At 40.5% G+C, this 144,179-nt stretch overlaps 3 protein-coding genes and 2 long non-coding RNA genes across 7 annotated transcripts; 2 read left to right on the top strand and 3 right to left on the bottom strand.

Annotated features, from left to right (window-relative positions):
* Positions 1-10,644: 10,644 nt before the first annotated feature.
* On the bottom strand, positions 10,645-13,541 carry CYCS (cytochrome c, somatic). Of its 2 annotated transcripts, none has more exons than XM_013941367.2 (3): positions 13,439-13,541; positions 12,079-12,255; positions 10,645-11,884 (listed from the first exon to the last, which is right to left on the bottom strand). In XM_013941367.2, the coding sequence occupies exons 2-3, from the start codon at positions 12,245-12,247 to the stop codon at positions 11,736-11,738; spliced, it is 318 nt and encodes a 105-aa protein (XP_013796821.1). In that variant the 5' UTR covers positions 12,248-12,255; positions 13,439-13,541; the 3' UTR covers positions 10,645-11,735. The 2 variants fall into 2 exon arrangements, with proteins under 2 accessions (XP_013796821.1, XP_013796822.2); XM_013941368.2 differs by lacking the exon at positions 13,439-13,541 and adding an exon at positions 12,907-13,271.
* A 328-nt stretch (positions 13,542-13,869) lies between these two features.
* LOC106483450 (uncharacterized) lies at positions 13,870-17,412 on the top strand. The gene is made up of 3 exons (XR_001292394.2): positions 13,870-13,971; positions 14,382-14,490; positions 16,887-17,412. It is a non-coding gene; the product is annotated as an uncharacterized lncRNA (long non-coding RNA).
* Positions 17,413-23,813: 6,401 nt separating this feature from the next.
* On the bottom strand, positions 23,814-49,798 carry SPMIP4 (sperm microtubule inner protein 4). The gene is given in 11 exon segments (XM_067291586.1): positions 23,814-24,382; positions 24,524-24,635; positions 26,830-26,921; positions 27,135-27,235; positions 28,417-28,507; positions 30,856-31,040; positions 33,318-33,347; positions 39,130-39,153; positions 39,155-39,199; positions 44,527-44,730; positions 49,665-49,798. Coding segments are annotated over 11 exon segments (1,587 nt in total).
* A 17,021-nt stretch (positions 49,799-66,819) lies between these two features.
* NPVF (neuropeptide VF precursor) lies at positions 66,820-69,134 on the bottom strand. The gene is made up of 2 exons (XM_013941370.2): positions 68,994-69,134; positions 66,820-67,206 (listed from the first exon to the last, which is right to left on the bottom strand). Exons 1-2 carry the CDS (start codon positions 69,132-69,134, stop codon positions 66,820-66,822), a joined length of 528 nt encoding a protein of 175 aa, XP_013796824.1.
* Positions 69,135-107,663: 38,529 nt separating this feature from the next.
* Positions 107,664-143,804, top strand: LOC136991406 (uncharacterized). 2 transcript variants are annotated; one of them, XR_010883603.1, is made up of 4 exons: positions 107,664-109,372; positions 114,240-114,347; positions 139,835-139,967; positions 143,734-143,804. It is a non-coding gene; the product is annotated as an uncharacterized lncRNA (long non-coding RNA). The 2 variants fall into 2 exon arrangements; XR_010883602.1 differs by lacking the exon at positions 143,734-143,804 and having other exon boundaries at positions 139,835-140,686.
* The last annotated feature ends 375 nt before the right edge of the window (positions 143,805-144,179 follow it).

Raw genomic sequence — 144,179 nt, 5'->3', positions numbered from 1 at the left:
AGCATACCAGGTCAAACTGGAAACTCTCCCAGACTGAACCCCCACATCACAGTGCACAGAGTGGTAACAGCTTCTGCCTCTTCCTCCAGCCCTTTTTTTAACCTCAGTAAGAGCAGGCACAGACTTGATATGACTAGGTCATGTGGAGGGAATGGGAAGGCTTCCCAGAGCCCTGGCCTGTTAGGAGAGCATCACAGTCATAGTGGAAACACCACTAAAAGCCACCAGGAACCAGTTTGTTGTGGCTGCACAGCTGGTGATAGTGCTGCCTCTGGGCTGTGGTGTGAAAACCTGGGAGGGGACTACCTCAGCTCACTGCAGGCAATGGGAAAAGACTTTGCTGTGACTTGCCCCCTCCCGCTTTCCTCATGACAGCGTCGCACAGCCCTGTGCTGGGAGCTGAGCTGTGTGGTGTCAGTGCTGGCACGGAAAAGGGCAGCACAGAGGCCTGGTAGGCAACTCATATAGACAAACCTAATACCCCCAAGGTTCCCTTCTAGGGCCATGACCAAGAGAGCTGGAGTCATTCATTAGGTCTTGGACCAGTGCTATGGCATGCATGTCACCAAGGACCTCACTACAGTCTTCTCCAAGCTTTCCACCTTCTCCTGTATACGAAACCTAGGAGCTCATTTTTAGTATGCCTTTCTTCCTTAGGTGCCTGCTTTGCACACATGACCCTGTATGGTTTAAAACAACAAAATGTCTTGTGGTTTTCACTGTCATAGAATTGTCACCAGAACATTCATCCAGCTGAATCTGAATGCTAAAGAATTTCAGGCACTCCACCTTGCTGTGAAGTACATTTGGATCGACAAGGCATAATACAGTTGGCAAAAGTTCTGGTTCACAGGCCACCAGACCTACTGATTGCTGAAGCTCACCCTGTCAATGGACATTTTCAGAACCTGATGTTTGAGGCACAACAGAAGCTGAGGTTGTTACATCCATTTTTCCTTCATTCAATACTGAAGTGCTATACACAGCACTGATTTATATTAAGAAATCCCTTTCTAAGGGATTAAAAAGGTCCTTTATAATTTTTTCCTAACAGCTTGTCCATCACATGCCCCATCTTCTCCATCTCCCTGAGCTGACAGAATCAAAATGCTTTGGATAATCAAAATGCTTTTGTCCCTCTCTGAAAAGAGAGGGACAAGGGTGGCTGGAGAAACCGATGTGCCCCAGGTACTGTGACTAAGCATGTAAACTTGGGGCAAATCTATTTATGTTAACAGCCTTCAGACTCCGAAAAGAAAGCAAGCTCACAAATGCATGCCCGCCTGTCTACAGCTTGGTCTCTGAGAACCGGAGTGTATGGAAAATACAAGCCATCTATTTCTACATATGTGCCAGTAAAACAGGGATCTTTCCCTCATTCTTCTTTTCCAGAATGCTTACTAAGTCTGAATGATAGACACAGACAAAGAGTTATTTATGGCTACTATGAATTTTGATTGATATGAGAAAAAATAAAACCAACTGCTTGACCAAAGAATAGCTCTCTCAAAATCTTGAAATAAAGGAAAAAGGCTACTGACAACCATTTACTGGAGCAAATCAGAAATTTGACTAAGCTGGTTAGCCAGACCACCAGTCTTCATTGTCTCGAAACGTAAAAACCACTGGCTCAAGCCAGTTGAAGAGCCAGAGGGAAGACACTGTAGTAGGAGTGGATTCACTCAGCATCGGGGCTTTTTACTTTTCTTTGTCAGTGACAGGACTTTCACCTAATTCGTGGACTGGCACAGAGCAGGTCAGAGAGCTGGTATCCTTAAAAAAAAAAAAAAAAAAAAAAATCTGCAATGAAAAGTCATTCAGGCCATACTCCTGATCAACACTTTTTGTATCTTCTGGCAAAGAAACAGAGGCTGTTTTTCATACTGGCACTACCGTGTGACTCCTTTCCACTGTGCTTGATCCCTTCTTTGTTTCCCTTTTATCTGTATTATGTTCACAGTAGCTAGTGTAGATCACTGGCCTGTGCTATTCAGGTAAGATCTGAAGCTGAAGCAAAATTTAAAGCTATGTGATCAACTGAAGTGTAACTCAGTTGTGTTGTGTAAGTGGGGACATTAGGCTCTAGCGTTACAGACGAAGGATCAGAGCTTACAGCCCTGCAAAACGTCATCTGATAGATGCACTGAGTAAACATCACACCATCTCTCAGCTGGCTGATTTGCTAATGTGGAATATATATCACTAAAATGCCAGATAAGTGGAAGTAAAACACAGACTGCTGGAGCCAGGTAGCCTCAGCTGGATGACTTCACAGAGCTGAAGCAAAATTACAGGCATCCAACCAAAGGGATATTCACTGAACACACACAGAGTTGCCAAACCCTCAGCTGAAGGCAGGCAAGTTTGTTTTGTGCTGCTTCTAGATTTCCACTGGTTCTCCTTGCAGGCTGTGATACTTGGCATCTTCCCAGTAACCTAAAGCCTGGACACAGTGCTAATCTTCACAACTGCTGAGCATGCAATGAGAATACGTAATATTTCACCCCATACTGCCCTTCTTTCATCTCCACTTTATTTCTTCTTCTCTTTGCTTCATTTGTGTCATCTTGATTTCTACCCTGTGACCCTGTTCATTTGCAGAGAACTTCTCTATTTTCTTGAGAGATTTTTCTGATGTTAAAGTATCTTTCAACTGCAAAGCTCTCCCTTTGGATTGCTCCTTTCTGTGGGAGTTGTTTCGTATGTGCCATTGGCATAGTGGTGCAGAGAGAGATGTCATCTTTCTGAGAACTCAGAGCAACAGCAAACACACATATGAGCTAAATTTTTAATTTCTGAGCACACTGCTCCTGACACAGTTAGGCACTACAAAACAAACTTAACTTGCAACATAAAAGTAGACCTAATAGGGGTATTGTCAGATTCTGCAAAGCACTCACAGGAGCTCAGAACATTGCAGGTTTAAGTCTTTGAGTGCTACAGAAGATAATGCCATCTGTTATACAATATAATAGAAGGTTGCACCCATATTCAGAACTTATTCCGAGTTGCAGTTGCACATGGACTGTTATACAGAAAGGCACATGGCCTTCTGAAGAGCAGTAAAGGCATCATATTTGGACATGTGTCAGAAAAGCCACGCTGGTAGTCAAAATTACATTGACATCTCATGAGAAACACCATAGCTAAATAAAATGCTGTCTCACTGTTACAAGCGTTAATTTTCCTAGGATCTCAAATTGTTCATTGTAAAAATGTTAATCTTTAGTAATATTTGTATTATTGGTTTTCATAAGTAAAGTAATTTGAATCCATCATCAAACACTACTCACAAAACAGTATTAAAAGCAGCATTAAAATACATTTTTACTAACGCAAGTCAGCAGATTCTTATCTAAACTGCTCTGTGGAGAAACTATATTATAACCTCTACGTTTGTTCCGGGCACAATACGTCAGTGGGTGACATCAATGAGAGCTCTACAGGACGAACAACAGCAGAGCATGCACTAGAGATCTCCAGTTTAGATAAAGATTCTTTTAGTAGTCAGAGAGGAAAATCTTGCTTTCTAATTGAATCTTCTACCATTTGAACTGGTTGAAATTTAATACATGTTATTTTGAACTTGAGTTAGACTGATGAAATAACGAAACATGAATCAACCTGAGAATTCAGAAAATCCTAAATTTGTTGCAGAGATATCAGTGTGCTCTGCTGTACTAGTCACCTCCAGTGATTTTTGCTGAGCACTTTTAGTAAAGCTGCTTCTTTAAACAAATGAACTTTATTGTCTTCCAATTTTTCAAAGATCTATTCAAATTACCTTCAATTGCATGTTATGACTTTCTTCTGCAGCTTTTTAGTACATTGGCTCCCCCTTCTGTTCATTTGGTGTAAACAATAAACTGATCAAATATCGGTAGTTAATAAGTTTCTCAGCACTTACATACCTGCTTTTTGGAAGCATGTTTCCGAGGCTCACAAGAAAAGATTATTTCCCAGGTATCCCTATGAAGGACACAATAGTTGGTTTAATAAATAATAATAGCTGAACCCAAAACAGTGGTGTGTATAAAATAACTAAATACAATGTCATTGTGTGAGGGATTGTTAAAAAAAAGGCCCTTTTCCAGTGTATTTAAAAAAAGATTTTAAACAATGAAAAAGGATTTAAGTACAGCGATTACCTGGAAACTCTAACAGCCAGACCACTACAGAGTTAACATATTTGTAAATTAAAGAGTAGGGTTAAGCAGCAAAGTGCAAGAAACTGCATGCAGTTCTGTCAATACAAAAGAATTATAATTGGTAACAATAGTAGGCAAAATGAAGATGACCACTGGATGGGTAAGCTAAAACATTAGAATTTGTACATGAGGATCCGAATTAAAATCAGTGCCTATGCCAAAAAACTAAGGAGTAGAAAATGCAGTACTTTTCCTTCAAAAATCGCACTGTGAAAAATTCTAGATTTAATTTCAGTGTCAGGTAAACTGACAGAACAGTTGGAAATAAAAAGATGGAATCCCTTGAGGAATGCTGCATGATACAGACAAGCCTGAATTCCATTCCTCTCTGTTCTCTGAACAACAAACCAGCAGGGAAGGAGAAATGCTAGAAAAAAATCAGGTATTTGGATTGCCAGTAAGTCATTTCCCAGGTCCATCTCATGGAAACTTTTAAATCTTCAAATCACAGGTAAAGTTCTTTCACAGATTTAAAGCAGTTAAGAGGCACAAAACAAAGACCAAAGTAAATGATCACTTCTCAACACTCAGTAACTTTGGGGTGGTGTTGCCATTAACTTTAGCATTTTTAAAGTGTACATTAGTCATCTGGAAAAAAGGGTATGTATAGAAGGAACGTATTTTGCAGGTAAGACAAAACTTCTCTGTTAGTTAATACTTGACAAAACTATGAAAAACTTTGGAGACTGTGTGAAAATTTCATTGATTAAGAAATGTAATAGAAGATAATATTTGCATTGACCAATGATGACTTTATAAGCTTGTATTATATACTGGGACCTTTAGTACTACTTGACAGGAGGAAATGGGAGTAACATGGCAAGGAGACACAAGCAGAAGTCTACAAAATGAGGGTAAAAGGCAGCAGCAGAAGCATCAGCAGTGACAAGAAAGCAGAGGACATATCTGGAAGTATAGAGAGCAGCAAACCAGTAGGACCGGCACAAGAAAGCAAGAGGGCTCTGGAAAGTGATGGGAGGACTGCAGCTGTAGGCAGAAATGGGGGAAGAGAAGAAAGCAGCCAGGAGATGGGGGTGGGATGCAGGATATTGGGAAGAACAAAAAAGAAACATGGCAATAATAAGCCTTCCTCTTTTCAAAATTAACCAATCTGATAGCCTTCTGTGATGGAATGACTGGCTGGGTAGATGAGGGGAGAGCAGTGGATGTTGTCTACCTTGACTTCAGCAAGGCTTTCGACACTGTCTCCCATAACATCCTCATAGACAAGCTCAGCAAGTGTGGGCTAGAGGAATGGACAGTGAGGTGGATTGAGAACTGGCTGAATGGCAGAGCTCAGAGAGTTGTGATCAGCGTCACAGAGTCTAGTTGGAGGCCTGTAGCTAGCGGTGTCCCCCAGGGGTCAGTACTGGGTCCAGTCTTGTTCAACTTCTTCATCAGTGACCTGGATGAAGGGACAGAGTGCACCCTCAGCAAGTTTGCTGACGATACAAAACTGGGAGGAGTGGCCGATACACCAGAGGGCTGTGCTGCCATTCAGAGAGACTTGGACAGGCTGGAGAGCTGGGCGGAGAGGAACCTCCTGAAGTTCAACAAAGGCAAGTGCAGGGTCCTGCACCTGGGGAGGAATAACCCCATGCACCAGTACAGGTTGGGGGTTGACCTGCTGGAAAGCAGCTCTGCAGAGAAGGACCTGGGAGTGCTGGTGGACACCAAGTTAAGCATGAGGCAGCAATGTGCCCTTGTGGCCAAGAAGGCCAATGGTATCCTGGGCTGCATCAGGAAGAGTGTTGCCAGCAGGTCGAGGGAGGTGATTCTCCCCCTCTACTCAGCCCTGGTGAGGCCACATCTGGAGTTCTGCGTCCAGTTCTGGGCTCCCCAGTACAAGAGGGATGTGGCACTACTGGAGCAAGTCCAGCGAAGGGCTACAAAGATGATTAGGGGACTGGAGCATCTCTCTTATGAGGAAAGGCTGAGAGAGCTGGGCCTGTTTAGCCTGGAGAAGAGAAGGCTGAGAGGAGATCTTATCAACGTGTACAAGTATCTGAAGGGAGGGTGTCGAGAGGATGGGACCAGACTCTTTTCAGTGGTGTCGAGTGACAGGACGTGAGGCAACGGGCACAAACTGAAACACAGACACTTCCATCTGAACATGAGGAAAAACTTCTTCACTGTGAGGGTGACAGAGCACTGGCACAGGTTGCCCAGAGAGGTTGTGGAGTCTCCTTCTCTGGAGCTATTCAAAACCCACCTGGATGTGATCCTGTACAATGTGTTCTAGGTGACCCTACTTGAGCAGGGGGGTTGGACTAGATGATCTCCAGAGGTCCCTTCCAACCTCAACCATTCTGTGATTCTATGAAAATGGTACCAACTTTCTGAAGTCCCTTCCAGGCCATTTCATGGTTCTTTGCCTTCTCTCCTCTACTTACCTTTGACTGGGGGCATGCCTATTCACTCATTCTTTCTCTTCCCAGTGAAAGTCTTCCCAATTAATAATCCAACAGTTCTCAGCTCTTGCTGATTCTTTTTTTCAATGCAGGAATCTGAACCATTCTTACATGCTGGCACATCCTCATGCAGCCTCCCTTCTCATTCATCTTTAGTCTTCAGTCTGTACTTACTAATATGCTTCCTCTTCACTGCCTTTCTGCTCATGGAAAGGCTGGTTACAGTCAATTTAGGCACATTCCTGCAACAGCATCTGGATAGGAGAACCAAGGTTTTGAGGCTACCAGTGATGGGTAGGTGGCACCAACTTACTTCTAAAATTCAGTGTATGTGGTACATTTTTTCCTATTTGTCTGGAAGCACTACATCAGGGAACGAGTGAAATTGTTGCTCAACTCCCATGCTGCTGTTCACAATAGAAAAATCTTGAGATATAAGCCACGTAAAACTTTACCTGCTTTAGTTCACTCTATTAAAAACTTAGAAGTGGAAAAAGATCAATAAAAGCCCATGTTGCACAGATAAGAACTGTCAGATCTTTAAAAGAAGTTGTCATCACACAATCACTGCTGAATGGAATTCACTACTGAATGTTAAATTCGCAACAGTGAATTCCTGCAGGGAAATGTAAGGATGAGACACTATTCAATGCTTCTGTTCAACAGTTTTTGAGTGCTTATGACCCAAAGACTTGCAGCTTGATAAGATGGGGACAGCACAGTCATATGTACAGTAATATGGTTTAATACATGGGGAATGAGGAATGGGAAGATGCATCTGGAAAGTGGGTGATTCTGAAAAGGAACAAGGCACAGGGTCACACTGCCTAAACAAACATTGGCCCACAGTAGGAAGCTGCATTCAACAGTGTTGTGAGATATAAAATCAGTAGAGTAATGACTTCTGACCCTCACTGCCAGGTTTATTTTTAATCCAAGACTGTTCAAAATAAAACACATAAACAACCTGGAAGGAACAGTCCTTTTTCCCTGCTACAAGGTACGTGTTTTGAACACTGTGCTATAGTTAGCTCCATTTTCTTTCTGGCCCTCTTTCTGCATAATGACAGTTCCAAAAGAGGTAGAGAGTATTTTCTCCCCAGCACATATGTTCTGCTTGGTGGTTAAAGCAGCCTCCTGGTAATCTGTGGATATGAACCTGTATCCTGTCACACTGAGACAAGCATGCGATCCAAGTCTCTCACTTCCTGTGAGCGCTCTAACCAGAACCTAATTATTCAAAAGGTGACTGTCATCTTTTCTGTATTATTTCAGATAAAAAGAGCAATCCTGGAAAAACAACAATAACAACAACAAACCCCACAACCTTGCAAGTACTTATACACAAGCTGTGAATCATGAGCAGATGGAGATAATTACCTGGAATCCTGACTCACCATCGCAATGCTGGGAAGGGACAAGATTTCATACCCTTCCCCAAGGTTAACATTTCCTATTGCTAGCTCCAGCCAGCTCCCCACTCAAAATAACCTCGTTTTCAGAACAACAGTTGCAAAGTGTCCATCCCATATGCAGTAACATGGAAACTAGGCCCCAAAGAGTTTTTGGGATGTGTTTTAGTCAAAAGCAAATGATCAGGCTTAATACAGAAGTAAATGTGTGAATTTTAATGACCCCTGACATACAGGAGAGACCAGAATATTTAATAGTTCCGGAAGTATTATGAGTTTAATTTCTGTTCGCTCCCATAAGAGAAGCATAATGCATGACATTCCTTTTAGATCACTGATACCCTATTTTATACCAAAAAAAGGAAAATATATAATCCCACACAAGACTGTAATTGCAAAAGATCTATTAAAATGAACAAATCTTTAACTGAGTTGACTATCTACAATTGCATGAACTGCTATGAACAGAGCTTCCCATAATCCAGCTGTTCGTATTCAAATTTGAGTTGTTACGTTTTAAATAAGAGATTTCACCAGATTTCACCAGGTTGCATAAATAATAACCTCTATCATTTCAAAATTCCCATACACATTTCATTTTGGTTTTGAAAAGTCATTCTTCGAAAGGCCTTATTTGTGAAATATACATTTTGTTATTTTTGACAGTGGCAATCTTAATGCATTTGTATAACCACATGTGAAAATATTGCAAGGTCAATTTTAAAGGCATATCCCATCAAATCTCTAAACTGTTGGATAAGAACCATTTTTATGAGACGCTGTGAAGTTCAGCAACAGCACTTTAATTCCTCAGTTGGAATTGTAAAGGAACTACTGAAATACTGAGTGTCTAGACTGATACCAGTATCAGGAAGACAAAGATTAAAAACAGGCATAGTTGCAGCATATATGATAGCCAACCTCTGTATAAGTGATGAAGGATTACGAAATTGAATTCAGCAAAGATCAGGGAGGCATTCACCCACATCACAGTAACTAGTTTCTGTTTGCATCCTTTTATCTACAGGAGATACATAACTACATTACAAAGAAGTTTTTTTAAACAAATAAGCATCCAGCAGCATTCCAAAATGCATATCTATATCTATATATAAAGGGCCTGGTCCTTACTGCTTTACAAAACAAAGGCAAGCCTCTATCCTCCTACTCTGTAAAACTTGAAATCAAAGAACTAGTTTGATTCCACAACCAATTTGGACATTCCCCCCGCCCCACGAAACAGGCACTTGCATTCATATTCCTCTCTACAGGTAACGTATTTCAATATTCTTACACCGCTGATCTGCTAAGTAGAAATACTATAGTAATGCATTTGTCCAATGGTAATTTTTTACTATAACAAATCTTGTAAACCATTGCTGTCTAGGGTTGTTAAGTATGCATAGAAAGATGAAATTTTCAAGGCCACTCACATTGGGTTAAAAGAACCTTTTCCCCAAAATGTAGAGGATGAACCCCCCAGTCTAGAATTAAGTTCAATTTTCTTCATCTTCAATCGTACATACAAGCTGCATTGTCTTTGTACATAAGTCTTTGAGATACAGACAATATAAAACAAAACAAACTAAATCAAGTGTACTACTTACTTTGGACAAAGGATGACTGTGCTTTCTCTTGAAGCAGCTCTTTTGAAGGCACTTTTTTAAAAGCTGTTGCCTGTGCAGAATCAAAGACTTTAATTTAAATTAAATACTTCAGTGCAAAATACTCTTTTCTATAGTCTCTTTCCTCTCCACCTCAACCAGAGAAAAAGAACAACCTGAAGGTCACAAGTCTTGTGTGGTATCATAAAGGTAGTCCTACTAACAGAAAATGTCACAACTCTCTCCATTCGATCCACAGTCTTAGGCATGTTAGTCATCACAAAAGGCTACAGAGCTGGGTAAGGTTACAGGCTATATCCATGACTGCTTCTATCACCACTTTGGCGCAAGAGCTGACAAGTTCTATATAGCCATAAAGGTAGTATTATAAAACACCACTTCTGAAAATCGGAACAATTAACTACTACAGCCTGAAGGTATCTTTTGCAAGATTTTAGTAAAGAAGATGATGTTGGTTAATGTTAAGTCTGCCTTTCCAGTTGCAAAAAACAGCTGCCTGCACATTTAGTTTTTTTTTTTTTTTTTTTAAAGTCACAAAACAGTACTACCCATTAAGACAGCCTGCTAGTAATCTTAATTCTTTTCATTTATTAATTCCAAATAAGTCCTTTCAACTCAAACATTAAGCATGTTACTCTGTTTGACATAATTAAGCCATTGTCTAATTCTAAAACTCATCCAATTCTACCGTGCAGTTACAGCTTCCAAATTGCTTTGAATTGTTCTCCCCTGCCCAGCCTGGGAAGCACAGCAGAAATAGTGTGAAAGAGAACACTGGTGGAAGAACCTGGCTTTTCTATTTCTAGTTCAAACTAACTTACATCACTGCATTTCTAAGTATTTTTCCACAACTCCATCAGCATTTACTTTTTTTCATGCTAAGCTTTTATTTCTCTTGCTCCCTGATGATGTAAAGCCAGAAGTCAAACACACGGTTTTTCTCTACACTCACATTGTTTCTCACTTAATTTCAGACACATACAGCAAATAAGATTTTGAATTCTTTAATTTACAGTGTTGATCATTTTTGAATTGTGCCTTGCTGTTGGTACACAGTAAATACATTCAGCTTAACAATTCATTTAGTATGAAAAGATGCAGTTAGAACTTTTAAAATACCCTTTTACACTGTGCAAAACAGAACCTTTGGAAGTAATGACATTAGCTAAGGACAGGCACAGAGGAAGACCATTTCCTTTTAGTATACCAGTGCATCCATTCCTATACCCCTTCAGCAGAATTTACTTGTAACAACAGATTTTAGGTTAACACTTCTGTTGAAGTAACAAGACTTAGTAATGCTCAGCCTGGTCTTCAGCACTTATCTTTCCAGCATAGTACTTTTTTTGTTCCATTTATTAAGGTATGAACAGGTATTTTCTGAAGTTATTGAACAAAGGGTTTCAATAACATTTCAAAAACTGAAGATGTTTCTGAAGTAATCTTATACTCTTACTGGTGCATACAACTGTCAGAAAGTCTGGATAAACAGGTACCATACTTCCCCTAAATAAAAAAAAAAAAAAGTGGTTCGGTACAACTGCCATTTCACAAGTAGTACTTATGAAGTCAGATGAACTTGCATTCTTATCCAAGCTTTAGCCAGATGAATATATACAACCACACATTGCACTGGTCAGTATTAGAAAAATATTATCTTGTTTGTTATCTTGCAGGTAATGTAACAAATGATATATGTGGAAGGATGCCAAAACCCACCCTACCTTTTTAATCTTGAAGAGTTGGACTTCCAAAGCTATTATGCTGTCGACAATGACTCACATGATACTTTTTACAATGAAAAGGCAGGAAATGTTGATTTTTTTTTTCCTCTGTTTAATTCCATGATCAAGATTGACTGAACACCATTCATTGAAATCTACCCAATTACATAGTTTCCATAAGTTATGGCTGCCAAACAAGTGTGTACTCCAAACATCCACCACAAGCAACATTATCTGGTGAGTGAGACAGATTTTAAGGTTAGACACAGTACTGTAAAAATAGAAAGTTTAAAAACCATCACAGACACTTCCATTGCCATCTCCTTTGTGAAATAAATAAGGCAGCAGATAACTTTTATTTAGAAGTGGCATCTTTGAGATATGCTATTAAGTCTGCTCTCTCAGACTTCTTCTTAATACCCGCAAAAATCATCTTTGTTCCTGGGATGTACTTCTTCGGATTTTCCAAATACTCCATCAGAGTATCCTCACCCCAGGTGATACCTGGGGAAAAGGAGGAAGGAAAAAAAAAGATAGTTAGTGACTTTAAAAAAAAAAAAAAACCCTCCCCCCCCCCACACATTTGTTTTCTTGTCCTCCATGCTATTTTACTTTTTGACAGATGTGAATTCTTCTAGAGCTACCGCTGAAAACTCGTTTTTGTCCCAAGTAACTCAAAAGAGCACTTTCAAGTTTACCTTTATTCTTATTAGCATCTGTGTAAGAAAAGCCCTCGGCTTGTCCAGTTTTACGTCCAAACAGGCCATTCAGGTTGGGTCCAGTCTTGTGCTTGCCTCCTTTTTCAACCGTATGGCACTGGGAACATTTCTGGACAAAGATCTTCTTGCCCTTCTCAATATCTCCCATTTTCAGTACTAGACCAAGAACACATACAGAGGTTAATGTCACAATATCAAGGTCAACTATTCAACAGAAGCTTTAAAGGGGTCCTGTTGGTTTACAAAACCATATGTATTGGCCCATCAATCCAGACAATCTCCAGAGTGTTTCCACCCACAAGTTACAGCTCCTGGATTTGAAGATTAACATAGAATCATTGGACTAAGCAGAAGATATCAAAGTGAAAAATATTATGTTTGAATAGCAGGAAAAGCCTTTCCTCATCCAAAGTAATTGCTCCACAGCATTTAAATAGTGCTGAGATCATTTCTGAAGGGTAGAGTGATATTATTTCCCTTCCTGTTACTTAGCTTGAATATTAACAATAAGAAATCTTCCCAGTCACAAACAATCTCGTGTAAAAAGATCATCCTCATTGATATAATAGTAAGAAAAACAAACTAACTATCTACATTTTTCCATTTCTGCTGGAAAAGCGCCCCAGGACACAGCCTAGCAAAGGAGCCCAGGGAGGCAGGCAAGCAGCTGGCCTGCCTGCCTCCTGCCACGAGCTGGGATGCCTCCTCAGCACCTGCCACGAGCAAAGCTATTTGCATGCAGCGTGGCGAGAGTACCCAAGGGCAACCGCAATTCCCGGCTCGTGCTCCAGGCACGCCGAAGCTGACCTTGAGGCGAGGAGGGAGCCGCTCCCAGCGCGGGCAGAACCTCCACGAGAGCGGCGCTCCTCCAGGGCTCCAGGGCCGCGGGCGGCGCAGTCACCCCGCAAGGGCGCAAGGGCCCGGCGGCGCGACCGCCTCTCCCGAGCGGGTCCGGTCCCCCCTCAGGGCACCCGGGGACGCGGCCGCCCCCGCCACTAGGCCCCGCATTGACCCTCCTGCCGCAGCCCGGCCCCCTCTTTAGGCCGCGGCCCCCGGCTCTTCCGCCTCGCCGACAGAGGCGGGCAGCGGGCATTCCGGGGAGCCCAGGCCCAGGCCCGGGCCTTGCCTGCCCCGGCCCCCCCAGGGCCTAACGGTCCCGCCGCGCCACGGCGGCGGCGCGAGGCCAAGGCCGAGGCCGAAGCTCGCTCGCCGGCGGCTCGCCGCCCCTCGCCGGCGACTCCCCGCCGCCCCCCGCCGGCGGCTGCCCGCACCTGCGTGCCCGGCCGCCCCGCTCGCGCTGCGCCCACGGCGGTGGCCACAAGCCCGGCCGCCCCCTCACCGTCCCAGCGTCTGAGCCCAAGGACACGCCGTACCCGACCTATGTAAGCCGGTGTCGCTGCAACCAAGCCACGCCGGCGGCGGCCCGCCCCTCCCAGCGCGGCAGCCAGTCAAGGGCCGCCCTAGAGACCTCTGGTTGGCTCTCGCGCCCGTCCGCCAATATAGACGTCACGGCGCTGGAGGCTAGGGGGGTAGGTTGCGGCGAGGGGGAGCCGGGCTGCTTTCTCCTTCCCCCTCCCCCCTCCTCCTTGCGGAATGGTGTCAGACGTAACGCCGGTGCGTAAGGAGCGTCAGGGAGCACGAGCTCCGGGCAGGTCGCAGGCGCGTGCGCACATCGCAATGCGAAGGAAGGGTCACGAGGCGCCTCGGGGAGGCTGCGACCTTAGCCGGCGGTGGGCGGGGCCCTGCCCGTGACGTCGCGGGGAGCTACCCTCCCCTCCCCCAGCACAGCTCTAATGGCCGTTGCCGCCCGCTGGATCTGGGGGTTTCAACTTCTGGCACCTTCGAAAGATGAGGAGATCACCATGAGTGCGGGTGCGTTTCTTTTTTAAGTCAAGGGCTAAAGCCCCTACTTTCAGGCTGTTGGATTTTAGAGAGTTATTTAAGAGAAACTGGAGAATAAAGTGATGGAAGTATCACACTTAGCAAAAGGATGCTAAAATCTTACAAACTTGAAAAAGGTAAGAGCATTATTGAAGGTGCCACCACAAAGAACTGCAGAGGAGGCAAAAGCACATCTGGATCTTAGATCTTATGTAGGATACTAAAATCTTTTGGTTTTGAAAAAGCTAAGAGTGTCATTGAAAGTGCCACCTTAAGAAAAGAGGAAGGTACCCCAGACATCTTCCCAGCAAGCTGGACAATGTTATGTAGCTTTAAAAAAAAAAAAATTGATATCAGTAAATTACAGATGTTTGAAACAGGATATGAATATTGAATTTCAGATGTGACCACCATCTTCTTTCTGTCCTTGACAAAGAGAATGAAGAGCTCTTAGAAGAAAAAGTCTAGTGTAATAATGTCCAGTGGTCAAAAGGCAGAACGTCACAAAAGGTAAACTATTTTGCCCTAACTATTGATATTAAAAAATGCCAGCATTTCTTAGAACTGAGAATTTCCCAGAAGTGCCTGGCATTGAGCAAGAGTAGCATTTTTTTTGCCTGCTCTTGTTCTATGCTGGAACTGATGTGTGATCATGCACAAAACTGGATGACTTACTGCCTTGTGCACCAGAGCTCACCTGGAGTGCCAATATGAACAATGAAGGAGTAAGGACAGAGTAAAACACAGCAAAGGTTCTTCTGGTGTCAAAATTTTGCTGGCAATTTATAAGACTGTTCAGCCAATTATCCCTTCTAATTTAGAGAGTATACATTTTATGCACTGCTTATCATGTCTGCAGCATCAAACAGATGTGTTTGTCTGGTTATTAACACTTCATCACTAGGTATATACATAATATGATACTAAGCTATAACAATTACCCTATATACATTGTAATCTTCTTGACTATAAACTTACTATAATAAAACTAATTTGCTTATAATATATAGCTAAATTCATATATTTTATGGTGAGCTAGGTAATATATGTGCAATTGAACCACCTTGACTTATGCTTCTCCCAAACTCAAATCATGCCAGGCTCCCAGAATTATGAGGTTGACTGAAGAGATGTTTGTTTAAAAATTAAATATATTTTCTGTTTCTTTTATTCGCTGTCTGATTTTGAACATTCATGATGTACTTGATATGTGTTTTTAGACTTTTTACCATGATTGTATGGGCTATAGACTGTAAATTTTTAAATAAAGGTTGAGTGTCTCATATGATTCCAGAAGCCAACTTTATGAAACTTAATATCACAAAACTTATGATAAAACCCCTGGTTTCTTTTACCTTTAAAAGAGGAATGAGCTGAAAGCACCTTCTAAGCTGCTTTAAAAACTGACAGTAATTCTTAAGCTTCCTTAAGCACTTGATTTGGACTGATGCAAGCTTCTTTGAGCACTCAGTGTGGACTGAAGCCCACTGACATCCTTTCAAAAGTTCTTCCTTTCTTATTTTCACAGAACACAGACTTCAGTTGTTTGTAACTCTCATTTCTAGTATGTTTTGCCTTCTAAGCACGGGTGTGTTCCTACTGAGCGTTACATGTTAAGCTTTACAGCTAACCCCTCTGATGCATGTGCAGAGACATTGTAGCAATGTTATTTTTATTTTTCTGGGGAAGCTGTTTTTGAAAGTTGTGCCTTAATTCAATAGAGTTGAATGCATTTTTGGTAAACCTTTAAAATAATAAAATTATACTCTCAGGGAACATATTAGATCTGTGAGACTTTCAGACATAAAGGTGAATATGCTAAAGATCAGCTTGTAAAATAAACAGGGGCAGAGAATCTTCTCTGTCTCACACCTAACTGTTCAAGATGTCTACTTTATGAGTGACTGACTCTGGTTTTGATGTAGTACCATTTTACACAGGTGTAAATGATAAAAAGAGTATTCATGGGGTTGCATAATTTTTGTATTGTTTAGTAGAAGCCGATATTCTGCCTAACATATACTGGTTTAGAAAATGTGTTTTCACGAGTAAGAATGGGTATCTCAAATAGAGAGGACTTGACTTAATTCATTTGAGTCCATTTGGGGGTTACATAATCATGAATCTGGAGCAATGCAGTGATACGTAAGAACTGTGCTATGAGTGAAGTTGAAGGTGCCGGAAGGGGGGTTGTTTATGGTGCCCAATGTTTTACTTTTTGAAACATTCTTCAGTAGGACAGATTAGTAGTGAAATTTTACCCTTCTCTGCTACATATAGCTGAAATCTATTACTAATTAAAACAGAAAAATAGCCGAACGGTTCTTTTAAGAGGTACTCTTCAGATGAAAGAAGAAAGATGGCCTTGTGGGACTAGTTTGGGACCCGGGAGAACATGGTTTATTACTCAGTTCTGTGATAAAGTTCTTGTTTGGTCTTTGGCAAATACCTCAGAACCTGTTCCTCTTACAGAAATCATCAGGAATTGGAGGCTTGAGTGCCTTGGCCTCTTTTCATTCTATCACTGTGTGGAAATGGACCAAGCCTGAATTGCTGCTTGTTAGCAACTAACTATTCAGTATTGTTGGATCAGTGATCTGGTCTGCAATCATGGTGCTGTGAGCTGGTTTTAAGATATTGCCATGCACTGAGTCATGAATCTTACCAAGTCATAGAACAGTACTGACAAATTTGCGCCATGAGCATTTCTGAATTGTACTGACACTGTTCAGAGAACCACATGTTTTATCTTTGCTTTTGAAATTGTATAGGAGGAAGGAGTAGCTCTCCATAGTTTTTCCAGTCTAGCTGAGCTAGGCTGGAACCCAGTGCTTTGAGGGTCACTTTTCAGCAGTGTTAGGGTGCAAGGAAGATACTGATTGTCTTATGTTTGTTATTTCTTTCAGTGGGTTTTTGGACAGAGTACAGAAAGCTGTTCAGCTGTACTCCAAAGAGGTGAGGAGCAAAGATGAAAGACATGTTAGACTGAAGAGTGGATGAAAATGCCTGATAAATGGTGTCTCTCAAATCTTTACTGCCTGCTGTGTTTTGCAAAGTCTAAGCTGGAGAAGGTAAATGTGCTACTCTTTGGAACAGCTGGAAAGGCAGAGTCTCTGAGTTACTGCAGTTGATTAGGGTCACAATATATTTAGGCACCTTCTTAAGGCAAAGCTAAATTTGTCTGTAACATGTACTTTTGTGTAGCATTTTTATCAAACAAGTCCTGGTTGGATTCTAAGCTCTGTTTATGGTCATGTCACGTGGCAGTGTATTTATGCTTTCTGCACTTCTCTCAACCAATGTTGATACTTTCTACTTTTTTTTTTTTTAAATAAATGACAAGAGCTGTATTAAACTGAATATTTGGATTACATTCAATGCATATTTGTCATTAGTGGAAAGATCAAAGCTATTGTCAAATTAAAAAGAATTGTTGTATTGTCACATGTCTGTGTTTTAAGATCACATATTTGGGAGTGTGATATAGAAATATTTTCTGCTTCTTAGGGTGCAGTGTGGCAGTTGAAGGATTTGATCTTAGCAGAGGAAGGAGGACCTTAGAGTTCTTCCTGTATCTACTGTGCCTGTGGTTTTGTAGGGTGAGTGTGGAGGCAACTGTCTGGAACTAAGGAAGAAAAGGGGTATCCCACTATGAGAGGTTTCAGGAGGACAGAGAGGCTGAAAATTGTTGAGTCAGGGTGTTGTTCTTAGCTCCAGCTGGCACAAGGTGAAGCAACACTGCATATCATTGCAGTAAACTGTTAGAAAAATGAGTGGGCCAAGGCCAATTGAATGTTAATGTTTAAAGTGGGACATTGCACACTTCTGACCTCAGGGCAGCAAACAGCAACAGGTAGCACAGGTAAAGAGACACCAGCCAGTCCAGGCACAGTGGGCAGCTGGAAGACTGCCAAAACATTTGATCGCTGAAACAATCGCACAACATTAAAATGCTATGACTTACTGAGTGATAAATTTCATAGAAGCACAGAATTGCTGACGTTGGAAGGAACTTCAGTAGATTGTCTAGTCCAACCTCAAAGTAGAGTCAGCTAGAGCAGGTTGCCCTGGACTGTGTTCATTTGGATTTAGAATATGGAGACTCCACAACTTCTCTGGGAAACCTATTCCAGCGTTCAACCACCATTACAGTAAAACAAAGTTTTTTCTTATGTTCAGATGGAATTTCATATGTTTCAATTTGTGCCTGTTGCCTCTTTCCTTTCACTGGGCACCACTGAGAAGAGTCTAGCTCTGTTTCCTTTATTCCCTCCCATCAGATATTTATACAAATTGATAAAATCCCCTCTGAGCTTTCTCTTCTCCAGACTGAAAAGTCCCAGCTCTCTCAGCCTCTTCTGGTATGAGAGATGCTCCTGTCCTCTAATCATCTTTTTGGCCCTTTGCTGGACTCACTCCAGTAAATCCATGTCTTGTACTGGGGAGCTGAGGACTGGACACAGCACTGCAGGTGTGGTCTCACCAGTGCTGAGTAGAGAGGAAGGATCACCTCCATTGACCTGCTGGCAACACTCTGTTTAATGCAGCTTAGGAGACTGTTGACCTTCTTTGCCGCAAGGACATGTTGCTGGTTCATGTTCAACTTGTTGTTTACCAGGACCCCCAGGGCCTTCTCTGCAAAGCCGCTCTCCAGCTAGTCATCCCCAGCCTGTATTGGTACATGGGGTTATTCTTCCCCAGGTGCAGGACTTTTCACTTTCCTTTGTTGAACTTCATGAGGTTCCTCTTTCTGTGAGCTTCCCATTTCTCCAGCCTGTCGAGGTCACTCTGAATGGCAGTGCAACCATCTAGCGTGTCAAATTTATTGATGATTTTAACAGGTATGAAAATATCAAAGTATTTTTTGTCTATTCTTTGATGCTAGAGATTTATGTCATGTGGATGCAGGTTTCTTTTATAGTCATTTAGTTTGTGGTGAAGTGTCCCCAAGGCTGGTGTAGGTAGAGGTTTCTGTATGATTCTCAACAGCTGGCCTGTAAGGTGCTGAGTAGATTAAGTAGACCTGGTATTCAGTGTCATTATTCTTCAACTCAGCACCCATGTTAATAGTCCTGATTGTGTCCTCTAAGCAGAAGAGGCTTCCTCATACTAGCTCCGAACCATGAGAACTTCTTCATAGAGTCTGTTATATTGCCCCATGCTCATAACTGGAGCTCTTTTTCCTTTGTTCAGAAACTGGACTGGCCTGCCCAAGTATCTGTTTTAGTAGTTACTTGTAGACTGATAGAAGTTTAGCGATCTGTAGACTCACAGAAGAATATATTGAGCTCTGGGATCTTAGTATAAGATGCACAGGTGTGCACAGCTGCTCTGTAATCAGTTCTTAGTTCTAAACTTGTAACACAGCAGTGGCATCTAGTTAGCGTGAGTGTAGAGAAATAGCAAGTACAAAACATAAATGCATAAATTCAGGTAATTTATAGTAAAGCCTGGGATAGCAGGGGCAGACTTCCAGATGCAAGAGTTGTCCCAGGATGGGACTGCATCAACATCTGTTTTACCATCAGAAAACTCATTCTGAATCCCTGTAAACCCATTCTTGTAGTGTTAGTAGGCTAAAAAGATAGATGATTCAAGACTGTAATTTTTTAAAAAAGAACATTTTTGGACTCAAGGCCGAAACTACTTAAGTTACCTCACAAGTACTTTCAAATTTCAAAGATACAGGACCTATCAATTTGTCAGAAATTTATTTTTTCTTAAATATATAATTTTCTTGCTTTCAAGGTTTTGGAAGAAGCTTAAAAATGAATATTAAGGGCTCAGGAATTGAAAGCGAAATAAAAGGTAGATCAGCATTTTAAGCTTCATAATTTTAAAGCTAATCTCATGCTATTGTGGAGTCTGACTCAGTCTATTGGAAAGCTTGAGACAGTAGAAGTATAATAAATGTCCTTGAGCACTATCCGAGAGTCTGATTCCATCCAACAAAAAACACAGTTCAAGAGCACTAATTTTCATTGCCCCCAGTTTCTGTTTGTAGGTGGCAAGTAACTGGTCAAATCTGCCACATTTTCCATTTAATTTTTAATAGTTTTTCTTTCTAAGGAATCGAACTGTTGCAAGGATTTCAGCCATGTCCTGTTGAGAGAGGATGACAATTGCCTGCATTGATAGTACCTTGCTTTTGCGTATCTGTTGCAGCCAAAGATTATTGTCTTGTCATGTACATGATCAGTTGGGACATTATCTTTTAAATAATCCAAACTATAGAGTAAGAAGTACTTCTGTAGCAGCTTAAGGGAAGATATTGTCAAATTACTCTCCAAAACATCAACTTAGCCTTGAGAAAAGCTCCAAATTAAGACTCCTTTTATAAGGAGATTTCTATCGTTCAGTCTCCCTATGTAATGATGATATGCTAATCTAACGTAATCTACTAAAGCCTATGTAGTTCTTGTATTTAAGAGAGGTGAGACAGCAGGACCTTTCTTAAAATAAGAGCGCTAGAATGGGCCTATGATTCAGTTGAGAGTCATTAAAAAATAAAGCCTGAGTTACCTCAGAATTTTCTAAGGAGAAACCACTGATAACATATACAAATAAGGCCATAATCTGGCACATTTTGATCTGTTCTCCCACAGAAGGAAAATTAGTGTGGAATGGGTGGCTTAATGCTTGTAAGTGTATTTGCAATTCTCTGCAGAGCTACAGTGGCTCTGTGTACAGCAGCAGAAAGATCTGTTGAACGTGAAGCCTGGCCAAGTGAACAGATAACAGGTTCACGATTCAGGGGTCTGCAGGCAATCTTCTTGACTGAGAGGACAGCACATACACCGCAGACAGTAGCACCCATGGGATGTTTTTGTCAGTGGAGAGATGGGATTCCTCCCTGAAGAGATCTTCCACTATTTTTGCTACCTGTTGTGCTAAGTTTTTGAGACATTTTTAACCAAGTAATCACCTGGATGGTAGCTTTAGAACCAGGTTTTAATATCCCAGCTGTATTATCTGCTCATTTTGCAGTATGCCTCTAGGAATGTGTCAAGCGTTATATCAGAACAGATTAGTGGTCCAGTGCTGTTTCTCACAGTGGCGATGCTGGATGCTTCATAGGCTCAAAAAACTGCCCATGATGAGCTTATATCTTAAAGCATGATGTCTCAGAGCACTGAGAACATTTATCCAAACTACTAGGATTGCAGATTTTTTCTTATGCTCTTAGGATTTGTCTCTAATTCTTTTTAAATGTTAGTAAGTTCTCTGCCTTAATCATATCCCAAACAGAATATTAAACAGGTAAATTAAAGTGTACTTTCTGAGTTCCTTGTTTTGATCTGATTAATTTGACCAAACAAAATATCCTAGAACTTTTCAGAGCTTTTCATTATGAGACCTAGAGATACAGAACATAAAAGATTGACAGGACTTTTCTGTAGTAAATGTGTTATATGCTTGTTGCTAAATTTTAGTGTCTTGTTGTTGTTGTTGTTGTTGTTGTTGTTAAAGGTCAAGCTCAATCTTCACATAATATTTCTTCAAGTGTGTCCAATCTCCTGATTTTAATACTTGTTGTTCTTTTCCAGACTTTTTTTAAATTTTAATTTGTTGCTTAGGAAATGTGCTTAACAAAACTAAATGCAGGATACACAAGGCTTGATAATATTCTGTCTTCCCTGCAGCTTAACATCTCTTCTGAATGGTGCTACAGACTGAGTGGATGTTTACACTTATTTTGAAATCTTTCCTCCAGGAGGTAACAACTAATTTAAAACCTATTTGTGGCTGAGTTGCTTTAAACTGTTCCTTGCAGTATGTCCCTTCATACCTGTCTTTTAAATTCCATCTGTCATTGTGCTGTTCAGTTATTTTTATACTACATCTTCTAGATAATCTCCTGTACTCTTCTCATATCCTAATGAAAGCCTTAATAGCCTCTGTTTTAAGAACCAAAAGTCTGATTGTTTTTGAGATGTGTTTATAGGTGGGATATGAGGGTGAGTATCCTCCCTAAAGGGACATGAGCTCTCTGACTCCTGTTACATCATCTCCTTTATCCTCTTGGTAAATACTGAGCCCCTTTGTACTCTGAATGCAGAAAATAGTGCACTGCTGGGGCACTGTCTTCTGACTGGCCTTCTGAAGATCTCACATGTAAATAATTGGTGGTTTGTGTTTCTGCCATGATTCTTTGCTAGTATCTCTTTCAGGAAAGGAAAATACAATGGATAATGACTAACTGGAAGCATGGCTCTGTTTGAGTCGTATGTTCAGTGTGAGTATGATCCTGGCAGTCTGCTGAACTGTGGAGATTTGCTTGGAAGGAGAGGGTAAAATACGTGATCTCTTAGTGGGACAACTTAGAAGACCTGCTGTGAAGAAAGTCTCAATGAAAAATGCAATGGTATTTTGCTCCCTCTTCAGCTCCTCTCTGGGAAACAGCTGAATAATCCCTCATTCAAGTAACCAGCTAAAAAAGAATAAATGGCCATGTGATGTTTCTGCCTCTCTAATCCCTGTTTAGCTCCTAGGTCCTTAAGATAATAATTGAACCAATATTAGTTATGTTGGTGAATTTTAGGTAGCAACAATATTAATCTCCTAGCACACTGAAAATAGCAATTTAAGCTTATACTTTGTGTCCTCTGTGCAAAGCCATTGTTAATCCATCAGATGGCTTTCCACTGAAGTTTCCTTAGTGGCTTTCTTGTCTTTGAAGGGCTTTGCAAACATGATTTAACATGTTTAAAAGTATTGTATTTGGTGATTTGTTTTCTGTTCACACTACTCAGGAATCCTATACAGTTTAGGAAGCACAACACAGCAGCAGAGCTGTTCTGTCCTTATGTCTTAGTTTCTTAACTGTTTTTGTAACCACCAAGTTAATTCCCACTACTCCTTCTTAGCTACTATATTGACACTTGCAGCCCTCTCAAACTAAATGCTAATAACAAATTGCATGTTTTTGATAGCTTACCTGCTTCATTCCAAAGCTCCTTCAAAGTCCTGAAGGGAATACTAAGACCCATCCTGCCTACACCAGGTTTCACTGCGATTTAATACAGTCTCCATTGACTTTCCAGCTCTTTTAAACATTCCTGGGTCTTAGAAAATGACTAGAAAAGTAAAGGGTCAAAAACATAAGCCAGAATAGGTCCCACACAGGAATACAGGCCTGGGAAGGACCTGGTGAGTATAAGAGTATGGAGGCTTTGGGAATGCGCTACGCACACACAGAGATACTCCACAGCTCATGTTCATCATGTTTGTCTCTGGGTGTGTGATGGTGCTGACATGATTGGCTTTAGACTCCCTCCAGGCTAGCAGAGGGTCCTTTTTGCCAGGAAGCATAGAGCCTGGTGCCTGTGAGGGCCTACAAAGGGAATTCTTGGGTCATTGACTCTAATCCCCTCCTAACTGTGTCATAGTTCCTTTCATAAACTGGTCAAGTCCACTTTTAAGCAGTCTGTTTTCTGATCCTCATCTTTTATACTGAAGAGCTATCCTTAAACCTCCTTGCTGTGACCATCAGAAATCTTCTGATTCCCAGCCTAAGTTTATTCCCATCAGTCTGTAGCGCTTGTTCTTGAACCCATCTGACCTTTAATGAACTAGCTCCTTCCCTAACCAGTGTTTATCCCACTGATGTGTTTCTCAAGGAAAATCATGTTTCCACAGCCTTTAGCCCAACCAAGAAAAGGCGTTCTTGTCCCTTCTTTTCAAATAGGCTGCACATATCCTGCACCACCCTAGCTGCTCTTCTCTTTACCTGTTCCTGTTTGAATTTATCTTTGTTCTCTAGGAAAGGACATACAAGTTGTATTGAAGTACTTTTTATTTGTTACTCTGTTCTTCAAGACTGAAGGAATGTGTCAGTTGTAGAAATAAAAAGAATTGAAACCATAGAATTTGTGTCTCCTTCTCTCAGTAATGTTATCTCTGAGATCTTTTGTCTCTCCTTCAATAGAATCATGAAAATGTTTGTGTGCTGCTGTCTTAGAGAAGGAATCCTGCAGCTCCAGCAATGTTGTCCAGTGCTGAGGAACCTCATAACTGGGGATACATTCAGGCAGTGCTGTCTTTCTTGGCCTGTCCTCTGATCTCCATAGAGGCTGTCTTGCTTCTTGATGCCAAAGCTTGTGCATGATAGTTCCACTTTCTTCACTCTTTACATCCTGTGGTAAGCCAGGCATACGTAGACTATCTGGGTTGTTCCATACTCTATATTGGTCCAAATGGCTGGGCTTCAACTCTTTATAGGAAAGGGAACATGCAGATTTTGGAAGGGATTCAATTTCAGGCCTTCCTGCAAGGTGCCTCCTGTACAATGCTTCTGTTTGCCACGTGTCAATGATTTTCTGAAATTTGTTTGCTGGTGGCTTTGTATCCAGATAATCATCTTTCTGGTAACATATCTGAGACAGATGGGCCTGCTCTTGGCTCACATCCCATTTCTGATCTGTGTTTTCTGTCACTTTGCACTGCTGACTGGCTGTTGCTTTTATTTTACTCAGCTTTGTGTCTGAGTAGCTGGGTACAATGGTATGAACACTGTATAAAGGTGGAGGCATCTGAACCTCGGAGGAGTGCTGTTCTTGCAGAATTGATTCATGGGGACGTCGACCTTGAAGTAAATGTGCAGTGCGCCCTTCAAGAGGTCTCACTTGTGAAAGGCTTGGCAGAAATGTTTCTTTCTAATGGGGGAAGGAACAGAATTAACACTGTCGCCTGAGACTCTTATTTTAGCGGGGATTGGTGTAAACATTGTCTGCAGCTAGTGAAATGGTTCAATTATGAGTCTACCTTTAGTAGTGCACACTGTGGAAAATGAAGGAAGCATCACACCTGGGAACTAGGACAGGTATTGTGCCAGGCATGGAAGCCGTGTCACTCTTGGGCTCTGCTTGTCTCTGACAGTATGCAAAATAGATGCTGGTGAAGGGGAGCAGCCCAGACATTGGTCACTGCCCTGCCATATAGGGAGTTTAGATTCAGTCTTTATGCTTCAGAAAAGACAAAATATTCTGCCCCATCCCTGTGCATAAGATATAAATGTGTAGAAATGTCCTGTGCCACCTTCTCCTTCTACAAGCATCTGTCTTCCAATTTGTGATCCCTTAAGCAATGTGACAATATAAAAGATGACTTGCATTAGTGTATTTTTAACTTTGTTTAGGAACAGTTACAAGTGGAACTAAGGAGGCTCACTGGCCTTTTAGCTCCTTCAATCACAGTTTGATCCACTGCTTGAATACTATTATCCCGTATTAATCATCTGTAGTGTTGATGCTTTGGATACTAGCATAGAGTCAAAATGACTTTGTACTAGGAACTGTCCAAACAAAGTAAATCAGAGCTGTACCCAAAGAACTGACAGTCAAGAACTTACTCTGCTGAACAATCTGAGCATTTGATATTAAATGTATGTATCCTTTAAATGGGATAATATTGTTCAGATAAAGCTGCATGGCCCAGGGTAGGACTTTTCCAATCACACTTTGGAAACTAAAGGGCAATAAAACTGCTCTGGTTTGACTTGATATAAGCTGCTAGTTTGGATTTTCATTTCCAGGGGCAAACTGTTGAAAGTGTTCTTGAAAGTGTTCATCGGCATAAAGTAAAATATTTGCTCCTTCATCACACTGGAGAGAAAGCCAGACAGCTTTTCCATTTCAGATACAGGGATTCAATTATCAAAAACCTGTAAATACCCTTTTAAAGGGATTTCATTACTTAGATTTTTCTTTTAAATCCAATAGAAAAAGCAGGATAATTTTGGTACTTTTCATCTAGGACTGTTTTCTGGAATATAACTACGAAAATTGTTACTTAGCTGCCAGAAGGCATTAGAGACAAAGAAATTTGAACCTGCAAGTGCTGTAAAGCCAGCAGTGCTCTGGGAGGGTGACTGGGAATCCATTCCTTCTGTTTTACCAGCAGAATTGTTTAGTCAGTTACAATCAATTAAATTTGTATATATACTGTGCATGACAAGGCACAGATGTCACTGAAAAGTCATTATAGGTAATGATCCAGGAGCAAAAAGCAGCTCAACTTGATTTGCTATGCTTATATAGCGTGTAATGCTTTGCTTGCATGTGTAGTGTTTAAGAAAAATAATATCTCTTCAGCTTTATACGGAGCACACTGAGCACCAAATTTCTGAAGACAATAAGCATGGAGTTTCTCAATCTAGTTTTATGTTCTTCAGAGTACCTGTGCATTAAAATAGAATCCAGTGATTTTAAGGAACTGCATGTTACTGATGCACCTTTAAGGTAAAAAGGCAAATCACTCATGTAAATGGAGGAGGATGGATTGTAGAATACACTATGCCAAACTTAAACTGGTGTAGTTAGTAAGGAGGCAATAGCTTGCAATAGTACTAGGGTTTTTATCGAATGAGGCAATGTGCAGTAAAGACAGTAAGCTGATGACTGGAGTGAGGCTGATTTACACCAGCTGAACATCTACCCAATATGTCTCTGCAGTGCTGTACCATTCACAGGAGAGCTGCCAAATCACTTTATGGAGATTATTACTCATACTTCTCAAGGCAAATGGTCCTTTGAATTGCAGTCATGTGTTGGTGGCAGCTTTAAAAGATAAGATAAAAAATAAGCAGATAATCACAATAACCTCCCCCCAAACCCAGAACAAGTCACTAATGTATTATAAGAATTATAATGTATTATAAGAATTCTGTCAACCAGCTTTGTCAGGACTGATCTGCTGTACTGAACTTTTGTCTCTGTTTTAGAGTGAGCCTTATCCTGCAGTTGTGTATTACCGGAGGAAAGGTTTAATTCTGCTAGCTGAATCTGGGAATACTCTTGCCAATAGTACTTGTGGCAGAAGCATCAAATCCTTAGTAACTGCAGCACTTACAAGTTCCACATCTTCTCCTAGTTCTTGCATTAATCTATCAAGTACCTTCATGTCGTAGTCATCCAGGTTAAGGGGGTTCATAGGACCTCTGCCTTAATGGAGACATATTTTATTGTCACACATTCTTGTTAGGGAAATGAGAATGGTCAGTCACACAAACAGAGAAAAATCTCAGATAATTTACAGCTTTTGTGATCTTTATTACTAAAGGACTAAAAATGATTTTTCTAGAGAGAACCGGGTGCTAATATCATGTGGCCTTTCATTGTTATCCCAGGTAAATTATTTTAACAAAAAATGCCTACCTGTGAAGTCCCGACTATATGTTGTGATCCACTGAGCCCTTTCACTGTTTCGTAACATATTCATTGTTCTTGGAGAGAGGTTATGTTTTAGGTCTTTAAAAGTGGAGTTAGGGGCCACTATCTTTGGTGGATTTGGATAGTATATTTGACCCTTTTGTTCAGCAAACTTAGGAAGCTGAAGGATAAAAAAGAAATATGTAAAATGTAAACCAACTGTGTTTTGTATAAAAATACTGCTTTAAAGCTTTGAAATAAAACCCCTAGAAATTATCTGTTTAGAAAATGCTAATAAAAATGTGGTGGAAAAATATCTTCAGTACTTCATTGCCACCCAAGTGGAAGATATAACAGGTGCATGGTTTAGTTGAACACAATCCAAATAACTTGGAATCAGGTTCTCACTAGCCACACCTAGGCAGAACTTTGCATAGTATATATACTTTGTTTTGCAGTCATACTAATAGCGTACCTTAAAAGGGACTGCCACTTACCTTTTTCCCTGCCACATCTATAAGGCTGTGTGTCTAAAAAGGCAGTATCTGTATCTTTGTTTATCTCTGTCTTTCCCTGAACTCTTCATGACTTTGATCTGTCATCAAACTTTAGGTTAGATCCCTTTGGGAAGAGAACTACTTTTTTAACCAAGCTGAAGAGTAGTAGAAACCTGACCATTCATCAACATATTCACTCTTCTGTTTCACAGACCAGCCTAGCCTTTCCATCACTACAACTATGTAAGGCAAGGTTGGAGAAAGGGATCGTCTACAGAGAGGGTGTGTGTTTCCTTCAAAACATGGAAATGGAGACACTAGCCTGTCCATATGTTGGTAGGACTTGTGGAGAGTTAAGGCAGAGCATAGATCTCCTGTTGACCAAACCCATTTCTTTGGGAGGCAGCAGAGCCTTATCTAGGCTTCTGAAGGGAGGAGCTCCCCAGATATACGGTCAGTGGCCATTTTTGCTGCTTCATGTGCTTCTTATCTCCATAGCTACTTAGCTAGGTCCTAGGAGACATAATTAGTCCTTAAATTAAAAGACTTTCGTCACAGGACAGCCTGTTAGCTTCTGGTCTTGTTTATATATTGCTGAGGTGGATGAAAGCTCTCTCTAAAGTCATTTGCTCTTTGTTTTGTTTATGTGATGCCTAATTCATGACTTGCCAGTGTTTGGAACAATATAGTACTTCTCTGTGTAAAATTGTCCCCTGTGAAAGAGATACATTCAGGTTTGATTAAAATAATAATAAAGGGAAAGACATTTTGCTCAGCCATACAAACTACATACATGAAAGTATGCGTGCTGTCCCAGCCAATGCACAGCCTCCTTCTGAGAGTCAGAGGGAATACTGACCACTTCGTGCCTATACAGATTACCTGCAACAGAAATATTTAACATATTCCAATGTAACACCATTGATCAGAATGACAGGTGGATCTGCATTTTAAGCTGTAGACTTACGCTCGCTATACAGGCAGCTGTGTAGGTGGAAGAGGTTACTTCTGTGAGCTGCTGATTATGTCTTTTCTACCTTGGGAGACTGACTTCTGCACTCTTTTGGCACCAAATCAGCAGGGTTAGCCCAGGTCATCCATTTAATCAGCTGAAGTTAACCCAGCTGCCTTTCTGGAAGCACTCAGGTGAGTATCTCCACCAGCAGATCTGCAGGATCAGTTGCCTCTGGCACAGAGGTGGTGACAAGCAGCTGAAGGCTGAATCCCCTGAACACAGCTGACTCTGCAGAGGGTCATCTGCCCATGACCTACTGCAGGAGATCTGGATTAATCCAGACACCAGCTTGGAAGATTCTTATTGCATTTTGTGTGCATGGTTTTTACAAACAACAAGACAGTAAGATCAATAAGGTTTGATTAATTGTGAAGGTGGCTCTATACCTGTAAAGTCACCTTTAGAGGAATAACTGGGTGCCACTAGATGTCTTATAAAAATGAAACTGCAGTGCATGCTTGGAAGAGCTTCATTTCTAACCCTGGCTCTGTCACTGCTTTTTTTCTTCAGCTTTTCTGTCTCAGTTACCCTACATACCTCACAATGATGCTGCCAGGGCTAACTACATAATGGGTACTCTGAACTTTGTAGAGCTAAGATGTGGAAAAGGCACAAAGCTTTTAAATATATCCTTCCAGTGGTAAAAGTCACCTGGATGTGCTCTAGGTTATCTGGACTTCACCAGAGATTTCTCCCTCAGTCACTGAGACCTGAGTGTCCTGGTCTCAGAGGAAGTCAAACCATATGGAGGGAGCAGCAAATGAAGTTCAGATATTTTCTAAGTGTCAGCAGTAGCTGCCCCCTAAGCTAGTAATTCTGAACTTGATAAGCTTTGCTGGGAATAGATCTTGGCCTCCAGTGATCCTCGTGTTGCACAAGAATAGGCTTTGCAAGCTCACCTCCATGCATGTGATTACTGTTACTTATATTGAACAATGATCAGAGAAAAGTGACTAAAAATGACTACTTCTAGCATATTCTGTGGAGAGATATTTGGTTTTGATGGACTAAAAACTGCTCATGTACAAAACTAAAAACATTACTGTATAGCACTGTGGCAATGCCTGGGAATGGCAGCTAATTAATGCAAATTGACATCCCACTTGACATTAACAGCTTTTACTCTACTGAAAGCTTCTTATCAACACCAGCATATGCTTTTTCTGTTTTATATAGTTATTGTCAAGCCCCCTCCTGGCAAGCACTGCCATGACAAACTGAGGTGCTGGTGAACACCTTCTTGCACCAGGAACCCTCTTATTGTGAAAAGGCATGCTTTCTCCTGTCCCAAATACCTAATAAGCCTATGGGGTCAACAGCTGTCCAGAGCTGCTCATCAGTTCATGCAGGTGATCTGCAAAGTCTTCCAACAAGAAATATCTTGCAAAAATGCAACGCAGATGACTGCCTCCTGGGAAAACCAGACCAAGACCAAGAATCTCATGCTCTTTTCCTGCCGCTCTCAGAGCCAAATGCCATTAAATGGGATTGATGACTCTGGCTCTGAGGTATGCTAAAACTCAGTGTAATTGAATACTGCTCTAATCTGCGTTATTTTCTAGCAAAAAAAGTCACCTTGCTAGGGTTAAAAACAAATATCTCAGTGATGGCTTACATGGTAATCTGAATATAATGAATGTCTAGGGCTTCATCTCAGCTTCATGAGGGCTAAAAAGGATTGCTTTGTCACTCTGGAACTTGTTATACCATCTGTGTAGTGATTAAATATTTTTAATCATTCAGCACTCATTTCAGGGGTACCTCTGTTGTCCTCAGTAGATTTATGCCAGGCATGGCTTTGGCCCAGGAACTGCAGGGTTTTGATTCATCAGATGCCTTTTTTTCTTTTCCTTGCCACTCCCTGGGACTGGGAAGAATTATTTGCCTGACCAGAGATATCAGATACACTGAATGATACACCTTGCTTTTGTAGGGAAATAACAGCCAGTTTGATAGCTCCATTGGCTCTTGAGGCTGCAAGGTGCTCACATGAGATAGAGGTTAATTCAGCATTCTCAGTGCTGAGGTATCCCCAATGGAGTTTGCAGCTATCAGCATGGAGAGCTCCAATTTAAGTCAATGTGCTTAGCTTGACTACTGATAATTCTCAGATTCTGGCTCTGTTAAGTTTCATTTTAAAGGAGAAACACGACTTCAGTAATGTTTCTAAATAAGTGTCAAGAATAAATGGCAAACGAACTGAATGCTCTCTTACCTTTGGTCTTCCTCAAAACAACCACATCAAAAGCCTTGGTAGGCATATTGGGATGAAAAGGCTGATGATGGCTTGCCTCAACCCCAGTGTATCGATCCTCAGGTGATCTGAAGTTTGGGAACATGGCGTACCTAGAGATGTGTGTCTGGTAGGGATGAGAGGTGGGAGAGGGCAGGCACAGTGGTCTTAGATTTGTTTGGGTTGGCAAGAAGGGCAGAAAAAAACAAAGTTTCTTTATTTCACATTTCACAGACATTTTAACATTTAAGATAGCATTCTGCAAGAACTAGGAGAGGAGTAGCAGAGAAACCTTAGTTCCTCAGTCCTCTCTTGCTTGCACCCTACAAGGAGTTCACAATGATCTCTGCCTATCTATCAATGACCTACCTCTTCTGCTACATAAAGAGAACATTGTGTTTGTTTTTGTCACTTGCAGAACTGGGCACCTGCGTCATTAACACTCCATAGGTTACTATGCCTCTTGGACAAACTCTACAGTGAAATGTGGTACATGTTGAATTCAGCAATTTCTCTCTGAGGTGTTAAGATGGACACAAGTCAAACTCAAGAAAGGATGCCTCAGTATCAAACCCCAGATGCAAATAAAGATGTTGGCTTCTATCATTACAGTCTTCCCATTAGCTACAATTACATATGAATACAACTTGCAGAACAACGCTATTCTCATGAGTCTATCACAAACCGTACTGGATAGCATCATATTCAGGAATTTCCTCTGGCCTTAATGGAATGCGGGACAGGAGGCTCTGCAAAGAGAGGCTCTAGGAGCGATAAATGACTGAAGAACTCATGAGAAGGATTTCCAGGGAAAAAATATTTCCTGAAGACACCAGAACTGACAGAGATGAAGGGATAAGTAAAGCAAGATTGTCATGAAGAACAGTGTGAGGAAGAGAAGAAGGGGAAAAACAACTGCTGGAGAAAGTTAATCAAAACAGAAACAGTCTTATCTGCTGTACACAAGTGCAACCTTGAGAAAAGCAGATTTTGGCTTTAGAAAGGGGCAGAGAAGGATGGCAGATGCAATCCCACTCATTTAAAAGAAACATTCACATTACCTGCAGAACTGTAAAAAAGGTTAAGGCAGAAAACAGAAGAAGGAGAGGAGATTGCTCAGTGAACACACACAGCCATTGTACATTTCTCTGTGCTGTACAGGAGACTATAGTATGTCTAGATATGAGTCACACTGGGTGTGATTTCCTGTGGCAGTAACTATGTCCTCCATGGCAGAAACATACTTTGACCCTTCAGATATAATTATTTTAAACAAACCTGGGGCTTAGTTGAACAAAACTCCAATGCAGTACACATTAATATTCATACAGGGATTTAATGTCATTGGATCAGGGCACTGGTTGCTATTCATGTAAAAACAGAATAATTAACTGTCCTGCTAGGTCAGCATCCAACTTCAGTGGCCCTGGTAGCTGCCAACCATTTATCACCATAAAATAGTCAAATATAAATTGTGCATGCTTATAGATACTCAAACAAGTAGCCAGAAGAAAGGACAAATGAGGAGTTGCTTCTTTATTGGCTATGTTGTTCCTTAGCAAGAAAAGAACTATAGCATTTGTACATAATCAGTCGTATCAACTCATGTTTACTTTTATGTGGCTTAAGGAAAGGGAAGTGTGGATTTCTGATTCTTGTACAGCTCCAGTTAATAATAACTGATTGCTTGTGAAATCAAAATTTGCCCCTAAAAAGACATTTACTTCTGGGAGGAAGGAGAGTAAAGCTAAAATGGAGCTTTGTGAGATACTGAGAACTGGAATTTCATGGAGAGTGTCCACATTGCTGTGGCTGTTCTTTTCAGCTTTCAGTTTTTCATGATAAAGTAATTCAATAACTAATTAAAATTCTGAAATGGCAAGGATCTTTCAAGGAAGATGAAACAGTGGTTTATTCTAGTAAAAGAGAATAGCAACCCATTTTGATCCATCTAAACTTTACCATGATTGCATATGGTAATTTACTGAGAACAAATACCTTTCTCCAACTGCTGTAGAAAACAAAACCAAACAGCCTCCACCTTATATGGGAGCCAAACTCCTGAGGCTGTGCATCATGAGGTAACAAGATGTCTCACCAACCTACACTTTTGCTAGGCTTCTCTCCCATAAATCTGCTGTATCCATACCATAGATCCCCTATCTGCACTCCCAGATGCTTCAGTTCACATCATGTAAATAGGCTATACTCAAGTGAGCCAGGAAACCTCATTAGCCCGTAGAATGGGTGTACTAGGCAAACACTGCTCACCTGCTAACCCTGTCATTATATGCCTCATTCAAGAGAGAGCTTTTTGCTTAGTAATTTTGCTGCTGCTTATTGCCCAGGAACCTCACTGTGTAATTATGGCTATAAGAGAAAAGACTTGCCTTTTTTATTTCATTAGGAAAAGATAAGGTACAATATAAGTGAAATGTACTTACTTAGCCAAACTGTCTGGCGGCTTATGAAGCCTATATTAGAGAAGAAAAATATTAAGTAAGTAACTTGAAATGTCCCATGTACATTTGCACATCCCACATTTAATCTGAATCAGTGCAGTTAATATACATTAGAGACAAATCAATGTGTGAGTACTGCAGACCATATTCTTACTGATATCACTCATTCTGTGAGAAATGCTTTATGCTGCTAAGTGCCAACAGTGAAAAGGCTCCTGGAACAAGCAATGCACAGAATGTCTTTTTGAAAGGAGTGAGGAAAAATATCCAGCCTCTTACATTTTTGTGTAATACGTTCTATATTAATAAACTGCATGCTCTATTTATAAAAATAAATCCTTTTATCAGTAATGCAAAACAGAAAATATATCATCCTAGTCATAGTTGTAGAGAAAGTATTCATTCATTCCATGCTGATAAATTATTTATATTCTACCATAGAACTTATTTTATGCTTCAAATAAATTTTAAAAAAGCAATCAAAAGAGAACACTAACTCTAAAGGGCAAGAATTTCATCAATGAGGCTAGCTAAGAGTCTCTTGGCAATTGTATCAAGACAGAAATATGTCTAAGAGTTAAAAAATAATTAATTTGCTCTAGCGGTTCTTTGTGGTATGATGAAAGAGAGAGAAAAAGATGTTTGAAAGATAATATTACTGGACATATGTATGATCTGATATAGAAATTAAGTGGTTTATCGGGAACTCCAAAATCTCATGTGTTTGGTGAGGAAGGCTAAATTACCAGGCATTGCTTGAAAGGGTCTTTACAATGTATGGATAGGAAAGAGTGCCTGATGATAATCTTTTTTTTTTACTCTTTATTATTTATATAGTGGTCATATCAATGTTCTTGATTCTATAAGCCGTATACCAAAACCTCCATATGGCCAAGAGCCCTAGTATTTCTCAGTGAGGAGAAAGATACCCAGGATTCATTCCCAAGTGGGAGATGGTGATAACTTTTCAGACTTCCCACAACTCAGTTTGAGGACAGAGTTGTGTGGGATGCTATCAGGCCCCATGGGGACTCCATCATTTCAGCCTCAGCTGTTCCCGGGGGAACTTTCTTCCTCCCACAGCTGGGGATTACCCAGTAGCCAAGTTAAATGGCATAGCCATTGCATAGGAGCTATACCCAGACTCTGTTCAAGCCACCTGTGACTCAAGAGCTGCAACCTCGCCGCTTCATCACTGAACTGAACTCCATAAAGACAGATGTTGTACAAATACAGAGATGAAACATGGCCTGTTCCTCAAAGAGCTTAGATACGGTCCTGGGCTCATTTATTTCCACAGTTATGGGTGTTTTGATGAATTACATCAAACTCATCAACTCATGGTTCTACTGAGCTGAACAAAAGATCTATTTTCGTGTTAATGTGTGATGCTATAAAAATAACAGGATTTAAACAAGTTTCAGGTTCTCACATCTATTTGCATACTGTTATATTTGTGACGACCTAGAACTCAGACTCAAACTTTGTGTCTGTTTTGAAAAATGAAAGCCTTTACGGAAATAGCCACACTTACAGAAAAGCAATCTTGAAAAGTTTATTCTACAAATACTTTTAATTGATTTTCTATTTCTACAGTTAGAACAAAAATTGTCTGGCACTGTAGACATAAGGTTGAATAAAAATACTTAGTGTTTATTCTCCACTTACTCACATTGTGCTGGAATGCATTCCCTGTTGCATTCTGCATTGGACATATACGTGATATAAATGTGCAAGTATAAGGAGAATCAGTCTCCTTTGTGCTCTAGCATGGGAGAACTATTTATGTACCTTTACAGAGCACTTTTCATTATAATATCTAAACTTGAGACAGCAGTAAAATAAGGATAAGTGTGCATTTCCATGACTACATGATTTAGAGGGGCTTTGTGAGCTCAGGTTGTAACAACCTACAAAGCCTTACATTTTCAAAAGTGGACAGGTATTTAGAGTGTTCCTTACATTTTAAAACTTAAATTGGGTAATCAAGCCTGAAGCTGCTTAGGATGGATGGCAGTATAGAAATGGTAGAGGTCTAACTGGGAAGGGAGAAAGAAATAGTAATTTGTCCAAATTTGGCTCTGAGATGTTTTCACTGGAGTTCTAGTAGACTTTTGCTGAAGTTTGCCAGTATCACACAAAATGCAGTTGTTCAGTAGTTATGTGTAGTTATGTGACCCTTTATGTTCAGTCCACTGAGGATGTGGGGTCTATCACAGTCTCTTGAAGTCATGCTCAAGCTGGAGAGACTTACGCTCCCGGTTTTGGAGAGCCCCATGCCCCAAGGCATGGTCCAGATGAAGACTGTCCGTTTTCTGTAGCAATGAGTACACTGTGGGCAGTCATTGAACAGTTTTTGATTAAAATAGGCATTAACCAGGTTGCATGTCAGGGAGTATCCATATGGAAAACACTTCTGTTTGTGCTTCATCTGCAGCAGTTCTGTGTCTCCCCTCATGGTGTAGTGCAAACCAGTGGATGCAGAGACTCAGTAGCTCAGAAATACTAATAAAAGACACATTGAAACCTGTGTGACCTCCTTAAGGGCTCCAAATTCCCACAAGTTTTGTACTGTCAGATACGTGGTAGGTGCCTCTACAGAGCTGGTTGTTATCGCAGGTGTGGTACTGGCCTGAGAATGGTGCAGTGCAGGCAGCTGCATGACCTTCAGCTTTTCTAGATTAGGCCAAAGAACTTTTTGCAGCTCTTTCCTGTTAGTTCCCCATGTACTCAGTAAATTATTAAGAGAATAAGATTTATTACTCTCGCTAATTTTAACAGGAAGAGAATTGCCACTGGAGAATAAAACACGTTTCACATCTGTAAATTGGCTTGCTTTGCTTCCCTTGATTCTTACAGAGGGAGGCAATCACTTACCTTGCCTAACCTTAAAACCTGCTTGGTCAAGGAGCTGCAGGTCAGGGAACCAGGGGTCAGGGAGCTTGGGGAAAGCCAGAGGAATGACAATGCAATGTTGCATGACAAGCAGTGAAAGAAGATTAAAACCCACATGGAAAAAAGCCAGTATTTATTCATTCTGTTCTGTTACTGAACCCACCCAAAAGCTCATTGCCTTTGCAAGGACAGCTGCAAACACTGTAGCCTGATTTAGTGTATGTTTGTGGAACTAGTGACACCTACCAGAAGATGATCATCTGGTTAGTGTGGGTTACTCCAAAAGGGAGCAAAGCCCTTTCAGACTTTTTGTGGCCTTGTTTGATCCCTTTGGCCAGTAATGTGAACTTTGGAGGGCTCATTACACCTTCCGTTTGGATGGAAGCAGGTGATTACATTTCTCTCTTGAGGACATTTGACTGGCAGAGAAGATGTGGCCCACTGCTAATGCACTTAAGAAAAGTAGATGTGTTTGAGCCAGGTGATTCATTCTAATGCAAAACTGCACAAGGATATGTAGTGTGCATACTTAAGACAATGGCAAAGTTGTCCCATGAAGGAGTTATTGCAAATGCCTGGTAATTCATTTCCCACAAAAGACTAATGGCTCAAAGGAGGCCTCACAGGCTATAATGTAAACAAACTAAGTGTTAATAGCTTCCAAGTAGGCCTGCAGAGCACCACTCAGTGGGTATTTTACAAGAAAGGTTCAGTGTGGCTGTCACCATCTGAAAGTCCCTTGACAGCAGGGAGAGTAATTGCTATGAAAGATCTTGAACTATCAACACAGGAGATTTTTTTTGCATGTATTTCACTTTTTTTTAAGGAAATACCCTTTCCTTCAACTTAAAAGTCTTTAAAAGACAGAGAAAATACAACCTCATAGGAAAAAAAATGCTCAAACTAGCATAAAGCAGACCATAAAATGTTTTAGAGACCCAGTATGTTTCAGGTTATGATGGGAATGCAAAACTGATAGAGAAAGTACATCAATGTGCAATTGGTCAAACATCTGGAGTCTAAAGTCATATCCTTTTCAGTATGTACTGGGGCAGAGTTTGATCTACCCTTATGTAAAACCTCCTTCTTCCTTATAGAGCTATCACAAGGACAGATAGTCACAGCAGTCCCTGCTACTTCCTCTTAAGGAAGCAAATTCCCAGAAAGGGCTATGATCTCTGTCCCAGCCTGGGTATATGGATAATTCATTCTGGTGAAGGACTGGCATGAGGAACGCGCTTTCTAGGAAATGAATGGGTCTGAAAACATCTTTAACCAAGATCCACTTGAGGTTGGCCTAGCCTAGGAATTACTGAAAACACAGCAGGCCTTCTATCCCATGCAACAGGTCATTTTTACTTTTACTCCACAATCTGCTTGTGCTTCTGCTGTTGTCTCAGGGTTGCCAATATAAGTGTCACATAACAGGACACTTATTTGACTATCAAGCCACAGAGGACCAAATTGTTCCCTGGCATCACTCTACTGCAGTCAGTGGAGTTTTCTTGAGGTTGTGTTAGACCCTCTAAGATTAAATAAAACAGAATCAGGCAGCTTGACTAAGCAAATGAGAGACAAGTGGAAAACCATGTAAATGGTCAGAGTTAAAAGGTAAGTGAGCCTGATTCTGCATCCATGTTATATCTCAGACTTGGGACATTGTGTGCACAGTGCAAAAATGGGCTGGACTGTGCCCACTTTGCATGGACATTAGTCTTAAAGCAATTTTCAAATGATCCATTATCTTCTTACAAAAGTGCATTCTGATGGGCCAGATCTTGTCAACGTAGTGCTTGGGGAACTTGCAGGAAGACATCATCCTTGTAGTCCTAGTCAAATTATGCAAAAGCAGCTCAGCCAATGCCTCTAATATTCACTGCTGGTCAAAGGTCACAATCTGTCCCAGTAAAAAGGAGTTTTGGCCAGTACTCTCTTGTAGGCAACCAAACTCTGCTTGTCCTGTATACTGTAATGCGATAGTAAAAAGGGGAGCCTGTGAAGAGCAGTGAACTACAAAGAGCAGGGTTTCAGGTTTCCTTGTGTAGCTTCTGTGGCCAGCTTACACTTAGCTTTCCTGCTTTTCTGAAGTGTCTGAGATTACACAGAATGGGGAGCAAGTACCTCACATGGGCAGAGCTAAAGAAACTTGTGGGGGTCACACGACGGCCCTCACAGCCCTGTAGATATAACCCAGCAAAATCATTGCAGAATTATTCTCAGGATTCTAATATGCTCTGTCTAACTATATTTTGATGTATAGTTAAGCTAATGCTAATGTGAGAGGTGTAACTTGTTCATTTTCTGCTTTTTAAGATTTATGTTCATACTTTATCTTAAATCTAAAATCTCTGTAGTTTAATGGAGTTTAAGCGCTTTGCTGGTGCCATCAAGTGGCAAAAAGTTGGATTGCAGCAATCCTGCAGCATCCAAATTTACTCAATGTGCTTTCTCTTAAACAGTAGCAGTGAGGAAAACAACCTTTGTCAAGACTCCTCCTAAAATATTTCTGTGTATATACTCCAGAAAAATAGACTGATATACACTTGGCATTATGGTTACTTCAGTTCTAATTTAATCTGGATTCTAACTAGCAAAAGGCCAATATTTTTGAGTATTACAAGTTGATAAATACAGAACCTGTAAAACAGATTCATAGACCCTTGTTGAAGAGATACCAAAGTGAAGGGGCACAGTGCCATATTCTGAACATCCTTCCCAAGTGTGTTTGCTCTCTTTTGTTTGTAGCTAACCCCTTTTTACAGAACATGCCCCTTCACATTTCATGTATCATATATGCATTTCATATTGTATGTGCATAATCTGATTAGCATGGAATTAATATTCAGTTTGCTGTTTTATTCACTAAATACACAATCTGGTTAATGCAGTTGAAACTTACAGCTCATCATTCATACGCACATCACTTTTTCAGCTGGGTGACGTAATAGTATTGTTCAATGGGAAGGCCTCTGTGCAAAGAGAAAAGCATAAATATAGAAAGCATATGCTAAATACACTTTTATAATAAGCCAAAGCAATTGTAATAAGAGAGATACAGATATGTTTTTGTCTTGATTTTTCAGATAACCCTTAATATCAAAATTCATAGATACTACCAATGTGGAAATCTATTCTCAGATTCAAAATCTAAGTCATGCAGGGCTGGATTTTGATAGGTGCTGAGCACACATGCCTGAATCCAAAGTTTCTGAGAACACTGAGCACTTCCACCTCTGAAAGACTGGCCCTTGTAGCCCCTGACTGTGCACCTCTAACACTCGGTAGGAGCTCAGGGAATGCCTTGAATGGGTGCAGGTTCCAGCTTCTGATCCTGTCAGAAGTTGAGTTATTCCTACATTATGGGGAACACTTTCAGTTCCTTTTGATGTGAAAGGGCTCCCAGAATACAACCACACTGAATGATCCTTGTCACTGAAAAGAATCAAGACAGCACCGTACTTGTCTTAGAGTTAAAACAAAGGAAACAAAGCAGTTATTGTGGGGCATCAGGGAAAAACAAATGAGAGAGCAAATGGGAGTGCCAAAATGAAGGAAATGCAGCTGGAAAAATCAGCCATAATCAGTAAGATTTTCCCTGCGATTAGAAATAGCCTTGTAGTTCTCACCTTGCCCTGCTAAAGCTGAGCTTAACTCAAAAGGATAAATCAAGAGTCTGTTGCTAAGAGGAATGGGTGGCTTTAACTGCATGGCTGAAGAAGAGATGTGGGCTGAAAGAAAAGGAGGGAAATGATGTGGAATCAAAAGGCATGAGTTTGAGTTTTATGCCTGGCTGAAAAGGGCTCTCAGAGCCTGGGAATTGTAGCACAGTCTAACAGGAATCTCCTTACAGCACTGCTCTGTATACCCCATGTCTAACCACTAGTTCAGAATGGCCATTGCTTTCTCTCTCCTCTTTAAGCTGCCATTGCTGGGCCAGGGTTCCTGCAGGAGTGCGATAAGGAGCTGAGATGACTACTCTCCCACATTAGCACTGGCTAGTGTAGCATATGCTTCTGTGCTATGCATGCAGTCAATCTAGAAACAGGCATCTGTGATCAGATTTAGCCTTCCAGCTCTCATGCAAGGCTCTGCTGCAGAAGGGAACATCTATAGAGCAGCAATACTCACTTTAGCATTCTACTTATAGCCAAATCCAGTGCCATAAGAGTCCTGAATGTTGATTTTGGGACTATCGACATACACATAGGATTGCCATGATACAAATTCTTTTTCCAGCATTAAAAAAGCTCACCTGAAAGTGTTTAATTTTTGCCTGCTTTTAACTACTGTGCTTTTAAAGGTCCACCTTTTACTACTTTTTTTACTACTACCTTTTACTCACTTCTGCGTTTGTTGCCTGTGGATAGCATGACTCAATAGCAAGACATTGCCCTTGGGGTCTTTCGGAGCAGTGTCTCTGCAAAGTGGCAGTAGTTTTATCTGAAAAAGGTGGCCTTTGGCTTGTGCTTTCTTCGAATCAGGGGTTGGATGATTTTTGCATTGGACACTGCCTCTCCCACCCAGAAAAGCATGTGTAGTTGTAGCAGTTTGGCTCTAACTTGGAGAGGGGGCCCTGCTTTGAGCAGTGGTTAGGACCAGGTGATCTCCAGGTGATTCTTCTGACCTGAACCCTGCTGTGACTCCACCATTTGGAAAAGGAAGCACTCCTGAGTTTTCCTCCCGCTACTCTGTGCACCCTGACATCTACTGGGGAGCACTGAGCATTACTTCATTTTCCTCTTAAAACCAGCTCTGTCAGCTCATAGTTTCTCATGTAAAAAAAATTTCTTTTGGTGTGCCGTAGTTCATATATTGAGGAAATTTGCCAGCAGAAATAAAAGCCACATATTAGTTATATAGAGGTGTGCTGAAAAAAAAATGTTTTCTCTGTTTTCTTCTCATAAAATTTCATAGACATCTTTCAGAGTGATTTAGAAAAATGAAGCACAAGCAAACACATCCCTATTACTACTAGTTTGAAAACAACAGAGCCTGGCATGCCAGTATTTGCCCTGTGCACAATACTTCCACAGCCCCAAGTCCCACAGATATATAGAAAATACCAATATTAACATAATCTGATAATACTTTATTTGCTAGAAGGCTATATTTAAATAAACCCCAACTGTAGGATTTGTTTTATTCAACAATTTTTGTAAAGTGCTCATGAACAAGCAATATTTGCTCTGTAAAAATAAAATGTTTTTCACTGTGGATATTTCTTGGGGTTTTATTTACAAGTTGCATTATAAACATACTTATTTGGGCTTCTGAAATTGTCACCGAAATCGGAAGAAAAACTCCTTAAGACCAATGTAGTATTAAGAAGCAGGCATTCTCTTTATTACGCCTTTTGGTAACAATACCTCTCCTGCTGAAATTTGTGCCAGTGCTATGAGATGTACAGCCGCAAAAATACTTCATTGACATCTTGCTCACTTCAGCTTTCTCCTCCATAATTGTTCACACTACACTAAGTTCCTAATTAATTTCTAGCCTGTATCTGGTCGGTTTCACTGAGACCTGCAAAGGCAGCATCCTTGGGGGTACTGTAGCTCTGCTACTTATCTGGAAGCTAACCTGAGTAATTCAGAAACTCAGTGTGGAAGAGAGACTACTCTATTTTGCACCAGAGGTGACCTCATCAGGATTGTGAGGAGTTGGTATGGCTCAGGACAAGGCTTCTGCACTATCACTTTGCTGTGAGGACACACAACAAAAGAATGACACCAATACGGTATTGTAAACTGGCTTGCAAGCCTCTTCTCCATTCTGATTGCTAAGTTGGTTTTCTAGGAGAGTGAATTTAGTTCCCTTGTCTCATTTATCTACCTTCTCATGGGGAGTCACCTCATGACTCCTACCTATGTACTGTGCCTGAACTAGCCAAACCATCTTCCTGCTCACAGACTGAGGGCAGGAACATTACCAGAGCTACACAGACTGTATGACACTTAGACATTTTCCATACTGTGGAAAAGGGAAGGCTTGATTCCTGACCTCTTTTTCTCATCAGACTGGGATTCACGTGGATGGATCGGGGCTCTACACTAGTGTGCCTAGACAAAAAATAAGGCAAGGAACTGCATATTCGAAAAAGAAAAACACAAGAGTAAAGAAAAGTCTTGTTTTGGGCTCATTATGCATTCTTGCACTGATCCTATCACTGTGGGATCACAGCGCCTTGTTGCACTCCTGGGAGGGAAGTCCCATCAGCTTCATTTTACAGAGAGGCTTGTTCATGATCACAAAGAGCAGAGCAAGGACAGGAAGGTAGTTTCAAATCTTTGAGTCATGTTTTAACTCTTGGAATGACCACGCAGATGCCTATCCTGAATATTCCCTTCCTGTCCTCCAGGGAAGCCTGCAGAGGTGAAGGCTATCCTTGAACTCCTCCAGGTCAGCCCTAAGCAGCAGCATGCTCTGCCTTCAAAACTCTCCTGTAAGTGAATGATGGTGACTTGAAACCTTCCTGACTGTCTCAACAACATAAATTTGGCATCATTTGCCTAACTATCTATTAGCTAGGCACCCCCCTGTTTGTTTTTTTTTTCCTGACTAATGCTATCATGATGATTAAGAAGTTTGGGAACTGGTTTCAGTGTAAGTGGAAACAAGCCCAATATATTCTGAACCCCTGGAGGAAGAAGCAAAGACATGCTGCATGTCTGTCTCACAGTGTAACAGGGCTTCAACTGCGAGAGTGCAGACTCATGTATTGCCTTAAGACACTACTCCCTGATATCCAGAGATTTTTTTTTATAGGTCTAGACAGGGCTTTGTTAGGGTTAGGTTGCTCACCAAGGGGTTATCTGGGTATTGTTAGGTCTCAGGTTTGCAGAAATCATCATGTGAGAATTTATGATAGGAGCAGGCTTTAAGATCATACAGATCAATGAGCCAAACTTATGGTTGGATTTTTCAAGCAGGTTACCAGGTAAGGCTGAAGAGCTAGCTCAAGCAAGAACCAGATGGTTATTTTAGATCTGCCAGCAGGGACCCTCTATTAGGGTTAGAGCTAGGTTCTGGATTTTGGCTAATAGGGCGATGAGCTGAAGCCTTAAGACTTGGCCTGTTGGAGTGCCTGTTTACATTTTTCCCTGAGAGCTGCAACAGTCATCCAGTTTAGTTGGCCTAATAGGGACTGCTGGGCTAAGGTTGAGGTTAAGGTCAGGAACAGGGAAAGGAGGAGCTAGACTCAAGTTCAGTTTAGGACCAGAGATACTGTTGGGGAAGTATTGATTTAATATCAGCAAGTCCCTGTGTCTAGGGTAAGGTGTTTACTAGGCATAAAGCACTGGGCTGGGGTTTGGCCTGGCAGGAAAGAGTGGGGATTATGACTCTGTGTGCAAGGTGCTATACATTTTGATTTTGCACTGACCCTAAGCTAGTAGGCACTGCATGTCCCAAGTGAAATCCGAGCTCCAGGAGCCCAGTGGACCCATAACTCTTAGGAACTGTTATCATTTCAAGTGAAACTTCTCTGTGTGAATGTTTGGATTGCTATCCTGTCATGGAGTCAAGGACAGGGCCTGGACAGGGCAAGGCTGGGGAGAGTAGCCATGCCCTAAACTCAGTTGATTTTGGCCAATGGTGGCATAGCGGGTGCAGAGCTAGGTATGCTGAGAAATCCACTGCTGAGATGGGTCTGATTGGCTCATGTGTAGTTGAGTGGTAGTCTTCAGTCAAGGTTATATCTTTTGACAGTAACAGAGCATCCAGGAATCTGGCATGACAGTGTTGCTGTTCAGTTTTAGAAGAGGAATTTGTGTGTAGTAAGAAGCAAGGATAAGGAGTCCTGATTCATAAAGCATCCACAGAGCTCTTCCTCTCAGCTATTGTCTAATGAAGTCTGATCTCTTCTTTTAAACCAGCTTTCTGAAAAAACTGAGCACCTACTTTTCATGTTTATGCCTATGGGATTTCTTGATGCTGAGCATTAGTGTAAATCATGCCATTAGTGACATTTTTAAGGTCAGGAAGGATGTCTGGGACAACAGCCAACAGTAAATTATTACCACGTTTTGGACAAAAAATAAATGAAATATGGAAATTTGGAATTTTAAGAGTTTCAGCAAAACACACTGCAGAGGTTTATGGGTACCAGTGTATTCCCACATTAATATTTAGAGCATCATGCAAAAGGGTAGTAGCTTCAATTGCCCCATTTTCAGAATGCAGATATTTGCATGGCTCAGTCTGCATTGCTCTCTAACCTGTTTGCTGCTTATTGCTATTCTTGTTAAGCACCCTTCACTTAAACATTTTGACTGTGTGAAGTGTTTGTCTAGCCTACCTTGGCCAGCGGTCTACAGCACTACCATAATGTTGATGTCCTTTAACAAATGCATAGGAAGGCTCATCCTTTGGCCTGTGTTCTTCTGGCAATACAAGTAGTGCAGTTCCTCCATGCTCCCTTTCTGTTCCCCAGGGAAGCCTGCACCAATGAAGGGATTCCCTGAACTTTTTATATCCAAAAAAAAGAAGCCCCCAAAACATCCTTTAACAGCAGTGACAGTGATAGTTACTTGAAACCTTTTTAACAATGAAAATTTGACTTTACTTTCATGGCTATGAGTTACCCAGCCTTCTTTTAGAGTAAAGCCATGATGGTGAACCAGCACTAGGAGAAGTACAGGGGTGAATGGCCATCGTTTAATGAAGATGGAATCAAGTCCATTATGTTTTGATCAGTGAGAAGAAGAAAGAACCTGATAGATATGTGCAGCATTTGTATCTCAGAATGTAATCAAGATGTAACTGCCAACACATAGATACCAGCACTGTCCCTTAGGTACTACATAAGTGGAATATGGACAGAGAATATATGCAGTGGCACAGATAGAAGGTTTAGCCTCTAATTCCCACTGATTTCAGGATTTGTTATTTGTTCCTTTGAAAATCTCTCCTGTCCATCTCTAGAGAGGGGGGAGAAATGTTCTTCTTCAGTAGCTGTAAGTCACACTGAATGCAAGCTATATCAGGCACTTCACGTGGATGTGCTAGTGGCTGAATATATTCAGTACATTTCCATATATCTGTATTATTTGAAATCAAGCAGTTCAATGTGTTTAGATGCATGCTTACCTCATGCAGTTTTGGTTTAGAGCTGTGAAAGTGGACCCCAAACTCACTGATAATTTAACACTTCATTTTCTGTTGGGTGGCAACGATTTCCCAGTTAGGAGAAAATCTGCACAGCCAACCCTTTTCTTATTAAAAGAAATAAGAACTGAAAAAGGTGATTTAACCTTGACTTAGTTGTCCAGAATTTTCTGAAAACCTTATTAAGGAACACCTTTAAAGGGTAACTCAAACTTTGGGGAAGGAGGGATAGGGTGTCTGGATTAAGCTATACTGGGAATAAGTGCCACTCTGCAGGTCCTAGCTGGATTCAGGTTTATGGTGTTTTTCTGGTATAAGATTCCCCTAACTGCGACTTGATCTTGTTTTGCTATGAAGGCAGAATAACATCCCTGAGTCCACATCTCCTAAACTGTGCAAAGAAATAAACTAATTTGGTCTATCTCAATTTATCTAACTATGAAGTGGGTATTACAGTCCTGGTCTTGGTCACAAGTATTTATAAGTCTTTTAAGGAAGAAAAAATAAATGCAAAAAAATTCTTCTCAGAGTACATTTAACTCAAAAACCTCTAACTGTAGCAGGTATCCAAATAGACCTTAGGGAAATCTCTGAGAGAGATCATGGTCCACAGGGCAGGGACAGTGCTGTACTCCATTTTGTTCATTGTGGTTTCTTGGCAGTGGAGTAGCATCCTATCATTTAGTTTGTTACTTGTTTTTTACCACCACTCTGCTGCTGCCCTATGTTGTTCCTTTATGCATTTTGCCATGGCACAAAGGGTATTGTAGGATGAACCACAATAACCACCTGATGTGCCGTGGACTATTGGAGAGCTTTTCTGTTTTTAAGTTGCTAAGGAACCCAAGCGTTTATCTCTTTCAAAAGTTCTGTTTAAAGCCTTGTTTCCCCTTTCTGAAAGTAGGAAGGCTGATGCCAAGTCACCTGCATGACTGTGGTGTTTGTATTCATTAAGCTGACTCTCACTGGAAACATTAATAAATCATTCCTGTTGACTGCTGTCTACAGATTACTAAATTGCAGAACAACCACTTTACCTTAGACAGAAAAGACAAACATTGTACAGAAAGGTAGCAGGGTCTGATCAGCCATTCAGACCAAACAGGGCTTTGCTAAGCTTAAAATGTTTCCAGTCCCTGTCTCACAAAGAATCATTTATAGCTGATATCGATCCAGTGATATTAAAGATCTCAAGGACACAGAAAAAAAAATATTGTCTCTGCCCAGAGAATACCAAAGGAAGGCTAGAGTGGACAAAGTGTTAAAGACTATATAGCAAACAATCCTTCACTGTCTCAGGAATATAGTCAATGACCTGATAAAGACTTTCCATTTCTAACTTCCATGATTCTAGATTTATTCTGAATTCTGACAGTCAGCTTCTAGCTTTGGACTCTTTTGTTCCAATAAACAGCAGAAAAATATGCTAACATTCTGGGATCACATGGATTTGCAAGTCTTCTAGTGCTCCCTTTATTTAAGGAAAAAGTTACATTTTTGCCTTCAACTTTGTCTCATTGTGGGGGACTCAAACCAAAGTGTATGAATACAGTATCACAGAACGTGAGCTTGTGAAGGGGTCCAGTAACTGATTTGATCAGCACATGAAGCTAATGCATCTAAGGAATATCCAAGAGCTTCCATAAGGTCTGTGGAGACTGAGTTTTCAGGTGAGTAGGTAGGAGCTGGCTCTGCATGAGTTCACCTAGGATTCACATGCATTTACACTGGTGCTTTAATTGGATCAGGAGTGGACTTTTGACATGAATCTCCCAATGGTCTCTACTTGCAGTGCTTTGGTCTTGGAGCAGATGAACTGGATTCCTTCTGGATTAAATAACCTGGACCTGGAAAAGGTGCTCCAGGAATGCACCAGGAGTACACTGCAGCAACAGATGGGCATTCAGTCCCTGGAACCAAGCTAGAGGTAATCTGAAGTAAAAAACATCTGAAATGCCTTTTATCTGGACCTCAAATCCTCAGCGCCCACTATTTCACTATACAGATCTTCTCTGGTAGTGCACATTACTTGATAATGTAGCCATAGTCACTATGTAACATCCTGATTTGGAATTCAGGGAATATAATTAGTCGGTACTCAGCACTGGGTGCCTGTACCAGTGTATCTCAGAATGGCATCTTTTACATTCAGTTTTTACTGGTAAAAACCTTAGAGAATTAGTCTGATTGGATATGCAGGATTCACCTTGAAGGGCAGAAGTATATTCTAAATATGAAAAGTAAGGGAGAGAGGCACTAAGATAAATTAGAGACTTGCTATAAGCATATGAAATACAGAATCTAATGTTACCTTTGCAAAATTGTTTGCCAATTTTGGTACATTTTTCTTCAAGGCATGAGGGTTTGTGAACTGTTGAATGAATTAGTAGACAGAATAAACACAACAACTTTTTTACTCCTATTTTTTTTGAAGCAGCTGAACCTTTTTTTTTTTTATTAACACTTGCCCAATGAATGTATAAATAACTACATATGGCATCTTGAGGCAGGCTGTTGGCCTAGAAATTTCAGAATGAGTAACTAAAGTTAGGCCAAGTTACAAGCAACTGAAACTAGGGTTTTTTAACAAGAAATGCCAGGCAACCTTCACTCTGCCAGGATTATTACCGTCTTTCCCTACATAACCTGTTCTGTGTTCATCTAACTCACAGATTCAGTATCATGACTGAATTTGCCCTACCAGGTGCTTGTTATATCAATACTGAATCTGATCATCTGATTACAGAGTAAAATGCTTAGAGTACCTGGCTTCTAGGTAGATATAAACACACAAACATGCCTCTGTTTTTTCAGGGTACTGTTTATCAGTGGAAATACCGATGACAAATAATCTAGTCCAAGATGATAAAGTAATAAAATTCACAGATGCAGTATTTTAAATAGCTGAGACAACTGTGTTCCATTTATTTAATCTGCTTGTAAATATATGACTAGAAAAACAATGTACCATTTTAAAAACATGTATGATAGTCTAAAACATGTGGCCACCTTCTTTTCAGCTGTAAATTGGTGAGTTCACTAAAGTATATGTTTACATTAGCAGAAAATGTAGCTCACTGTCTATATTACAATACAAGTTTTCCTGTCCATGGAGAAAAGACATGTTATGACCTAGCTGTACTTGTTCTTATCTGTGTTTCAGCATTGGGCCTAATACAGTTGTCATCTGAAAGATGCTTTGCTGGTGTGTTGAGACCCTGACTGTGTGGTCCATTCTGAGCTCAGTTCATCCTTTTCCTGGATATCCTATGTAGCTAATGGAAATCCTTCTAGTATGTTCACTGGGATTTAGATCAGGCCTATAATTCAGCAAACGTGCTGGTCTCTCAATCATTAAAACAGTTCAGATGGAAACTCACCGAAACTCCTGTAATACAAGATCTAAAACACAAAAACTTGTTTCAAGATATGTTAGTGGGATGACTTGAGTCAGAGCTTGACAAGTGTGATGATCCAATAATATCGAAATACTCTGACTGGAATTCAGATGTCTGCTATGAGACTTTAGAAATAATGGAAAAGTCAGAAGTATTAAATAAAAGGCTCTCAGTAAGATGGAGTAGGTTAGTTTCCTAACAACAGAGATAAAATCTCATGTCAAAGAACAGTGGAGGATGTGAGACTGACTCTTGAGTCTGTTATGTATGTAAAAAATACAAATTTACATCTAAAAATATTTTTTTCATGAGTCTTGAGCAACAAAGAGGTTCAACTTTCCAAAACTATAAAAACTGCAGGAATTCAGTGATATCCTGCCCTATAGCTAAACAGTATCATTGGTTCAGTAAAATATAATAAAAATATATTGATTCCTGAAACTTTCTGACTACACATTGGTGACTACTAAAGCAAAATGCAGGCTTCCTGACATTTAAAAATTTTATTTAAAAGTCTATCTCAGTAATTTTAGGTCAACCAATAATCTAGAAAAAAAAAAAGATTCAAAACAAGAGTACGTCAAAGAATAAGATGATTAAAGCTGGTGATAGTTTTGTGGAATGTGCTCATTTTTTCAAAATAGGAAATACAGTATACATGTTGTTTCTATTCTTTTCAAAAATTGTTTCAGGAGATTTTGAGCACTAAAGTCACACTATAACATATTTCACTAGTCAGTTTTTCAGTTGTAATTAACGTATTTCCCAGGGAACTGACAGACTATTGCATGAGGTTAAGAAAGAAAGAAAATGTTACAGAATTTATGCCAGGCTAGAAAAATATAATTGTTAGAAAACACTTTCTAGCAATAGCAAATGAATACCAAATACTTTTAACAAATTTATTTTTCTCTGCAAGTTCAATTCTTACCTATCCTGTGAGACAGTTGGACGTGAAGGAATTTGAAGTGGAGTTAGTACCTCATTAGACTCAAAGGTTCTTGACAGGATGTCAGTTCCCTCCATTTCTCTATAGTAGTGGGCCAAGTCATGTAGCATTGTCATGTTTCATATTTGAGCTTCTAGGGGAAGATACAGGGATGAAATATCAAATGATCAGAGGTTCCACTAGTGCATCATGAGGCTAAGGAGGAAACATATGTATGATTTCTGCCTAACTGGTCAAGTATAGGCTAGAAACAATGTTTGCCTTTACTACTGCTACTAGTCATTTGTATCAGATTACAGAATAAAATGAGAAAAAGAGCCAGATTATATAAAGGCATGTGATACCATTGCTTTTTGTGAACAGGAGCTAGAAAAAAACTTTCAAGGAATGGCAGGAGAAAGTTTGGACCTGCCGTCAGAAAGCATCTCTTGTGATCATTTGGATTCAGCTTTGAGTTCCAGCCTCGCTCTGGAAAGGGCAATCCGTTTATACTTCTCATAGAAAGAATTTTCTCCTAATTGCCATGATTTCTCTTTCCTTCTACCTTTGTGCTGAGGGGATATGCTTTCTTCCTCCTTTCTCTTGAGGGAAGTTGTATTTCAACACTGGTGGCATGGGCAGGTGCTCTGAATAGCTCTTTGTGAGGAAAGGTGCAAGATGAGACAGCTTAAAACCCTCTGCTTTCTAGAACCCCATACAGCCATTTATATCTGTACAAGTTGCCTCTGTTCTAAGCTGCTCAGGTGTGCGAGAGAAAAGCACTGGGACTTGTTCTTTCTACCCAGTGAAGCTCTGGTTCACAGCAGTAGGAGTCTTTGCTGAAAAAGCACCAGCAACTTCATAGATGAAATACACAAAGAAGCACTACTCTTTAACAGGAACCAGTGGAGCGTTCCCTTGTATCTGTGCCCTGTTTCAACTGGCAGAATCCTAGGTTTTCCTGAGGAAGCCCTTGTGCCCCTATTTGCTCTAGCACAAGGCCAGTACAGGAGTGTAATACACTTAGAAGTTTATAGACATGAAAGGATGCACTGGCTTTCCGTTTTCTCTCCACAAGCTGTGACAAGGATCCTCCTGACTAAAAAAACAATGGCTCATCATGTGGAAAAGGCTGAGAGGCCTTTGTTTTACCACCTTATATTTTTACTTGTACCTTTATCCACTTCTGTATTGCTCCACACTTGAAGGGCTGCTAGCTTTTGGATATGGAGCTTACCACGGCAAGATGAGTCTGAGGAGGGCCTCAGGGAGGAAGCAGCAATAAACATTCATCTCACTGGTATAGGCCTGCAATGTTGACTTTGGCAAAGGTTTGACAAAAGGGATATTTTGATCAAGTCCCCTTCTTTTCAGCCATAAGTCAGTGAAATGCAAAACATTTCGCTTCTCCTTATGAAGGAAACTAATTTGAAAATATTTATATGTATTATTCTTCTAGGTTGTCTGGAGGGGTTGACCAGATGTGTTGTAAGAACAGCAGCTGATGTACTAAGTTCAAGTGAAAAGTCAAAATTAATTTTGTCATGCTAGCATTTTCTAGAGTGTTGAGTGGTCGGCTATGATATCTACATAAGCACTATGGGAATCTCATACTGATGACTCAGATTGAAATACTATTGGCTTGCAAAGAGAAAAATATTCAGAGCTGTTGATCTGAATTCTGCAAGGGGCAAGAAGTAGAAGCCAGACTTTCCTTCCAGACAGACTGCTGTGGTTCTGTAATGTAATGCAGTTCTGAGTCCACATTATTCAGACCCTAGCTGAAATTCCTCTCTATCCAGTTTTACTATCCTTTCTGTGAAACGTAAGGCCCCCATGGCTGGTGCCTATGACTAGTGGCTTCTTTTGCCCATGCCCATTGTGCATGTAGGCAGGTCCCTCAGTACTCAGCCTCTCTCTTTGCAGCCCCACAAGAGAGTCTACCTCCTGAGGCAGGGATCTACGCCACCTATTTTACTTCATCATTCTCTGGCATTTCATCCATAGTCCATAGCATCCAGATCAGAATCTCACTGCATTCAGCTCTGAATTCACAATATGCAGACTTACGCCCATCTGCAGTCTGACCTGTCACACTATGACCAGTGAGGCACCAGTCCATATCCCCCAATCCAGGGAGGTCTGAACCTATACATCCCATGTCCCTGCAGCTGCACTGCTCCAAACCCTCCTCTGAATCCTAAAGCCTGCATTCAGCTCCAGACACATAGTTCACTTTCAGGTGGCTGGGATGGGAACCACAGGTAATTTCCCTGCCCTTGACTAATACCTTTAGCAGCAGATCCAAACCAAGGGTCAAGGCATCCCCATGCCTATGAGCAGTGCTCTCCTGACACAGTCCAACACATGCAGAAGGAACTTCCACTCTCCTTCTAATTCTGTTTCCTGGGAAACTGGCCCAACTCCTTCACACAAGCCAGTGAGGTTATAGCTCAGTGAGGCCACTCAGGATAGAGGGCTGGTAATGGATGGCTGAGGAAAACACTAGGACAGAGATGATGAAGTAACAAGCCAGGTGGCAGGAGCAAAGTCTCAAGTCCTTCCTCTCCCCAGGGAAATCACTCACATAGCCCAGCCCCAAAGGAAATCACTAGTTTCCAGGGTGATGTCTCTCCAAAGAAGGAATTGCCATCTTTCCCATTTCAGCCCCAGGGCTTTCAGAAATACCCAGCTAAGAGAATGAATTATCCCACTGTAAGCCTTTTCGGTATGAAGAGCTTCCAGTAGGAGAAAGTAGGGAAACACAGGAAAACTCTACTTGATGTCCTGAGGAATTATACCTAAGTAAAAATTCATTTCTGAATGTAACAGGCTTTCAAATGTTGTGCTTACTCAACCCCAGAGAGATATTATTCCAGAGTGGGGAGAAATATTTGGGGAGTGGCCTCTCTCCTTCCAAGGTTTTCTGTCTGTTGTCAAAAAAAAAATTAGTAGGAAACTGAATGGAGCAAAACTAGGAACTAAGCCTACCTTCTGGCTCAGTGTAGTACACTGTGAATATACTTTGGCCCGTCTTCTTGTAGTTTCTGACAACACAGTGAGAGGATGATGAGCATCTTTTGGGATGATACATAGATGTATACATACATAGTGATGTCGACAGATGGTTACCTAGTGCATGAAGACAGCACACTTAGGAACTGCGGTCTGAGAGAGAAGTAGCTGATGGTCTGTTTTACCTCTCCTGAATAATGGTAGGCATGATAAAGTAATAAATACAGCCACGAGCCAAGCCAAAAACCAGTTCACTACAGAAAAATTGGCCATGTTTGAGTATGTCTGGGAAGAACTCAGTGAAGTAATTTGGGTGTCAGTTCAATTCTTCACAAATTGGGTGAGCATAAAATATTTCAAATAAGACAGGCAGCACAACAGCAGGACTTCTGTGAACTGCTGCTTCTTATTCCCATTCTCAGAGATATCAATGTCTTTTGCTTATGTTTTGTGGGAGATTTTCACACCATCCGTTGAAATAGTTGGACTCATTGCTGGAGTTTGAATACTGGCTAGTTGGCTTACTGGAAGTTTCTGTCTTCCTGTGTTTGACAGTCATGGTGATAGATTTTGATCTGTTTTGCTTTCTTCTGCTGGCCCTTTTCTTTTCTTTTCTTTTCTTTTCTTTTCTTTTCTTTTCTTTTCTTTTCTCTCAGTGTATTTTTTTGTTTGAGTTGAACTGGTGTCAAAATAAATGGATGTGTTTGAAAGAGTATTTTTGTTCTGTAGTTTCTTTCACCAGGCAGGGTAAAATGAGCTGGAGGACCTACCTTTCTTAGAAAAACATTGGGAGAAACCTGTAAGCAAGTCTTTTGGCAAGTGATAATGCATACATAGCTTTTCTGAAGACCTGTTATGTACACTGTTGTGCTATCATCCAGCAGAGACAGTAATTTGTTCATAATGGTTTTGGAACACTAGTTTGTTTTTAACATGGATGGCTTGGCCATCACATAAAAGCGAACTACCCTTTAATGTTTGTGCCATGTACCAGTGCTATAGCTAAATCAATACCCCTGGAGTTCACAGATAAAATATGTTCCAAAAAAACATTATTTCTGTTTTTTTTTCCATGGTTCATCTTAGTCTAGAGATGAATGTATAGAAAGGCTCAGAGAATATTTTCCTTCATTCATTAATTATTCAGCTTTTGAAAAACTGTTATTTCCTTCCAAAAAAAGACCATGGAAGATAAAGAGTTGAAGTCTTAAGATACTAGAAGACTGACCTGCATTATTCATTATTATAGAGGGTGAGCTGACTGGAAGAAAAAGTCTCAGGTGATCACTGGTACCCTCCAAACCCAAAGAGAGTTCCCACGTGTAGATCTACCACTGCCTGCCAAGAAGTTGGATGTATCTCTGGTATATGGTCATCTCTCACCTGTGTGTCCAGGTGTTAGTGAGTCTCTTTAGGGATCAGAACTAATGGACAAAGGTCCCTGATATCTCTTTGCATTGCTTCCTTAGCAGGGTGGCTACAGTTGCTGATGTGACAAAAGACTTAGGGAAAGGTGGATATTTTAATGGATTTCCAAGGACTGCTGTGCTTTGGGTCTCATCTTGGGCCCTGACTCCATCAATTTAACCTGAAAGCATTTTGTCTGGTACACAGAATGCAGAGAATGAGCTTGTCACAACCTGTTTTAGTTCTAAAACGCTGTGGAAGTCAGAAGGCAAAAGCAAAAATGAGGTGGCATTAAGAAGCATATGATCTTTTGAGAATTCCTCCCAGGCTGTGCTGGAGACCTAAGAAAAGTTGACCTCAACACAATCCTAAAAATGATAATTACAAGCATGACGTCTTTACTAAGTTATCTATGTAAGTAAGTTATGTGAAAAGAGGGAAAAGGAAAACATAGGATAAGCAAAATGAAGGCTCTGGCATAACAGTGTGCTTGCTGTGGAAGTGCTGGGACAAAGAGAAGAAAGAGCCTTGCAAGAAGACACTGCTTGAATGGGAGGCATAATGTGCCTTCTGAAGCAAAATATTCAGCTCCCAGGGAATACAGTTACTTTGTGACTCTGATAGGCAGGTAAAAGAGTCGTCCGTGTTTGACTATGGCTGATGTATGACCTCAAATCAGAGCTGTTTTGAACTTCCATTACCTAATGCAGAGAAGATTCAGGTTTGTAGAGGCAGTTATTAAACCAGTATCTCTCCACACTGAAACTGGAAATGCTGCAGGTGACATAACATGATTTAGCCAGTGGAAACAGAAAACAGAAAGATCATTTCTGACTGATTAAAGTTGTATTTCTGTTACCTAAAGGGCAGTGGGTTGAGAAAAAGTGAGGCCAGCTCAGCTAAGTAGGGAGAAAAGTCATTTCTTTAATTTGCATCATCCTCTAATTGTGGTGGTGAAAACAGAGGAATGTGAGCATTTGGACAAAGAGGATGGAGGTGTCATTCTCCAGACTTCTCACTGATTTTGATAGCCATTATATGGTGAGAGCTACAGATGCATTCAGATCCAAGAAGAGCCAAAGCACACTGTTTCTTGGAATGAGAAATAATACACATTACTATCCTTATGCCAGCGCTAAAAGACAAAAGATAGAACACATTGATAGACTGCTGAATACACACTTCAAGAAATGCTCTTTTCAGACTTTACATCAATTGCCATTGCAGTTGTTTCATTTTTTTTTTAGTTTACTTGTTCTAGGAGTAGTTTATATATTTAAAATTTGAAAGTTCAGTATTACCAGCCTTTGTTAGCATTGAATGATCACAAGATAACCTTCGTAAAGCTAACTGTATAGTTCGTATTTTCCTAACTCCTTCAGTAGCATCTTATGGCAATCTAAAGCACATTTTATTTGAAGGAATATGTTATTCTCCTGCAGAAACTTGCTTTTAAATGAATATTCTTTCTGCCCTCTCGTGGCCACACACCAGTTTTGCAGTTTTGCAGATTATTTGAATTTCAAATGACTTGCATTGCATTTCAATAATCACAAACATCTTCTTTTGCTTTAGGAGGGAAAAAAAAAGCATGTCCCCAAGCCACTTTCTCTATATACATTATTTTTATGTCTATCTTTCATCTGAGTGCAGCGTTTGACCATTTAGATTGTCAAATTATTTATATACCTTTTTCTTAGTTTTACCATATAACCCAGAATATAAAGATGTGACTTGCATGTTAGAAGAAACAGATACAGATCATTTCTTTTCTAGCCATTAACGTAATTTTAGTTCAAGGGTCTGTGCCTCACTTTTGGCCTGTTCTCATAAAAGACATTGCATAATTGCATACAGCAGTTTCACTTCTTCAGTGATTCTTTAATTTATTAATAAAAATCTCTCTCAAAGTTTCCATGTCATGTCAATCAATCAATAAATACATTGATTCCAGTGGAATTATTTTAGATTTATCCTAGAGTGAGGACAGGATCAGATGATAATGCCAATTTATATTTCACAAAGTCACTGTGCAGTTTAATGGAATAATGCCATCAAATACAAGATTATGGAGGGTTGTGCAGTTTTAGTTAAGGCCAAAGTGAGCCGGCACTGCTTATCATCTTTTCTTAAGATCCAATATACAGAGACAGAATATGTATATATGCATACTTGGTGGCAGCTCTAATGCTTTTAGCTGGTGGGGATCTGGTGGGGATGAACAGGAAATTTTGTAGCGGACATATGTGCATGCATATATTGTCATGGCTATTTCAGAGAACAGTATTATACAAAGTAAGAATAGCATAGATTCAAGATCATACTTGAATAGTTTGCTGTTATATGTTGGAAAACAGAAAAAAAATAGTCATTACTTTGTACAGTACCTTCAAACTTTCTCCCGTGTTCACGGTCAGACCAAGCTACGATGTCCTCATCTTTTTGACTTCTGGAGTAACTAGGTAAATCTGCACTTAGAGCTACTGCACAGGCAAAGCCTGTGCTGCTGTGTTGTGCCAACGCCAACATGTGCACCATCTGTACTTAGCACAAGAGGTAAATAAGACCCAGAAAGAATTTATTGCTTGTTGTAAAGTTCAGGTGGGGGTGGGCTCTGCAATCCTTCAGGCCGCCCCTGGAGATTCATAAATTCATATGCAGTATAAATCTGTACAAGTATTTATTTGTTAGGAAATGTCTTGAAATATGGAACTTTGAGAAGCGTATGGTAGTGGCTGAACCAGTGCAAGAAGTATATTCTGACAACTGTTTGCTGTTTTCCACTCCCCTGCTCTTTTCACACAAAAGTGACATTTCTTGCTCAAGAGCAGGTCAGAATCACCTGTGTTCACACTTCCCTATTTCAAGACTTCATAAGCCATATGTGATACCAGTATAAGAACATTATAAGTACCCTGGTGTGCCTTCACTGGTATTTAATTTCTTCATAGGCATCTAAATTAAACTGGTACCTTTCTTTCCTAGCTGCCAATGGAAATCAGCAGCTGAATTAGGATGCACCATTTCATTTGAAATGTCTCTTCAGAGAGGGCAAATTTGCAGCTCTCAGAATTGATGATGGACAATAAAGGGCAAGTAGATAGTTGGTTAAAAAAGTAGCTGCACTCAAAGATGAGTTCAACACCTTCAGCATATGCTTTTATTTGTTCTTTGAGCCTCTCTCTTCAACAGCAGAGTTCAGAGAAAGTTTGTCTCAGTTCTCTTAGAAATACAATTCTTCATATTAGTCATATAATACAGTTAATTCTAAACACTTTCATTGCCTGGAGGTGCAGATGTATTATGTATACCCAGAGAATTGAGCAGCTCACAGAAGAAGCTGATTTTAAAAAGTTCATCTGTGTTTTCCCTCACCAATTCATGCAAAGGGGTCAGCTGAGCCCTGCTGGGAATGAAAACACATGGAGCTCATCAGACCTTACTGGCTCTGTTCAGCATCTCCACAAATTTTAAATCTATTTGTTTTCAACTGGAATATTTAGTCTAAAGTTCCTCTGAGATGTAGGATAACCTTTGTATACTTTGAATCTAAGTAATGTGATGCAAAGTGATGCAATATGTTCTCCTTGAGGCAGGGTGGCTTTGGGAACTAAGGGTCAAAATCCAAGCAGGGTTTTGAGAAGTGTCTCTTTGCTGTCATTCTTAAAAATGCCACTTGACTGGTACTGTCATGTCTCCAATTCCCCACTGATGTGTGCACAACTTTCTTCTTCCTTTCCCTTCAATTTAATCAGCCTCATCTTGTATATGATTTGTTTCAGTCTCTCTTGGTGGCTCTCTCTAGGATTTTCTGCTGGGTGGCTGCAGATGTGTTCTTCCTCTAGACACACGCTCAGAAGCAGAAGGACCCAGGAATTCCCTTCCTCTATTCCACTTCTGCTTTCCCTTTCATTAGACACCTCTTGCAGTATAGAAGCATGAGATTTAAACTATATATTGTATTTGCCTGAGCGACTGTCTGTTTTTCTCCTTGCATTTTATTCTCGAAACTAGAATATGGCTAGTAGTTGTCTCTGTTTTTGAACTACTGCTCATCTATTACTTGTTACCTGTATATGCACAAATGTGATATTTTCAAAATCAGACATGGTAACTTAATGTGCCCATACAATACACATATTGCACTGTGCATGTCTGTGCATCTGTGCAATATGCAGAGTGTGAAGTTTAGCTCCTTTTTCTAATGTTTAACCATTTCTTCATTCATTATGGCTGAGGTATTAAATATGTGTGAGGAAAAAAAAAAGGATAAATGTTTTGCTATAGGTAGAATGCGAAGCTGTAACTGAAAGGATTGAAAACTCCTCATCTGGTTATTGTCTCTCTGTAGCCTATTCTAAAGATCAGCCCTCCAGGTCTGTCTGAAATGTAGGAATTCCAAGACAAGCGAAAGAGGGAGTTTTCTGATGTTTCTGATGTTTTCTGATCTAGAAGATACGAACAGTTAAATGCCCTACCTGTTGGCACCATTTCTGCTGTTGACTAGGAATCATTCTGCTGTGGCCAGTGACCTACATATGGTGTGGGACTCAGGAATAAAGTTAATGAAAGAATGTCATGAAATAGAGATAAAGGTTCCTTTGCAAAGTAACAGTTTTGCCTTAGCTCTGCATTTCCCAAACTTGAAGAACTATAGAATCATAGAAAAGCGTGGGTTGGACAGGACCTCTGGAGAGCATCTGGTTCAACCTTCTGTTGGAAGCAGAAAAAAGAAATAAAGGATGATGTTCTTTATCTGCTGAGGTGTTACTGTGTGAGGCAAAGCAATTCTTGGGTGCCTCTCAAAATCTGGGATATATCAAAATGAACTTTCTTGTTTATGATTTTCTTTACCTGTGTCTGTTTTAATCACTTGTCTCCTTTTTTTAGACTTGCAGACAATAGGAACAGTTTTTTCTGATTTTCCTTTTACTTTATGCATTTCCATAGGTCACAGGATGCTGATAAAGGAATGGGCTGAACTTCAGTAGCATTTAATATTTTCTGTTTTTTGAAAGCTATTGTAGGCGTGTGCTTTTCTTACAGTACAAGTACAATTGTAGCCTACAAAGAAACACATGCGTTCTCTGAAGACTTATCTGGAATGTTTCTTCCAGCAGTCACCTCTGTGGCTCTAAGTGGATAAATTGTGACAATCATAAGAGAAATCCATTTCTTCTGCTGATACCACCAACATTTTAATCATGTATCTTTCCAGATCTGGTCAGAGGAATGTGGTCTGTAACAGCCATCATATAAACATCCTGAAGTTCTGGACAATGTTTGCAGCCTTTCCTGATTTTTCTGCAGGAAATGAAGGCTGAGATTTTGATAGGTGATGCCACAGCTGTGTAATACATACACATAGGTGTGAGACTAGACTGCTGATGTGAAGAAACAATTCAGCTATGGGAACAGTACCTCCTGAACCAAGTCAAGTCAGAGGAACTTCATCTCTCAGGAGAGAGAAAACCTGAGCAGAAAGGAATCTGCCACAAATGGCCCTGGAGAGATTTGATTCTAAATACCACATTGTGATAATAAAAAATTCTGTCTCTTTTGCTCTACGGTGGGAAGAAACAAAGATCAAAAGCTGACATCTTTTTGATTTCCTGCATCTCACTTTCTCTATGTGTCTGGTAATCCCCAAAATGTTATGGAAAGTAAAGCAAAGCAAGTAATTGAAAAATCTTAATAGTGACAGCATGACTGTATCAATCCTAACATATGACTCTTCCACAACTCTCGAGCCACCAGTTTATAACTTTGCTTGCTTATACAAGATATATCCTTGAGTAATACCAAGTTGCTACATTACCCAGACCTAGTATCTCTAAAACAAATACCAAAGATGGGATCTGGATGACACTAACAGTTAGGAGTTATTCTTTGGAAAATCAAATTTTCACTTTGATACCATTCTCCAGAAAGGATATAAAATCTTAATTTGGGGATCTCTTCTGCTAGACTTTTAGAAGGAAATCTGGAGTCCTGCTCACTCTTGTTAGGATTCTGTTGACATCAAAGCAATTTGGTCCCTCTCTTAAGTTCTGTTAAAGTTCATTTCTAATGGGAGTGCCAATTAAGCCCACTTTCTCTTGTTCAAACCATTACTTGAAACAGCATTTACATGCCCATTTCTCAAGCTGAGAGGACAAATGAAATTCAGGATCTCAAGTCAAATTCTCATTCTACTATTTTCCATAATGGCCCTGCCTGTATTTATTATACAGGAAGGATCAGCCTGCCATAGCAATCAGTATCTCCATCTTTCAGTATTTTTCTATCACATTCTGTGTGATTTAAAAGCTATATATTGTGGATGTATAAGGCAGATATATATCACCTAAAGGCAGATGTATATCACCTAAACAAGGCAAAAATGCTTAGGAGACCTAGAACCTTGCCTAACGGCAGCTCTAAAAGAAAAGGGTTTAAGCCCAGAGCCTGTCAAAAGGTATGGCTGATTGCATCGGAATGGGATACAATATTGATAATTTGGATTTCCAGCTCAGGTGAAAGCTCATTCCAGCAGCTCTCAGACTGCCTCTAAACATGAGAATGGCCTTTCTGGCTCAGACAAGTTCCTTTGAGACAAGTACCCTATTTCTGGCAGAAGCCAGTAGCAGGTATTGGAAGAATATAACAACAGGTTTCCTGTCCTGGATGATATTTCTCCAGGCTGCCTTCCCAACTTCTGGCACTCTGTGGCTTAGAGACCTCTGAAGTAGAGATTGCATCTGCACTGTTGTATTTAACAGCCTTTTCTTTCAGGAATTTGTGCAGCTGTTTTCTAAACTGAGTTTTATGTATGATCTCCACAGCATTCCACGGCAATGAGCTCCATTATTAGTCTTTTGTATGAAAAAGGACTTCCTTTAGTTTAGGCTAAAGCTTCTCACTCATACTTTCTTTTGATACCCTTAGTTCTTGTTTTGTCAGAAATAATGAATAATCATTTTCTATCCATCTTCTCTGTACCAGTCCTGATTTTGTAGGTCTTTACTATTCCCGCTGTTGGTCAGTTCTTCCCCCACCTCAGAAATACTAGTCTACAGAGCTGTTTCGGCAACTTTGGTCATTTTCATCACACTTTTCTATGGCTGTACAACCAAACTCCTGGCTAGTCACTTCATAGAATCCACATATGTAGTCATGAAAAGAAGGAAAATTTTATTTTACAGTGTCCATGGTTCTTTGAGATAAAGCATGTATAATGATCCCATAAGCCTCTTTTTCCTTCCTAATAGGACAGATTTTTCTCATCTGTATCCCATATTGCAAAAGATCTGAGTGACACTAACTGAGAACCCTCTACCCCTTATGTCCTCAGGAGAGCGGCACAAGTGCTAACTGGATATCTATGGATATCCATACATCTGTGCTATACATACTTTAGTAGATGTCACTAATGAAAACATTTCAAACTCTTGCTACTGGGTGTTCTTCAGGAGGGGGGCAATGTTTCAAACGTCTTGTTCAGTGTTTGAAAAGCTCTATTGCTCTCTTATTTTCTAAGCCCTTGGACCAAAGCTAACTCAGTTGTCATCTTTTGAAGAAAATGAAGAGGGCAGTTGCAAAAGCGGTTTAAACCAATCTAAGATTGAAAGATTGTCTGTGCTCACCTGTACTGGCCTTCTCCTTTCCTTATATTGGCACTAGTGATCATGAGGCCATGCCAGCCGATGCAGCTAAAAGCAAATCACTGGGATTTTTGTAGGTTTAGGTTTTAGTTTCCATCCATACAGTTTCATGATGGCTAGTGCTGGAACTAGAGAAGTGGCAGGATGTTATGGCTGTGGTGTGGAGGGAAGCTGGACTGCTCCTTATGCCAACAGGCCGTAGTCAGAGCAGTAAAAGCTCATTGTGCACCTGCATGCCAGATTCTTAATATGAAGATAGAAATGGTCTGAGTTTCGCTGTCTGGCTCAGTCTGGCTCCCTACATCTTTGGAAGTGAGAGAGGCTGATTTCCTGCCTCTGCAAAGGAAAATTAACAGAGCAATAGGAATTTTCAAATGCCAGATGCCCAAGTCTTTGGCTCCTTCTGAGGGTAAAACAACACTGTCTCTTTATATTCCACTAAATCTCTCCAAATGTTACTTTGCAATCAACCACATGATGAGCCCTCAGACTTTTAAATTAGTCAGTAGACTGTCAGCTGTCCTCTCTATGAGCTTAAGTCAGAATCTAAAATAAGCCTGGTGTTGTTTTTGCATGGAGGCTTTAATGACAGACATAAATATTATGTGTGTGGCAGGGAAGGCTGGGAGCTCCTGAACCCTACTAGAATTCATGCCGGTGAGCCTTGATAGTCTGTCACTTGATTTACTTTAGCCCTTTCCTTGCTTTTTCCCTGTTCATGAATAATATCTGTATATGGATGATAAATAATCTGGTGAGTAATAGCTATAGCAATGTATGTTGCCTGTTGTGCCCCTTCTCTTCCTGTTGCACTAACCAGTGATTGTTTTCTTGGCTCACGTGCTCTCAAACCAAACAGAAATTTTGCACAGCATAGCATAATTCCTCCTTTATGTACTTTTCACCTAGTTCTTCCTCTGCTGAGGGAAAATAAATCACCAGTCATGTCCTGTATCTGTGCTGTGGAGCATGCAGTAAGAGTGCAACCTAATTGTACTTGCTGCTGGGCCGATGTTCAGGCTTCTGCTTTCCTCCCACAGCAGCCATCATTAATGGCAATTGGTGTGTACCTTTTCCCTGTTGCAAGGTGATATGTGCCTTAAAAAGCAGTTCCTATTGCTGCTCAGGGATTCTCACAAATCTTGTTTGCTCTAGGTTCACATGACGTACAGTGAGGTTTGCAGGACCAGGACACAACTCAAAGTTCATAGAAGTTCCTTCTGCCATTCATTTGGCTATAAATCACTAAAATATCCCACAGTTTTCCTGACAACAGAAAGAATGACATTCTGTCCTGGTGGCAGGCAGTGCTGAAACTTCCACTGCACAGGCAAAAGCCTGGACTCTGCCCCAGGTAGACAATTTGTTGACCAGTATCCTTAAGCGTGGACTTGGCAGCAGTACCGTGCTGTGGTTCCCAAGTGTCGTGCTGCAAAGAGTGAAATGTGGCCTATATTTCACATGGTAAAGTCATTCCTTGCCCGTCTGCCACTTTCAGGGCTCTGGTGGCATTCACATGACCTAGTACTTCCCACCTTGACAGGATAAGTTTCTATGAATGCAATGATATCTCTGGTACTTCAGTGCCACATCAGGACAAAATTGGTGTTTCACCAGCACTTTTTAGGCAGAGAATTTTCAGAGACTCAGATAGAAGCCCAAAGATCGATTTAGGACTTTTACTTTCAAAAGGTACAGTCTCTTGAAAAACTTAATCTGTTTAGAACTCCCTATCTCTTTGACATTTTAAGTCTGAGTGAATAGAGAGACTCGATATTCTTAGGACTGTAGAGTCTCACTACTTCAGACAGAATTAGATCCACCAGTCATAAGTTGAATAGTGCTGTTTCAGGTAGCCTCATGAATTTTGTAGAGGAGTGGAGAAAATTAATGGCAATGCAGGCTCTGTCCCACCTATGAATTTATCTGATAAAAAGGATTGATTTGATTGTGGGTTTTTTCAGGTTCCTCTAAGAATACATGGAATGTAAGAATATCTGGTTATTGGTTATCCAGCATTAAACACTAAGACAAGAGACAGGAGAAGTAATAAATTAAACACTCAGACACCCAAATCCTAAGGAACAGGAGATTCCAAGACAATAACAAAGTGCAGAACTCCTGAATCAGTGATTGATGGGCCATTGAAAGCCTAGAGGAGGTTCAGCCAGAACTTTGTAACTGATTATCATAGCTCTCATGAGAAGGAGCAAACTTACGGGATATTTGAGGGGGCCTGTGGGACTCTCTAAACTTACTATGGGATGATTTAAGGGGATTGTGGAAAAGTACTAAACTTATTTTGGGATGTTTAGGGGAGGAGCAAAGTCAGTCAAAGGGAGGGAGCGGGGTGCCTGGGGAAGGAAAAAGCATGGGAAAATGGAGAGGAGAGGAGATAAAAAGGGTGAACTGCATGCAAACAAGCTGCTGTCAGTATGCCTGTCTGGCCATGCCTGTGCCTGATCATGACAGTCTGTCCTATCTTCTTATTAAACTCTATTCCGGGCTACTTTCCTATGTGAGCGTACTCTCCATTCTGTGTGTGTGTGTGAGTCTGTGTGTGTGTCTGTGTGTGTGTCTCTGTGTGTGTGTGTGTGAGTCTGTGTGTGTGTGTCTGTGTGTGTGTCTGTGTGTGTCTGTGTCTGTGTCTGTGTGTCTGTGTGTCTGTGTGTGTCTGCATGATCCAGTAGCAAATTTCAAACCAGACTAGCCAGCGAGTAGAGTGAGCAGCCTGGGTGCCAGCAACTGGAAGGACTGGGCATCTGAGAACCAGCTACTGGATATACTGAGTGTCTAAGGCCAGCTACTGGAGGGACCCATTTGTGTGCATGTGATGCTAGTGTGAACTTTAAACTGCATTAGCTGGTGAGTAGAAGAGGTCTAAAAGCCAGCTACTGGAGAGAATATAGGTCTGGGGGCTGGACACTGGAAGGACCAGAGGTCTGAGCTAGCTGTTGGAGGGACCCTAGGTCTGGACCAGCTATTGGAGAGACCAATTTGTGTGTATTTGTGTGTGAGATCTGCTAGCAAGCTTTGAGCCTGATTAGCCAGCGAGTAAGAACAGGACCAGGCCATATGTATGATTCATGCTTATGTGAGTCCTGTGGGTGTGTACGTGGTGCCTGTGAAGGAATTGTTGGTAGTCAGCTGTGTTGCCTGTTGGTAGTCAGCTGTGACTCCATAGTGTGTGGGGGTATATATAGGGTGTGTGTGTGTGTGTGCTGGGGATGCACAGCCTCCCTACTGGCTGGACCAAGCATCGAGGAACCACAGCAGCTGGGCTGTAGCAGGCTGTAGCAGGGTCCTGCAGCCCACCAGATTTGACTTCCCTTTAGCAGTTACAAATTCAGCTTCTATTCAAAACCTACTGACAATTGAATTTTGGAAGAAATGTAAGCACAAAAAATTCTACTTAAAAGAGAATGGTTTTGATAAGAAATATGGAATGGAAATGCCAGTTCATAATGGAGTAGCCCTTACTGTGTAGGTGTAGCTGTAATGTCATTCACATTAACAGAGGAATCAGGATTCCCACAAGGCAGATCCTGTAGGACATTAGAGAGGGCATTATCTCAGATATAAAAAAACAGGGTAATTGCATTATGAAATGACTTTGGTTAGAAGTTATTCCTCTGAGGGGGTCCAAGAAACTAGTTTTTGTTTGTGGCAAATTCCTGACTAGTCACCCTTCAGATTTATATCTAAGATGACTCATAAACAACAGGAAAAATGCTTTCTCTACATTTTACTTGATTTTTTTCAGCTACATATGACACAAAGGTACCGATGGTTTGAGTCCTGCTTCTGTTTTTTATTCAGACAGTAGGATTCTCTTTATTAATACCATTCCTCTTTATTTATACTATGCTTCTTTTTTAAATTTTGCTTTAAAGACACATTACATTGAATGCTTCAATTATACAGCTATGATTCTGAAAATAGTTTTTACAACCAACAAGACATCAGTTTTACAGAAGTAATTAGAATTTATATACTACTGCCACTGAAATAAACTTATACAACAATCACTACAATTATCATTGCCTTGCACATCAAGATTTTGTACAGAATAAATACAATATTATTCATAATATGAAGGTAAGTTTGCATTTAAATTCTCACATGTTTCCTTCTCATGACCTTTAGGTTTGCGTACAGATTGCATTTTTTCCAAGTCTTTCAGTTTCAGTCTTCATCATTTGAAAATTCATATCCCTAAAAATATCAGAACATATCACAAACCAAAAACTGTTATTATCAGGTGATACAGTGACAGGGAAATGACAGAAATCAAACTAAATCAGAAAGAAATCTTGGCTGGATATATCAGTTATCTTTCCTGACTCGAACTTCAGCCAACTGAAGCTGACTGAAGCCAACTGAAGCCATCTTTGGTACCAAAACAAAGGATATATTTTCAGATATGAAAAGAAGGACCTTTATTGAAGAGCTTTTTTAAAATTATTCCTTAGAAATAGGCAGGAAATTTTTTTCGCAGCATAAAAAAATTCTGAGATGTCAAAAAAATTTCTCGTCTTAACTTGGAATGAAAAATCAAAATCTCTATTGCCTCAGTATCACAATCTGAAACAAATAGGTTTGGATGAGAAAAATAAAGTTTTTCTGATTATTTAAGAATGCTACAATTCAGCATCATTCAACAAAATTAAATTTTGTCATTTTTTACTCTGATTAGCATAAATTTAGAAAATGAAAAGTCATTTAGAGTAATTTTTGTTGGTCATTTTAAAACACTGAAATGGGATATTTTAATGTTTCTGAACCTTTTCCCCCAAAGCTTTAAACTTTTCAAAATGAAACCTGATCTCAAAAAGTATTGTCAAACCTAATCTTGTCATATGAACTTTTTCAACTTTGACCATTTGGCATTTTCTCATTAGAAAACATTTCATAAAGAGATTTTCAACTAGCTCTTGTGATGATGCTTTTTAATATGATGAACTCCAAATCTTTCTTTTGGTAAATTGGACTCATATTGAAATGCTCAGGAGATATCCCGGGAGGAAGATTTGTTGTATTTGGTCATTGCTAAACTGAGGTTTAATTTGCAATTTAATACATGGCTTGGACACTTACATAGTATTACCTGGTTCAGATTCCTGGACATCTTGAGACAGATTGACAGACAGTGACTTCCCAAATCTCTGTGGCAAATTTAGAAGTGACTGAATGACACTTTTAACAAATAGAGATCTCCCTAGCCTGTGTGATAAATTAGAGGCAGGTCTAGGTAGACTCTCTCCAAAAGCTCTCCCAAATCTCAGAGGCAAATTAGCAATTGGCTTTATGCTTCTTTCTTCTGGATCATTTCTTCCAAATCTAAGAGGTAAATTAGCAACTGAATTTGGCACCCTGTTTACTGCAGGAATGTTCATTTTAATGATATTTTTTGATGCCCAGTCTTTCATTTCGTCAAAATTGAGACTTCTCTGCTTTTCTTCCAGGATATTATCTTTAATCTAAAAGAAAAGAAAAAATGGATAACATATTTTTTAATAGGGTATTATTCTAGCTACACACCAGTCACATAAGGTATTCATTTTCATATCTCCCTAGAAAGCTAGTGGGTAACACTTTTTTGTTACCTAATGTTTTTTGGTAGCTATATTTGGTAAGCTCTCTTCTAATGTGGGTTGCTTCATATTGTCCTGCAGACTTTTTCAGTTCACTGACCTCGAGAGCACGTCTCTGTAACAGCTTCTGCAACTGTTCAAATGATGTCAATGGGAAATATTTCTGGGCATAGGTATCGGTAACTGGGCCATGAACTAAGCGGGGATAGGAGTCATTGCCAGGTCCACATTTTCCATTGTTACCAACTGAAGCTCTCTGGAGGGAAAAGGCGGACCATGTTTAGTGGCTTGATACAGACCTGAGCTCTTATTCATGTGGTATGGATGAGCAGGGGGGGAGGACAAGTTGAGCCATCTGGAGGAGTAGCTCATTTCTTCCTAAACACTGGGTGGATGCTTTTGACCCAACATACTGCTGGGCTAACAGGCAGGGAAATGAGTGGGAATCACTTGGGTCAAGTTCACTTCAAACCTGTTCTGGCTTTGCAGCATAGAGGTTGCCCTGAGTTTTAAGCTGTTTTAATCCTCCACTAGCGCACAGGATGCATTAGGAGCTGCTGGGCTGTCAGAGCCAACCAGCACAAAATCTACTTTCCTGTGGCTATGCTGGACTACGGTGTAGAATTGAGCCTAGTATATTACCTGTCTCATGATGTAAAGTGCAGCCGTTGCCTGAAAAATAACTATATCAAAATGACAGTTTCCAGTGTAGCAGTGTTCCCTGGGTATATTGAAAATTGCACATTATTTTGTGACAAAAATAAGTTTTTCAGCCTTCAAACATGCACAAATATGATTTTTGATTTCAGTTAAAGACACCAGTGCTATTAGTCCTAATTTCAGTTCATTTCCCCAGTTTGGTGACTTCCCCAAGAGCTTCCCCACCTATTGGGAGAGAAAGGAAATGAACTGTTCTAGTTCATACTCCATGAATAAAATGTTAAATAACTCTGCCTCGGTTTGCACTTGCACACTCTTGAAATATATAAAAGAGTGAGATCTGAGGACCAGGGAATTTCACTGGCATACTTAAAGTTGTATTTTGGTTTGAAGGATCTTTATTGCACCAGTGATGATGCCTGAGACAAAAAGAGAGGTTGGCTCTCTTTTCCCAGGCGGTATTTGCAGGGCAGACAAGAAAAAAAAAAAATTACAGATGAACTGTGCAAATTTTATTTGGCATCTATTGAGACATAATAAATGTGGAACCCTGCAAAGATATTTTTATAGTCAATTTCCAGGGTAGAATTTTAAGACCATTAACTACATTAGATTTATAATGTTCTCTGTTTATCATTATTCTTTCAGTATTGCAAGCATGCCTTTATTAATTTTGGATTAATAATGTATCTTTTATATTATGTGTATAAAATGCCTGACAGGAATGTTAATTGAGGCCCCACTGTGAAAGTAAGAAACATATCAGAAAAAGTCTCAACCTGATCACAAAGCTATATTGCAAGAAAATTGAAACATAAATTGATTTACACAGTATGTGTGTCAGAGCAAATGAATTTCCTGAAAATTGTCTCAACAAGGCTTTTTCATACTCTCAGTGCTATAACGCCCAGTCCTGTGCAATGAGGTTAGGGGAGCCTTTGCCAAAAACTTCACAGCATACAGCATCTGACCCACAGTCCTTCCAAATAATGTCATAATAATACAAATCTTACCTCGTAATATTTGTCATCATAGTCTTCTCTGCTCTGCAGACTGGGCTTCATCAGTTCAGCTAGGCACATGCTATTCAATGTTAGAAAGACCGCTGTAGGTAAAGCAAACAGAATAAGCTTCTTGATTAGAAAGACTTTCATTTTTCTCAAATTAAGCTTACTTAGAGAGCTCACAATCTGTAGAGAAAAGGAAACTACCATCATTTTATATGATCAGAAAACAAAAAGAGATTTTGTTCCCTGTGACATCAATCTCAAAAGCTTTAATTCTTAATGTTAATTAGGGAAGTAATATGAATATATTTGAAGAATGCTGGGAATTTCTTTTGTGAACACTTTTAACTGACATAGCTTCTTGTTAGGGACACACTGTCTTTACAAATATTTTCTTCTGATGAAAAGTCTCTTAATTAGCTAAATTTGAGAGCCATCACAGCAGGGACTTACAACAGTCACAATGTTCCATCACTATATGTATATGTAGACAAAAACACTTCGTTTCTTTCTTTTTGTATCAGCCCCCTCAGAAGGACTATGAAAGGAAGTTTTCTCCAGGTATGTATTCTTCTGCTTAAGTGGTCCTTTTGGCCCTTATGATGCTTGTTTCTAGATATATACAACTAGGGACATTTGCCACATTGAAATCAAGTGCTGTCTATTGAAGTTGTTGATCAGGTCCTGAGATACATTATGCATCAATGAGATCTATTGACATACATAGTCTACATGCTCTAAATTGAACAGGTTAATTTGTACTCAGGCTGAATTAGGGATATGCTTTTAAAACCCTGCCCATCAGTAAAGTTTTTAGAAGTTTCAAAAGGTCATGCTGGATAGATATTCTTAAGGCCAAATTCCCAATGGCAGTTTTAAAAAAGGCATCTGCCACTTTGCTGCACACAGTGAAAGCAAGGGACAGCCTGTGTGTGTTCTGTCCTGGAAGCTGACTCAGGCTGCGCATTGAATGTGCACTTAAAGGACACATTGAATCAGTTGCTGGTTAGACTGGTGAGCCAGGCTGCCATAAAAAAGCATATTGTGTTGTTCTTCCATTTATTATTCTTAAATTCTTAGAAAGGTTGCCTAAACCTCATATATGAATACTTAAAGTCAGCTGCATAAGTACAAATCTGAGTACTCATGGTAAATACCCATACTGGAAAACTAGACAAGTACTTTTGCAGCTCAGCGCTGGGGCTGTGAAATGTCCATTCCATCACAACACCGACAAAGTTGTCCCAAGAGGACATGTTTTATGCTATAGGCAACCTGGATAATATGGACTGTTTATCTGTTTACAGTATGCTACTGTACTTATTGTGCTCAAGAGCTTTAGAGTTTGCAGGTAACCTCCTTTTACAATTAAGCTGCTGTTTTCATGGGTTTAAAGCTCTGTGACCTGCATGGAGTCATTTCTGCCTTATATTCTCTGAAACCAAGATCCTGGAGCCATTAAGCAGCTTTGTATTAGAACTAACAAGATATTCACACCTCTCTTTTGACTCATGAGAACCAGTGGTAATGTGCTGGAAACTGCTCTGACATGACTGATACACTAATTTGACCAGATAAGAAAAACTCAATCTATCGCCTGAATTGAGCACTAGAGCCACTTACAGTTAAGAAAAAGAAGAAAAAATTCCAATGAATTATCTCCCTAGGAGAAATGATGACTTCTCCTTCCTCTCCTCTCCCACAATTTAATCCTTATTCAATAGCACCAGGAGCAGCACTTCCCTGTTTCTCCCTTGGACCACCATGTCCCCATTCCCTGTAGATAAATGGTCCCTTTCTCCACCAGCTCCTCCAATTACTGGAGATCATTTAGGGTAGGAGGACAGTGTATTGGGGGTGTCTTCTTGAAGGTGATATGGGGAAGCAGCTGTAGAGGGAAGTCTTCATGGGGACAGGCTGAAGTGAGGGGACTGGGGACATGTTGCACAATGCCTACTACCAGAATCTTATCCTTCTTAGAGAAGCATCTGCCAAGTTGCTGTGAGAGAGTGCCAAACAGTGGGCTAGATAGGCTGTGTGTCTGACCTGGCCTAATAATTCGTGTGATATATTACTCTTTTAGCCTGGCTTCAGTGCCAGCCGATCTGCCATCATTCTCCATTTCCATTCCAGGTTAATGGTGTACCTGCTTTGGAGGGGTACCGGGTTTTCTCTGAACCCTGAGCCCTCTGAACTCTGGAGGATGATATAGGAGGTAACCTTATGTCCATCCTGGAGATAAGGACAGCTAGACATTCAGACCATGAGGCATGGGGTTGATGTGCTAGCCATTCTTCTGGTGAGGCTGAGCCTAAGGGCTCAACCAGTTGAGAGTGATGACCTGGGGCCAGATGCAATGTTAACATCTGGAAGCACAGCTGTTGGGGGTGAGCTGTGGGGAGAGGGTCTACCCAGGTAGCTGGTTACTGTTATCTGAGGTGAATCTGCCTGACAATGTGCGAGCAGGAAAGCTTCACCCCTCCCAGAGTAAAGGGGAATCCCACTGACAGAGCTGGAAGTGGAAAGGGAAAAGTTTCTCTCAGGTAGGTTTCTCTCAGGTATCTCTTCCCTAGGTGGAGAGGGTGTGAAAGACTCTGTCCACTTGTTTTATGTGACAGGAGACCATTACATTATTAAAATAGCTGGGAATGGTATTAGTAGAGCTAATTAGGAGCCCCTGTGAGAAAAGAATGAGTTTTAATCAATCACTGACTTTTGTGTGCAGCTTTCCCTTGTTCTTGCAGGCACTATTTACATTATTTCCTCTCTGTTTCTTTGCTGTGTGTAATCCTTATGGCCCTAGCTGACAGCAAAAAAAGGAAAGATCTGGGGCTTCTTCAAAAAACTGCTGGAAAAAAAGTATGATGGGAAACTAAGCACAGCCCTGCATAGTCTGAACAGGCAATGCTTCCCTTTGCACTCTCTGAGCCCTTTTTAGAAGATATTGTTTCACAGTGGGATGTGGTGGGTGGGGAGGGAAATTATATCAAAAAAGCTGAGCAGACCATTAATGACTCACTAGGAATGGCTACACTAGGAATGCATACAAATGTATATAGGAAGTAGGAGACCAATCTCTGTCCTGAGAGTCTTGGTAATAGCCCTCCTCTTAGAGTAGAGGACTTATTTTTCTTCCAAAAATAAGACATATTCGGGGGGGGGGGGGAAGAAGTTTTGGGGATACCAGAAGTATTTGCAAATCTGGGTCAAATTCTTTGGAAAACAGAGGGGTAAAAGGAAGGTGTCAATGGAGAAGACCTCAGAAGGAGGTGTCCTGTTGGAGTGAAGCCCTGTGTCCTCTTGGAGCTCTGACAAGTTGGGGCAGCAGTTGTCTATTTTCACCAAAGTCTGTGAGTTGGAAGTTCCTGACTCTCTGGAGCATCATGTCATGGGGCTTCCATCTGTGGGAACAGATGGATTTTCCAAATTTCTTTTCTTTACGATAACCATAAAGAAGATAATGAATGCAATTCATGTGCTAATATCCATCTAACATGGTCATTTACCATTGGGCTTTCCTGTTACCTCGCTGCTGGACTATGAACCTCTCTTGATCAGTAGTCTTTCGATTAACTCTGTAGAGATATTTGCTCTCTCAATTAAATGGAATTGGCAAGATCCAAAAAACTCTCCTGCGTTATATGGCACAAGTACAGATTCTGTTTTCCCAAGGTAGGACAATAAAATGTATTGCAGTTGTCTAAGCTGTATCAGACTTTCCTGACATCAAGTTTGTCTCCTATCTATTGTCTCCTATGTACGTTGATTTTTTAATACAATCATAAAGTGTTCAGGTATGCTGTATGCCAGGCTGTCAGAGAGTTGCAGAGGCCCTGTACTCTTTGTTGTTTGTTTAGTCCTGCCTTTGATGGTACTATGGCAGGGACTCTTTGGAAACTGCAAGTCAAGAGGTTACCACAATTGCTCGTTATCTTTCCTGATGTGGGGTTTATCACACCTAGAGCTCAAGTATCAGAGTGGATAATAAGAGCACTCCTAAACAATGTGACTGCAAAGTCAGCTACATCAGCTTAGACCACCTTCAATAGCAGCATAAGCTGGTGACTTGGAACTGAGGCAGATGAGGAGTCTGTTGAAGTGTTTTATTTGGGGAAGAAAGAAACATTAAGGTGGGCATTAGCAGAATGGTGGCAACAAACGTGTTGGAGAAGAGGGCTATATCTTCTTAAATTGCTCCAGCTTGATCCACAAAAGGCCTGATTAAGGCAAATCAGAGCATCTAAACACTGTTGAAAACAGCTTTTGAGTTCCTAGCTTCTTGTCTCAGACTTGTTTTGTCCTGCTGTCTTATATCACTCATCAGCCAAGCTATTCAGAGGACTTGACCATAACTGAACTCCTGCTCTGAAAATTCCTGAAGTAATTACATAGGAATAAGCCCTCCCATTTGGGTATGAAACGGGCCTCACGGGCAGGGACAATTTTAAGAGTTTGCCTACAGGTGCATGCTATAAACTAGCATAAGGTAGTGCTTTCCTCTTTCTTTTCTCTCCATTTGGTTTAGGTAGGCTTAGGAAAAGCATTCCTTTCAAGTTAGTGGTGCAACAGTGATCTAGATCTGATCTGTGATGAGCTACTGCAGTGGCTTGATGTATATCTACTTTAAAAATTTGACATTAAAACGTAATTAGTAGCAATGGTGTGAGTAGCTCAATTTCATAAGCAACTCAATGCATAATAAGTTATTTGATTCCAGTGAAAGAACAAGTTTTGATATTGCTCCTTCTGTTTCAGATAATAATATACTGATAAATCCTTATCCATTATTAACAACATATTGTGTGAAAATTGCATGTTATATGACTCATGTCACCAATAAGCTTCTGAGCATTTCCATAATGATAAATCATTCATAATGCATTCATTTTGCCATTATGTGTTATACAACCTATTTGATGGCTCATTTTGAAGTAAGAAGATTTAAAAATGTATAAATTTTTTTCATTGGCAAACAATCCTATATATTTTTCACTCATTCTTATGGCACTCAAGGGGTTGTGCTGGCTTTGCTGTGTTGTGCCTAGGCTCTGGGGCACAAACCAGGATGTATTTGCCTGGGATACATACAGGTCTAAGCAGATAGTTATACCTCCACTGCAGTCAGTATCCTGGCTCTGTGTACATCTACAGGCCTGATGTTCCTCTCCTACCAATAATAAATACTTCAGTGATCAGTGACACTGATGAAACTTGGTGTCCTGTGACTTTGTGATTGAAAAGTAAATGCCAATGTGAATTCTCGGAGGTCCAGTAAGGATTAACCTTACTGTAGAATTCCTGCATGAGTTGCATGACTGTCCTCTCTTGCTTTGCCTGTTATCATGAAATACAATTTCACTGACACTTCTCTCCACTGACACCGCTGCCAAATTTCAGCTGAACTTGGCTTCTGGATTTGATAGTTATCAAGGGTGACTGACAGGCACACACTTATGCACAGAGAAACAGATTTGCCTCATTTCACTACGAAAGCAATGCTAAATCAAGAATGACTCCACTGAAATACCACAGGTATAAAGCCTCAAAATCTGTAGCATTACTGTTGGGCATGGTGATAATTTCTGTCTTTATTAGCTGTTCTTTTGGGATTGTGTAGGAGAACAGAGGAATTTACTCTACTATAAAGCCCCCTTCTTCGTGTATTATAGCTTGCTAAGGAAAAACAACCCCTGTGGAACTGCCCTTCCTGATTTTTAGGGTCAGACTTTTGATTTTACACCAGTTTTTCATCTGCATGTGTCTCTGAGCTTTCCTGTTAGCTTGGTGCTTATAAACAAAGGACAAATGCACACAGACATCAAGATACAAATAATCTTATTTTAAGGCTAACCGTTATGAATCAGTTGCCAGTGTCAGAAGATATTTTCCACCTTGATTAGCTAAATCCAGGATATGAATGTGTAACTTCACATTTTAATTTTTTTTCTTGAGCTTTTGGAGCAGCAGAACAGCACGAGAGACAGAAAACAATAAGAGGCTCGAATTATTATGGCAACAGTCTGAAAACAACTTTATCCTCTTGGTAAATAAGGTGTGAACAATAATTTCAGGTTAGACAGGCTCTTCAATTATACATTCATGTTAGTAATAAAATAAACATGTTTTCAATAACATTTGGGCTATAAATACATTCTTCTTTTTTACTAACTACTCTGCAGAGTGTAATACTGTACTTACCAGTCTACTACTGTGTGTAGCAGCTCTAGCCATTCTTGTCTATTAAAAATTAAACCCTTTTACCATACATTATTAAAAGTGCTTTGGTTGGCTGCAAATCAAGAAAGACTTTATGAAGTCTTAGAAGAAAGCGAAATCTGATTAAATCTAGGGTCCACAGGCAGCAATGGAAAGTGCATGAGGAAAAAAAATACAAAATTAAATTATGTCTTAAAAATTCTTTCAGGATTTTAGAAAACCATTAGCAGCTTTTATTCAAGCTAACTATTAACCAAGGGACTTTTAATAGCTCTATCATTCCATGTGCCCCTTTCCACTTTTCTGTTTGGAACCTGTGTTACTTATAGATATAGATGACTTTGGTTCCATGTTCTTCCCTTTTTCCCAGTGATTTTTTCTAAACATATTGTGCTTGTTTAATAGCTCTCCTGTGCTTTGTATATAAACACTGAGGAATGTGAAGATTACACTATTTGTTAGCAGAGTTGTGGGTTGCAGGGTCTGATTTTCACTTTAGGAAAAAAGTAGGCAATGTAAGAGAGAAAAAAAATTAAAGCAAAAGTTATGTTTCCTGGAGGGAGAAAGAGGCTGCAAGCATTTTACTGACAAAGCTGGAGCAGCAGATCTAGCTTACTTGAAATAAAGTTTTTCTCTCTGTTTTTTAAATGTAGCTTGTTAAAGGGAAAAGAGGAGAGAAAAATCTGTTTTTTTCACCCTTGCTGTTTTATGACAGTGATGTTGGACAGTAGCCTGGAACAGCAAGTAGCATTTCACTAGGAAGTACTGAACTTGGCATGTTGCAGCGAAGGAGATGACTGTGTCATCGCTTAACCTTGAGCTGAATGTTAGCCATAAGGCCTGTAACATTTCTTCATGTTGTGGAAGAATGACAGGGAACATGAAGCAGCACAACCACTGCACTGGGGGCATGGTCCATGACTGGGAGTCTTTTGTTTTGCTTGTAAAGAAATAATCATTCACAATCCTAGCTCAGAAGGGCAAGAAGTCCCCATCTCACCGCTAGGATCATGGGTGGGGTGGGCTGTGCTTGCATCTGAAAATGGGCCCCCGAGAGGCAGCCTGCCATGACTTGCCTGCTGGCTCTGGAGGCACCTTCTGAGGTACAGTCCTGGCCCCCTTACCGATGATCAAATAGGCTGGACACAGAAACAGGCTTGAGAGACTTCTCTGCTGTCATCTCACCTGGGAAAGAAATGGGGACATGCCCAGGAAGCCTTTGAGCCAGCTGGATCAGGCTTGCAGGCTAGGTAAGGCCCACGAGCAGCAAGGTGGGCTGAGGAATGCCTCCTGCAGGAGCCACCTCCCAGGAAGAGACTGGAAGACTTCTCAGCTCCCTTTCAGTTCCTTTTTTTTTTCCTTACAGTCCATGTATCTGAAATACAGAGTACAGATCTTTGTGAAGATCTGATCTACTGATATCTACAGTGTGACCATGGTAGCAGTGGGTTTCTAATGGGAAGACTGTGAGTGGTAAGGCGCAAGTCAGTACTGGAGCCCACGCCCATGCACACACTGCAGCTCCTCTGTGATATCTCAGGCTAGTTGAATGGGGAAGGACCCCAAAGAAATACGTAAAAAATGCTGAGAGCACGAATCTATCACCTAAATACAGGACACAACAGGCCATTTTTAACTGAAAGTATTTACAGAAATAAATAGGATTACTCATGTGCCTGGAATTAGAGAGTATTTGATTGCTTTGCTGGTTTGGGGCCCACATATACTGAAAAAGGTGTGTGGAACCTCACTTTTGTTTTGAAAGAGAACATTTAAAAAACATTGTGCAGAGTGGCCCAAATTTATGAGTAAAGAACATTATCGATCCTGCCTGGAGTTACCAGTATTGTCCAACATTTCTGGGATGGGTTGGCAATGGCCTGAAAGGGACATTATAATTCTTGATGTATTGGCTTGCATATCTGATAAACATGTGCTGGAGGAAGTTTTAATACCATGCTGTCCATCAAAATCCTTATCGCAAATGCCGAGTCAGTTCATTTGCTACTTGGTTCCCTGAATCTTGAACAGATTTTCTTAGAGATGAAATCAAGGAGTCTTACATCCTAGTAGCAAAACCGAGCTGTAATGGCAGTTTCTCCATGCTATGGGAAATGCTAGGAGTAATGAGAGCTTTGTGTGGTGCCTGTGAAGGAAGAGAGTAAAAGAGGCAGAAGCAGAAAAAGCAGGAGGCTGTAAACAATAGCAAACCTGGAGAGTCTGTGCAGGGCGTTGATCCAAAGCTCAGATCCTTGCTCTGTAAAGTGTAAGAACTAAGTAAATTTTGAGTTATAGGGCTATAATTCCATCGCTGGATTGTGGTGACTGTATAAGGCCACTTGAGCTTTGCTCCTGTAGTTTACGATATCACCACAATCCCCTGGTGGATTTACAGCCCTGTAATTTTTTACAGTAGTGAGCTGTTTATTTTTCTATATACTACAGTACATCACAGGAGATACTGATAACAGTCACCTAGCTCTATCGTATAGTTTCCTATACTCTTGCATTTGTTCTTGTAGAAAAAATTAAAGCTGTTCTGTAGGAGCAGGCTGCCAGAGGCTGGGAGCAAGGGGAGGAAGCTACTTTGGCTGCCTCTCTTTGTCTCTTTAAAGACTTTTTAATTTTGTAACTATTTGTCCAGACACAGGAGGGCATAATGACAACCAATTTCACATCACTGTATGACAAACAGCTGTATGGTTCCCATTTTCACATATTTTCTTTTCTCTTTCTTGCCCCCTGCTGTATATTAATTTCTCAATTAAGGTTCCTCTCACCAGCCTCTTGTACAGGATGTCGCCCTAATAGAAAGCCGAGGGGAGGTCAGCATGGTACATCACAGGCAGACACCAGGCCTGAGCAAGAAATAGATCTTGGTCTTGATCCCACACTAAAGCAGTTCCATGGATTTTGTTCAGAACAGATGGACATAACAGTTAATTTGATTAGTTGTGAGCGTGGCAGGGAGGTAATCACAGCAAAAGGGGGAAGAGCACGGTAGGTAGCTAATTTCAGTGTCATGCTCTAGGCTGCTGTAGCATCATAGCTGTATTCTGCTCCACAGGTAATTATGCCAGTTATTTAAGGCAAATAAATAAATAACTCGTATCTAACCCAAAGCTTGGTCAGACAATCTACCCATTGTACCCTAAGCACCAAGAGAGGAGGCAACATAAACTTGGCAGCAATGCTGGGGAGCTGTTCAGGAGGGTTAAAAGGGTTTGAGGGGAGAGGTAGGTGCTGCCCAGAGGCTTTTGATTTCTGTGGATGTAACTGACCTTGGCATTTAAAAAAAATCTCACAGTATCCCTGCTTGCATCCTTAAATACAATCTTCAATGCTTTAACTAGAGGACAAAATGTTCATCTGTTGCCGAGAGGAACTGAACCCCTCTCTCTGCATGCAGACTAATGAGTGAATAATAGACTTGTCTGCAGGACTGTGATTTTAGATTAACACAAATTATAGGAATGGACTTCTGTTATAAATACTGAGTTACCTCCACTTTTGATCCAGAAAATTACTATTGCAGAATCATAGTATTAGTCACAGGGGTTTTTTGGTTTTATTTTCATTGACAAGATGCTGGATTTGAAGTATCATAATAAGTCTGCCTTATTCTTCAGTCTGGAATGTGAGTAAATATGCTAAGAAGTCTCTCTTGATGAATCTGTGATTTGCCAAGACACCCAAGACCGGACATTTGTTTAGGAAACAAAATCTCAACACCCGCCCCTGTCTTCTTCAAGCTAAATCAAATCAATTGATTTAGATCATAATTTGGTATTTTCATTAGGCATTTTTAATTAAATTATACCTAAAAGCATAAGATGCCTGGACATTAACAGGTGAATTTTAGCTAGTGCCCTCCTAAGCACTCATCAGTGCATACTGCAATTTTGCAAAAGGTATTTTTGCTGTGTTTTTGTGCTACCTCTCTATCCAAGGTCAGGCCATGGTAGTATCTACAACATTTTCTGGATTTTGGTTAAATGTACACCTTCATTATTGGTAAAGTATCTAAATTAGGCTATTATGCAGTTTGGTGATCATTCTTTCTTTGGGCACATAATGGTGTAGATGCAAATAAAAATTAAAGAAAAGCAGCTCTAAAGAATATATTCAGCATTCTCTCATTTTAACCACATGGGGGCATGAGATATTTATTTAAGAGAAATTTTTAGGGAATGGTTGGGAAATATATGAAGGTGGGAAGCCTTACTAGATCTGAATTGTCACTTGCTCTTTAGCTCTGTTCTTGCAATCAAGAATACTTAGCAAACAATTATGGCAAACGACACTAGCCTAAAATACAATAATAAGCAAAAGTACAGTGTGCACAGGAAAGAATATCAAAACAGATTTTAAATATCCCCATTACTTAACTTGGCCTCTATGACACTGGTTGGAATTCTGATGACTTTGTAAACAAAATCTGAAATCTTCCATATAACCCTGCATATCTGACTTAAAAACCTGAACATTTAAATTAAATGAGAAGGAGTCTGCCTGCTTTGAGATATAATGACCTAGATTTGGAGTAAATCCATTTCATTAATTGCCTGGATGACATTATTTTTTGTCATTCATTTGCAAGATTAGTAATAAGCTCTATACATTTAGGCCCAGATCCAGCAAAGCACATAAAATCATAGTTAACGATGTTAAGTTCTCAAGTAGTTCTCCTTGAGCACATGCCTTAAGCTGAGTACATATTGAAGTGCATTCCAACACAGAGAGAGTGGCACAATCAAGCCTTTAATTAGTTTTAAAATGGAATTCAAAATGCAATGCAATTCTTCACACTTTACATTGAAAAAAATGCATGCTATGAGACTCTCTTGGGACAGAGATGACTAAACCTATTTATCCACTTTGGTTTCCAAAGGGAATGAAGGTTCATTGTTTTCTGCTGTTATTCTCCCCTAAATTTATATATTTATTTTGCTCAGTCAACTGGTTTGTTTAAAGGAGAATATTTGTATGAATATTTCTGAGTCTGTTATTTTATGCACTTTTTTGTTTATAAGATAATTCATGCATTTTATTGGTATTTAAGAGACTGGAATATTTTTACTTCTGCTTCTGTAATTTTAAATCAAAGCAAAACCAAGCAGCAGCAACACAATATAAACCAGTGTTCACATTACCTGAAAGTTTGTTTCTTTTCAAAATAAGCTGAAAAACAGGATTTTGTACTGCACATTTCCGATCCAAATATTTAATGCTCATACAGCTCAAAGGAACCATAAATTTAGGTCTTTTATTTCACGCCATCATTGTATGCTTTCCACTCTGCAGTTTATAGAATGTGCCTTTGACGTACCTGATCTCTATGCAAACTAGGTAACTGCACACAGGTGAATTCTAGGTCTAACACTATCCTCCTCTTTCTTTCAGAGAAAGGCAGCTGAGAAAAGCACCTCTGAATTCAACCCCTACTTCACCAAACTCTGAGTACTTTGTTCTTTGGGTTTGGTTTATACCCCTCTTTGTTGTAAGTATATTTCAGCAGGGAGTTAAAATAATACCCAGATTCTTACAGGCAGGGACAAAATTGCTTCTGAACATAGTGTAGTCGGTATAGCACAGTGGAATTTATTCCTGAACCAGCAGACTATAGCTGTTGGATGTTTTTACTAGTCTACAAAATCCTCTTATTACAATGCCCAGTTTTAGAACCATTTTGATTGCTCCAACAATTTGTTCTTGACATCTTGCATTTTTAAGTAGTCTGTGAAAGCTTGCCTGAAAAAAATCATTTCCATCAAATGCTAGCATAAACCTAGACTGTTGATCCACTTGTATACAAAGAAACGCACATGTGTCCCTTGGCTGTATTCTTGCTGAGAATTAAAACATACATGCTAGGAATCACCATAAATAAACATGAGAAAGAGCCCATATTGCAGCCTTACTTTAGAAAAATGCCCACTGACAATAAACATGCGGTTTCTGTCCCCAAAGCAAAGTCTGTGAGTATGTTTGACTGCGTTTCTTTCATTTTCCCTAATATGTCTGTTCCTTGCTAGCAATGAAGCACTGTGTATACTAATCTCTAAAGCTATCAGTTCATCTGATACACTCTCTGAAATGGATGAGGCAGTGAACATGGTGTCAGATACTGTTTTCCGGTAAGTTTTTCTGATCCACTAATGCATCAAATATATTTGAATTTACTATTCACATAACTTTTTATGGAACACTATTAAGCCAATTTGGTTGATAACCACTGTAACCTTCTTAGTGAGTTACAGCTCAGTGAGGTCATTATTCCTGGATGTGGTTTGCTGTATCATGTGCTACATGCTGATACCATGACATCCCTGTATGAAGGGGAAAACATAGTTTGTTGGTTTGTGTGTGTGTTTTTTTTAATTGCTTGTTCTTAAATGAAGAACTGATTAGAGAGATTGATTTAATATTGCTCTGCCTTAAAAGCGATGGAATCTTGGGAGAGGATCAGACAATCCCTCTGCATTGGCTACCACCTTCCTGACTTCATATTGTTTTTAAATGAAACATCTGACACGTTCTCCAGCTGGGATGTTATTTTGTTCCTCTCGACAAAGTGATTCAAAATTCACTGAGAAACAAGCTGAATGGAAGAGGGATTTTTTTTTTTTTCATAGACATCTGGAGCTTTCTTTCAAAGCTGATGTGATCTTTCATCTGGACAAGAAAGGCTTTGATCCAAACTCTAAGATCCCCCTATCTCCCAGTTAATTGGTGTTAGTGAGGTAGGTTTGACAGTCCCTAACGGAGCCTCTGGAATGCCTTACTCTGTTAAGATCTGTCTATTGTGGCTCAGTCAGCTCAAAGACATCAGCTTTCTCTCATTTGACTTCTGCCCCGCTGGGGATGGTTACAGGTTTTACTTGCTTTCATTATTTTCTCTTGTAAAACCATTGAATGCCAACACTGAAAAACACTTTTGAAACCAACCAAAAGGCAATCAATTAGAGGCATTCATGATAAGCTTTGGTTTTCACAAAACTCACAGGTAATATGAGAGACAGAAAGGGTGGTTGCAGTAAAAATTCTGCTCTTCATTTTTTAAAATCATGCCCAATTTTGAGGTGGTTGTGTCTATTATCCTGCAATACATTTATTAAATGAAACAATAAAAGCAAGTGTCTTTTCTCCCAAGATATGTACACCAATTATACACTGTGTATATTTAAGTATTTTTCAGTGAAAAAAATGCTCATTTTTTAATCCAAATTTTAGTTCAATTAATTTAAACCAAATCTGTGCCCTTTCTTCACAATGGGACACAGGGGAATAAAGGAAATGTTCTCCACTGTGTGGCAGCTGGCATTGTAGGTAATAACTTGGCAAAGACAGCTTACTGCGTAGGGCTTTTTCTCCAGCTCCTGTGACAATATAGACTGGTATACAGTGAATGAACAGAGCCTTCATTCAGCCATACTATAATCAGAATGAGAAAAGAGATAGGAAAGAAATATGTATAATTCATTTCCTTTTCTGCTTTTGGGGCACTGCAAAAGCCCTTGTCAATTCTCCATCAGGGTGCACTGCAACTCCACATTGCCTTACCTAGACTGCAAGGAATGGTGCACCTAAAGAGCACAAAACCACATAGCCCTTACAATTTCCTGTGTGACTGTCCCAAGTTTCTGCAGCTGAGAAACTTGCTGTATAAATGAAGCTTCACAATCCATCCCCTTTCTACTGGAACTAACTACCTTTTCTCTCAGTCTAAAAATCACCATTATCCAGTTAAACTTAGAACAGCTATTCTCAATATGTATTTAGCTCTAAAAGCTGCTGCTTTTATTTCACAGCTGAAGAAAAATTTGTATGTCTAAAAGTGTATCCATTTTTTCCTGCAACATTGCTTAGTCTCATAAAATACATTACACTTCTGTCTAAACCTTGCCCACTTCTATAGCATTGCAATTGCAACAAAGCTACAACTTCACCATACAATGCAATTGTTTCTCTAGTCTGAGATTTTGGGAGCTGCCATCCCCTTATGGAAAAAAAAAAGGAGAAAAAGATACTGAAGTAATTGGTTCTTTCAGGCACTATCAGAAGATCCACCTGTCATATTCCTGAAGATCTGTAGGCACTGACAGTTTGCCAGCCTTTCTTTAAAGTACAGTAGACAATATGATGCAGAACAGCTCCTCCCATTTAGGTATCATGCTGAGTGGTTGCGGTATTGCTTTGGTTACTAGTAGGCAGTTCCTCAAACCAAAAGCTATCAAACAATTCCATTACTGGAAAGAGCTTCTCATTCCACATTATCTCAGTATTAGAGAACTACATTTTGGAAAGAGTATAGGGTCTTTGTTCTGTGTTTATTGTCTGTTAAGCTGGGAGGAAGCTTACTCATAGCCCTGACATCCGATCACGAGAGCGTATTTGAATTTCAATATTGAAAATATCAGAGATGAAAGCAGAGATTCCTGATCCACTAGACATAAAAGACACACAGCAAAAATCATTATTAGCTGATATGCTGGAGAAACAATGTGACAACTATAACCCTGCAGCTATTATTGATCTTGGCAGTTAGAGGTTTAATATTGATTAGAAACTGATATACCACTGACACTTACATATCCATTTCTCTCAGAATATATGGCTCATCTTTTTTCTCCAGGTTCATCTCTGGAGCAAAGATCTCAGAGTTCAGTGAGCCGTTCAATAATGGTTTCTATGTCCCACAGCTTTTCTATACCAGAGTTTCTTCCAGAAACTTGATGGAAAGGCAGTGCCTTTGAACTGCAGTAAATGCATCTCCAGAATATAATGTTTAACCATAGGTAGGAAGCTTGGATTTTGGGGGGGGGGGGGGTGGGAAAAGGAAGAAAAATTAAATGAGGACAACCCCCTCATTTTTTAAGTTGAAAAAAGTATACCATCATAAATAACAAGACAATCCAGCATGTAAATGGAGGCACTGACTTACTGATGAATGCTTTTCTAATCAGGGTCAGACTAAAGATTTTTAATAAAGGCAGCCCTCTACTCAGCAAAGAAAAGATATTTAGGGCTCTAACCTGTTCTCACAAGTAATGCTGCTGTGCCCAAGCTAGCTTTAAACTACCCATGACAAATACACCAGTGGACAGTGAGATTGTTCAACACTGTGTGATTTGTAGGATTGGAGAAGATGGACGGAGACCCACAGATGTTACATCCAGTGGGAAATGCTTGTGTGAGAAGATCAATTAGCCCATGCCAGAGTTAGATGGTCCTGGTTCCTGAAGCAGCTCAGAGGGTTTGGCCCTGCCCTTGTCTGACTCAGGAGGTTCTACCTCTGTGGCATGGAGCATCTGGTCTCTCTGTATGTGAGATTTTCAGCCTTCAAGCTGCCATTTACACTGTGCCAGGGGCTTCCTGACTTTTTGCAAAAGCCCCGAACTCCCTTTTTTACCAGTCACGGTTGCAGAAATGAAGGGCTTGGGGATAGTTAATGCAGTTCTGCAGCTGTGAGTAGCTACTCTAGAATCTGAAGAAGAAAGCATAAATAACTAAGTGCATTAAGCAACCATTGTGTAGTGACTGCCACTGGCTGAGTATAGGATTGGGAGTTTTTGTTGTTTATTTGTTTTTTAAGGGATGCAATAATTTGTTTTGGGGACAAAGGTGTTTAATTTTTCCATTGACTGACTTCTTTAGGAAAGTGTAACAAATGTGCTTACCGTTTCCTGGCATCCTGGAAACAAGTGCCAGGCGGTTTCAGTATTGCTAGTGGAATCTGGGATGATTGGGAGAGTTGGCCCTGTTGTTAGGTTACATGCATAAGCTCAAAATCTTCTACAGGAGCTTAGGGTTTTTCACATGTTTAAGCACCTAGGGTTGATTCAAAGTGACTTCGATGGAATAACCAGGCTTTATGCATTACACATGAAAGGCATTTGAATGAATTCCAGTTTGGTATTTAGGTCTGGCATTTTCAAGATCTGCTCTTAGCTTACTTCCTTACAAGAAAATTGGGACTGTGCTTTACCCAGCTTTTCAAGCATTTCCAGAGAAATACCTTTAGAGAAAAGAAATCTGGCTGAAGAATTTACTTGCTTTCTTTACTTATTTGCAGTTTTAGCAACAAACACAGGCAGCTTTTTATTTTTAACCCCTTCAGAACTGAATGTGTGAGAAAGTTCAGTGACAACCTGAGGAGTTTCATTTACTTGTCTCTACCATTTTTGACTGGCATAGCTGTAATCTCATTAGGGTGTCCAGGGAGATTTACACGCACAGGGAAACAGTGTCTATTGTTTATTTGTACTGTATGCTGGGATAATCTGTGAAGCTCTAGTGGAGTTGTAACTATGAACATGCTGATCAGAAGCATTAAGGAAATTAACATAAACCTCTATTAATGGCTTAAGGGAATCTGACTAAACAAACAAGGCCACACTGAGCAATAAATGTGAGACTCAGACTGCATGACTTTCCTCATAACTACTCTAATTAATTGTTACAAAAGATTAAATTATAATACAGCATGGGTATCAAAGGGAATGGCTTAGTGATTTAAGTGTTATGTGTCTCCCTGGGAGATGCAGGTTCAGTTCTTCATGAGGCTATTGTCAGCCATCCAAAATATAATAGCTAAAATGAATTTCTTGTATTTTACTGCTAGAGTTTCTGTGGAATAAAGTCCTCAGCACTTCTTCCACTGAAGTCAATGGCAGGTTTGCTATTAATTTTGATGGAAGCAGGAATAGGCTCACAAATATTAAAACCAAATTCTGCATTGAAATTATCTCTGTACTTTTTCATAATGTCTTCACAGCCAAAATGTCCCTTTTTCCCCAGGTGACGTAGAACATCTGCCAAAACCCTGCTTTCCAGCAATGTTCTAGGTATACATGGTGGCATGAGCTCCATACAACTCCTTTATGAACTCCCAAGTCGGATGTATAATTGCCTGAAATTGACTGAATTGGTTTCTGAATCAGGATGTGCCAAAACCGTATTCAGTGAGCCTGGAAGCACTGCAGAGCAGAATCCTAGCTAGGCTAATAAAAATTCTGCTGAGATACATTAGAGGAGATGACTGTAGGCTTCCCTTTTTGACTGTAGGCCTTTCCTTAGGTCTCTAGTTTGAGCGTGCCCTGGAGAAGTCCAGAAAAGGAATGTGAACTGGGGTTCCCTAAGGGATTTGAATGCAGTAGGCACATCCTTTTGTATTGCAACAAGGGAGTTCAGCCAAGTGCTACACTGTTGTTGCGTATAAACTGGAACAGTAGAATAGAGTAGTCGTCTAAGAGCTCACACAAACAGAACAGGACTCATGTCAGGTAATGTTATTTACCTATAGTCTTAATCATCCATCTGAGATGGTTGACTTGGTTCCCTTTGTAACCAGGAAAGAAAAACAGGCACTTTGCTGGTGCAATTCATCTGACTTCAGGACTTGCACTTTAGGAGAAAGTGGAGAACACCCAGACTGTCTCAGGGGCAGCTCTACTTTTGGTTATATGAATCCCAACTGCAATCAATCTGTTGCCTTTAATGGTTGCCAGTATTGCCTTTCTGTGCCACAGCTGAGCCCTGTGCTATATTCATGACTAGTTTTACCAACAGCAAGCATAAGACAATATGACTTTGATTAGCCCCTGTGAAAGGGGGTGAAGCCAAGTCACATCATTTTGTATTTGCAAGGCCACGCACACAGGAAGTACGCTGATAGCTCAGCTGATGTGCAATACCCTGACTGTGTATCTGAGCCCAAAGGGTCATCAGTCAGGCTTGTTAATCACCTCAGTGAAGAACTGTCAAGCGGAACAATGTCCATCTACTTGTAGATTTTGGCTGAAGCTGTTCTTATTTGATGGCTGACCTGATCTTTCCTCTCCAAAAACTTGTGAATGGAATCCAATAATTATTCTTGGTTTATTTTGACAAGTGTTTCCACCACTTCCTTCTCACTTAATATTTATCTACATGAGCCAAGTTGGAGGCGTATGTGTTTTAAAGAAAATAAGTGGTAAAATAAGATTCTGTGTTCAGAATTAGGCACCTAACTAGGTGACCTGATTTTCAAAAATGCCAATTGCCCAGAAAAGACTTCTAGCCCTAGAGACCATTAAAAAAGTCTTAGCTTTATAACTGTTATTACAATGATTATTTATGGTATGTATTGCAGTAGTACCCTGGCAATGGACAAAGACCCATTGTATGAGGCACTGTACTACCACAGAGAAAAAAGTTATATGGATTAAAATTCCAACTGCCTGTTCCTCAGCGGAAACAAACTCAGAATATGCCTACCTAACACAGCCACCCCCTCTTTGGAAAAGGTCTGTCAGGTATTCAGGTGTCCTACTTTTAAAATGAGTCAGTCAACCAGTAGCCTTTGCTGGCTAAAATGAGAGCTGAGAAGCTCTATCCTGTCTTTCCCATCATTTCTGAAACCCCTTTGGACACTGCTAGTGATCCTATCTGTTGCTCTCTGTCCCTGGGCATGTCACACAGTCACTCAGGATGACCCCAGCCACCGTTCACCACGCAGCACTAATGGCTTTGGCTGCAGTGACAGGTCCCCTTATTCGTGACTGTTTCTCTGTCTTTCACGCCCAATCAAAAATGTTTACAAAGGTGCAATCAGAGGATGAAGGAGGGGGAAGGGTAGCAGAAAAGAAATCCAATTTTGTTTGAAAACAATTTCAGAGCTTAATTAGTAAGGAGGGGGGTGGGGAAGGGGGCCTGAACAGGTGGTGTATTATTCTGACAGGGTTCTTCAAAAGGGAGTGAGTGCATATTGTTAGTTTGCTGCAGAATGAAAAATAAGAAGTTCAACAGTGCCTGGATACATAAGAGCAGGCGAGCTGCCGAGGTAAGGTCACAGTTATACACACATACACATGCAAAAAATCTGCATAGGAAAAAAATAAATTTTGCTTTTTGCCCACAGGGGGACGGATCCCAGCTCCGCATCTGAGATTTACATGGATTCATATTCATTACATTAGCAGTAGCCACATTCAGTGGTGATTCCCAAAGGAGCAAGAAAATGATGGCCTAGAAGAAAGCTGCCACATTTCAAACTCTCCAGCTGTGCCTTGCCACCATCGCTACATTCCACTGCCAAATGCAGTAATTTATGAATTTGTCTTTTTTATCTACAAAAAATGTTAATTTATAGAATGAAGAGAAGAATAGGAAAGACTAATGTGGTGGGGAAAAGAATGTCTGCATTTTCTCTTAACTGCTTTATAACTATTTCTCTCATGCTATAAATGTTATTTGTGTTTACAGGATCATTATTATTCTGCATTAGATGCTTTAAAACAGAGCTGGGGTGCCAGCAGATAGTGTATCCCAGCTTATAACATAGTCATTTTAAAGAGACAGTAGAGCAAGACTACTACCCAGTTTGAATAAATAGAGAATGAATTATGAATGGTAATGATTTTTTTTGTTTATTTAAATACTGAGTATGTGCCATAAAGAATAACAGATACTGCATTTTTTTCAGAAAAGCTGGTTCATGTTGCATTGGATGAAATTGTGCACATACATTTGTTCCAGGAGGGCAGATTAGGACCCATACATCTTTTTGGTGAAATTGGTAAAGTAAAGGAAAGTCTTTATAAGTTCTCTGACACCAAAAGGAAAAAAGATTATCCCTAATTACATATTCGTCCTCCCTCGACGTTGTTCCTGGAAGCATTCTGCAGTGCTACCTATGGGACCACTGAAAGGGTTGAATTTGCAGGCTGAAAAAAATGTGCCTAATAGTCACTAGAGGTTTGATTCTGTTTCACACTGCTTCTGTTTTTAGTCTAAGGGAAACAAATTGCACTACATACATTTGGGGATTTTATGGAAATTCTTAAGACAGGAAATTATAAGCACAGCTTCTCATAAAAGCTTCTCTAACTCACCAAGCACCAGCTTAGCAGCATGCAAAGGCAACTCTGCCAGGGCTTTCTTATGTTCACATTTTAAATAATAAGTTCAGCAAAGAGAAAGAGTGATGGGACTATGACTGAGATGCAGAATCAGCCCTTTCTAATTCAAAGAGGTTTGCTACTGCCTTGTTGAAAGGAATGAGTCTATCAGAGACCAGTGAGAGTAGTCCTCACCCAGTGCTATTGGCCAGCAGATCAGCAGGTGGAGCTGTATGAAGCCTTTATGTGCTCCTTTGTGAAGGCAGGCATTTATCATGTTGACTAATTCTGGTATCTTCCCCCTGATGCTCAATAATTCCTAATTTTATGGGCTACTTAATGAAGCAAAATTCTCCATTAATTTTTAAAATGTCTTTACCTTTTAATGCCAAGGGCTGTCTTTTCAAAATGATACCTGCCTGGACAAAAGGATCTCATTCTGTTAAGAAAATGAAGGCAAGGCACTCCCAGAAGGAAAAAGCTTCTCAGGTCTCCAGGAAAGAAAAGGTACATTTTGTACGCTGTTTGTTGGAAAAAAAGAGTATGGAGGGAAAAAAACCTCTGGCTTCATGGAGCTTCATGGGGCAAAAAAGCTTCGTGGAGGTTCTGCCCATCTCGTTCTGCACAATGGCAATGCAGGTTAACAGTCTGAGAGGCGACAAGATCCCTCATTGTTCCCTGTCCTGACACCGCTGGACAACAGACCAGAGAAGGCAGCATGCCATCCTTGCTGTGCACTGCCAATGGCTTAGCAACCAGGTAGCATCTATGAGGAAGTAACTCAAACACACTGTGGGCTGGCAGAAGATATTTTGTCATGGGGAAGGCTGGTGTTTTTTTACCATGGGGAAGGCCTGCCTCACGGGGTTTTTCAACACTGAATCCTTTACAACTCTCCTGGGTTCCCCAGCCAGTAACGAAGTGTACAAAATAGCAGTGGTTTTGTGTCCTCCCTCAGCAGGTCATTCCAAGATCTCACTGAACCTTCTCTTAGAATGGGTTTCCCTTTGTTTCATTTCAAGGTTTCCTCTGTTTATTTTGTGCTATTCTTTTTCTTTGCTCCCATACTGAATACCGAAAATAATGATCTCCTGGCCTTCCAAGTTTGTTCACTGCTGATATTTAGGGACTGTGAACCAAAGTTTCCTTTTACTTATAAGCTTTTCATAATGCCCCTGATTTCAGTCAGGCTATGTAGGATTTACACCAGTATAAATGAAATCAACACATGACCCACGACAGGAGCTCCTTAGCAGTCTTTTCTCTAGGCTTTGTAAATTAATTTTTCTTGAGTCTCCTCTCAGGATAGCATAAATTACGAGGCAAAAACCTGTAATTCACTGCTAGGTGAGCAGCAGTAACTCCCCCTCTACCACTTTCCTGACAAAATTATGGGAGAATAGCTGGTGATCTCAGCTCATATTTGGAAGGCATGAGTAAGGGTGAGACAGAGAAACGACGGCTCGGGTGGCACAAAAGACATACCCAATGTTGCCAGAGCCCTGCCTCTGCGGGGGAAAAATGCATTGGAAAGCAAAGAAGCACTGACTGTGCCGTCTTGCTTCTTGGTGCATTTTAACATGTAAAAGGAAGAACACTAACTCCAGTTTCTTGTCATATAAACTGTGTGCTGATGAATGCAGAAAATATTGTGTTCCTGACTACTGAAATTACATTATCAGGGTAGGTTTTTTTCCTTCCTCTTTTTTGATTCAGGAGCTCTCTGTGCAAATATTAACTATAGCTATCAAGAGGCAGGGGAAAGTTTCAAGAGACCTGGCCATGGGACATCATTCCTTTAAATCATGCTAATATTTCTTCTTGCACAGCGTTCTAAAGGTTATGCCCAAGCTAGCCCAGACTGACTGTGCTGCCTGATGGAAGCCTAGAAAAGGCAAAACTCATGTTTCCTCTTGGTCTGAAGGTACTGCAGTATCTGCAGGTATTCTGCAGATTCTGAGTCTGCCTGTGACTCCTCCTGACCGCTCACCAGCCTTGCATCAGCCATGCCTGTCAGGAGAGCTGGAATGGGTCAGGTCTCAAACAGCACAGCTTGAGAGACAAGAAGCTCTGCAAACCCATTCCCCATTTCACAGCAGCAATATCACTGCAGAGGCTGCTGAATCAGATGGTAAAAGCAAACAGGCTGACAGATGACTGAGTTGGCTGACACACTGCCTGTTGTGTTGAAGTCAGACCAGCCCAGCTGGCTGAAGATGTTCCTGGCTCCTAGCACAAATGCAGTATTTCCTTGCATTATGCAGGTGGAGACTACAGCAGCCTAGATTTTCCAGTTGTTTTGGCATCTGCATAGCTCCATTTCTATTTACTAATAAATCATCACATTTTTGAAATACATTTAGCCTTCTTTACAGGCTTCCCTATGTAAAAGTATTATTCTAAGGCCCCTCATATTTGGCTACAGCTGAAGGTTTTCATGTTGAGGTTCAGCCCTTACTCTCTGCTGAACTGTGAGAGTGAGTTACTACCTTGTAAGTGACTCACAGGTATTTATTATCCTGTGTATAAAGGTCAGGTTTTAATGTTCTGGGTGATATATGCACATAGCTCAAGATCAGGCAGTCTTGAATGATAGATCTTAAATTATGATCCAGCAGAAGAGGAAAGAAATGAGAAATCACAACTTTTGTTAAACAAGCCTGAAAAACCCCTGGCACATATGTGAGCTGCTGGTGGAAGCCTGCCAATTCCAGAGGCTGGTTTACTAAGCTGTAGTATTGTGGCTTATGGAACCCAGGTCAGCCAGAGAACAGAGGTAAAATTTAAAAAGTCAGGTATATACCCATGCTTTCTCTCTACTAAAGTCTCCTGCTGTAGAAAGATGCAGAATTAATAGACAATAGGGCTGATAGCAGACCCTAAAAAGAATCTTCTCAGGTGCCTTCTCCAATGCCAGAAGATCCACAAAGACCTTCTGAATGTCTCATGGCATTCCTGCATCTGCCGTGGACCTCTAAGGGACCTTCCCTATGCCTGTGCAACTGAGCTGTCTTCAGGCTGTCTTGCTCCCTTTTATATGTGCCTAGCTTCTAGGCATTGTGCTGTTGAGTGTGACAATAACTTAGGTACCTGTGTTGGTCTTCCTGTAAATCCACACCCTGTGATGCAATTTTCAGGAAGAGCTCAGTTCCTTGGACACTGGTTTAGAGGGACATTTATGCGGCAAAAGGCCAACAGTGGTAATTCTCTGCCGTCTGCTTCCTACCTTCCCACACAGAGACAGGGCCATGATTATAAGAGGTGCATAGAAACATGGCTTTCAAAGGGAGATGCGGGACTGGGACATAGCACCTCTCCAGATGCTCCATTAGGTTGACAGTCCCTGTGAGGAGCTCTACCAACAGCGTAATTCACAACAGTGTAGGGCATCATAGGGAAAAAAAAGGTGAAAACTGTCTGAAAGCTGCCTTCTTTCCCCTCCTCCTGCGCTGTTCTAAGCCAGAGTTTAATGCAATTGAAGATTTGGCCATAGGCCTTATATTTCAAAATGTTTTACACAGACAACCTAGTTCACCCTCAAAAGGCCCTAGAAAGATAAGTAAAGAATTTTATGTGGTTTTATGTCTGATGAGGAGGAGAGGTAACAACTGAAATGCAGGGCTCCCTGCTTCCTCCTGGTAACCTCCCATTAATCTACTATTGATGCTGGAGCCAATTAGCTCAAAACTTGCTCAGTAACTTTCAGTTTTGTATGTCAGCACCAACATATCCTGACTTTATTTAGAATTGAAAGGCCTAAAAAGCTATGGGTTACATATAGCTGTTGTGGGTTTAACTATCTGGAAAAGATATGGAATTGGAGGAAAGTGCCATCTGTGAGCTGTTTTAACCCACAGCTCTCTGGGTCCTGATGCCTTTAACTACCTGAGGACAGGATTATTTATTCCAGGGCTATGATAAGCAAAGTATATAAGTGTATGATGGATCTAAGCATGGGAAAAATTTTGTTGGACTGGGGGACTGGGGCTTGGGTAGGAAACAGGCTGAGTGAAAATGATTTTAGTAGCTTTCAGCTCTTGATGTAGATTTCTGCTACTGCATTTTTTCTGTCCAGTTAGTAGTGATGGAATTAGTCTGTGTTTCTACTGCCATGAGGGAGAATAGAGTTTCATGCAATTCTGTCTATTGTTGGGAAAATATATTCTTAAAAAGAATATAATTAAACATGAAATTAGAGTTGGACTGGAACAGTCCCAGGCCTTTTATTCTTATTAACAGAAAAAATCCTGCTTAGCCTGTCGTGCATATGGAAATATGCCTTTCTTTTAAACTGGAGAAGGAAATTGCAGTGATGATATTGGTTATTTAGACAGGGAAGTGTTAGCTGCTTATATAAAATGGAGGCCTTCTGGTCCTTTCATTTGGGATACCTTTTACAGATGTGACCCTTGTTGATTTCAGTGTCAAATATTGTTATTTAGATTTGATTTATGGTTATGTTAATTCTGAGGCAGTAAAAAAAATCAGAACTGAAAGTTCTTAAAAGTCGTTTCTTCATGGTTCTTCAGTAAAAAATATTTTTTAAAGTAACATGTGGAAATCAAATATACTGTTGGAAAGACTGTTTTCCAAGGTTGGCTAAGTTACCTTTCTATGACTATGACTTCTATATAAATGGGTTCCAAATCAGTGTCTTCATCTAAATACATATTTCTTAGATCTCATCACTATCTAGCTGCCTTAGGTTGTATTCCTTGTTTCAGCTAAGTGAATAACTATCTTTTAGATTGTTTGGTCTTGCACCCAGGATATACAAAATTCTACTATTTCTTCAAAATCAGACAGAGAATTCAAAATAAGAAACTGTTAAAATAGCCTAAGAATGTCAAAATCAAACTATATTTGACTAAAACAAAACACAGGCATTCCTGTATCACAGCATTTTGATTTTTCCTTTTAATCCTATTGGATTGAAATTTGTCCTGCCTCCACCTGAACAGCATCTTCCAAATCTTATTTAGCATTTCAAAGGGGCTGTAGTATGGATGTCTATGGATGGAGTCATACCTCCCATTATACACTGGGATCCTCTGACTCCCATGATGCCAATCAGTAGTTGGGGATGTTACACTGGAGAGACAGCGCATGGCTGGTGTCTACAAGGTCTTGGGCCACCACTACATTGTGTTGGAACTGCCTGAGCGGGTCCAGGTGAAGGAGAAGGGCCAGTAGGAGGAAGAGGGAAAGGGATGTAGGAGCCAACCTACCCCTATAAAGGGGTTTGGAATCATGAGAAATATTTTCTCTCCTCATTATTATTCAATGAAACAGAAAACAATTTTTCAAAAAAAAAAAAAAAACTTTTCAAAGTGAATTACAACTCATTTATATAATCCAAGCTTCGAGGAACCTTTCTTGTTCTGTGTGTCTTAGGTATTGAGGACTATTGCATTAATTGAGAAATTAAATTCTGAGCCTTAGCCACACTCTTATTTTATTAGTGCGATATAGTGATAATCTCATGAGGCCCCTAATGAGTACATCAGGAAAAAAAAAGCATCAACTAAATGGGGGATCTGAAAATGTTCTAGGCAAGCGCTGTTACATAGATCTTATGCTTTTTTTTTCTGCCTGTTCCATAATAGGATGCTTTGCAAATTCTTCTCTCAGCAGGTTTTGAACATGAACTTGCATTACTATTCTTACAAAATAATAAACAACTTTGGGCTATAAAATCTCTCAAATTGTTTTCCACAGAAGGCATTTGCATGCTGACTCATTCCTGCTATATTTATAACCTATTGCTAAACCACCGCAATGGCAGGATTTCTAATAAAGCTATGAAAATTACATGCATTGCAATGGGAGCTGAATACATTTACATTTGTAGTATTTTATCATTTCAAAATTTATGGAAGATTACCTTGTTTGTGCATGTCTGGACTTTAATGGTTATTTTTTATAGCTGAAAATAGTAGTTTATGGTGATATTCCCAGTAGAAGTTTTTTATGAATCTACCATATGGAGTATTACATAAAACTAAACTTGTATGGTGGTGGTGATTTTATGTAAGGTAAGACACACTGAACATTACTGAGAAACTGAGAATTAGTGATTCCAAAAAATTTCAGAAAACTTGAAGTTTTATGAATGTGATTTTTTATTTTGCAATGATTTTTATGTCATGTTAATAGCAGTCCAAATCCCTCCTTTTTTATACAGGAAAAATCTTCACTGTCTGCAGCAAATCCTGGGTGTTTCAAACAGATAGCCTTGACAGTAGTTGACTTCACACACACCTCCCATTAAGGTGGCCTTCATAGAATTGTGATATTTGGAATGACAAAGAAAGAGACATGTGGTGCTTTATGCAGGAGAAGACTGAGGAGATCTAGAAAGTCTTCTACTTCTTTCAAAAACCCAGCTCTGCCAGTCAATATATTCTAATCCCAGCTACTTTCTTTTGCACTGTTTGCCTGCAGCTTCTTAGGAATGAAAGGAGCAGACTTCTGCTAGCAAAAACTGCAGACAGGAAAAAGTATCGCGGTTCCATAGCAAAACATGGAGACGAGCGTGTCTGTTCTCATGGAAATGCGTACGTGTTTGAGTAAGTATTGACAATACGAGACTGTGCACCACTTTTCTCAAAGAGTACCTCGTGGATTTGGGAGTCATTCAGCCAGGAAGAAATGTGCCATGAAAGTTAGGTAAGCAGTCACACTGAGAGAGCAGCAGATGGTGTATCCATGAAGCAATAGTCACAGCCAAGAGCCATGAGTGTTGTGCAGACTGGAATGTGTTTGCTTCTTTAATGTAGCAAGCACTTGGGTAGTGAGTGTCTATGAAAGTCTATATATGCTTATGAGTAAGTTGTAAACAGGCTAAGAGGTTTATATCTGGTATGTAAAGAAGATGGAAGAGAATGGGAAGAAGAGCCAGCTGTAAGAATTGAATCCTGCTTCTTTTGCTGATCCCAATCCTGGCAGAAACTCCTGGGCAGCTCAAAGACAGTTTTGACCCCAGGGCACAGTACATTAGGGCTGGTCACCCAGGTAAGCACTACTCCTCTGTGCTTTGCCATCTCCCTGCATGGTGGCTCACTTGCTGCTGTCAAACTAGTTTAGGAACAAAGGTATAGCGCCAGCTCAGCCCATGGGCATCCTCTTATCGGGTAAATTCATACTGAAAGGGAACAGTAAGTTTTTCTAGCAGTAGGACAGGGCCAAATCTGAAAGGAGATTCCAGCCCTTAAAACAAGATAACTGTTTCTGTAGAAAATGGCTCTAAAAGCTACCATATGGGTTTGTTATCCAATTTTAGGGTAATTCATTTGAACACTCCAGAATTTCCTCTACTTTTGCCCCGAAAATCCTTTTTATTTGAGAAAGTCTTGGAATCAGAGAAGAGTTCAGATTGGGCCGGCATACATATGTGTAGACATGTCCTGGGTAGCTGTCACCCTCTGAAATATTTCAAGGTCAAATAGGGCCATTTTATCATCTTGTTTGACTCCATTAGTAGTGTGGTGCCTCTGTGGCTCGTAAAACTTCCTGCTCTCAGCATGGAATGGATGCTGTGTGTGAGAGAGCTCTCCAGCCCCCCGCTCTGGGACAAATCCTCAGCTGGGGTTTAGGCTCAAGAACCCATGGGTGCTGTCATCGCTGTTCCCACCAGCTGAGGAGCTGCCTCTTGGCATCACTACTTATCTGAATCACATTCACTTTGCTTTTTCATTAGCTGATGTATCATAGTCTTACAGCTGTCTTCTCTTGATCTAAATTGCACACTAATACTGTACATTATTGATTAAATGAGTCTACAAATGTCTTTTTAATACTGTATGGTTTGATCAGTCTTCTCAGCTAATGTACAGCACCTCCAGTGGGCTTCAAAACCTAGTGAAGCAGCTTTTTACCAAAAAAAAATGAATTAGAGGCTGTGCTCAAACACACTATGAAGTATGTGTTTAGCAATGGGGAATTAGTAATGATCACACTTGCTGCACTAAAAATCTCTCTGTGTTCACAGGTTTTGATTTTGATAATCACAATTGCTGATTTAATCTTTTGTAACTTAAAGAATTCACAGGTGCTACTAACTTGGCATTTTCTGCATTTTTTCAGAGTTGAAAAAGCTTTTCTAAAAGCTTTCTAAAAGCTTTCAAAGATTTTCCAGTTTTGGGGGGGGGGGGTTGCTTTGTTTTAATGTTATATACAGGATTGTTGAAAACTACTTTTCCCAAGTATGACATTCAATGGTAAAAATAATAGTATTCTGTCTGTTTCAGGTGGTTCTTTGCATTACAGGAAAAGTGTTCAGGAATGACTGTAGGCTCTGTTTCAGGTGGGTAATTACTGTAATTTTCTTTTGCTTTCATTTCTTAAATCTAAATTCCACTCTATCACCTTTCATGTTTCAATCTATATGCAAGTATTGACCCATTTATAACATAGTAGGAAAAATGTGGGTGTGTGTTTGTGGGTGTGTGTTATCTAGTTTCATACAATTACAGAAAGTAGGGCTGAAAGGGCATGGAGAGGTCACCTAAATCTATCCCATTCTATTTTAAATAAGGTGTCAAAAATGAGGTTGTATATGGCCCTATTTCCTGAAGTGTGGCCTTTACATCAGATCTGCATGCCTAAGCATTGTGTAAATAAAAACAGTGCTGTGCTCCACAGGAAGGGGGAGTTGTAGGGATGTTTGTGATTTCTGTGTGAAGCTCTCTTGATGGACCTGGCCAGATGCACAGCCAAAAGAACCCAAAACATCTACCTTCCCTTGTCATTATTCAGATGGATGTCACTGTTGCTACTGAAGACAAACCTCTTCGCAAATAGGGGCAGTATGGGAATGTTTAGTGGGTATAAAGCTTTGAAAGGCAATTAGGTGTTCTCAGTTCTTAAATTGTAACTGCAGTGGGAGATGGCAGCTGCCCAGCGTCAGCTGGAAGAGTCTCTTGGTGCTCTCCTTCAGGACGCTGGATATGGTTTTGTGGCATTAAGAAAAAGAATGGAGAAATGAATGCTGAGAGAGATGAAGAACTGGACTAGGGACAGAACAGCAGACCTGAATTAAAGGAGATGGTAGCAGCTGTACTATGTGGGCTGGGGGCTTGCGCAGCAGCATGATTGGGTAGAGAGGATGGCTGGGTGCTCCCTGCACTCCTGGGTGGAATCCACTGACTTAAGAAAAGGGAGATTTTACTTAAACTTCAATAAAACCCTTCACAGTTTTGAAAGCCACACAGCTTCTCTCAGGTAGTCAGACATTTAGCTCCTTGTCAGATTCTTTGAGCCATGCATTAGCAACGAAAGAGCAATATTGCCACTACCTTCCCTGATGATTCAGCAAGGAGCAAAACATGATAGCCTTTCTAACAAGGCTATTACTCAGACAGATCACTCAGCGTCCACGCTCTAACCACTCACTGGTTCAGAGTGTTAATGCTCTGCATATTGTGCTTAATAGAATTTTAAATTATTTTGATTAAAGTGTCAAGGGATGAGGATTTAAGATTGATCAAAGCTACTTGCTTGTGCTGTGCCAATTGTTAACCAGCCACTTCCAGAACATTATTACACAGAAGGCTCAAGTGACATAACATTCAGACATGAGAAATATGAGGAAATATTTCTCCTAATTTCATATTGGGGGACTGAGAGAGTAAGGAGGAAACTAAGGAGATATGTATTTTGCACACAGTGACTGACTAGGGGTCCCAGTACTTTTTTAATGGAAGTTAAAAGGACCTTTACCACTGCTTTCCATAGAATAAGGATTCAGCCATGGATGAGTAATGCAATGACAAAAGTCCAGTATGGAAAACCTTCACTTCATTGAATAGAGACTGCAATCATTAAATTATGATTAAATAATGAAGAATAGAAATAAGGAAGGTTTGCCTGGCTCTGGAGACTGGCATCTGAAAGTAGAGTCAGCTGACACTAAGTTATTGCTTTGAAACTCTCAGTCAGTGGGGACCAGAGGTCTTATGTGACAGTTGCTCCATTACAATGACAAGGAATAAGTAGGTCATTCCCATCATGTATGGCCTCCATCTAACAAAGTACTTCAGCACACACATAACTTTAAGTATGCAATAAATTCACTGAAGTTAACATTGGAGAATGTTCACAATTCTTAAATGTACACTTGCACTTCAGGACATCCTTCAAGTGAGACCTTAAGAGTACATAGTGCCCAAATCAGTGCCACGCATCTAGAGTGTGTGTTAGTATTTTGAGCTGAATCAGTCAAAGGGCCTGTGGTGTGAATCTTTCCTGCTAAGACACTTCTTGCTACTTAGACTTAAGGGACATTAGTAATGCTGTGAAAGTCATTCAGGTCTTGATGTTCCCTGTGATGTCTTAGAGGTAAAAAAATAGCTTTGATTTTCAGATGTCCATTTACTTCAAGAATTGAAATAAAATGGGCCAGGGAAATTAGGAATTAACTGAGAAAATCAGAAGAGTATATGAAAGATGCTAGGATTACAACATCCTAGACAACCACCATGGAATAGGTTTGCTAGCTTGAGCTCTTCAGTTGGGGGGAAAAGGTAAACAGAACAGAGAGCAACAGGGATCAGCAAAGGACTGGAAATAGCATTTATTGCAAGAAGATATGGCCTGTGAAATCCAAATCTATTCCATTCCTATTCAAGATGATGCAGTGCTCTCTACTTTGTTTCTAAAATAAAGAATAATATTCTGCACAGCTTGCTACAGCATCTGATTAACAGATAATTGCTTTAAGTCTGAATAGAGTTTGCATCCACATCTGTAAATGACCATATGGCACTTAATGTTAGAATATCCTGGGTCAGATGGATTGATAAACTCCAGCTATCCATGTTGCTTTGATAGTGCAAAGCAACTATAAACCCACATTAACTGGTTGATTAAGCCAGGTCTGCAGCCATTCGGAGTGACTGCTCTGCTGAAGCAGACCTCTTTTACTTAGATCCTATGTTGTTTAAACAAGTTCTTTGTTGAAACAACAAACTTGCTCTGAATTAGAATTGCCTTCTACTTCATGTAACATGGAGAACTATAGCTCTTAAAGCTGTTGCTGGCTAGAATAGTTCTAACAGAAGCGAATGTTTTGATTGCTTTTCTGCTCAGCGATTAAGAACGAATTACAATAACAGCCAAAGACCATTTATCTAAAATGGGATTCATTTAGCTTGAAGATAACCAGGATTTTTACTGTTTGCTGAGTAAGTCTCAGAATAAAATCAGAATAATAGCTTATTGTTATAAAATTTTTTAATATAGAAGATCCAGAGGCTGAAAATGAAAATACACAGTGAAAGTCCATCTTGATAGTTCTCTGTTGGTGTAAGTTGGCACAATCACATCTGTGGTCTGTTGCACAACAGCAATCATCAGAAGGAGGGAGACAACAGGGAAAGAACATTTCAAATGTATCTGTATTTTCTTATAGCCTCTTTCTTCATAGTTCCTCAGTCTTGTTCTGCTTTGTTATTTACATTGGAAATTGTAATGATGGATCTAACCATGTAGTAAAACTTGATTTATGTTAAGGAAATTAATTTAAAATTTCTGGTGCTGCTATTTTTATTCTGTTCACTAAGCTGAGAGTCAGGACTGGGATTTATGAAAGGGATAAGGGACAGAATATTTTTGTTTACATCTTTTAAATGAACATGCATATCTCTTATTCATCATTTATCTCCTTTTGCAAGTGCTGCATACTCTCTGATTTCAAATTCTTATACGTCATGTACAGCCTGTAGTAAATGAACACTATTTCAGCCTTGAACATAATGTTGTCTACATGTATGCAAGTTACTTAAAATACAGAAATGGTCATTAGACAAAGTACTCTTTCAGAGAAACAATTAAATAGGAATATTTCATATCATTCTATAAAATATATATCTACCTATCATTGCACGATACAGAACCTCTGATTATGTATCCCCCTGCTGCCATAGAACAGGGTTTGGTGCACTGAAGGCATCTGATGTATGATGTTCATTCTATTTCTAGTGTGGACTTCCAGGACTACAGTCATTTAATAGACAAATGAATATACAGTACCATTAAAACATATTAAATACTCGTGCATGTGTTTAACTGCAAGTACATGACTAATCTTTTTGACTCCAGAGGCAGCAGGGCATACATCTTACACAGGTACTTAAGAATTTTGTTGAATGGAGATCATAGAACATTATTTCCTTCCCTATAGCATTAAATGGCATAATTGTCACAGGGATTATTACTCTCATGTGGAGAGCACGAGAGCTGGAATGTGACCACACTGCCCTCCTTGTGCACTACTGCTGTAATCACCTTGTGGTGGTATGTCCTGCATGACCTGTTTGGGCCATGTGTAGGAGAGAACCTGGAGGAAAAATATGATGATGCTTGTGAGTTGTCAAAGTTGGCCTGCCACTGGGAATGAGAAAAGCCTGACTAAATGGAAACCAAGAAAAAAATAAAAAAGGAATTCAGAACTGAGGGGCCCTGCAGACAGAAGCAACGTTGAGGTTTTTGTGCTGTCTTTCACAGTAAGAAGCAACTTCTGTCGGTGCAAAGGAGTCAGGGTGCAGTGAGCACCAGGTCAGTGCTGAAGCTGAAGGTATTGCTACTGCAGTATCAGTACATACCCTGTGGCTGCTGCTATTGAATGTGCCCAAATACCTTCTAAAACATGGAAGATCTGCAAGTACCAGGTTGAAGCAGTTAGGGTGTTGCTTGTTCATGGACCTTGGCTCCAGACATAATTAGAGGGCTAATGCTGCAAATAAAAAATACTTAGCTCAACAAAGTTACATCATAATTTACAGAGTAACCTTTACATTGTGAGGAATGGGCTTTTCTTAAAGACAAAAGGCAAAGACCTGGATCTCATCATGAAACTTTCCAATCCTTTTACTTCTATCTTCATTTAAATGAAGTAGGGGGACCCATTCATAGCCAACAAAATTAGTTAAAAGCTACTCGCATAAAGACAGAGATTTCAACAAAATCGAATCCATATATTATCTCATAGGAACAGTTGTCCAAAGTTAATTTCCAGGTTAATAGGCTGTTATTGCCATTTTCAAATAAAGCAATTAAAAGTAATATTCTTGACAGTGAATCGGCAACATAGTGTGATAAGGGGAATCACAGTGGATTAGATTGTCAGTTTATTTTGTTCAATGTCCTTAGTCAGACAGTGTCCAACCCAAATTATTTTAGGTAAAGGTGGAAGAAGTCTACCCACAAAAAATTTTTTAACCTCTCTGAAATAAAAAGTGGATTTTTTATTAAATTTGAGATAATAAACTCTACTCATTAAATTGTGGGATGTATAAAAAGTGTTTCCTAACTGAATTTATTTTGCTTTTATCAGTTTCTCTGAACTGAAAAGCAGAGGTAAAATGAAATGCTGATTACACACCAGACGTGTTTTGCTGTAGGTATTGAAAGCTCTCAGTGGAGCATGTGTAATATTTTAAACCATAATCTCTTCCACAAAAGCTTTTTGTGGAAACTCCCAGAATATTTCCAGTTCTTTACTGTAAGATCTACACCACATAGGCAAAAATCTGATCTTGCAGAAACAATGTAATTTCTCAAGGGGAATTATCATAACATATGAACTAGAAAACATTACTTTACCCTTGTAAAATGGCATAGCTGTTACATAGGTCCTGCTCCAATTAGTATTGTCTTTTTTAGATTATCGTCATGTCAGCCTGCCTTTGTGAAAGCAATTTTGACAGATCTGGGGCAAATTTAAAAGCAATAGAGACAGCTAGCCCTAAAATTTATAAGCAGGCATCAGTTTTGCAGAAAGGTTACTTTTTGTCTGCTTAAAGAAGAAAAAGAGCTAAAAATATCACCCTTATTCATACTGCTTTGGTGGATAAATGCAGACGTGTTTTACAATGGCAAAATAACTGCATTCAGCTATTTTGAGGGACCTTCTAGTCTAGAGTAATGCAAAATTTCTGACTTGGCACTGTTTCTGTCTGGTGAAATCTCCTCAAAGTTTACTATTTCTCCTAGGTGAATGATTTAGCATAAGAGTCTGTAATTGTCACTGTGCTGGAAGATTTTTCCTGAACAGTGTGATTTGATTTCCGCTGTACTCAGCCATCAGTCACGGGCCGCGCAGGTAATTCAGACCTGGGAATGGAACTTGTGATGATGAGATCCTGATGTTTATGTGTCATCATGGATCTAAAGCAGGAATTTGGAGTAAGGCAAGAGAGAATCAGTTCCTGACATTCCTGTTCATAGGCCTCCAAGACAGTCTTTGGATTTATTGGAGACATTGCTTCAACAGCCCTCATGCTAGCAAAACTTTTCATCCCTGAGAAAACACCTGTGGCCCATGTTTAATCCTTAAAACCTGTGGAAGTTTTGACATGTGTGTAATAATGCTTCATTTTGAACAGTATAAAAAATGCCCCCCTGTGCACCCTTTCTCACCATTGATGTGTATTCACCAAGTGTTGCAACACAGATAAGAAAGTAGTAAAGGTCTCTGTTGATTTCAATCATTATAGGTTATGAAACACTTGATGAAATTCATCCTCTGGGATCTCATTCAAAGGCTGAGGATGCCAAGTCCACCTATCTTTAGGAGAACCTGGGGCCAGCTCATGCCAAGCAAAAATGGTAACAAAGCCAGATCGAACACTGCTGATTAGCACATGCTACCTTGCTCAGTGGTACTGGTGAGAAAGGTAAGGGAATGGACTTCCCCATCCTAGCCAAGTTGTGTTTGAAATGCACAGGCTACTTTTGGGTTGTGCTGTTCACAAGTAGGAGGCATCAGTTCTTCACCAAGGGTCAGCCCAAGATCTATGCTCTTCTCAGGTCTCACATCAACCTTGTTTGGACACTGGAAATTGCAGGTTTGTCTTTGGGTAGGGCCTTGCTGGGGGGACGGATTGTGCTGAGCAGGAGGTCAACTGTCTTCTGCCCTGCACAGCTCTCCAAAAGCATGTGAGGAGCAGGGAGGAGGACTTCTTACTATCAGTAAGTGCTACTTTGTCTTTCAAATTAAAATTTTTAATTAAAATGGGCATTTCTGACCTGTGTGTTGGCAGCCACAGGACTGCTGAAATGTGACATCGTTTATGACTCCAGCAGTAAGGAGTTCACTGTCCAGGATCGTAAAACAGATTCCAATCTTGATTTGATATTGATTTAACAGTCAGCATAAGTTTGCCCTTTAATATTTAAACAAAATATGTCAGGCTGAAGCATTAATGGTATTCTTCTTCTAAGTTTCTTCACAGGTATTTCCTTCAATTCTTCAAAGTAGCAATACTCTCCAGAGAGCAGGGTCTGACCTTTCTCCTGTAACACCGCTTTTGTAGAATAGCTGCTCCTTTTGTCCCGCACCACACTGTACGAATGCAACCCACTTCACCATTTTTCTGCCCTTAACACCTTTTTCTGTCTTCTGTTACAGCAGCTGCTGACGATCTGCTAATCTATTCTTCATTTCCTTCTGCAGACACACTGCTATTTTCCAGCCCAGTGTTCAACCCTTCCTCCCTAACTGTCCCAGTTCCAACAGCTTTAGTCTATTCTTGCAAGTCTCATTTACTTCCTTGTTTCTCGTTGACACTGATGATACAACACATGACTTCTGACTTGTCGGTCTCCTGCTCCTGTGTTTCTAATATTCATTAAGGAGATATTGAACTTTCCAGCTCTATTTTCTCCCTCAGTCTCCTTTTTTTTTTTTGCTTTTTGCTTTCTCTTCCTCCCTCGGACACAAGAATATAGAGGTGAGTTACATCCAGGGGCTCATATCAATGTCTCTTCAAATGGAAGGTTCATATTCCCACATCTGAATTTCATCTGCAAGGTTTTTCTCCCTGGTTTTAGCCGTAATTCTCCTACCATCTTTTACTCCCTTGTACAAAGAGTGACCAAAACCATACAAGAAAAATTGTTCCTTTGAGATATCAGGTGAGAACTGGTCATTTCAGTAAAATAGCTGATCTCATGAGAACTCCAGAATTACACTTTAGATAATTCTCATGTGGTAAACTGAGTTCAGCTTTGATAACTTTTTGCTATTGTGAGCTAAAGTACCCTGAGAGCAGTTTACAAGATTTTTCTCTCAGTACCACCTTCAGACCTAATTCCTTACTTAGCATCAAAATCAGAAGCAACATTGTGACTTAACATAGAGATTGAATACAACCTCTTCATATTCTTCTTTCAGAGGCTGTTTTGGGAGAGCTGAGGAGGAAAGCTTCTTTTCTTTTTTCATTTCTGTTCATTCCATATTGTGCAATTTTTGGGATGTGGAGGTGCCTTGGATAGCTAATGCACTTTGAATGCTTTTTATTTTTATTTTTTATTCAACACCAGGATGCTGACAATGCAAAATAATACTTCTATACCTTATATACCTTCTATAATATAAATGGGAATAAATAGATACATTAGCAAACTGCTTGTCTACTTAAAAATATCTTGCCTTTATGTGTGTCCATGCTTGCTACTATTTTCTTTTGTTTACCACAGTTAACTGGGATTAATTTGATCAGTCATTTTAAATCCAGGCCTGGTTAGTAGATTTAATAAAGAAATAGTTCTCTCTGAGTCAGCATGCGGACTCCTAAAAGTGAGATTCCATGCTAGAGGGAATGTGTAAACTCCACTTTGGTCCTCTTATTCTCTTTTTAAAGTCATAGGAAGAAGCTATGTGGTTTTGCAATGTTTTCCTGCCACAAGTATGACACAGATCTTGGAAGTGAAGCTGACTTTAACTAAAAATATAGTTAAAATTTAATTGATTTTTGCTGGTCAGAATGGAAAACTTTGGAGTGGTAAGTAAATAATATAATCAGAGACAGGTAAGAACATGCTTTATTGTCAAATTCTTTCTGGTTTAATTTCCCTTGCCATTAAGACTACAGAAAAATCCCTGTTCTTGACTGCAGTACAAGGGCTTTGACCCTTGGCTCAGCTGCATTGCTCTAGGTCAGTCTGTTTGCTACCCGTGGCTTGAGAGCTTTGCCTGGTCATCCACAGGAGCTACTTGTGGCCAGCCCCCTGCTGTTGGACTGGCAGCCAAGAAAGGCAAATTTCATTTACACCTGGATGTAGCAGACCATCATCTCAGGAGAGGTGGCTGTGGCAGTTCAGCTTCTAGCAACCTGAGGCTCAGCTGTGCCGTGCCCATGGTTTGGAAAAGGCATTGGCCTCTAGACCAGCCCGGGGAGCTGCAGAGCATGTCCACGCTCGAGGATGCTTCCGTGGGCCCACTAATGAGTGCAGGTGGGAGGTGGAGTAATTGCAGACCTCCCCAGCTCTCGAAAATCCTTTATGCATGTATCTTACTGTACTGTGGTGTTAGAATTTGATAGAGAAAGCCCATTTTCATCTCAGAAGGGATTTAAATCCATTTAGATGAACCAAATGCACTTGTGTTTAGATCCTGGTGCCCTGAAATAATACCTTACCTTTACTCTTTACAAGTAAACCAGGTGTCATTCAGTCATTCCACAACATCTGCATGTTCCCTAAAGGGTGACTAAGTTTAATTTTGTCCCGTGATTACCCAAAAGTGATTTGGAAAAGCACTGCCCAATACTGATATTTTCATTCTCATGGATTGATGACAACCCATGATTTACATGCAGCAATATGGTTCTGAGGGATCTCAAAGCTGGTGAAAATAAAGGTTTAATGATTGAATTATATATTTTCTTTCTGTGATAGAAAATAATATAAGACAACTGACTTGGCTACCAGACAGATTACATAAGCCCAAGTTAAGTGGTAGAATAAAAATGAGTGATATTCCTCCTTGACTTAAATACAGCACTAAGTAGTATGCCCTTGAATTCAGCATAAAGCAATTTCCTCCTCCTTGGTAACAGCTAGGGGGCATTCCAAATGCAAATACAGTCAGCTTTGCATTTTTAATATTTCTTATATACATAATTCACTGCCTCAGTTTAGAAATGTTATTGCTACCTCTTCTGTGCATTTAAATTATTTTGCACCTCTGAACCTTCATATTAACTTTAATGTCAGCTCTTAAAATGCATTTTGTACCAGCAGGCTTGTGCTCATAGCTCTTGAAATTCGCAGATTGCACAAATGTGCACACAGGCACAAATACAATGTACTGTTTAACCTGTATCATTCCACTGAGACATCAGGGTTTTTACTAACTGCAGGCAGGGTTATACCAGAGCCCGTTAAATCAATAGATAACAAATGGGAGCAAACCAAGTGCAATCAGTATTAGAATATCACATTTGTGATATTTATTCTATTGTGATATGTATTCTATACATAAACCATGAGCATAATGAAAATTCTACTTGATCAATAAGAAACAATGTTTTTCCTAGGTAGCCTTCAGGAGAATAGAAATTATGGATGGAAGTAGACACCCACAACCGGAGAACGTCCATCCTAATCCTAATGTGGGATTAATTAGAAAACCAGGAAGATGCCCTATGAATGTGAGATGGCTCTGAGCATGCTTTATTTCATTGCCTGTTTCAGAAGACAGAAGTCCTGTTATCACTTGTGGCCATGAATGCTCTTGAGAAATTTTTTACACAGAGGAAATGGAGATGAAGTTTTACCACTTTTTGCTTTACATGTCAAACTCCTTCAGTCACAGACTGACATTTTCAACTGCTTGAAACCACAGATCTCAGGGAGGTGGCTGGATGATGGTTTTGCTTGACTCTACTCAGCCTATTTGTGAACGTACACTTCTGTTTGTCTCTTCTCCACTGTAGGCAGGAAATAGTGAGAGAAACATCCTCCCTGTTTGTCTCATCCTTCCTGCAGCCCATCGGAGGAGGCAGGAGTCCATCTGTGGTCCTTCTGTGGGAAGAGAGATCTTTCCCATGGGATAGCGTTGTGACGGAGAGTGAATAGGGTCATCTTTTCTCCTACTATACCTGCTACCTACCAGGCCTGTGTGGTCACACAAGGAAAATAAATGACAACCTGTATAGATTGTTTCCCTGGATACCTGTCCTAAAGGTGGCAGAACTGAACTGTAACCGAGTCAGCAACAGTGTTTTGAGTCCCGACTACTGTATTGGCCTGATACTCTGATCATGGAACTGCACTTTCTAGCTAAGAAAGACTTGACAGAGAAGATATGGCCAAATTCTCTGCTCGTTTGATTCCACTGACTGTTTCTCAAAGCAAATTCAGTCTGGAAACTGCATTTCTTTCTGCATTGCAATCAATGATAGAGGTCGTGCTTCTAACTTCAATCTCCCACCAATTTAGTATAAGTCCACTGGAGTCAATGGAAAATCCACCCCCAGGTTACCAGCTGCACAGGTTTTGTGCATTTCACACTGGCCACTGTAGCTTTGCAAAGCCAATGCAAGGGGCTGTAGTAAGGATGACATTCACGAGGACACTGGCAAGAGCCTGAAAGTATTTCCTGGCTGCAGATGACTGCCATGTACTGAGGCTGGTGACTGCTATTACTGAAAAGGAGGTTGTTTCTTGGCAGATTGTGCCCTGGCAGTCTCTCTGGCTTGGAGCCCAATCCTGCATCTTCAACAGAAGTTTTGACTAAATGGATGGTGGGATCAGGCTCCAGCTTGATTTCTCTCCCCTCAGCTGAAATAATTATTGCTAATGAAGTTATAGTGAGGAAGAACTGAGCTCAGGATTTACACTAGTATTACTTGCAGCACTGTGAGAGAGGAAAAACCATGCTTTGACTTACAAACTGGACAGCTGTGAGAAAGAAGTCACTAAGGCAATGAGGATGGTTTTCTGCAAAGCTGGCTTAGCTGAGACCAGAACTTGTAACATGTATGAAAATGGCTTTATACGTCATCAGTGCACAATGCTCCCAGCTGTGACCCCTTCAGTGCCTGGGGACCCTTTGCTAGAGCTGTGCAACAGTTCAGGGCATAGTCAGGTATTCACCTGAGAAACAGCTGGGAGACTGGACATGTTCCCATCCGGCAGCCATGCATTACTATCCTTGAAGCGAGGTGTTACACCTGGCTCCAGTTGATGCCACTCTACTTTGGACAAATTGTTGAAAAACAGTTACAGAATCAATAACAAAAACAGAATCTGTATCTTTTACCTTCCGCTGAATATCCTACCTGTCAACCAAGAAAGCTGTTCACTAATAAATTTGGAGGAGCTGGAACTGCATCTTTCAGCATATGCACTATATAACAAAAAAATTGCCCAGCTGAAAGATTCATATGAAACTCTGGATGAATCACTCATCTGCCCTAGTGGTAAAATGCACTCCACTCTGCTTTGCAAGGGTTTTGAGAATTATACCATCAGTATGGACAAAAGTCTATGCAACCTTTTCATGTAAGTAACACTGCATTCTTATTATTTTCAGTAGTCTTTTTGGTAAAACTTCATGTAATGTAGCATATGTATATAGTTGTACTAATAGCCACTGCATTAAACCAGAGAGAAGCATGTATTCATGCCAGATGTTAAGTCTCCCTTTGCCTATCTCTTCTCATTTCCCTCTGCTCTAGAAAAAGGTGGAATTTTTCAAATAGTGACCTCCTAAGGCACAGGCTCTCATCTTATTTATTTCTTGATTCTGCGATCGTGCATTACATTAAAGGTTTTTTTTAATGAAGCACTGCAAGTAGGGAGAAATAACTTTACCTTCTGTTCTAATTGATGAATGATGTGTGAACTAATCAGAAAGCTTTGCTATAGCCGCCATTAAAGCAACAGATGTATGTGGCTCAGGAGAGATTTGTTGAATAGCTTCAACATTTAAGTGCAGAGGATAAATGGATGGTGACATCATTATATCTTGACAAATAGAAATTATATCATTCTCTTTTTTTCATTACTGATGGATGATTTATTTCTATGGCTTTCATTTTAGTGAGACCCATCCATTGTCCCTAAAGTTAAGACCTTTTAAAATTGCAATATGCAGCTGAAGTGGTTATAACACATTGCACAAGATCTACAGTGTTGTTATCTGAGCTGCTGTCCTGAAAACTACCTTTAATAGAACAATACTGTGATGTACAGTATGGTAAAACCAAAAGAAATGTTTGCAATTTGTACCTGGGTTTATTCTTCAATCAGCAACAAAACCAGCATATAATAAGCTAGAGGACACTTAATCTGGTTATATCCATCTCCATCAATTGCTGGAGGATTCTGTTTTTGGAAGGGACTGGAACTGAAGTCTTAGAAGAGAGAGGGTTGTTCTGCATAGCACTTCTACCCCGTAATAAACAGGCAAATGTTCTCTTCTCATTAATATCTCCCCAGTATATTTTGGGTTCTTGCCTTGTTTGATTGCATTTCTCATGTAGTCACTGAGAAGGACCAGAATTTCCATGAACATTTCAGTTATTACTGAAGATTGCATTTTTTCCACTTTTAGTGCAGCTTACAAATCAGAAATCCTAAAAATAAAGTGTGCATCTGTTTCTGTAATCTATTCCCCTAGAACAGATTAAAATGACAGAATAAATCTTGGAAGTTCTTGGAGGAGCTTTGAATGAATTAGAACAGGAGATGAAAACAAGGTGAATTTTGTTCAGCTAGGATCTAAATGAAGGAATTAAGCTGATGCTGTGTCAGGGCAAAGTTTGCAAAATAAAATAGGGGTCACTAGCATGTACTACAGAAATATAAAGAGCAAATTAAAGATGACGTTTCTACCAGAGGCCTTTCTATGCACTGGGGAAAAAATAAGATCAAGGTTAGAAAAGAAAGATACTCAGGAGGATAAAATTCGCGTAGAAGCTCTCATTGGAGCTGGCAGGTTTTCTCTGCCCATGGCCACAGATCAGAGAGCAAGGACTGAATAAGTGTTTCTCCTCTTATCCAGGGAAGGCACAGGCAAGACATAGATAAGACATTCGGATAGGTCCGTTTCTTCTTCGGGTGACAGGCAGGAGATCTGAGGCCAAAACTTTCCTACATGGGAAACACTTAACAGAGTCCCTGAATATGTGATCTGATCCTCAGAAAAGCTGATGAGGCTCCGGTTCTCTAGAACAATTTTTCTCAAATTTGATGGATTTGTTAATCCCAGAAGGCAGCCCATTTTGAAGGTGTACATGGCCCAGCAAAAAGCTGGCAGCGGCCCCTGCTAGTGATGCTACCAGCCATCCCTGTCACTCCTGCTGGTAGTGATAACTGGAAAAAACAGTGCAAGACTCCTGCTCTGGGGATGCTCTGAGTGAGATTTAATTTAAATAAGTGTATAAGTAGGGTTTCAGGAACCAAATCTTAGTCTTCCTCTTGCTGTCAACCACCTACTTTAAAAATAGTAAATTATTCTAAGTGCAAGAAAAGGAATGAAGATGCAATTTAGTATAAATATAGAAAGTTTAACTACTGTCACTAAAAAAAAACAGGAACAACAATAAAATCCACTTGGGAAAAAGCTGTACTTAGCTGCACCAAAAGCAGTGTATTTGCTGCAGAAACAACTGGGCAAAATTCTGTGGCAGTTTTACAAGAAAGCTTAGAGCAGATGATCATCAAGGCCTCTTCTGGCCCCAAAATCTATGAATCTAGGAAATGATGCCTCATTTCACAATCTGAGCCATTTAAAACACACTCTCATTATTGAAGTAATCACATTTGTTGGAAATGTGGCTACTGTCTGCTAAGATGATATACCAGATGATCAGTGTTTTATTGAAATTCATGAAAAGACCAGCATTTGTTACCAGAATTCTTCTTTTTTTATTATATCCACCCATTCATTAGAACATCAAAATAAGGAAAGCCACTTACTAGTGTTATAATATAAAAATGATAGAAATTAATGTACACCAAAGTAGCTCACTGTGTGACCCCCTCTCCCTGAGAGAGGAAAGAAGGCATGAAGCACTCACACTGAGGAGAGGTATGACAGAAAAATCACAGTGATATATATATATAAACTTTAACACGTATAAAAAAAAATGTGGGGGAAGGAGGTGCTGAGTGTTAATTAGGACTTTTTAATCACCTCAGAAACATTTCAAAATTCTTAATGTTTTCTGACTATTGGGATCACTTGCACCATAGGCAGCTCTTACTGGAGATCACATTGTTACCCTCCGCAAAACGAGGAAGACTTGGGGCATGGCTGGGGTCCAAACAAATGTGTTTGCAAACCCTACTTCATTGTACTAAGCCAGTCTACTCTTCTGTTACATCCTCTTGCCTTTTGCCATAGAAGACAAAGAGGTCCTCTAAAAATCTCAGGAGCTACTTGAAGAGATGCTACTCAGTTCCTATATATTATAAACATGCCTTCACAACACAAAACATAGGCATGCACTACCTTTAATTTTGTCTTTTTCAGTGTCTAACCCAAGAGAGGGGGCCAATTCAACCTGAAGTTTTTGATGCTGCTGTAAAACACGACCAACTAAACACAGTTGATGAGCCTCCCTGGCGAGCTCTGTTGTTGGTGCTGCAAACTAGCAGTTCCCTTCCCATGCACGAGCCTGTAGTAGGGTTTTGGCTCAAAACTCTTCTTCACAGGGGCACTTCTGGGTAAATAATGAAGCTCAAACAGAGAGGATGAATAAAGGAAGAAAGTAAGAGTCTGTACTGAATCTGTGTGAGATAGTACTGAAGTAAATGAATCGATTTGCTAAAGAATATGTGTTCAGTAGAAACTTCTGTTTTTGATGAGCTGTCTCTCCAAAGAACTGGGTGTGCTTTAACAGTATCATTTCTGATTTATCTGCTGTTGCCAGATAAATTTACTTCTTGGGGGAAGAGCAGAATTCTCTTTATTTAATGTACCATGTCTGGAATGTGGACTAGATTCAGCTACATGTCACTTATAATTATTTATGTAACTTATTAATCACCGAGCTGTCACTCAGCTGTTTATAAAACACAAAAGAACACTTGGAGCCTGAAAAATTACATTTTTCCTCCCCTGCACCTCCCCAAAGGCCCCTTTGCACTTCTGAGGAGACCTTCATTTAAATGAAAATCTGTTGCCCAGTCTAAGTAACAAAGAACATTATAGTGATAATTTAAAGAACACGCCTGTACTTTGTTCTTGGGAATTGAATGATTTGCTTTAAGGTGCTGTAAAACTTTCTAGGTCCTTGATGTCCTTGGCTCATCCTATAGCTTTTTTTGAAACAGATCATAGACAGGATCTCCCTCTTGCCTGCTCAGCAACCTATTTTCCTAATACTCAATACTTGTTAAAACACAGTGTCTTTGAGATTGCTATGTGTGGAGCATGTTTGGTTGAAACTGGCCAATGCATTCAAAAGTTATTAAGGGAAACAGACACATATGCACACACATGCACACACATATGCACATCCACTGGTTTCACAAGTCTCATTTCTCTAGTAACTTTTTCCTTGATGAAGCTAATCAGGGTGGTTTTGTGCAGATCACTCCCGAGCTCTTGTGCAGAATAGCTGATAGTTTGTCTTTCAAAACAACATACCTTTATAGCTCACAGAGAACAGTATCCAGGCTTGTAAATGGTACACAGAAGAGCAATGACTCCATTAAGCTGAATTATATTTAAAATTTGATTATGAATAGCATCTTTGAGGCAGGCTATTTATCATTTGACATTCTACATGGGTCTCAGTGTCTTGAAGCTTTATTAAAGGCAATTGACTAAACAGTTTGTAGCCGGATCAGAGAACCAGTGAAGCAGTGGCTGGCATCTACTACTGGTAGTGGCATTCCTGCATTAGTGACTCAGGCTGTGGTACTAGCAAATGCTTGTCCTCTCAGTGCCTCTGTTTATCCAGTTGTGTAATGGTTGCACCAGTATTTATCTGCCTTCCCACCCATTTGGTGGGCTGTCTAGCAACAAGTTTTGAATCTTTGCATGGAAGATTTCTCATTAATCCATGCCACAATTTGCTTTGTTTGCTTCTACCATTAAAATTACTTGTTTCCCCCAAAGATCTGCCATCTGTCACTATTCACCTTTTACATTTTTATGCACCACAGTTGAGCAAACAAAAATGCCTGAGTAATTCTATTTCCCATTATCAGCACTTGGAAGTGCCCTGAATTGGGGGCATTTGTGATGTCTTGCTCCTGGGTGGATTGTCTGGGATCGAACCAGGATCTAAAGGCTCACCCTGCAGCCTTCTCCTCACTGCAGCCACTAATAACATCCTGTTTTTTTCAGTGTGGGGATTGCCTGGCCTTAAAAAACTATTTAGGTCTGTTTTTCCCTCACTGCCATATTTTGCAGGTTTTCTCAGGAAGTAGCACAGAGTTGCAGGAGGGAGAGACAAACAGATGAGAAGTTACCTGAGGGAAGTGACAGGCTACTGGCAACAGCTCTGTGCTCTCTACATGGGTAGGTACCAGGGTATTGCTGCGCATCTTTGTCTGCACTGGACAAAGGAAAGGTTCAAACTGTGGGTCACGGATGGGATGCACAGCTGGAAGAAGCAAGCCACTGTCTGAGTAGCCAGTTGCAAATGATTTTTGTGTTTTCATAATCTTTGTGAGTAATATCCTGTCAAAGTCTCATCAAAAGTTATTAGCCTCTCCATAAACTGATACTTCAATATGTAAACTTGCCTTGTAATTAATTTTATGAGCTATGCCCCTGGCACCATAGAGCTCTTATTTCATTTCTAGAGCATAATTGATTAGGCTTCCTGTAGTTATAATGTAGACCAAGGATGTCACCACCAAACAAGGAGTAATTTGTGACAGCTCATTTGTGAGGAGATATCTACTGTTTGCCAGCTCTGAGCATACATAAGGCAAAGTAAAATATTTTGTATTGCTGCTGCAATGCCCTGCTTGGAGTTAAAAAACAACAACAATGAAAAAATGCAGAGACTATCTAATTATACAGACCAATTAGTAAGGTTAATTAGTATATATCTGTACAGCAGCTTTTATTCTCCATTGCAATGTTTTTTTTCTCCACAAAATTCCTTTGAAGATGTTTGTCTCACTATAGGATCAGACCACATTCCCTTTTGAGCAATTAGATTTTTCATTGATAAATTTTCCCTCTGTTTTGATTGTATCAGATATTTTTCTCTGCTTTCTCCTTTAAATTGTTATGGCACAACAAAACTGCTCTCTCTCATATGCCTTTTAGCAATTACAGAGTCCATCTTGATACCAAGGCTTTGGTAATAGGATTTCCCTTCTTTTCTCTCCCTGTTTAATATTTGAGTGAATGTTACCTGAGAGAAATATGTTGGACATGCAGACTGTATTAGCTTAATTTATGGCTAGCATCAATGAGGCAGTATTTCCTGTGGGTAAGGTCAAAAGGGCTTTGTTTTCTATTAATTAAAAATAGGCTCATATAGGACAATGCATGTAAGTAATAAAGACATAGTATGTATTCGTGTGGCCATAAAGAAAAGGAGTGAGGTTATTCATAGTGCACTGATCATAGCTGGAGCTTCACCCTGAACCCAACCACAGAAGCCACCAAGGGGTAAATGTGGATTATTTCACTCTTTTCATATTCTGCCTATACCAGTTGGAGAAGTAAGCTGAATAATGAGAGATGTCCTAGGTTGTTGCAACCCCTTAAAGACTGTAAGCACGAGGCTGAAATTAAAGGCATCTGGGGCTTGCTGCCACTTCAGGAAAAGTTATGCATGGCTGTTTCAATAGGAGCTCTGTCTGGAATAAAAACAAAATAAAATCTCCAAAACTGATGTTTTAAAAATGAAACTAAGAGAATTTCGGAAGGAGAGCCGGAAGAAATGAGAAATGCTCTCCTCCAGAACTGCAACATAATGATAAATTACTTTTGCCTTTCCAAAGCCAAGCTAGAAAACCTCTGCTCACCTCTATTATCTACTTCTGGTCTCTGAAGATACATTACCATATTAATTCATTGTGTTATACAATTTGAGCAACTAAATGAGTTTACCTTATGCCCTCTTAATAGTATTTTCTTTTAATGCTAGCTTTAAGTGATACATTTTAGGGGGTACTTGAAGCAGAATGCATCAAGAAAATGTATTTAAACTCAATTTTGTTTACAAATTATGACTTATACCTTCTTGATGAACCGAGTATAGAAAAACCATATAGCCTCCCTGTGGACCAGGCATCTCCTTTTCAGCATTGAGAATGCTGCCACCTCGTGACTAATACAAGGTTTTACTTCGGCTGGGGCAAAAAACTAGGTGGCATATCTCAAGAGTCAAGAGGGACTGTTTCTGCAAAAGACATCCATAGCATCAAGGAGCAAATAACATATGTGAATGAATTAAGAGGACTAAATTTTTAGCCCATCAGAATATAAGGTTTATCACAGGGTGCTGCACTGCATGTCATACCCAGTGTTATGCCAGGGCAGTCAGATGGGCAGGGCATGAGCAGACCATCCAGGGAACAGGCTGCTGGACACTGAGATTTGGCCAAAGGCCAGCCTGCAGCAAAAAATATCAGCAAGTGTTTTCTGGGCCTCAAGATTGTGGAAAAGAGGGCCAACACCTTCAGATCCCTGTAAAATGGGTCGATTCACTTTTTAGCTAACATGTTTCCTACCTGGACAGAGACACTTTTGGGCCCTCTGGCTGCGGGTGCAGATAGGGGCCCTCCACCCATGTGCTGGATGCAGTTTATGTCTACATACATATGTATGTCTACATACACATGGATACATACGTAAAATATGTCTACATGCAGTTTATAAACAGAAGTTGCAATCTGACCTGTGGTCTTTCCTCCTTGTTTGTGCCTTCCCATCACCCAAGGGATTTAGGAGCTCAGGTCTCACGGAATTGCTCTAGGATTTATGAACTCACAGGAATGCCTACTCCGAGCTTGATGAATCTCTGTCAAATGTCACACCTAAAAAGTGTTCAAATAGTGAGAAACCTGATGGACAAATTTGTTCACCCAGCTGGTCCAGAGATCTGTTCATTTTGGGGCTTCTTGTTGATCAGTGAATTCAACAACGCAAGAAGATTTCTGTGCATATTGAAAAATCCTGAAATATCCCAGTTTTATCAGAGGAGAATGGTTATCAAAATGACCACTGTGCCGCTCTGCTCTAATATTCTTGGGGGCTTGATTTGGCAAAGCCTTTTAGTACCAACTTTATCTGAAGCATGTACTTCTGTATTTTCCTGAAACACAGAGGATGGCTGTATTTTTATTTCACAAGTTCCCATTTCAGTCATTATAAGAGAAACAAAGACAATAGTATGTGATTCAGGCATCTAAACTGTTTACACGAACATTTTGCAAACATCCTGAAAATCATTCATCCATACAGTGTAATGATTATCAACAAATTATGACTATTAGGAATAAAAGAAAAGGTTCATGAAAGTGCACGGGCATAAGAAAAGAAGACTGCAGCTCCATATTAAGTGGAACTACTCTCATGTGTGAAGTTCAGCACCTGTGTAAAGGTTTGCAGGCTGGAGGCATACATCTGAAACAACGTTCTTGTCCATGAATGACTGGATATGCAATATTATGGACAGAATTATCAAACTGTTTCAAAAAACAAATACTACATACTACTGTATTCTTAGAATATAACAATGATATAAACCCACCTCCTCTGACTGGCTAGCTGAATTGTTTACCACTCTTGTTTTTTTGGGTTTTGTTTTTTTTAAACATTCAAGTATTAGCTTTTACAATGACTGGTAGAACTAGCATTAACTTACTGCCAATTGGAAATCAGTTCCTATTTGACCTTCCAATATGTACTAAACACCTTGCAACTTTAAAGGGAATTTCATCTCATCTTTGTGGCATTGACATAAATTAGTAAAGAGAAGATGTTTTCATTTGACATGTTCCACTATAAGTACATGATCAGCAGAGTCTTATGTTCAGTGATTTTAATTTAATAGGTTTATCCATGTGCTAGATATGGTATTCATTTAAACTGACCTTGCTTTATTTGAATTATTGCTCAGATTTGCACAAGTACAAATGACCTAATCTCCCAAAATACGTTTTCTGATTGACATAAGCAAACAGTCTGAAGAAGCAATTATGTAAAAGAAATGGTTTTAGGCAACAAATGGCTTTATAAATAAATGAGTGCTTCCTAATCACAGGCTAAAAAAGTGTGCCATTTTTCCTTTTTTAATGAAAAAAATAGTTAAACTCAATGAATTTTAATGTTCCTGAAAGTAAGGGGCCAAAAGTGCTTGGGGAAGTCTAGTAAAGTGAAAGCGAAAGCTGCACAAGCTTCTTGTTGAGGTTCAGCCAGCATAGCTACATCTGACCAATATCACCCCAGACTTCCCAGGTCTGGACAGATCAGCAAGAAATTATATGGAAAAAATGGACCATGTTTTATTTATAGGAGGTAAGAGCATTTTTTAATATGTCAAAAGTTTTTTCCAGAGTGAAAGGTAAAACTAAAATATATTACACTACTCACCTTCATGTCTTTTCTTCCATGGCCAAAGCTCTGAAATCCCATTATTTATAGGGAATTGTGCACTTTTTCCTAAATAAAAGAAGGATGTCAGGAAATATATATTAAAAATTTGTCCAAAGGGAACCTTTATCCACCCTTGTTTTGGGGGAGAAAAGGTAATTGTTAACAGTTGGAGAGGCATTACTAGGGCACGCACTATCAATTTGAATCAACAGGCATAAGGAAAAAAGCAATTGCCAAGGCTTGATACTGGAGAAATTGGTATAGACAAATGATTTTCTCACAGTGAATAAATCAAGACTACTTAACTGAAGCTGATGGATAGTTACACAGTTGTACAGTTGGTATGAGAAGAGAATTAAGTCTAGAAGAAGAAGGTGGGTGAAAAGGCAAAGGTTGCTTGAAATGAGAAGAAGAAATTACACAGCGAAAGGAAGACAGGAGGAACAGTGTGACAGAAATAAAAGCATGTTATCTGCCTGTGAAAAGAAGACAAAGAGATGCTTTGATGGATAATGTACGATGTAATGGAGATGAGAGAGGAAAGAAAGAATCTACCAAAAAGAAAGGAATGCAGAAAGGCAAAAACACACAAATACTAAGCTGAGTATGAAACCAAATTCCACATATTAACTCATCCTAAAATCTGTGCCTGCTTTGCTCTGGATTTGGTTCTAGCTGTGAGGCTTGGGCTGTCTCTCAGGCAGCGAGGTGCCCCCTGAGCATGATGAAAGGGTGCTGCAAGCCTCTGCGTGTGCCTTGTTGCAGCCCCAGCAAACTGGTGGAAGTGGTATTCAAATGAATTCCTTCACACTTCATTTTTACATCAGAATATTTTTAGGCAACCCAGTTAAGGTATTGTATTCTCTGGATGGAGCATGCACAACTCCACTATCATAAGAAGAAGAAAGAGATTTGCAGAATGGGAGAAAGCATTTAAAAGAAGGATTTCATTTATGTGAAAGAACCTGACAGGGAGATATTTTGCGTTTTCTCTCTTCCGCTTGTACTGGCAGAAGAGCTTAATTTGGGGTTATGCCTCTTTAGGATTTAGTCATAAATACACCTCTTTGGTTATGCATTAAATCACACTTTTAGACTCAAGATTGGAAACAGAAATGAGAAATAAATCACACATAAAACATTATTCTAAATGTAATTACTGTATAACTTTTCTATTACATTCCGTATGATATTTCCTAGCCCTTGCAGCTAGATTTGATGTCACCCCTTCACTAGATGTTAACCTCTTCTCTGTCCCTGTTTGAAATCCAATGGACTATGTTTTCTTGGAGTGGTCCAACTATAACATCCTTGTTTCTAGGTCTCAAATTGCTCTTTGCTCCCCACTTTCATGAAGCTGGTTTCCTGCTTTCTATCAACATCTCAGACCTCATCCTTCCATTGTCTTCTGGAGCTGGCCTTTATGTAGAAATGCAAACACTGTTTGCAGTCAGCCTGCTGATTGACTACCATTACCCTGAAGTGGGCTCTCTCTACAGAGGACTGCAATTACATCCATATTAAATGTGCAAAACATGACTTATACCCACATTTCGTGAAGCTCATGATCCTTGGTATGGTGCCAACTTCCCGTAAGACCGGTTGTGCCACATGACTAATGTAGCTGACAGCCAGTAACAAGTTGCTCTGTCTAGAGGTACTCATGAAAGCAAATATTTTCTCTTCTGGCTTCCTTTGTCCAAGGAGAGGTATGGATTACCAAGAGAGTATCTCTTCCCAAATTTGTGTCTCTTTGGATAACTAGAAACAGGAATGTCTTTTCACATGTATCAGGTTATTCTTCCAATATCTGCAGTTTAGCTTAACCGTTACGATAAAAGACTCCAGGAGAATAGACTGTTTTTGCCTTGATCATGCTGCAGCTGCTTTAGGGGAAATGCAAAAGGAGGTGTCCAGATCCTAGATATTTTATACAAAGTCTGGATGAAAGGGATGCTCTATAAGGGTTAGCAGCTGCCAGCACAGAGCTATCTCAGGGGGCATCCAGCCTGGAGCAGGCAGGGTGGACAGGTCCTTGGCGGTGGCACTGCAGTCCCACAGGAAGGGGCTACGTGTTTGTTAGGTCTCCAGGTAACTGCTTACACAATGTGGGCAGAAGAACAGCTTTGTTGATGTAAATCAATACATCGTTTATGTTGCTCGTGGCAATGTCTTTCTAACATTGATGCATCAGATGAGGAGAACAAATGCAATGTCCCTGGAGAAACAAGTGCCTCTTAGATGTACAAATAAGGCAATTATTTACAAATCCCTCCCTGGCAGGGGAGAGGGAGAAAGTGCGAGGCATTGTAAAGGCAGCACATTAAGCAAATGTTTAAACTTTGTCTCTAAGATACGTGCTGCCCTTTCTAAGATAAATATGTTTGTACCTTAGAGAAAAAAAATCAAAAAGTGCTAATACTTAAAAGAGAAACACTGCATAAAATGCTATATTAGATACTTGCTCATTTCCTCAGACTTCTGGATTTCTCAAATTCCTCTCCTTTGCATGCTTTGGACCATGGAAGATGTTTCCATGGTGACAAATAGATGTTACGTTTATTTACCAGGCAGCAGGGAATGACAATGTCAGCAGATGACATTTCTGTTCCTTTCTTTTCTTTTTTTTTTCCAAGGGAGATTTGTTTTAGTTAATGAAACTGGCAGCAGAAGCAGCAGCAGTTTTTCAGACACCCTTCCAAGCCTCACTTTGTATGTGCATATGTGAAAAAAGTAAACAGCAGTTAGTGTGATCATGTGATTCTTCGATCAGCCCTCTAAAACCCTTCCCTCTATTCTGTATGCACATAGTTTGTTGTGAACAGGCACTGCCTGCAAAGTGTCAAGGAGATTTCAAGCTTTACTCATGGGAAATGACCCAAATATTTGTTGCATTAGGTGCATGGCCTTTTCTTCAACCCTCCCACACATCTGTTCTTGTTGACAGCTCTACTACATTGTCCATAAAAATGATTTGATAGCTAAAACTCTTGTAGTAGATACTGCTTTGTTAAATAAATAAATAAACTTCACATTTGCAGTAGGTTGTAGTCATGAAGGTAAGGGAGACTTTAAGAAGGAGGTTTCTGAGAGAAGAGACAGGGAACTGAAAAAGAAACATAGAAATTGGGCAGGTTGATTAATTCATGGATTTCATATCTGGTGAAACTTTCCCAGAGGTGTAATAAAATCTATTTGCTTTGTAGCAAGCATAGGCTGCCACTGGAATGAATGAATGATGAAGTGAGTGCAAGTCTGAAACACTCTGAGGCAGCTGTGTCAGAAATTGAAGGGGGTAGATTAAAGGGCAGGTGGGTGATACTCTGTAGGAACAGCCTAGTTCACTTCCCTTCTTGTTGTCTGTGGACTCTATAAAATAAAACCCCAGCAGAGGTTATTGAAATGCCCTGTCTTCCATTTGGCCTTGTTGAGGAGTACAAAAGGTGCTCCAGGCTCCTGACAGAGCAAGAGCCAGTGGACCTAGAGTAATGAATGCTTCTCCAGCACCAATTTGGGAGAAGCTGCATCCTACATCACATGGTTTCCATCAGTTCTGGGTGATGTAGTGCACAGTGGGAAAGTGGAAGCTGGTAGATCCATTTGTTGCTCCTTCTCCTATCAACTTCTAGAAATTTAGCGTGGGACTCACCTCACCTAGCCTGTGATGGCTACAGTGCTTGTGTCCATGTTAACCTAGCGACCCTGTGTTCTCCAGGCAGCAGTGAAGCAGGGCCTGTGCTTCCCACTGGGGTTCAGTAGCAGTGTAAAATTGTAGTCATGGGTGTAAGATTGTTGTATTTCATCCATTCCTCCCTCCTGCCTTATGTGCTTGATGAGAGCTGGCTGGTATCTGGCTGTGTCTGTCAAAACAAGGGAATCAGCAAGACTGCATGCAATATTAACAAGCTGAAGGCAGAATCTGATAATAATAGTCAATAACTGAATGGATATAAGTTTGAATGATTGACTTCAACTTTCAGGAGCGGTGAGTAGGTAAAATCTTGATGTTTTGCCTTTTCTTACACAATAGTTTCACAGATCTATTTTAGCCCTAACAGTGCTGTAAAAATCTCACATTTTTGTTTCTGGTCAACTACAAAAACATGAAGCTCATGGGGAAGAGTGACATAAAACTAGATGAATTTATGCCTGGAGAAAAAAAAATCAGCAAAAAAACCCTAATTAGCCAGCCCCCTACTGTCCCCCAAAATGAGGCAAACAAACTCTATTAGCTCAGGAACTGTGTCCAGAAACTGAAGTGTTAATGTATTAGGGTCTTAGCAAGGAGTACACAGCCCGAACTTCTGACATTCATTCAGGTTTATAAACATCTGCCTCGGTCTTAGAGGATCTCGCTTGTCAGACCTCTTGTTTTAAGTGACAACCTGCTTGCAGCTTCACAGCTCGGGGATATGTAGGATTTCCTCTCCCACACCAGTATGACTGTCACAGAGTTATAAAACAAACGTGATTTCACAAATGTTATCTTCAGCAATGCTAGCTCTGTTTTTTTGAGGCCTGCCTCAGTTTGGACAGACAGAAAATCAAAATGAAAATCAGCCTAAATTGGTTGAGAAAGCCTGACCTAGCCTCCAACTCAAGGCTAGGTTGGAGGAGCCTGAGGACTGCTTTAACTGAGGGAAATTTGTGACAGACAGCCAGAGGCTACCTACTGGCTAATGGTTCTCTAGGCCTAAAATTAACCTGCCTGCTCATTTTTGCCACCTACACGAAATGGTTGGCTGGAGAGACTCAAATATTAAAGCAAAAATAAATGGTTGCATGACAGAAAAGTGTCTGGCCCTTGAGCTTTGAATGCATAGAGAACTGCTTAGATTACCCATATGGGTATGGTTCAAGGCTGCTTAAGCTATCAACCACACTAAAATGGTACCTGCATGTTTCACAGACTTAACTGATTTTCTCAGCAGAAATGGAATCCAACCTCTCTTCAAGTGATATGCATATGTACATTGGTTGAAATGTAGTCAGAACTTTCTTACAGTTTTTTGTAGTCTGGCATATGTATATATGTATACATATATATACAGAGAGAGGGAGAGAGAGAAGAGATTAGCCTCTCTATAACTGATTATAAAATCAGGACTTATTTTAACTTGAGGATGTTATATTCTTGCAACTTCTCTTTTTCTCCAAGTATTCTGTATTATACATATGTCCTAACCTTTCTTCAGCCACTCTTTCTTCAGCTGTTGAAGCCTGGATCCTGGATGTTGACTTGCTGTCTTCATTTAAACTTTCAGAAAGTTAACCCAGAAAATGTTAAATACAAAGAGACCCATTAGTAGGCCACAGCAAAGACATAAATGAGAATATATTCTCTTCTGTAAGATGCCATAATCCTGATCTTTCACTATTTCCAACAGTGGGAAATTTGCCAGTGACTTTAATTATGGAGATTTGACACTTACATCTTGAAAATATATTTGGTGGGCTTTTTCACACTTTTTTATCTGTTAGGTCATACCCACCTAAAGCTGGCACACCTCTGCAGTCAAAGGAATAAAAAAGAAAACTCTCTCTGTTGCATGAAATTAAAAGAATGTGGAGTCTTATTCACATCACCTCCTTCAAGCCATATTTGTGTGCTTTAGCAAGGAAGCCTTAAGACTAATGTCAGATGGATTCCTGGGATGGTTATTACATTCCCCATACCATGGGATCAGAAGAATCTGTGTAATTGCTTTTGGCTCTGAAACAGAAAACCCTATGGCATGGTATCAAGAAAAGGAAGAGGGAATAACAAGGAAAACGAAGAAATGACTTGGCCAAGACGGAAAATGTGAAGTTAGAGCCAAGCCAAAGCCAGTCCTGTGACAGATTTCTCAACTGTGAGAAGTCCTGGGGCAGCTGGTGCGTTGCTCACCATGGGCTGGAGGGTTTGCTCTGCTGCTGGTCCGGGGGTGCCTGCACATCTCCTCCAGCTGCCCTCACTCTGGGCAGGGGCTTTGGGCACCAGTCCTAGGCCAGGTGGAAGCTGAAAGTTGAAAGGGGAGAAAGAAGAACACTCAGTAAAGTTTATGGGGGGTATTTGATTGAATTTGAATTACTCCGACAAGCATGGGGTATCAGGACTTTCAGTGCATGTGACGGAAAGAGTGGATATTTGATTTTGGGACTTGGCGGACTTCTCTAGTCTCTGCAAGGGATGACGAGACCACTAAGGATCAGGCCTACGGCTTTCTGTGGGTGAGCCCACGAGAGGAAGCTGATGAAATCCTGCTGCTCTGTGAAAAGAAATGCTATCAAACAGGAAAGCTTTAGATAATGTCACTACTTGCTGTAGCACTCTCCAGCCTCTCTCTCTAACAAAAAAACATGCCTGTCAGAGATTGGGGACTTGCTGGGGGATTATGTGTTCTCACGCTGAGTGTTTTTTAGGGCCTAATCCAAAGCCATTTGAAGTCTTTGTGTTGACAAAAATGGTCAATGGATCCAGCCTTTATATGACAGTGCCTTTAATATGAGTTTTACCAAGAACTTCATAGTGATGTGTTGACACATCATAGCATCCTTCTGAGGCTGGGTTTCATGAGGAAATTGCTTTCCTAGCTCACTTGCTTTAAACTATAGCTCACATTGTTTTTTGTACTGAAAAGGGAAAAAACTATCTGCAAATCCAGGTTCTGTGGGCTCTATATAAAGTTGTGGAAAAAAATGAAATTTGAAAAACTGTTCCTCTTATTCTTCTCTCAGCTAAATCCAGCTAGATCATACTTCTGCCAGTCTATGATCATGCCTACTGGATCACAGGCAGGTGAGACCAGCCTGAAGACAAGCAGAAGTAGAGAAATGAGGTGGAAGTGGGTGTCACAATGTGAAGGAGGATCAGAAGGCAGTCTGAGGGTGGGCTGGCACCAGAAAGACCAGGAGAGGGACTGCATCCCTCAACAGTGGCATGTTTTCATAGGAATTAGTGTGGTAGAAAATTGAATGTGGCATGGAATAACTAGACTAGACATCTAAAACAGCCTGTTGCCACCTGAGTAACAACCTCACTACCCGTCGTTTTAAAGGCTTTTATTGTGTGGCATAAGACCTCATTGGCTGGCAGAATTGAGATGGAGAAGCACTCACGAAACCCACCTTGCCATTACTAAATGCCTGAGGTTTATGGAGTCTGAGGAATCAACATTCCCCCTTCTCTGCGACTGATCCTTTGCAATTCTTGACAAATAGAGGTTATGGTTTCAAATCCTGTCCTTTATTTTATATTTATACCTAAAATCAAACAAGCTAACTCCAAGATAAATAGGAAAGCATTCTTATAAATCATTTTGCCATGCCAAATGAGAAGGGAAAAATGCCTTTGTATAACATGTAAGCTTTTTTTCACCTATCCATTCTCTTTTCTCTGTCTGGATTCCTCCAGGAAAAATGTAAGTCTTCCATGTGAATGTGAGATTTTTCTCTTGCTGTACATTCACAGATTCAAAATTGGTCCATACTGAAGCTTAGGGAGCCAAAAATGCTAGCACCTGCATGTGATCCAGCTAGCCTAGCTAGCTAGCTAACACTTCAGAGAAAGGATCATACCTGAGGTTGCCATTAATGTTGGATTGTGTGCATGCAGAAACATGAGAGGACCTCTCCCATGCAGACAGGGCCTGCCTTCATTCAAAAGAAAAAAGGTTGCTTCTTAACCTGAGTAACCTGGTGGCATAAAGTCGTTGCCAAGACAATGCCTGAGGTTAGTTGGACTGGGCAAACTCATACTCTCCCATAGTCTTTAGTTTGATCTGCCACTTTGGGTGGAAACTGCAAGCTGCCAATTCAGTTTAAAGTTCTGTGCAGTCACATCTAAAAGATAACAACATATACCTTTTCTCACATCCTCACCTGCCAATCCCCAGATTCTTACGGTATTTGAACTTCAAGGTCCAAAATCCAAATTCAGCTCTGGCTTCTATGCTGATGGGATTTTTTTTCTTCCCAGTCAGCTGGGATGAGAAAGATACTGTAAAGACCAGCTGTATGAACAGAAGAATATATATGCTGTTAAATATTTTCCTTTCATATAATAGAAGGGTGGTGTTGAAGGACCTAGGGGTTTTCAGGGTGTCTCTGTCTCACCATAGTAGACTTTCAGTAGCATGTGCTTTTGGTAGACCCAGACCACAGGTCTTGCAATGTACATGATCTACAGCTGTCACTAATTACTAGAATTCCCCTTTGATATGTTAGTGGATCTATGATCCTTCTGAAAACATTCATTTGCACAGCAACTACAAGCATAGATAACTGAAAGGAATTAAATTAGCAACATTAATATTATTATTAGCAACATTTATATTATGTCTGACCAGTCTTTAAAACAGGAAGTTTAAAAGTGAATTATGAAAAGATGATGTGTATATGCATGAATTAGGAGCCTTTAAAAAAAGAAATAGAGATACCTGTCAAATAACTTTAAATTCATAAGCTTTTTCCACCTGCATTTCCACAAACTGCTCCAGTCTCTAGTGTGGAACAAGCTGCTGCAGCAGTCATTTAAAATTCTGCTAAATCATTCTGTGACTCTCTAACCAGTACTAATAGCTTTTAGGCTGACTGGCAGTCTCACACCAATAGGAAGCATTGCATGGGCTTCCAGACCATTTGTGTGGGGGGGTTGAGAGAGAGAGAGCGCTGTAGATTTAATTTACTGCCCTTGGTGGCTTTCAGTAGAATATATATTAATCACTTGTGACTTCTAGTTTGAGGGGGGATGTTCATCTGGAGTAAAGGAAAATCAAATGAAACTCATAAAGATGAAAGTTGTCTTGATTTCATTTGCTGATTTTAAACAGCAAATTGTTTCTTACCCATCCTTGCATGATAATTGTTAAATGTACCGAAATGGGTTATTTGAGTTTTAGTGGACTCTCTGGGTAATCACACAGTAACTGGAGTTCAAAATGTGCCCTGTAGGTACAATTGCTAATCACATTTCTCAGATAATTTCTGTCTGGGAGAAACACATTATATTTTGAAGCTGGCATCTTGCAATGAGGAGGCAGGGCCTTCCCTAGCTGTGTCTGGCATGGGGGTCCCAGAGCAGGAGAGAGGGTATAGTGCAGCCCTGAAAGCGCGAGACGTCAGCCCAACTGCACGGAGCAAGAAATGTGAGTAAATTGTGTGAAGTGCATGAGACTCCGTAGGTCTGTAGGCACCATTACTCTACAGATGAGCATCACTTCATCTAACATTAGGCTTTGAAAGTTGCACTTTAATCCGACGGGTAGCATGTTGCCTAAAGAGAGATAGAGGCCTTCAGAGAGCAGTTTATCGTATGCAGGGCTAAAGATATGCATTTCCAGAGTATGATTTGTCTACTTTTCGGTAGGTAGGATAGCTCGCCTTCTGCAGATGCTCTTGAGAGAAAATGGGGTGTAAATGGCTGGTTTAGACTTGCACACCTAACTTTTAGTGGATCACAGTTAGGATTAGAGTTGCCCCACCAAAGAGCTTAGTTTGATCCAAGAAGCTCCAGGGCAGAATAGCCTTGGGGAGCAGTTTGGTTGTCAGAGGCCAAATCTGGAGTGAGAATGAAGCTCCTTGAGGTCTGTGGTGGTGTGGCCGAGAACAGATCCTGCCAGTAGTCCATAGATTACAACAGAGGGGGAGTTTAGTGATGCTTGTTATCGAACATCTACAGAAAGCAAGGAGCAACTGTGTTAAAATTACTGAGTGAACCGGAGTAAAAATAGCGCAAGTGAGATCAGGCTCCCACTAGGGAGTCAGCTGCTTCAGCCCTGGGAGCACCCCATGGTCAGGGCTGTGTTACCAGTACCTGCAGGACTCTGGGCAGAGCTGCCAGGATGGCTGCAGGACCCAGGGCGGCATTGCTGGGAGAGGGGCATCTGCACATTTCCGTCTTCTAGTCCAACAACAACAGGGAATGCACTACGTTTGGAGCATCTCTACTGCAAAAAAGGGGAAAAAATTAAAAAAAAAAAACAAAAAATATCACCCGAACACAGCTGGTGTCTCTACCCTCCTCTCCTGTATAGCTGCTGTTGCCATGGCAGCAGTCATCTCTGCTGGAGGATGCTCTGAACAGCCTCCTCCTCCTCACCGGCTGTTAACACCAGTCCAGGCCCTGCCGGCTGCTCCCATGGAGGAGTTGGTCGCAGGTTTCCTCGGTGCCCTCTCCCAAGAGCACTTCGTCCCCACTGGCATGGGACCCTCTGCAAGGGCACTGACATTACTCTGACTCTCTCCAGCACCAAGCAATGGCAGCACAACAGGCTGTTGTTATCACACCAGGTGCAGAGTTACTTTCTGAACTCGTACTACAATCCTGGGCATATCACTGCTAAACATATTTTTGCACTTCGCATGTATAATAGCATTTAGCAGTGTGACAGCATTTTTTTCATGGCTCCCCTATTTCAGCTGCAGAGAACAAGTTTTCTATTCCTCTTGGTGTGACAGGGCTGAAACCTGCCTGCCTTTCCTCATTTTTGTATCTTCATCAGATGGTGGGAGTCAGTAAAGAATGTGCACTTTAATTCTCCCAGTCCTTCATAATGAGTGCAGTGAGTGTTTGCTATTTGATTTGCTAAGTTGTATTATTGAATTTGGGAGCCTGACAGCTCTCAAACACTGACATGCCCATACTTGAAATATTTTGATGGGGTCTGGTCTGCAGCATTCAGAGTATGTGGTATGGATGGTACTTATGGACCAGCCAACCCATGCCCTGTTCATTGTAAAACAAGGGAAAACAAAGTGTTTTCAAGCTGTTTCTGCAAATCATTCCTAACTTTTTTTCACTTCTTTTCTAACTTGCTGAAGGGCTGGGCCAGACTTCAGTATAAGTTTAAAGCAGATATATGGTTATGGCTGCCCAGGGCCCCAAGGCTCTGGTATCCTCTTCTTAGTCCCTTCTCCTATGGGTTGTTCTCATGCACAGGGGGCTAGAAATGGGTGACCTAAAAGCCCTGATGGCAACTGTACAGCAACCGAAGATTTGTCCATATAGGAAAAATTCTCAGACTTCTTGTTTTCATGTTCAAATGTATTTGTCTCTCTGCCCCCATGGAAATCTTCAGCTTGGATTAAGAGAATAATTATAGAATTTGATGTTAGAAACCCTGACTTGTTTTAAAATCAATATATTTTGGAAAATATTTTACCATTTGAATCCAGAGTAAAGCTAGACTGTCCATCCTATGCAAAATTCAGACCAAAAAAAACCCTCAAAACATTCTGAAATTCCCTCCAGAAGGGATTTTTTTAAAGGAAACAGTTGGAAACTATCAAAAATGTCTCACTTCAGGACTTTCAGAAGGAAGCATCACTGGTGGAGTTTAAACTCTCAGGTTCTCAAGGCATCTCTTCCCCCAGCTTCCTCCTGGGGGAATCCTATTCTGCTCGAGGACCCCTGAAGCCCTGGGAGTCCTGGCTGAGCTGTAGCCATGAGGGCTCTCGAGCTCACAGTTCCCATCTGGGAAATGAGAAGCTTTTTCAGCCCCCCAGGACTTTGATGATTTCTAAGCTTGGCAGAGAGAGGGGAGAGGGTGAACTGGCAGGAAAGCAGATGGTGCTCTGTTGGAGCCCTGTCTTTGCTCCCCTGCAAGGTGAGTAAAAATCATCATCCCTTTTGCTGAACTGGCAGTTTTCAATGGAAAATTGTTTTGTCAGAATTTTTCTGACCAGCTCCTTCCTGTGCAATTTTAGTGCTGGTTCTCCATGCCCCGACCCTTCCCTGTGGGCCTGGCATCCTGCCCAGACTGCAAGTCTTATGGATAAAAGCCCATAAGACAGTCCACAAGATAGTCTGGCAGACCTGCATTGCAGAAGCCTAGGGATGTGGTACATTAGGGGGAAGCAGCCTAGAGTTTTCTAACGGGAAGTGGGAGTTATGAGGTACTCATCCTGCTGGGCCAGGAGTCACTGCACCAGCATTTCCAGAGAAAATAATTTTGGGGACTGGACAGGGAGGCTGTTCAAAGGTTTCATTTTTTTGCCTGAATGGTGAAAACTTTCGATTCCAGAGTAGTTGTTTTTTCTTGGGGAAAGGCAAGTATTTTTCACAACCATTTTCATGTAGCTGACAATCAGACTTTCCATCGAAAAGTAGAAACGAAACAGTTTGGATTAAAGTTGGTTAAAATAACCATATGGAGCTGGACTGGATATAGCTTTCACAAAACAGATAGTGAATCTTTAAAGAGAAACTTTGTCTTTGCAGCAGCCATGGTTATATCTCAATAATATTGTCTTGTGTTGAAGCTAAATAGGATTTAGATGTTATCTGTGCTGGGTTTTCTGCTGCCAGTTTCAAACTGAACTAAGCCATATTGGCACAAGCCATAATTTGCATTAACGCTTTTTTTTTTTATAGTGGGCACTCTATTAGTGCTGCTACATCAATTCAGTAACAGATGAACCCCACTGCAAGTAAGTAGTCATTTGCATAGGAACCCCAGAAAAACTAAGAGATGTCTTAAGCCAGAAGCCTTTATTGCTGCCACTCACAGTGTTAAAAGGAAAGAGACAATCCACAATGAAATGCCTGTGGTCACTTAGTGTTCCACTGCAGTTCTCACAATAGGGTTTCCTCCCTCTGTTGTCCAGAAATTCTTCTGGCAGTTCCACTGCACATTGTTCTGCATCTCCTGCCGGCTGCTGTTAGGAAGTGGTTTTACCCCAGGAATGGAAGGGATGGTGGTGGTCCGAAGGGTGCCAATCTATCCTCTGCCTCGCTCATACAGGAGCGGTTGGTTGATTCTTAAAGGAATTATTCTGAATGTTTCTAAAATACTCCATGTTCTGCGGATGGGCGGTGTAGCGAAATATTATTAAAGTTAAATGATTTACAGAGCTAAAGCACATGCATTGTTTCTCATGTCAACATGATGGCAACATTATTACGGTGCATTTGAGAAAAATCAACAGCATTATTACAAATATGCTGATTTTGGGAATTGCTAACATATATGGCAAATTAAATATACATTAAATTCATCAATTGTACAAATTAGCCATTTTATTAATAACACCAAAATGAGTTTGATAAGAGAAAAATTAAAGAATAACCCATTTCAACTGATGTTTTTAATTCTGAAGCAAGAGTGTTAGTGACATTATCCTTATTATTAGGACACTTCCTGTAATAATTCTGCTTTGGAGGAGAAAAAGGAGGGAAGCAATCCAGCATATTGTAGACAGTTAAGGAATCTTCTGCTTCTTTATCAGTCCTCTTAACCTGCAAATTTAGATCCATCTGAGGAAAAGACTGGAATAGGTCATCATCTAGGAATCAATAAAAAGGAGGACATTTTTAGTAGCCTAACAAACAGCAAAATCTTCACCTGAAAGAAAAGAAACCTACTCATAAATTCTCAGCTAAGGCAGAAGTGTTCATGCACAAGTATGGAAGCAAAGGAGGTCTCAGAAGAATTATCCCAGGATATCCCAGCTATACGAGGTATTAACATTGTGTTCTCTTTTGGATCAGCCTTTCAAGCAGTTACATTTTAAAATAATAATTGAAAAAATATGGCTCATAAAAATCAGCCAGCCTGCTCGTGAACACAGTTTTAAGACCTAACTGATTTATTTTGTTTGCTTAACTTTGTTGTATTAATTAGTTGCTAATAGTCTGCTAAAGCGAATAACAAGCCACTTGATGAGAATAAAGCATATTTGCAAACCCGTAAACTGTTAGATTACATTTAGTTACTAAAATCAAGTCAGCCCAGGCAGATTATACTGGAGTATTGAACATTCAAGTATTTGAGACCAAAGCCTAAGCTGGGGGTAATAGCATTACTCTGCATAATAAGTAAGCCTTCTGCACGAATCCAGTCAGCTAGTCTTGGAAGGAGCAATGGTAACCAGTTAATACAAATGTTTAGTTTCTCACCTGAACCGTCTCAGCTGTGATGATGCTCAACAACACTGGACATAGCAAAAGTTCTGTTCTGAGTCCCTGAACTGTAGTTTAGGTTTTAGACATTACCATTAATTATTGAAACTCAGAAGGCTGCAAAAACATCTTGATTCATTGGCAAACTGACAAACATATGGTGTGTTTTGCAAACCTCTAGGTTTCTGTTCAGAGGAGGAGAACATTAATTGCATACAAATTCTACTGGGAGTTATGAAACCAGCCATCGTTAACATTGTTAGACATCGTACCTGGGAAACTCAGTGCATTTTAAAATCCGAGTTCCAAATTAGAGCATTTTTAGAGCTTTAGAGGATGAAAGTGCTGAAGTGTAATAAACTCAAAGAGCACCAAAGTATCTGACAAATTTGCTTGTTGATTGATAGTCTGGATGGTATGTAAATATTTGTCAGCATGGGGAAACTGGCATCAGAATTTGTTGTTCCATGTTGCCCATGGCCTCCTACCGATTCTACTTTGGCTATTTGATTGTCAGGCTGACATCTGAAATCCTATGAATGTCAAGACTTCAGATCTAGATTCACTGAGCACAGAGTTTAATCAGCATTGGCAATGGGCTTTAGATAAAGGAGGTTGTGCTGTGATTACTGACACAACACAGAAAGCCTCACCAGCGAATGCTGCAACACATCAGGTTAAAAATAAGCTACAGAAGCAGCACCTACTTTTTCATCCAGGTTGTGGTATGGCTATTCTCTGCAGTCTGACTCTCTATATTGGAGATTCAACGAAGTTTTTGTTTAAAACTGTGCATCAAATGTCGCTCTGAAGTCCAGCAGTGTCCTGGGATCTACTGTGCCGCTGCTATGGTCACTTCTTCAGTATTTGCCATAGCCAGAAATGCATCATGAAACAAGTATCACCTAGTTTAAGGTTATACCTTTTCATCAAGATGGTGGCTCTTGTACTTGCTGTCTTTAGATTTTCTGCTTCTTCCTTCCTAGATCGCAGGAACATACTCTAACTGCCTGAAGACTTGATGAAGAAACGTGCTGTCAGCCCAGCTCTCTGTGGATGGATACATGGCAGTATAAATAATTACAGAGGGACAAATTTACATGGGCTGATGTGAGGGCTTCTCATCTGACAAAGGGCTGCAGGAGCCTCATGCATGGTGACATACCCAGAAGATTTGCTGCACTTGCATTAGAGAGGCTGGTAGAGCACTCACTGCAGGCCAAAACTCCCAGGAGGGTTATTCTGTTGGGGCATGACTTCAAAATCTAGAGTGATGGGAGCTGTGAAGCCCCTGCCTGGTCAGGCCAGGCGCCCTGTGTGCTTGAGACTCACTCTGCGTAGGAGATCACTGGGACACAGCACAGAAAAATACTGGGCCATGCTGTAACACAGGGCTGGAGAAGGACCTGTCTCCTGCACCAGCTCATTCCCCCACACCAATGCCTGTTATTACTTTCCCAGTTTTTAAATGCCTCCAATGCCTCCTCTCTTTCAGAAGGGTTAAATTAGACATTGTTTAGTAACTTGTGCATAGCCCTAGCAATGCCTTTGCTAACGGCTATCACTGCTCTGTTCGAGCCTCGTATTTCAGTGCCAGTGATCAAACTCCAGAAGCAAAGCAAATCTCATTGTACTTATGTGCTCACCCCCAAGAGCACTTTCCTGCAGCAGTCTTTGAAGCTGAGACTGCTGGGTGGATTTCCTTGCTTTCATCTTCCATCTCACATTCTTTATGTGTGTAAAATAGTTTAAAACTGAGCCCCAGTGTGCTTATAAAATGCCAGGTCATTGACAATAGTAGCGCTCATTTGCTGTGGTCAATTTAGAACTAATAAGCTGAAACTGTGCTACGGGGATTCTTCTACATGGAACATAAACCCCTTTTCCTGCATTAAGGACACTTTCCTATAAAATGATTGCAACCTAATAGTTTTTCTCTCCATTTTAGTAACCAATCTCAGTCTATATTAGTGCTATTTCCCCCAGCAGCTTTCCCTATAAGCTCTATTTCAAGGCATCGAATCAATGATTACATAGTATATAGTCCATTGAACTGTCCATCCTGGGAACCCAGCATGTAATACAGCCCCTAATATCCTAGTGCCACAGTAAAAGTAGAATTTACTGCAATAGGCTAGATTCAATGTTCATACTCTTTTTTTTTCTTTCTTTCTTTTCATCCTGATATTTTAAAGCAGGTGGGACATCTTCTCAGGTGCCTCTCAGAAATGCTGAGTATGCACATGGGTTTCCTGACCCTGTGCAAATGCAATAGCAGCAGCAAAAAAGAGGCTTCACACTCTCTTAAAGTCATTATTCACTCAGCTCTGAAGACTGCAATCTGCATATATTAATCAACACTGATCATTGCATTTCTTTCCCTTGTTCCTTGTCCTATCCTCATATCCAGTTGATTTCCCAGGTATAGGCTCCTTTGTTTTTGCTGGTTCTTCCTCTTTTTGCTTTCTCTGTGTTTCTGATTCTTCTTATTGCAGTAAATCGTTCTTCTGTCCACTTTACTCTGAATCCCTTTTGAGAATACCCTCTACGCTCATTCCTATACTGATTTGGGGTTTTCCTGAAATCTGTAATAAAATATCTAAACAAAAATGTAAATACACCCCAGTCACCATAAATGAATGCAATTCATTCCCTAGCTCATTCTGGTCGCTTTGTTTGCATCACTTTATTCTCTGAACAAGTTGTCTGGCTGGTGCAACTTCATATGTATTGTTGGAACTATACATATTTTCACCAGCTGCTGATCAGATTTCCCTGATCATATATTTTGTGTACTCTAAGTCCCTGCTCAATGCGACTCAAACCTCTGGTTTAATGGAATTATTATTAATAATACAGTGAAAAGCTTTCCAGCAATGAAGTTACCTTGTCTGATATTTCTTTTACAGCATAAGTGGAGTTTCTTGTCTACTTATACTCCAGGAAGAGGACTATATCATTCCCTGATAAAATGACTTTTGTAATTTTATCCCCAATAAATTACTGTGTGACATCATTAACTTCCCGCATGTTCTGTGTGGCCATAAATAACCACTACCTCCAAACAGAAAATGGAAGAAGCCATATATTGTTATGAATTTAAAAAAAAAAAGACATATTAATTTTATATTAATTAAACTAGTATTGTAACAATAACATCATTGTCCCTATGTTTTCTTTAGCAGTAATCAGATTCCCTCATTGTGATAAACTGCCCAGCCTTCGGCCTCATAGCTTATCCACTTGGGAATTGAATTATTGCTTCATAAAACAGAGGGTTGATTATATAATCACTTAATTAAATGCTGTACTCAGTCATTGCCGAGCTATTCCTGAAATGCATTTGGCATCTGTACTCACTAGACAAATTTAAACATTGGAAGAGTTATTTTTTTCAGATGTGCTTCTTTAAAGGTTATTATTTCCAGTGTTCCTTTGTCTGTGTGTCTGGTTATTTTCCATGTGTCAGACTCACTCCTAATCACAAAGGAGATGACATGCTCTTTGTGTTCCTGTTTGACTTGCAGATTGCAGTCAGATTCTTACTGTTATCATTTTGGAAGCATTTTTCTAGCTTCTGTCTGCAAAAGCACTCAGAGGTGAAAGAGACCTCAGTCATCTCTTCTGCAACTCAGGTCTGAGCAGGTATTCAGGACCTTACCAGAGATCACTGAAATTACTATAATGAGCTTTGCATCAGGCCTTTGAAAGAAAAAATCTAGCATTTGCCACAGCCCCAGGTGAATCCCCTCTTTCTGACAAGTACTGGAGAGACAGCAAAGAGCAGTACTAGGGATCCAGCTATGTGCAAAGGAGAACAAACCCTCAGGTTTTGCTGAGTCCAGGCAGCATCCCGGCCCAGGCTCTATATACAACTTTTCGGTTATCATAGCAGGGACAGATTCCAACGCTGGCATACGTTCATAGGGTATGGTCCAGCTGCTGTAAGTCCCAGGACCACAAAGGACCACATATCTCCCTTATAGCTCCAATAGCCTTTCCCAGAGTTTCACCTTGACTGGATCATTGTTACAGCCTTCAAGGACTCAGTGACAGAGCAAGTAAATCACTGGCCATGAAACCACACTTCTAGATCACATGAACACTCACAGACCAAGCGTGAGTGAAAGGCAGATTCATGAGGACAAAAAAATCACATACTTGCAGATATAACAACTTCTCATTTTCCTCACTTTACCTAGAGAGTTCTTCAAGTCTTAGATGGTAGGTTCAGTGCAGAGTTCATCAATAAACCATTTCTGCCTGGACATTTTCATCTTCTTATCTGTTCCTGCCTCCACTAGGAGGTGAGACACTCAAGAATCTCCTCTTACATTTAAACATGGTTCAATCATGAGTTAGTGTGACCTCCTGCACCAGCCATATGGTACAGATGCACAACTCTGCCAGAGGAGACCAGTGGATAAAAAGAACCATCAGCAATCAATATTCCTTGCAAGGAAGTCCCATAGTCTTGCTAGGATCAGTTCAGTTGCTCATTTTCCGTAAAGGCTAGCCTCAAACACAACTGCTGGTTCTTTCTCCCCCACCAGGGGAGAGAAGATGTTCAACTTGTCTAAGTTCACAAAGCTTTCTTCTCTGTCCTTTTACAGCTTGGGTTTTGCCCTGTGATCCAGCCTATGATTTGAGCTGTACAAACCAGGAAATCTTGCCTCTTTTTATCATCACAGTCCCACTTTTGTGTATATGATATCAGGGCATGACTCAGTCCCCTGCCAACTTTAATAGGACTCTCTGTTATCATCCGTGGGAGCAAGATTGGATCAGCGCAAGGAAATAGAGTAGAAAGCACAGATTGAATTCAACTTCATTTGCATAAAAAGAGAACACAAGAACCTTTGCTGTCTTTGTTTCCATCCTTCCTGGAAATAGGTATGTCTAGGGCAGTAGGAAGGCAGTAATATTATTTAATCTGAAACGAAACTCAAGTTTCCTCTCACATGTTCATTTTATTCAACCATAGGCCAGTACAGCCACAGAAGTAACATGATCTCATTGGTGAATTTGACTCAGTATTCCTCTTTCTATTTCTTAATTTAAAGAATTTCTCTAGATTGCAAGACTTTTTGGGTGAGAGGGTGAACTTCCATTTCAATAAGCTGAATCAGCCATGTTTTGGCTAAGCATTGTATGTTTTCAAAATCTGCATTTCCTGTGGTCTTGTTTAATTATTTCCGTGGGATTAACGACTTTCCATTGTCAGTGTGTGTCATTTTCCTCTGCAGGAAGCTCTACATGGGGTAGTATGTCTCCTCTTATTATGTATTTGCTCAGAATATAAATTGCTTTTCAATCAGATCTTTGCATTTCTAACAACATCTTCTGTATTGCAGCAGGTGCCTTCCCTAGTGGTTACTTATATGGACTCTAATGGCATGTCATCTGTCTATGCAGCCACTTCTCTGCCAAATATGTAATAGAGGAGTTTTCTAGTAGCAGAAGCTTCTGATAATTTAGGTTCTTTAAAGCGGAGACTTTTAATGTGTTTGTACATAGCTCATTTCACTAGAGCTTAAATAAGCTAAATTAGGAACCTTTAAAAAGTCCTTCCGGAAGCCTGACATCATTTCATATCAAAACCCTTCCTTTCCTCAACTTGGCTTCAGAAGAGGGTAAAGAAATGCTTTTTTCTGACTTTTTTTTTTTTAAACAAAAAAAAGCCAGGTTCTAAAGAGAACTAAACATATTTCCGATGAGTAGGTCTGTTAGTGGCTTTTAAACACAAATGACATAGGTGCAGCTTCTGGTTCAGTAAATGCCCAGTATCCTGCCAGGTGGTAGCAGGGGGCAAGGAAAGGGTAGGATGAGATCACGCTCTTCTTGACCCGGCACTGAAGCTCTGTAAGCCTCCTCTGCAGCCCAGTCTTCAAGACAGGATACTGGGCTGGATGGTCTGCTAGGATGCTGACTTAATATAGCCCAGGGATAGACAGCAGTCTGAGGAAAATAATGACTGAAAAATACTTAGGAAAATGGCAGGAGCAAACAGCACAGTTAAAGCCATGCTCCAGAGAAGTATCTGTGATGGTTGGCACATGAGAACGGAAAATGTTCAAGCAGTGCTTGAACATACTGTCAATGCAGGAACTCAGTGTAGTGCAGGTTTTCTCCTCTCGTTGGTTTTTGATGCCTGAGCAGCCAAAAATTCCTCTGCTCCGCAGCTGAGGGAGCCTCTAGGACTCATCTGAAATGGCAGAAGTCATCAAAGGTATGGGAAAAGGATAGGGCCTAAGGATAGTTACTGGGCCTGGAGGTAACCTCTTACGGAGGATAGCAAGAGCTGCCTCTAGATCTGGTACACATGCCCATAGGTTTAGGATGCAACCTAAAAGTTGTCACCTTGTTGGAGCAAGTGTGGCTGTTGAATGAAGCCAAGGGTCTGCTCTCCTCTGAACACAACGAGGTGCAGTGCTGAGGGCATTGCTATCAAAGTGGAACAAATGGTATGTCCTCTGCTGGACAACTTCTTTCTCTCATTGACTTGAGTTTCATTGATTTTGGGGACGTAAACTTATTGGTCCTTCAGTTAATCAAACTAGTGAACCGATCATTATGACAATGCACGGTGAGAGCTGAGGTCATGGACTCTGCGATAGTTTGTTTGTATGACTAGAGGCAATGGAACAACTGCTCACTTGCTGTGGTATAAAACCCATTTCCTCACTAGCGAACAGAGGTCTACAATTCCTCTCAACTCCAAAGTGATCTTACTAAAGATATTGTTGCTTTCTGTACAGTTCCAGTAGATGAAGAGATTATTTTTTCTGTTGGGATCACTTACTTCTGATCCTGAAAAATGCCTTAAAAGGAAAAAAAAAAAAGAAAAAGTACACATTTCTAGGGAGGATGGAAGTAAGGCTGGGGGAGGAACAGAAATAACAAAATAACAGAACAGTGAGTGCCTGTATGCCTCTATAACATCTCCTGTATAAGAAACGGAATGAAAGAGTTTATTTTGTTCATGATGTGATGTCAGTAAAGACCCTTGCCCTCTTTCATCCCTGCGCTCTGCTGCCAAATCTCCCGCATGCCCAGTAAAATATTTATACAATACATTTGGTCTCTACACAGAATTTTAGCTGCTGCAGGTAAATTGGCAAACAGGAAAAACAAACACCAGCTCTTTGTAGCGTTAGGTATGCTCTTTTAGTCCATGTGTATTGGAGTAACACACAGTTGCTGTGTACAGTAGGAGTTAAATAAAAGTAGAACTGCTGGGAAGAAAATATCCTCAGCCCATCTGGGGCACAGTCGTCTCTCTCCACCTCTCGCTGTGCAGACCCCAGAGATCGGAGGCTGCTCATACTCACAGGAAGGAATTTGTAGGTTCTGGCCTTTAGGTTTTGCCTCCTGTCTCCTTTCCTTGTGGTCTTCTGGAGGACAGCCAGGGGCCGGGAGGAGAGCAGGGAGAAAGCACGGCCTCATCTCTGCAGTGACGGTGACAGGCACGTTGTCTGCCAGTGGTGGGGAAGCCGGGCGGCTGAGGGGATTGCTTGCTCCAGAGGCAGTGTCCGATCTGACATGCTGCTTTTCTCCTTCCCAGGTCGGCAGCCGGTTGTGACCTGGGTACATCAGTGCACTGCAAGGCCAGCCGACAGCAGGCAAGACTGAGCTGACGCACACAGCCCTAACCTGTGTGGAGGTTGATACTGCTACTGTGGAAGTTGTCAGAGAGGGTGCGCTGCCCCTTGGCTTTCCCTTGCCCAGGTCTGGTCGAAGCCGTAGGCAGGGCAGCACCGGCAGAGCTTTCTCTGCACGGAGACAGTCAAAGCAATGCCGAGTGTTGCCTCTTGGGACAGTGACTTCAAAAAACTTTAATGAGCTACAAAACAACAGATTATGATGGGACACTTATAAAACAAAGATTTCTCTTAGTTCAGAGACAGAAGTTCTGGCACAAAACAGAACAGCTGGATATTGTCACTATTTACCTGCACTGCAGCTTTATGTTATAATGAATGTCATTTCAAAAACATCATCTTACTTATAGAAAAAAAACAAAAAGTGTATAAAACCCAGTGTAAGAGAGGAAGAAATGCAATTCTAGAAAACCCCAGGTGGTGGAGCTACTTCATTGCCTGTGACAATACAGCGCTGCGTAAGTTTTATTTTAAGAGCCCTGCGGAAAGGAATCATCAGCAGCATAGAAAAAATCCCCCAAATACCTCTGCCATCACATCCCATGTTTCCTCCTTCCTGACTAAAGAGCATGAATTGTTTTGCTAGTAATTCTTTAATTCCTTATGCAGTACATAGCAATAAGTAATTTATTATACTCTCTCTAATGACTACATTGCTGTTGCATCAAAGCTTTCCTTAATGGCAGTTTTTAAAATTTTTGGTGTGAAGAGGATACAGAATTTGGCTCTAATCTATTTATACATAAGAACGAAAAACAGTGCAAATATGTATTAAATTATGCTTTAAAACTCTCTATATCAGAATGCTTTCAAGGGGAAATCTTCCATCAAAATAATTTTTATTCTGACTGTAATCCTAGGAAACAACGATAAAAAAATGACGAGTTGGCCACTCTCACTGCAAACTCCCTCAATTTTAGTCTTTTAAAAAGCACAGTCACTGGTATCTACTTGTAAATGTGCAGCGCACGTACCATCAGAAACTACAGGCTCTGTTACCATCAAGGGGAGCTAATTGCAGGGACTCCTGGTGAACCAAAGGGAAATTAAATCCCTAAGACAACACAGGTCAGGTTAGCTCTCCATGTGATACAAAGATCCGGTTTAGCTGGGTGCAGGTGTTTTACTAGGTGCTGCGCTTTAAACACTTGCAAAGCAAACAGAGGAGTGAAAAATGACTTTTATTAGGCCTGAGGAAGGGTTAGGCGATGGCGAGGTGGGTGCAGGTGCATTGTTCTCCCAGACCCTGCGCCGGGAGCCACTGCGGTGCTCCACGAGGGCCGTGCTGCCTCTGCATGTCCCTCCCCTCCCTTACGCTGCTGTTTGGCTTCACGGAGAAGAATCTGGCCCCACGGATGTGCCGCACCCAGGGAGGCTGGTGTGGAAGTCCTGGGCCAGTGTTGCTGCTTGGTGCCCACGTCGCTCAGCGTACAGCCGTCGACCCCAGAGCCATCTGTCCAGCCTGCAGCCGTCCTGCAGGCAGCCACCAAGGCTCCCCCATCTGTGTCCGAAGAGGCACGTCCTCTGCGGTAGGGTGGGGTGGAGGCAAACACCATATCATGGGGTTTTTCAGAGGACCAGCTGAGATATCACATCATAGCAGCAGCTCTCTGGAGGCAGCAGAAAAGCCAGGGTTACCTGTCTGCGTCGTCCTTAGCTGTTATTAGAATTTATATAGTCATTTAGGGAACAGGCCCAGCTGGCTCTGGGGATTGGATATGGGATGTAAGCTTTTCATCTCGAGGTCCTCTAACAGCTGTTGGATGGGCCTGTAGTGTGTGTGACATGAGTGATGGTCTGCGTAGGAGACAAGTGTCCACATCACACGCACACACACATAAACACCCGTGCAATTAGCACTAATTGGCACTCCCATTGGGAACCACTGCCGAGCAGCCTGGGACTGCATGGCCGTATACGGAGGCCTGAGCCGCTGTACATCTCTCTTAATAAAACTTGGGTATTTGGCATGAAAAATCCATTTTGGAGCTCTTGGACTGAAAAGGTTAAGCACGCCCTGGAGCCAATTTCATGTCTTCCTTTAGTATCAACATTTGGAGAATCAAATAATTGGGTGAAGGAGGACTGGATAATTTCCAGTGAGTTTATAGGACAGATGATCTGAAAGCATTCTACCTCCCCCTCAGGCTTCCCTGCCATGTATATAAAAATGAACAGATACTAGTGCCAATTAAAAAAAAGAAACAAAACTTCCAGGCTTCCACTGTCTTGTGGTAGATATCTGGGTTTTGAAATAGAGGATAAGCTGTATATTAATTCACAAAATAACATCCCTTAGAACAGCTTGTACATACTTACTCCTAGACTGCATTTTTCCACATTTCCCTCATTTTCTGATGAGGTCACAGAAGTAGTCAGGCTGTTTTCTTTTCACCCCAAACCTCATGCGCTCGTGCACTGGTTGAGCAGAGGCGGTTCCCAGCCCAGCCCAGCCCAGCCCAAGCTCCAAGATTTCTGCTCTGCTCCAGTTCCCAGGGCTTCCCAAGACCCTTCAGCCCATAAAGGGGCAGTTCATTGCAAAGGCATCCGAATGATGTAGTCCAGCATTTTTAAAAAAGAGTATGTAGGGAGGAGGTTCTCTTTCACGGTGAATTTGGCAATATTTTGTAGTCACTGAGGGTCAGGAGAAACTGAATCTTGAACTCTTCTGCTGAGCAAGACCCTCTCTCTCTCTGCCTAGCTCTCTCCCTGGGCTCTTGACCAGCTGTATTGCAGCACGTGCATTTTCTTGGATGTCGTTTTGTTGATCAGATTTATCTGGTGCTCGCCTGGAGCCTGAACAAAAGCCCACCGCAGTCAGCAAAACCTTTCCAGGGAGGCTTGGAGCAGGCTCTCACTCAAGAGAGGCACGACTGGGTCCCCGCGCATGAACTGTGTCACTTTGAGCCCACGGCTGGCTGGCAGCATGTCTGAGCTCAAACTATCCCACCCTCGGTCGGGTCATGGTGCCTACATCCAACAAGCACTGCATGAAATACAGGTGGAGACAGCAGCATTCGTGACTAGATTATCAGATGGGGACTCCTGAGTCCTGTGTTTTACCTCTGGCTCTGCCAGTGCCTGACAGCACACCTTGGTCAGGTCACTTAATTTCAGAGCACCTTTAATCCCCCTCCTATTTCATACTGATGTCAAGTATATCAGCTGGTAGCCTTTTGCGCCAAGGGCTCTCTCTCTTTTACTGTGTGCCCCTAAAGTGGCTCACAGACCTGCCATGAAACTATTTTATAAATATGCTGCTTTAGATATTATTTAAGTTTTCATTATATTGCTTTTCAAATCAAATTTAAATATATTTCAAATTAATACCATTAGCACAGGTAACTGACAATCTTATACAGTGTTACATACAAAAGTAGTTATGAAATTTCCTTAGTTCATATAAGGTGAAAGTTAATTTTAGAATTTGGTAAGAGTACCGGAGCAATTAGAATAGTATGAAAAAAATGTTACCAGATGAGAGTTGTTCAAAATAAATTAAAACCATGATTTCAGTCATCTCCTTCTGGACCACTTTGATACTAGGCTGATTTTTTGTCTGGCCTGTATTCCTGCCGGAGTTTTTCATAGCAATCACACTTGTTTTCAAGGAAATTATTCTTTCTTAGATTAAGAATATTTCTCAAGGTGTGTGAAGATACTTTGCAAAAGCAAAATAAACACATCTGATGCTCTTTTCTTTTATATTGGTGTAACCACTGACAGCCCACCATATTACAATGTTAAGACAAGCACAGTATGCTACATTATTTTTGAATGTGTTTTTTTATTCCCTTCACAGTGTTTTTTGTCCCTTACTTGGTGAACTTCAAAGCTTTGCCTCACAACAAAGCACTGCTACGAGAATTCAAGTCACAGTAACTACTGCATCAGATACCTTCACACACCATTCATCCTTGTGAGGATACTCTTGATGCAACTATGATTCACTGGATCTAATTTAGTACAGTCAGTGCACAGGAAATTACAAAAAATAAAGATGGCTTTATGTTCTACCTTTGTTTTTCAAGAGAGCTCCCATTGATTTGCAATGGATTGGTTGATGTTCAGCAATTTCTGGAACCAGGCTCCAGGTTTGCCTACCTTCATTTTCTTGTTACTGAGAGGCAAAAAATGTTATTTTGCATCACTTCTGTAGAAATGGTCATCATCCCATATTCTTCTGCAACATTAAACGTGCTTGTTTAGCAGCACCCACTGCAAAACCTTTCTCAAGACGCAGCTTTT

This window comes from Apteryx mantelli, chromosome 2 (assembly GCF_036417845.1).
Source record: "Apteryx mantelli isolate bAptMan1 chromosome 2, bAptMan1.hap1, whole genome shotgun sequence".
Taxonomy (NCBI): Eukaryota; Metazoa; Chordata; class Aves; order Apterygiformes; family Apterygidae; genus Apteryx; species Apteryx mantelli.
Note: the sequence above shows the minus strand (reverse complement) of the source record. Positions and strands in the feature narration are given on the sequence as shown.

Coding starts and splice junctions, on each gene's coding strand:
- CYCS (XM_013941368.2), bottom strand. CDS start 13,192: ATGCCCGCTGCCCGCCTCTGTCGGCGAGGCGGAAGAGCCGGGGGCCGC. Junction 12,256..12,906: donor GGCTCCCTCCTCGCCTCAAG/GTCAGCTTCGGC, acceptor TTCTTGGTCTAG/TACTGAAAATGGGAGATATT. Junction 11,885..12,078: donor AGATGCTAATAAGAATAAAG/GTAAACTTGAAA, acceptor CCTTTTCCCCAG/GTATCACCTGGGGTGAGGAT.
- NPVF (XM_013941370.2), bottom strand. CDS start 69,134: ATGAAAGTCTTTCTAATCAAGAAGCTTATTCTGTTTGCTTTACCTACA. Junction 67,207..68,993: donor ATGATGACAAATATTACGAG/GTAAGATTTGTA, acceptor CTTTTCTTTTAG/ATTAAAGATAATATCCTGGA.